Raw genomic sequence first — 144179 nt, 5'->3', positions numbered from 1 at the left:
CAGATGAAAATGAACAAATGTGACTTTGGCTCATAACCCTTTAAAGATCATTGAATCACTGGTTTTATGCCCTGACTGTCAATTACATTTTCAAATTCGTCTTTAAAAAGATATTGGATCAAGTGTAATATAGTTTCAACTGTTTTTTGGAACATGCTAAATGAAGTCCATATGGCCAAATTTAATTTTTAATTTATTTAAATAACAATAGGCTAACTAACTGGTAGAATAGACTGTCCTGTCTTTGATCTTAATTGAAAGTGGAAGCACATTTCAATTTTTTTCTGATTTTATATTGAAATTGAGACACCTTTTAAAAAAACAATTTTTTTTATATTTTATTTTTTATAAGGAAACTGTTTTGAAAAGCATTTTGCAGACTGTGCGCTGACTTGTTCAAATTTAGTGGTGTTGACTAGCAATTTCCCCTAGAGGGCGGTCTTATCTCTTATTTTACACAGCAGTATATTATACTGTAGGGTTTTGTCACTTTAACAAACATTCAACAGCTGATCATACCAAGATACATAAAAGATCCTGTTGTTGAAGAGCACATCTGAACCTAATCTAAATAAACGTTATTATTTGAAGCTACATTTTGCCCTTAAAGGCCCATACCTGTGATTTTATGTTTTTATTTACTAGAAAAGTCTGCACTGCCGTATCACACAGTATGTTTGATAAATAGTAAATAAACGCCAGACTTTGTGTCCCACTTCATGCATCAGATGTGGCTGTCTCAGTACAGTGTGTCTAGCTTGTTAAATATCAATGAACTAAATGTGAGTGCTGGCTCTGATCTCAGTCCAGTCGCTGCTCTGTTTGTTGTCGGAAGGTGTCTGACATTTAGTGTATTATGAGCTCAGATTATTAGAGTGTTGTTGTAATTCCCACTGCCCTGTGCACATTTGTATGGCCGTTTATTTAATGTAGCAGCTGAGATCAACCCTTTGACAGTTTCTGTACACTGTCACTAATGGCCACTCTAGTATAATGGGAAAACATGTCTGTACCAGTAAGTATGGGCTGATTTGTCTTGGAGATATTTTCATTAGTTTTGTTGACATTTCCTTGGCTTGCTACAAGCCAGGTCCCTAGAGAGGTAATATTGCATACTATTCAATTTACATACATTACTTCCTGATAATACAGGCTTCACTGGAAACACAAATGTCTCTGCACACGCAGGAAAGTCATGTCCTCATTTTATCTTGATACTTCATAATTGTACAAACATAAGAATATATTTTTACTCAAAACACTAAGTTTATGTGACAACTTTTCAAATGTTTATATCATAACTTGATCTACATAGATGAGCTGCTTTGGATTTCAGGGAGACCTTCTTTTCATCGCTCTATACACAAGGGACCTCGTTCATAAAATGTGCTTATGATCAATTTTGATCCAAAGTCTTAAGACTTAAGCAAACATGCAAGTGTATATCTAATTATTTATAAAACCTTACTTTGACATGGAAATGATCTTATCTCTAAGTAATGTCTGGACTTGATGTAAATACTTTTCCTGCTGGTTATGTCGGATTATTGCAGCTTGGGACACATTTGTGCCCAAGCCTGTGGCGAACTTTGCATCAGCTTTATGAACAATGTGACAGAAATTATTAGTTAAACATGTTAGGAATCAATAGTGACACACTCCCAGGCTTCATGTTTATCTTTGTCAGCCTACTGTTTCGTCTACTGAATAATTTGTTCCTTGGCTTCAATCTCCTCTACCATCGCTGTGTTCTTGTCTTGAAAAAGTTTGTTTTTCTGTTTTGGTCCATTACTATTCACTGTAAGAAAAAAAAAGAAAGAAAGAAAAAAGAAAATTTTTAATAGATTTCAAAAACTCATAATTTCAAGGCAACTGTCTTCACCAAATTTTTGATTTTTAAGTAAAATTCAAAGAAGTCTGACTTAACAGTTTGTCTTGCTTCTTTAGATAAATTAGAATTTTTGAGTTTTAGTAACCCAAAGAATTCTGTATTTCAAAAACTGTTCAAGTACAAATCTAAGAACATTTTATACATGAGGCCTCAAATATGATTTAGTCGTAGAATGTTGTAGTTCTTTGCATGAACACACTAAAAGTATCACAAGCAATCACAAGATCACAATAAATCATTAACAAAGGTTAAGACTGCCAGTCAAAGGCCATAAAGGTCCTAAAGGACCATTAACTCATATTGATTTTTCTTGGCTTTTAAAAGTAATCTCTGTCTGTGGTCTATAGTAATAATCAGTAATTTGTTTAGTTTGGGAGGTGGGCAGTGGTGACGATCATTGGAGGCTGGGGATGGATGGGTAGGGTAGTTTAAAGAAAAAAACAGAAGAAACTAGAAGAGGTCACTCAGTACAGTGCAGATTTCTGCCAGGCAACAGATGGTGAAGCACCTACTGCAATGCCACCACAACTGCCAGATGCAACCAACGGAGATTTGCAAAGTTCCACCAACATTCCCGCAAATTCAAAGAAGTCTGACTTAACAGTTTATCTTGCTTCTTTAGATAAATTTGAATTTTTGAGTTTTAGGAACCCAAAGAATTCTTTATTTCAAAAACTGTTCACCCAATTAATTTTTTAGACATTTTCTTCTTAGATCCTGCAAAAGCAAAGCTTTTTAATGCTCACTGTCTTCTATGAATCAAACTTAAGAACATCATTAGAAATAATCTTAAAACAAAGTTCAAGTACAAATCATGAGGCCTCAAATATGATTTAGTCATAGAATGTTGCAGTTCTTTGCATGAACATACTAAAAGTGTCACAAGCAATCACAAGATCACAATAAATCATTAACAAAGGTTAAGACTGCGAGTCAAAGGCCATAAAGGTCCTAAAGGACCATTAACGCATATTGATTTTTCTTGGCTTTTAAAAGTAATCTCTGTCTGTGGTCTATAGTAATAATCAGTAATTTGTTTAGTTTGGGAGGTGGGCAGTGGTGACGATCATTGGAGGTTGGGGATGGATGGGTAGGGTAGTTTAAAGAAAAAAACAGAAGAAACTAGAAGAGGTCACTCAGTACAGTGCAGATCTCTGCCAGGCAACAGATGGTGAAGCACCTACTGCAATGCCACCAACATTCCCGCCTGACCTGACCTTGCTGCCCCTAGCAGCCAGTTAAGAGGAGTGAGAAGTCAGCTGTTGATGGTCGTATGAAACTGAGCACTCAAAATGTAGAATTACTGCCTCCAACCACCATCCAGTCAAGTTACAGTTTACATCCTTGTGTGTCCAGACTCTCATAATGTATGTAGTGAAAACATTGAAGCAACTAACACTACATTGACCTGTAACTTTTTAAAAATATAATCTATTAAGTGTATTTTTTGGCAAAATGGAAATAATCACTATACTGTCTTCACTCAGAGACTATTATACTATCTACAGATAGAAGAAATTTGTATGTAATTAGCATATGAATTCTTGAAATGTATTTAGTGAGGTGACTGTGACCTTTGATCACCTAAAGCTAATTCACACGAAAGTCATTTTTTAAGGATTTTCAAGAATTCTGAATCACAGAGGCCTTCTGGCACACAATCACGAATGTGCACAAAAAATTAGGCTGATCATCTGTGGGTCCAGTGACACACAGAAGCGATTACATGATCCCCTCCCCTCTAGTGCATCTTAATATAGTATGTGCGAACTCAACTTTTAAGTAGCTCTTGTGAAGTGTGAACTTGCACATAACTGCTCCTATGAAGACAGTGGAGGTCCACAGTTACTTGTCAGATGAGAGGGGGGCTTGCCTGCATTCAGGGAGAAAGATGTTGGCTTTCAGCTTGGGTTGGAGCTATAAAAATGCTGAGCAACTCATAATAAAGGTGCAAAAACACACAAAACTCCAGGATGGCCCTTTGAGGCCTATATCATCAGATGAAAATAAAGATACTAAAATAGAAGTGGGCTATGCTTCTGTGGATTTTCTTTGACTCTTAAGATTTTCATGTTATTGATTCAAATTTGATTTATAAAATACCAGTTAATAAAAAAATAGAACTTACTTTACATACCAGTGAATGTGTAGGTGGAGTCCATGTCACAACCTGCATTTCATCTTTAAATGTCAGGGAACAGGTGGCCTAGCAGCTATGAGCCTTTATTGTTCTGCCTGATCCCATCATGTATGGAATTCACCAGTCACACCTTATCATTTTAATAGCACCTACTTTTTAATTTAAACCTTGATTTAGAAAACAGACCACACTGAGCAGTAGCAAGTATTAGTTATAGTCCACTGTATACTGGGTAGGTAAAGATCCTGATCATTTGATTTCTTTTCTTTTCTAGAGTGTATTAAATCAGTTACGCAAAGAAATACCAGCTTGATGACAGTATGTTACAAGATTCCACTCCATGAACGTCAATTTAACAACTTCAGTTAATGGGTGATTAGTTTTTGCTGCAAAATAGAGGATAAAAAATGATTCGAATAAGGTTATGTCATCTTTTTTCTCGAGAAAAGGAAAAGCCTACATTTTCAATAAAGCTTATTGAAGGAGTATTAAACCGAGGATGAATGTGAGATCCATCTTTCATGAGGGAGTTTTTCATGTTCAAGATGTTTTTTATCTGCACAATTACCGAAATGTTTCTTGCAACAGTGCACCCTTCTTTCAAAGAAAATCCCATCTTGGTCAGACTCCAATAATAGGACAGGATGGGGGGTGATATACACAATGTACACCTGCAGTTTCACAATCACAGAGCCATTAAGAGGCCAATTCAGCAACTGGTTTTCTACAAAGGAGACCATACAGCATCTCAGCCGTAGTGTACAGAGGCAGGGTGCACCTCACAGCGAGGCTTGAGCATTAATCACATCACAGAACAAACTGGAAGCCCGTGACTTGGTTGTCGACTTGAGAAAGCAGTCAATTACCTCTACATGTCTTCTGACACTATTTGCTGTGTGTGGTGAGAAACTGGAATGATGGGTGCAGAACTCAGCCTTGATGACTAACGCCACGATCATAAGGGAACACCTCACCCAAATCAATACAGGGCCATGCCATGCATGTATAATGGAAGTGCATGCATTTTTTTCTAGTATTGCTGAAAGCATTGAGAATGACATCTGAACAAAATGAAGTTTAGCATGGATGGTAAACAAATGCAAGTCTTAATCACATGTTTGCTGTGTAGCCTGTGAGGTCAGGCTCAAGGAACACAAAATTGTGTTCAGGAGAAAGATTGCGGCATGTTTAACATACTACACATATTTTATACACCTTGTTATATTTCTTATATTTTCTCTTCTGATTGCACTATGTGATACAATTTTTCTATTCTCATCTGTAATGTGAACAATTTCCCCCCTGGGGACCAATAAAGTATTTCTGACTCTGATTTGAAAAAATATTGAAAAAGTACCAAATACACCCAGTCATTCAAAAAAAGATGCTCTAAGCAGTATTACATTTGTTCCAAAACATATGTACTGCAAATTAGTAGTATATAAATATAATTTTTCAGGAACAGAGTTGACCCAAGACAACTAGCTGCATTCATGGGTTAGAAAGCCAGTGAGGGACAGTGCTGGAGAAGAAGTCAATACGAGTAAGGCTACTTGAGCAAACCTTAAGTTCTTTTTTGTTATGCTGGTGTGCTCTTTCACAAGGTTGCCACCTTTCGTTTATAATACAGCATTGTCATGTATTGAAAAATGTAATGCACCATCCCTTACTGAATCAATACAGGATGCACATTGTCCCTTATTATCATGCACTACTATCCTACTATAACGTCCTGTCAATCAGAGTGAGTACAATTCAAATTGTGCCGTTTACCACACAGTATTGGTTGCCTATGATGGACTGTCAGACACAACACACAACATTCTGCTCACTGTCTATAATCTTATGTTTGAATCCTTAATATAACTGATGTACATGTTCTTTACTTGTATTTATCTTAATTTCCTTTACATTCATGTTCAGGGTGGCAGACAACTTTGAAATTGATACATAAAAATCACAACTTGGTGCAGGAAATAAAATGTCTGAATGTCTAATTCTCATGGGGGAGGACCCCAAGACCCTCTGCTTGATTTGTGTCCCCTCATCTGGGGTCACTGACAAGGTGTCCCTTATTTTTCCACATTGAAGGTGGCAACCCTTTTACTGAGTGTGTTGTGCATTGTATAGATTGTAAAACCCCTTGAAGCAAATTCTATTCTTAGATTTTTGGATATATCAGTAAAATCAATCAATATGTCATCAACATGTATATCAATCAATATCAATATGTATAGCTAATTAGCTAAAATATGATCAGGTTATTCAATACATGATTCACATCATATTCTATGGTGTTGAATTCAAAACTATACTACTGTTCATGGCCAACGAATGGCTGCACCTGATTTTAGATTACTGTTCTTACTATATCACACAAGGCATTAATATTAGTCAGTAAAGGAACCTCTCAATCCCAAAAGAAAGTGCTAACAACATTCAAAGTTGGGCTCAGCGAAAGAGACAAAAGGACCAAAAGGATTCAAAAAGTAACCAAAAGGATTTAGAATATGTTACGTAACCTGAGTAATCCAATGGAATATGTTACAAATTACATTTAGAACATACAGTGATCTGTAGACGAGTATGTTTTAACAGTAACCTACCCAACACAGGTGAGGGATGATGTCCTCTTCCTACATTACTGTATGTTATTGTGTTATACAGTATTATAGGTATATTATAGGGATTATAGACAAGAACAGATAGGTTTTCATGACATTTACTTATCATGTTATGCAAATCGGTCTTATATTATGCTATCCTATAAAAAGAAAATGATCTAATCTCAGGTGTATGTTCAGAATTGTTTCTGCTCTAAATTTACAAACCCTTTTGACTGGGAATTTGCACTTTTGTACTAAAACTTACACTCTCTTTGCAATCTGATGAAATGGCAAGAATTCTTGACATATCCAGTTATGCTCGGTGGAGCCTGATCAAGAAAAGCTGACCACAGAAGCATGAAGGAAGGTCTTGTATAACAAGAGATAAGAGATTTTATTCTGTCTGAAGCCTCACAAAAAGACCTTTTGAAATGCAGAAGGGCCGATTTAAGAAAGTGGTTAAGATGAGGTATTGTGGCCTTCATGAGCATGTGGGAAAGAGTGAGATTCATGTCTGCAGACACTAACAATTAAGATGGGTCCATGTTTACCCAGAGATATAGACTACTGGAAACCCCTATACGGCCTATATGAAACCCAGCAATATTGTTTGAGGAACTTTTTTTTATTATTAAAATGTCATCTACATGATTAGTAGATGAGATTAAGCTAGGCTGCATGATGGGCTTTTTAAATTATAAGCATTATGGGCTAACAAAATTTCCCCAAACTTTATTTAGATTTTATATATTTTACATTTCATAACAATTACACACACTGACTTTGTTTGAAGAGCTGTTTTTTAAATATATTTTTGCACAGTCTTTTTGCACATTTTATGCCTCAGTTTTATTTACGAACACTGAGTAGTGAAATGTTTGCCATCTGCTACACAATTTACACTTTTTATACTTAAGTTTACATTTTATTGTGCATATTATAAAATTTCAAACATCTCAAAATATGGTGTTATTATTAATGAATAATTTACTATTAAGGGCATGGAAATAGGGCTAAAAATGTTTTCTAATACTGTATTTTGTATGCACTATGCAGTTCATTAACATTAAAACAAATTTACTCTGGAGAGTCACAATTTTTGATTGTTTTCTTTATTTTACCTGATAATGAGCTAATTATGCTGATTACATAAATTGCCCAACATGCAATGCTGAACAACGAATGCTGAATTTTACCTACTAGGCCTGTAGATGGCAATTCAATCATAAAAATTTTTAGGAAGCAAGACTGCTGGGACCAAGAAATTTTGAAGTTGACTACTAAGAAAAAGATTGTGAGAAGTAACCAAGGGCTATTTTCTTCAGTCTAGTGCAGTGTTTCATGTCCCTTGCTTAAGGGTCTTATATGAATAGACACTTTCTTTCTTCAGGCTTTCAAAATTCAACAATTTTTAACTAAGTTAAAACCTTACCTGAAATGGACCTATGCATCCGGTTTTGCTGAGTGTGACGCATGCCGTTTCAACACTATCATCTGCAGGGTTTAATGACAATAAACGGGATAATGGTGTTTTTTGTTCCACTGCCACTACCACCTGCCGTAATTGTGTCTCTTATTGACTTTCAGAGGGTATACTCCGAGACTACTCGCCAGCACAGAATTGCTGGCTTGAAAGCAAACCGCTGGCTTGAAGAGCTGTCCATCGATTTCCCCAGCTCAGTTTGGTGTGTTTCCTCGCTTCCATGGTCTATCTGAACCAGGCAGACACAGAGCTCGATTGCAGCTTCATTAGTCAAGCTGACTCCTTTCAAATTAATCTGTGGCTAATGACTTGAATTATTTATACTAGGTTATTTACAGTTGTGGCAGTGAAATATTAGGAATGTCAAACAGCTTCAAGACAATCTGATGGTGTGAAACAGCTCATTCACTCTAATGCTCCACAATAAAGTCTCTACATGGTAAATGCCTTGCTTTAAGCAATAAAGCAATAGCTACCATTACAAGAGTCGGATAGGGTTTTCTCAAGTTCCTCGAGTCATGTGAGGCAGGTCAACCGGTTTGTTTTTCCCTAGACATGACCCATTGAGAGACTGTCCTCATTGAAGGAGACAGGCACTGTCACCCTGAAGGATTAGCACAGGTTGTTGTCAATAAGGGATGTTGTTAGTGGGTGTCCGTGAACAACCTAAAGGTTACACATTGTTTTCATTAGATTCTGGGTCACCGATTTTTTATGCTTCCTACCATTGCTATAGCAACACTAGGTATTGAGGCTATATGTCAGGTGTGTTCAGGTCACACACATAGAGCAACCGACAAAAGTCATGTGACTGTAAAGCATGACAGGAAGAGCAGGGAGAGAGAGGGGATGACATGCAGCAAATACAGATTCAAGCCCAAGCTGCTGTGGTAAGGATCCAATCTGATGTACATGCACCAACCAGTAGGGATGCCTCAAAATGTCAAGAATGTCATAGTGAAGTTTTGTGGGTATTTGACCATAAAAAAAAGTATTGGACAACTTAAAATTTTGACTTGATGATGGTGCCAGATGAAAAATAAAGGGATAACCAAGTTTGTCCTCTAGGGACCCTGAATGTCTGCACAAAGTTTCATAGCAATCCATCTAAAGCTGGTCATTACACTGTACGATGTGAGCCTGTTTCTGACCTGATGTTTTTGAGCCACACAACTCGTTTTAGGATCCGACTGAATTTCAACTTCAGGTGTCATTTGCCGTGCCGTGTAGTGGAGGAAGCAGAGACTGACCAACTGTTCCTGAACATTTCAGAAAATTTGTTTGAGTCACTTTCTCAAACTCAGCGTTTTTTTTCTCACTGCACTTGCACAGAGTGGCAAACAGAGCATCTGAAATTGCCACGGCGACATGATGCATCATGATCTACATGGAAAATATTTTTAAAAAATATTTTAAATTCCCTTGGCAATGTGGACAAACCATACTGTCTCATTCATTGTAATGAGTTGGGATGAAAACAGATTATTTATTATTTATTATTGTCCACATCTACCTAACCACCTGTGAGCCCGAGCCCCTTTTTTATTTTTAATTCTTTTTAGAAGATTCAGCAAATAGGGTGGCCCAGTTTATCAAGGCAGCATGTTTCTGTCTTGTTAGCATTATTACTAGCAAACAAACTTCTACCTGCCTCACAGCTTTCAAACAAACCTAAATTGACATTCCCCAGGGGCCAATGGTCCATTTTATTTTACATTTTACATGCAGCTATAATGTGAGCACTCAGGTCATGTCTTGACAGTCGGACTGTACAGTGTGAACACATAAATCATAAACTTTGGCTTTACATTGCTGGTGATTTACTCTCACAGTAGGAGTTGGAATTAAATAACAACATACAGCATATACGCAGGGACAGTTTACCCCCAAATCAAAAATACATATTTCTGTCCTGGCCTGTAGTGTTAATCCATCTAGATTGTTCTGGTGGGAGTTGGAAAATTCTAGAATTATTGGCTGTAAAAATATCTGCCTTCTTTCCAATATAATGGAGATTAATGGCACTCGGCTTATGGTGGTCAAACCATCAAAAAAATTTAAAAAAAATAAAAATTGAAAACCAGCGTCTTTTTGCAGAAATCATGAATCAGTTGCTTAAGATAACCCACAGACCTTGTTATAAGCAGTTCCATGCAGGAACTACTGTCTTTCTGCTGTAGAATTTACCAGAACTACTTTAGAAACCACTGGAATTACTTTCCTTCTACTAGAAAAAAAGTAGTTCCCACATGAAACTGCTTACTACAAAGTCTGTGGATTATTTTAAGTAACCGGATCATGATTTCTGGAGACACTGGTTTTGAATCTTTTAGATTTTCATGGTCCTTTGAGCACCACAAGCCAAGTATCAACTAGTCCCATTATATTGGAGACATCTCTACGGCTGATATCTCCAAAAGTCATCAACAAAAACAATTTAGATGGAATAATAGCACTACAGATGAGACGAAAAATGTGTTTTTTCTTCTTGCAACTAAACAACTGACAATGCCATCCATAGAGCACCACCACAAGCTGCTAAAATCAACTTTAAAAGCTGAAACACCTGTTGGAGGCTGAAAAGAAAGAAGAGGGTTTTTAATTTAATAGTGAAGGCACATGAATAGATCTGAGACTTGGACCTGGTTGGAGAACATTTCCTGATTTCCTGCCTCACTCTATATATTGGTTTATAACCAGAAAGCTAAACCACCCACACCAGCTACACAGTGGGGAATATAAAACGTCCACACTCTGTCACCTAGGGTGCTTTCAATTTAGCTAATGGCCTCCTTGCTTCTCACATCTTCATGTTTTCCTTGTGTCTTAGCACTTTCCAACAGAAGAGAGAGACATGAAAGAAAGGGTTGCAAGAAGCGTCTAGTGAATGGCACTTTTCTCGCTGCATCGGTTACAGCTCTGATGACACACAATTTAGAGGCTGTCCACCACTAATTCTGTAAATTATTTCCTTCCACATGACATGATGGACATGGAAGTAAGATCTGATTATTGTTCATTTTGTCCCCTATACATACAATCTGAAGTGCACATGAAACCACTCCTCTATGTGCATAAAAATGGGATCACTACTGACTATGTAGCAAGGATGATTTCACCTGATAGAACAAAACATTTCAATCAGGAGAGACTTATTCTCAGTATACAAAATATATTTATTTGTCGTGTGCACAATTGAGAGAGAAATGTGAAAAGTCCTTGGCGGTTAGACTGTATTGTGACATCATCATGTATACAGGGGGTAATGAAGCCGTGATTTGTAAAGGAAACCCCCTGCTGGATGAGATGAGGACTGGAATCCTGATGAGCTCAACCTGGGCAGTGGATCAGAAGAACTGGAGGAGAACAGGGTGGAGGAGGGTCACAACAATTCCATGCAGAAATGACAGCTGAAAGTGGCAGAGAGGAGAACAGATTCAAAGCTTTGACACGACGACGTGACTGGCTGATGGAGACTGTGGCTAATTCTGGTTGGTTGACTTACAGAGTGAAAAAACGTAAATAAAATAAAATAGGTACCCTGCTCTCAGGGAATGTTCCCACAACATTGGCTAACATTCCCTACAAGTTCTGATACTGTTTTAAAGAAAATGTTTTCATCCAATGTTCAAATAACATTTTAAAGATGTTTATCATTTGAAATAATGTTCCTATTATCCTATTATTCCTTACCAAAGGAAGATTGTTTTAGGTGCAACTTTCTGAGGACGTTTTGAGAATGTTGGTCAGGTAACAGATTATAGAAAGTTCTTCTATAAAACGTTTCTGTTACATGATAATAAAGGAAGAACATTCTCAAAGCAACATAAGTATTTCTTTTTCCTAGATGTTATTAATGCATCAAATCACATAACATTTCTTACAAAATGTTCCCATAATGTTATATGATAAAGGTATAACACTGTCAAAGCAACATGCGGAAAATGTTTTCAGGATTTTATTGATACCTCAGATCACAGAACATTGTTTCTAAAATGTTATTAAGGGCTCAGATTACAGGATGGTCTAGACACTGGTAGTAATGCCTTCTGGTCAACTGTCTTATGAAATTCTGGGCATGAACAATTGGAGGGGATGATGGATGAAAGCAGGGACTGACCATTGTTTAGAAGACCCATTAACCCAAACCCTGGTGGCCTGGCTAAAATCTCACACAGGTCTTCCATCTATCATGGCCACCTAGTCATCCCTTCATTTGGCACTTTAAGTCTTTCTTGCTTATTTACCCTCTCCACCGTGATAGTTGATGTCTGGTGAGCACTGGTGCAAACTGGCAGCTGTGCATCACCTTGGTGGCTGCTACACAATGATGGTGGATGAATTTACCCAATTCATCCATTTCAGAATAATGGGCCACTGAAACAATGGCTTGGTGCTGTGAAATTATAGGACATGCTGGAAGCAACGTTATTTTAGGCCAAATTCAAATTTTAATACTAATGCACCTAAGCCCACCTAGTGCTCATATAAAAACATTAAGAAATTGGTAATTGGAGACAACCTCACACCTGGTGAATACTGTATTTTAGCTGGGTTTTGTGAGCTATACGTTAAACATCAAACTTACAGATTAGTGTGAACACAGACAAGTTCTAGATTTATCTTCAGCAGGCCATCTGTGGATCACTGTAATTCTAATTTGTGACAATCACAACCAATTAGTCAAGGATATTCTAGTAAAATCAAACAAATAATTTTATAGTCCAATACTACAAATCACAAATTTACCTCAAGGGGCTTTTCAATATGTAGCCTATGGCCTACATGTTGTTTTTCTTTTTTTCTATGTTTTTTACAGGGTAACCAATGGAGACAGAGTGACAAAAGGAAGAATCTCTCTCTTTGGGGATTGAAAGACATGTGACATTTATCTAAAATGCCAGTATGGACAATCAGGGTGACTGCAGTAGTAACCCTTAGAGTATTTACACGAGAAAAGGTTGGTTGCATCACCTGTATTGTTTGTAGTCTAAAGCCACCATGCTGATGACAATTAATGGTGACAGTGGGGCAGCATATTGGTGAGTTTGAGATGAGATGAAAGTTCTATTATCCTACATGAAATAACAGTATGGAAAGACTATTGGACTGGCATATATTGATGTGTGCATACAAATGACGTGTTATTTAACTATGCCGCGGCCCCACTGTTCAATGCTGACCAAATCTTTTGATAAGTTTTGATCACAAAGTAGTCTAAGTGACACAAAATGATTTTGAACTCAATCGGATGCTTTATGTAGAAGGACATTCAAACTGGCCGACTTCCTGTTGGGTTTAGCCTAGTTGTCCAAGAGATAGATAGATGGGACTTTTATCAAATGTGTAAAGTTTGGTGAAGATCAGATCATTGATACTAAATTTATAGCAACTTCGGGTTTTATGTCGAGACATTAAAAAAAATGTGCCATGGCCACGCCCTTCCGAAACTCATCATGGCGAGGTCGGGCGCCCATCAGTTGCAAGCCGTTATGGGAATTTAAAGAAAATGTCTCGCTAAAAACACTTCCAAGAATGCCAGGGCACAATGGTGTTGCATTGTTGTTGCTGAACCTTTCTGAGAACATCCTCACAAAACATTTTTAGAATGTTCTTGAGACAATCTTCTCCTAGGACGTTCTGAGAAGTTAAAGAAAACATCCCGCTGAAAACGTTTCCACGAACGGTAGGGCACAATATTATGATTTATTTGTGGGTAATTGGTGAGAGAGTGTGAAACAAGTGTTTGGTAAACACGTTTAAGCTCTTGTTTTTTTAGACACAGAGCAAGTCTGTAAATCACCACAAACCACAAAACTAACTGTGATGAAGAGGAGATTGATAGAAATGGAGTGCAGGTGACACCACGGGGCCTCAGATTGTTATTTTCTTATTTTATTTTAAGTGTATGACAGCGTTATGAAGAGGAAAGTGAGAGACCTTATTTTTTAAAAGTGATTTTGTTTAACCAGTAACAGCAATTTTATTGCCCTCGCCAAACTCACCAGACTCCTTTTGCAAAACAACATCATCAGTTTCACTTCAAATCGACAGAAACAAAACTCCCTAAAACATCTTGGTTTGTATTTCCTCTTTTATAGCCAGCTCTGGTTTGGTTGAAAGAAATCCTTAATTCACGGCGTGAAAGAGCACAGAGGGGCAGATGACAAATAGTCATTAAAATGTGAGTCTTACTGGTTAAAACATACTCATGTACGCTCAAATACAAATATAGCGTGGTTGACTGAACTGAAAAAAAAAAGAAAGAATGAATTGTTGAATATTCTTATTGATGACCAAATTTGATTCAACTGAAAAAAATCTTAGCCAGGACTGTTGATAGTACTATTGTATTGTTGTATTGTAGTAACACTATCCAAGAGTTTCCAGCATTCTTCTCCAGATTGATTCCCTGTTGCTGACTGCCTGCCTCTGCTTCGTCCATCTCACGTCTTCCTGTGTATCAGTTCTCTGTGTACCTACCTGTCGGCTTGTCTGCCCTGTCTGACTGCTTACCTGGGTCCGACTCCTTCCCCTGGTCCCGACCACCCTCCTGGTTGTCCCTTGACTGCTCGTCTGATTTCATGTCTCCTGCCTCCTCGACCTTGTCTCCTGCCTGCGCCTTCCTGGTTCCATCACCTGACAACAAACTGGTCCATTTGGGTCCGTGGGCTCAGTTCACCTATCGAGCCCAAACCTCAGAGACTGTTTTCACTCGCAGCCTAAGATACGAACTGTTACCTGTATGTCTTCACCTGCTCAACTTCCTGTTTTGCCTGTGCTGCAATAAAGGTTGTTACCAAACATCACTCTGTGCCTGTGTGCTGCCAGTGGGTTCTGACAAAACCTGTTACAAGTAGTAGTAGTAGTAGTAGTAGTAGTAGTAGTAGTATAATTTCTTTGTGAAAAGCTGTAGAGTACCATCCTGAAAAAAAAAAAAAAAAAAAAAAAAAAAAAAGAAGCACTCTCACTGTACTTGAATGAGACAAAATGCAGGAAAAAAAATGTGAAAGAAAACGGAAAAGAAGAATCATTTTGGAAAATTTATTTTCATTATTCATTAATGACTGATAATGCATACATCTAATAATTTTAATTTGATGATAAAACTGTTACACACACAGCTGATGCTGTTATTTCCCACAGCCAGCTATAGTGAGGCAACCTGATTATTAGCCCTTCCACATATAACTGCACGTAAACACAGTTTGTCCATACACTGAGCTGCAGTTTGTTTACCCTGTAACCCAGAATATATTTTTTCAGCACCGACTTGTTGTGACTTACATACATGCAATCACTCTGTGGCTGGCTCAAATTGACGGCCTCAGATATGCTCCTACGAGGCAAACACTCCCCATCAAACCTGCTCCTCTTTAAACTGTCATTCCAGCCAGATAAAAAGCGGACTCCTGGGGAAACCGCTTACTATTTGCCTTTCATAGATTGTGACAAACATCATTTAAAGTCAGAGCTGATGATTGAAAGACAGCCTTGCTAACAGTAATGAATGTGTTGGCAGAAAAATAAGCGACAGAGGACACCGTACAGTAGTTTGTGTCGGTCCATAATTATTGACATCGGAAAGTATAAAGCCTCTTAGAAAAGAAAAAGGGTGAAATATGATTATCTTAACGATGTAAACTGGGTTGCTTCTGCTCATTTACTGCCTCCGGTTATACATGTGGGAATGATGGGTAAATGGATTATACACCATCGCCAAGGCTCTCTCTCACTGCATTTAACAATATTGTCAGCGTTCCTTATAGGCTACAGATACACCTAGTTTAAAGTAAAGTTTGGATGAAAGTGTATGATAAAAACAGAATTAGTGATTGCAATCATGCATTCTGGAAACAACAACATTGGATTTCCAATACATGGATTTGCCTCAGGCTGAATCTCTGTTGGAAAAAGCCAGATAATATAATTACAAAGTGTACATGTGTTTTAAATGCGTTGAGCAGTGACGCACAGGCATTAGTCATGTTTTACAGAAAAAACTGTTTTTATTCAGTTGTAATTTTGTTACCTTATCCTTGGAATATATATTTTTCCAGTTCTGTTTTTCTTTTTCTTTCTTTTGCCTGATTTTTTTGACAGCTTGTTAGCAATCACATCAAATGCATGGTTTGTTATTCGTTTCCATCAAGTTTTTGGAGCCATAAGCAAGATTTTTCTTTGCGCAACCCTCTGCTTTAGGGTGATAACAATAGTATTAGCTGCCATGTTATCAATGTCAATGGGTTATTCTTGTCTCTTGTTAGAAAAAAGGCAACAGGGAAGTCGACTAAAAAGATAGACACTGGCAGAGCAGTTTGACTTCAGGGGACTTAACAATGATCTATGGTCAACTTTGACAAATTAGTCAGTCCAAACAGGCAGCTTAATCCAACATGGCTGAGTCAGTAGGTCAAAAACACAGGTAACAGGCAGGTTTAGACAAACAGTAAAATACAGGAACATACTGGAAGTGGATAAGGAAAAAGGGGAAATTTCTGATATATATGCTGAAACACTTGAGGCTCATTTATGCTAAACGTTAGCCTTCTGTCTGTATTCTGCATGCATATCATCTGTATATATGCACATTTTCTGAACACTTAAAAAGTTTATTGTTGTCAGAAACTTTTTTGCCCCTTCTTCTTCGGGCCAACTTTTCACTCTGAGTTGCGTCCTCTATTGCATGTATTGCTTGCCATCAATCCAGTGTAAAGGACACATGTATGTAACAGTGACTGTTACATAATTTAAAACTGAGGCAACTTTTTTTTGACAAGAAAGGGCCATAAATGAGCTTTAACTATGACCATATTAATCTAATATGGCTGACAAAAGACAGGACCAATATGTTGTTTAAAAATCAAAACTTCAACAAAAACTCTTTGCTTTTGTTGACCAAAAGACAAGAGACAAATATTATAGACTTTTTTTTGAATGCAGCAGTTCTGTTTCCTGTGCTGCATGCAACAGTTTTGTGTCCTGTGTTGCTAAAGTGTGTTTCATCACAGGCCTGCACACAATGAGCACAGTCATAAAGTGTCATGCCTGTGCTACAAAGCAAGATTTGGGACAAATGAGGTAACTTCCCTGGGTGACCCTCAATGTTGGGTCACTTTCTACTGGGGTAAATCGCCATGGTAACTCATGCTGCACAGCTAAACAGCTCCAGGGCAGGTTATCTTTGAGATGATCAACACGGATAAAAACACCGCCTGCTGACCAATCAGCACTCTCAGAAAATGGCATCACTCTGCCTAGATGATCCCGTGGGACATGGTGTGAGGAGGACAGCAGCTTGGTGCTTTTACAAGCCTATTAATTTATGAACTGATCTGCTCGTAATTTGTGATTAATGTGTGTAGGTGTTGCAATACACCAGTATTGCTGATAATGATGATGTTTAAAAAATGAAATATTGACATCAGGTTGATGATATATATGTTAATATTGTGTAAGTACTCAAGAACCTCTTAAACATGCTGCATTACAGCTGCACAAATGCAGTAAAAACATCATACTGCAATAATTTTTTACTGAAATTGCGATTGTGATAAGTGATATGATTAGTGGAAATCATCAGTTTTGCGTTACAATTTTCACATTTACTGAAAAAAAATTAAACAATTAAAATCGTGAGGTTTGATATTTATTGAGGTCTACATTAAGCAAACATTTTCTTTTATCTAGAGAACAAGATTTTTAAGTTACCTCATCTACGCAGCACTACAGCACCTCATTATAATGTTGTTTCTTCATACACATTTTCAAATAATTTTAATCTGGTTCTGGTTCTTCTTGGATCTTGCCCTCGGCCATATTATTGTGATTGCAATTAACTGTGCAACCCTATACCGTATGCCCTTAAATTATTTACAATTCTATCCATTCTCACCTTGTCTCCCTCCTCCATTGTCTGCACTGCACTGTAATTGTCTACAAATGGGGGGTTTTTCAGCCATATATTTTCATAATGACCATACTGATCTGAAATAGTAAGGTAATTAGAGGTGTTACTAAGGCTCTCCAGTGAGCCAACATGCACACCTGTGTTTACCATTTCATGTCAGAATAGCTGCTATGAAAAAAGTGTATTAAGAAAACTAATAAGGCGGTGGTGTTGCCGTGTTATGGACCAACTTCCAATTCCCATAAAATAAAAATCTTACATTGACTGAAATAACAAATGTTGGTGTTCACTAGACTACTTTCACTGAAATGTTCAATATAATCTGATGACTAGAAAAGACTAAAATGTCATCAGTTTTAAATGACTAAAGCCAAACTAACTGGATAATGGTATTCTAGTCATTAATCTGTTCAGCTGCTATCAACAACTTGTGCTGTACTGCACAGTGTTGGCATTAATCAACGCTATATCACAATGCAAAAGGATCCTACTGATGGACTACTACCAGTGCAATGTTTTTACTTTTTTTTATTTTTTTTATTTGCAGATTAGCAGTGTATGAAATATTTTTGATCAACCAAATGCCAGGAAAGGAGCTTCTCTTTAGGCACTGTCTTGATTTTTAGATAGTAATTATTCCAAGGCTTTTGTAAAAACCAAAAAGGGTATTTATATGCAACACACACACACTTCAGCTGGGACTCAAAACACAGAGCAAAATATACATGATTGGTGTGGGACAGGGCTTCATTGGACTCACCAATAGTTTGTTTCACAGGGAGATGTGAAAAGGCAGTGATGCTGTTATATTTAATGAGCATGTATACTGTACTGTTGTAGCTGTAGGGTTGTCTTGTGATGCTTTAGTCCAGCCATTCATCTTTGTTTCAAATTTATTTAGTACACATTATGTAACTTGGTCCCATATTCAGTGTGCAGTCATGTTCCATGTTCATTTTAAACTTTCAAAAGCTGTTGAGCTGAATGTGGTATTGATTGTGTTATATCTGCTCGCTACCAGGTTTACTTTAGTTACTTTGAGTTCCCCTCTGAATTCTTGCAAAGCCTGCTGAATCTGAAGCAGCTGATGATAGTGAGGCTTTGATAAAAAGCAGTGTTTTACATGAGGATTCGTCGTAATGGTCACAATTTTCAGTCATTCATTTAAACAACATTCCTCAGCCCCCACCACCTGTATGATAAAACAAAACCTATTTATTTATTTTTCATTAAATTAACTCTTCTTTATTTCTTATAATGAAATATTTAATCACATTTTATATTTTATTTATCATTTGGCAACAATTAAGTTAGATCATACTGTTATGGGTGTATTCTGGACCCAAGTGCAGCACACTGAACAAGTGGGATGATTGGTAATGATCTTTAATGAAGCACAGGCTAAACAGGAGTGTGGGCAGGTGAAGACACAGGTATCAGTTCTTGGGGCTAGGAGCCCACACACAGTCACTGTGCTGAGCAGGCCGCTGATGCAGGAGAGCAGACCAGGGACAGGCAGCAGGGAAGTCGGGGCCAGGTGGAGGAGTCGGAGCTGAGAGAGCTGACAAGACATGCAGACCAGCCGACAACGGATGAGCAACAGAGAAGTGATGACAGACGGACTCACCAAGCAGCCACAGGGACAGGCAGGCAAAACAAGGTACAAAGAGACAGATCTCACGGTCAGGGACAGAGGGCTGTGGTGAATATTTGGGAACCAGACAAGGCAGGAGAGTCAGAGATGGGCAGGGTAGGCAATGGGAGATCAGGCAGGATATGAGTGCTGGGAAGTCTCGCATGGACACAGTAGAACAATCTGTCAACAAGTGAGTGTGCTGGAGAGGCTTTATACTGGGCTGATTGGAGATGAGCGGCAGCTGAGCTTGCAGGTGGGTAGAGTTGGGCTGATGAGGTGGGAGTGGCTGGCAGGTAGAGTGGAGCAGAGGCAGGGAGAGTGGAAAACTACTGAGGCTGAGTGAGAGGAGGGAAACTGGGCCTGCAGAACTGTGACACATCCACCTTTGGGCACCCACCTTTAATTTGTATTCCAGTAATTGTGTTTCTGTTTCGGTTTTTGTTATCTAAAGGTTAGTTTGGAGATGGGATTTTCTCAATTCGCTTCTGCAAATTAACCTTGTTAGCTTCTTCACAGGCAGCTAGGAGCAGATAAGAATGGCTTTATTTTAAGAAATGTGGATGACGCCATTGCTTGGCACTACAAAAAACATAGACTAGCTACGTACCTTATATTTATCAGCATTGAAAGAGTACAGTTGAAGGGGTAATTTGATTAACCAGCTTTTAAGAGGGGAGGCATTTTGGATTCATGAAATTAACACATTTGAACCCTGCAGACTTCAGGGAACACAGGATTTCAGTTTAAAATTAACATCAAATATGAATGGTTATTTTTGAAAATTAATGAAACAAAGCCATGGGATTTAAATTATGTGTCACTCTATTTTTCTGAGCTAGTTTGACAAGTATTACACAGGATTTAATGACCCTTCACATGAACACTGGAATGTATCTGATGGCTCATCATCAATCAGTCTCCTGTGTTGATCAGAGTTGTTCAAGGGCTCCTCTAAAGAGTTTCAGATTATGGCATTAAATTTGGGAACTAAATGGACTAAACAATGAACTGATTAGGCCTAGATGAGAAATGGTATGTAGATTAATCAATAATCAAAGTAATCATTAGTCGCAGCACTAATTTCATGCTATTAACCACCAGCAAATGCCTCCAATGAAAATGAAGAACCTTTATTACTTTAAAGAACTGTGTAAAATGTGAGAAGATCCATTCACAGAAAGAAACGGTTCTTCAACTAGTGAAGAAATGTTTAAAACCCATTACATTAACTGAGAGTGATCAAAATCAAAACTCACAGGGCGTTCTACTTTGACTTCCAGAATACAAAATTCCCTCCATCATTGTCACGACACCAACCAATTATTTAATCCAAATGTTTATATCATCAGTAAATGAGTCATCATAAGTAAACTTAGACTCTTGACTTAACACTTCATTACCTCTGAGTTTAGGCTTATTAACCATTGACTATTGTTTGAAATAATGCCATAGTTAACATCAACAACATGAATCAATGATTATACACACTGGTTTGCAATTATTTAATTGATACTTATAAATCATTAGGTACTGGACCCTTATTGTAAAGTGTTACTGGCATATTTTTGGAGGTGGGTAATACTGGTGGAGATCAAATTCTGTTAGTCCCCAAAGACGTTTGAGACAGTTCTTCTCTCAGGACAGAGGAAAAATGTAGAAAATGAGAGAAAGGAAGATAAAAACAAACATGATTTTTTCTTTATGTCATACTTAAAATAAAATAACACTGGACTGAATCCTCTAATTTTGAGTCAACCATCCAAATGCTAAAACAAATCATCCAAACTAATTAACCGTCTCTTCTAAACTTTTATCCATCAAAACCTCATTTATCTATTCAAACATAATCACAGCAGCTCTTTTAAAAAGAACATTTCATCTGCTGTTCAACAAATTGATTGTTGCATCGCTCCTGAATGTTGTCTCCTTCAGAGAGGAAAAAGAAGAGATCCATGTTCCCTCCTGCCTCTTCCAGCTGCTGTGTTTGTTTGAGCTGTTCACAGGAGTTTGGATGCTACGTGAGGATGTCCCGAATCTGACAATTGCTTACGGCAATAGTGAGGTGTTCAATGGACATCTCAGCTAACTATTTAATAGGAAAGATAGAATAAGTTTCAAACGTTGGTGGTCTATAAAAATGAAGCAAAGGTATGATCTCATTCATATCTGCTCTGTAGAAGTCAGAAATCTGTTATTGAAGCCATACTGTAACCTCAGACTTGATTGAATCCACAATCTTGTCAGTACACCTTTAGAATTATGGGTTCTAAAAGGGTGCCTCCTGAAGGCCTGAGGGTCTACACAGCATCTGAAGAACCCTTTTTTGAAGAAAGGGATCATGATTAATTCTTTGTAAGACCTCGTACAGGATTCCATTAAGAACTGGTCTTATCCAAAGAATGCTCTTCGGAACAAAGAGTTCTTCACTCTTTTGTCAAGGTTTTGTTGTACCAGATTATAGAACGGTCCTCTGTAATCCTCCCTGGGGAAATTCTAAATAAAAAGCTTGTAATTCAAAAGGGTTCTTGGTAGAACCCTCTGGGTGGAACCTTGTTAGCAACTTTAGAAGGTGGAAAGGTTGTGGATGGAACCCAGAGAGATGGTTCTGGGTGTAACCGGTTGATTCCACTAAGCACGGCACATCTGCGCCACCGTTCTGATCCATCCTCCACACGGCTGCAAACCCCACCAGCAGCATTTCAGAAGCATTTCAGCAGCGGAGCATTTTGCCCACCTGATTATGTTTACTTGCTCAGATTTTGTTAATTATATCCTCTTTCCTTGCTTTCTGTGCTTCTACCATGGACAAGTAGGCTATGTGGTTAAATAGCTTCTTTAATGTCTGTCTTTATGATCATACACAGGGTCTTTTATTTTGAAAATTAACCAGATTCTCCCTGCATTTTCCACGCCTGACTTCCTGCCCATTTGATCTGCTCTGTGCTAACTGATACGGCATCCATCAAAAATAGACTCAGCGCATATTTGAAGTTGAGCGGAGTGGAGAGCTGCTTCTGGGACGTGCCCTGCTTCTGGAATTGTAAGCATTGCATAGAATGGCTTGGATCAGCTCCAGCTGACGTGGCACAGCTGTAACGCAATGGTGGAACTTGTGTAACAATCACACTGTTGAAGGGTTCTCTGTAAAAACTCCCATAGAACCCTTCTGGGAAGAAAGAGTTCCTCTAGGAATGTTGAAATCCTCGTGGAACGCTTTTGTCAAGAGTTTTTTGTATCAATATTATAAATGGAGTAACCCCCCCTGGGTGGGTTCAATACAAAGACTTCTTCTATGACAGGCTTCTCTGTAGAACCTCCTGGGTGGATTATAGATAAAACTCTGGTTTCTTTTAGGTAAGATGGTGGAAAAGTTTGGAATAGAAAAGAAAGAGTTCTTGAAGGAAAGTTGAAATCCTTGAAGAAGTCTTTTGTCAAGGTTTTATTTGCATCATATTGTATAAAGGTTCTTGGTAGAACTCCCTGGTGAGTTCTAGACAAAACTCTTGTAATATAAAAGGGTTCTCGGTAGAACCCCCGAGGTGGGCTGTAGACAAAACGCCTGTAAGATATGAAAGGGTTTTCTGTAGAATCCCCTGTGTAAGTTCTTAGTAGCAATATGGTGGAAACATTCTGGACAGAGGGGTTCTGGATGGAACCCTTACATCATAGAAGGGTTCCCAGTCGAAAGGTACAGGTACAACTCTCTGAAAGGGTTCAAAGTGAAACCATTAGATTCTACCTAGAACCAAAAAAGGGTCCTCCTATGGGGACAATCTGGAGAACCCTTTCTGGTTCTAGTTAGCACCTTTATTTCTAAGAGTGTAATGTTAGTTGAAGGATTCAACACCATCAGGCTCTACTGCATTATTTAGGCACCAGCCTTGTGCTCTGACATGTTATCCTTGATACCAGTGGCAGTTTTTTTTGTTGGAATGGATCATGGCATGGCCACTGCGTAGATTTTTTTTCATCTGGAGTCTGTTTGATCATTGTCCACCAGGGATGAATCACTACTGGTTGGGGAGTTGTTTTTCCCTTTTCTGTGACCATATAGATCTGCTGAGCCAATCAAATATGTTCTAAGTGCCGCTATATTAATAAAACCATCAAGCTGCTTGCAGATGCACACAGGATATTTGATAAAGCAGCTTATCAGAAGATATTTCCTGTCTTTTGTACAGAAATGTATTCACAATATTATTCCAAATCAGTATGTATTTGAAAAAGCAGTCTTGCCATCAGGCACAGTTTGGTGTGTGATTGTAAATGTCACCTCCTCACAGTTTGCAGCAGTTATGGTTTCCCATCTATAAACATGCATAGTGCTGATTACTGTACAGTGACACTCATGCAAAAGTCCAACAATGTTTGACAAGCGACAAACAAGCACCTGCAGTACTATTACTATTACTTCTCTATTCACACAGCACTAACATGAGGAGGAGGGGAATTTATCCGGTAGCCATGCCAACCACATACATCCAGGTAGGGCTATGTGCCTTTCAAAGTACATGACGTATGCAATAGTAAGGGGCCTAATCCCTTGAGATACATAATGACAATGCTGTGTGTGCCATACACACATGGATGCACACATTTTGTATAATAATGTGAGTAACGTAAAGGGCCATGCTGAAATGTGTGAAAATCACAGCAGTCCACCAGTGACCATTTAAAATTGGTCTTCTTAAGCATTAAATGTGCTAGGTTTGATGTTTAGATTGCCTCAAGCAGGCACTCAATCACATGTTCGCTAATAAACCTGTGCTTTGCAAGGCACAGGCCTTCATTTACATGCAGCAGGTACTTCAACCCAGCCTTGACTCACATTTAACCTTTGTGTGTGTGCTGTTTGAGCAGTTTGGCTGGATTTCTGTGCAAAATGGTGCCTTTTAGCAATATTGGTCCATAAGCATAACTGATGTGCTAATATTGACCGTAAAGTTCACCTCCAGTGTAATATTGCAATTACAAAACAGTTACCAACCAAATAAAAGATATAATCAAAATGTATTCATAATGTTGGGCAATTTGCCCTCAAAATAAATTTTAAAAATGTGTTTCACTGGTAGCACATGGGGTCTGACTAATAAATGGAAAACAGTCTGTCACATCACCAGAACTCCAATGTAGTGAAACCTAGCTTATTACTCCTGCTACAGCAAATTGGCGTACCCTTAGTAACTACCAGCAGGAGAGGCTATTTTTAGTCCCTGTTGAGTCAGTCAGCTAACTTGAGCCAATGTTAAAGCTTTCTAGAGATTGTGGGATTTCCCTTACCTTGCGAGGCAGCTGGATTTGTAAGATCACAAGATCACATATTCAGTCTTGCCAGAATGCTTGTGTCGCCAAAAGTGGTGCAGCCAATCATCAAGGAAAGGCTACTGGCAGGTATTAGAGCTGGAGAGTATTTCTTCACTGAAAGAAGAGCAAAGAACGGCACTGAAGGCTTCAGATGTTTTCGCTCTTCTCCCGACCAGCTTTAGCAAGAGTTTGTTCTGATTGGTTAAAGTTAGCCCCGTGTTCGACATGATAGACAGATCGTTCATCCAATCTCCTGCCAAGTGTTTTTTCAAAGTGCCTGCCCTTTTCCAAATGGTTTCTAAGGGCAACTTCCCAGATCGCTCTATGTAACAAAACATCTGGTATGTCAGATTATTATTTCCCAAACTGAACAGAAACGACCCAGACAAATATAAAACTGCTGTTGATGCCTCAGACTTGTTATAACTGAGCTATCTGCTGAAAAATCAGCACCATTTTACCTTCACAGATTTTACTACTAAGTCTAACAGAGAGAGTAAAGTGCTGCCAATGGACATGTAGCCTTGAAGAAGAGGTGTTTCATTTTCACTCGCACTTTCCATCAACTATGGACCATAGACCTATTATAATATATCTATGCTATGGACACCTGCAGTTTTTTCAGTAAGTTATTTGACATTCAAATTCATTCATTTAATTTGAAGAATTCAAAATTGGTCTGTTTCCATGATAGAAAGATGCAGAGAAAAAGGAATGACTAAGTGTGAAAATGAGCCAGGAAATGAGATGTGAAAAAGAAAGAGAAGAAAGGAGTGAAGAACAGAGCAGTGAAGGAGAGCAGAGGTGCAGCCAGGAGCACATGTAACAGATGTAAGGCAAGACAGTTCTTAAGACATTTCAGTAGAGGTGCAGAACATTTTGGTGTGCGCTGAAGCAAAAAGAAATGATATATTCAGTGCATATGGAAGAAGAAAAAATGTGGTCACAGTCTCTGGGCTTAGCTCCCGATCTGCCCCTGCTGAATGGAGTTTCCACTTCCAGCATTTCCACTAAGTCATGGGTGTTGAAAGAGCAAAAAGACAAATGTATTGAAAAAAGAGAGATGTAATCATTTCCAAAATTCCCAGTATCTTTTCATCAAACTAAATATTCTGTTTTGATCCATATTTGTCGCTGTTTAGCCTTTCATAACACATTCACTGTGCTCACAGAACTGTTTGCTCTACAGCTTTTGCAGTGCACAAGAGAGGCTGCATGTGTATTTCCTGTGTCATTCAATTTTTTTTTTTTTTTGTCTGTTGTGGCTGATGACGGTGTTTTCCCTCTCCTGTTATTAATATTAACCTATATTATCTTTGTTTATTGCTTTGTGTAAATGCTCAAAAATTAGTGTACTGATTGCTGATTTTTAAAATTATAATCCAGACATTAGGGTCATTATTTTGGTAATTATGCACATACCTCTCTGCAAGTAATTTCTCTATCTTAAAAGCCTTGTGGGAGGCAGTAGGCTGGCAGTAAATTGGTTGTTGATACATTTTGTTGATACATTTCGATTAGTAATTACAGTCTTTATCTGCATAGGAGCATGTCCTTACACATATCTGTACCTTGAGCCAACATGAATTACCTGATGCTCTGGGGATCTTGTTTCCTTTTAATGTGCTTACAGAAAAACACTCCTCAGTTCAGCATTGGTTTGAGGAACTATTAAAGCTGCATTCCCCATTTCCTTTTTCACATAGCTGTCTGCCAGACCCACAACTACCATCTTAAGTGTAGCTAACATTCATCACAGCCAGATTCATGTAAGTATCTACCACATTTAAAATTAAATTTGATTGGCTCTCACTGAACAACATGTGTTTTTATAAGTGATATAAAAAAAACCCTTGCTCAAAGCTAGAGGTTAATACTGGCAACGGTTGTTTAAACAGCAAACAACTGTCTGCATTACAGATGTTCAGTTAAGAAAAAGTTGATTCATGTCCGCCAGCCAATTCCAAGCTGTAGCTGTAGTACAAAATTTTTTAGGTATAATAAATAGCAGGGGACCTGACATTGATCCCTGTGGAACACCTTTGTCAACAATTTGGGGACTTTGTGTGAAACAAAGACCGTCATGATATCACTTATTCACTACACAAAAAAAAAGAATTCAGGATAACGATATTATTGCAATATTTATAGAAAATGTAGAACCAAAAAAATAATAACTCTGTCAGTCAAATTCATCTTTAATTTTGTTCATTATGTGTTTTGTCCCATCCCACTCCCACAATACTCTTGTCCTGACCCTGTCCGATGACAGAGCTAAAAGAAAAAATCCTGTTCCATCCCATCCTGTTCCCGTCAATCTACAGTCCACCCAAGTCATGCACTGGTCCAGACGCTGCAACCAGCCACGGAAAGATTCCTGAAAACTGTCAGTTTCTAGTGTGTAGGAGGGCGTTGGGACAGGGAGGCAAAGCAAGAGGAGAAAGAAACATCAATTATTTAAGAGCATACAGTGAGAGAGGTGGTGGATTTTACACAGTATTTTACACAATATTATTATATATGTATCATCAACATGATCAATATTTATTTTTAAATATCAGGATTATCATCAACTCTGGTACATCATGACACCCCTGTGAGAAACCAATACACAGTTATATTTACCACTGTTAATAATCAATAGTTAAACACTAATTATTTCTCTCTGTAATGACAGAGAAGACTCAGAGGTGCAGTCTTTGTCAGCCCTTCATCTTTTGGTGTGTAACACATTTTAATAAAAAGTCCACATTCTCACAGCCTTTGTGCTGATCGCTGCCATGATCACACATGTTAAAGTGGTATTTTCTGAACAAAATACTTGGATTCCTCTTTCGCTCGTTGAAGACCTTGACTGCTTCACTCCTTCACTTATAAATTAATCCTCCACAGTGCTGGAATAGACGATGTATAATTAACAAAGACAGGATGAACCGACCTCATCTGAGTGACATGAAAATAGAGAGTAACTCTGATGCCTTTTTCATGAGACAGATGGGTTCAGTGTGAGAAAAATCAGTTCTCAGGCTTTCAGGTATGTAGGCAGCTAAAAATGATAAACGAAGCTGATGGATGAATATGAATCTCATTTTGAATTCTTCACGGCTTGTCTTATTGATATGCCATGCCACGGCTCTGGTTATTGCTAAATCTACAACACTCAAGTGTGGTTCCGCGTCCTCATGCTGTCCCTGTATTGATCATTTATTTTCTCTTGTTTTCTGCCAAGATCAACATCAATATCGCCTCCTAACACACCGACCTCAGACGGTGTGGTCTCCAGTCAGTTTGCGGAGATTTCATCAAATGGTATAATACATGAAGCTTATATTTAGTGCAAATCACCGCATGTAACAGATTTTTAAAGCAAGGTTGATCTCTGATATAGATTAAAAAAAACTTAATATCCCTTTCATTTCATTTCTTTGAGATATTTATCTTCTAATAAGTACACCATGCCTGACAAGGTTGAAAAAATGGCCAAATGCAGCTGAAAGTACACCGTGCTACTAAACAAGGCTCTTTAATGTAAGAGATGGAGTGGCATCTTGGAGTCGAGGATGCTGAGCTTGATGGAAGCTGTTGAGCTTGATGGAGGTTGTTTTTCATCACTGATTCATGTGGCTCTCAGCTTGCCTGCCACTGATGCAGCGAACAGTCTCCCTCCTCTACCTATACGTCTCCTACATCATTTCTGCGTATGGCTGATGGTGCTTGCTTTGCTGTGAACTCTGGCATTACCTTCAATTTCACACCACAGAGCACAGAGCTCCAGCCCAAACAAGTGAACCCAACAGGCATAGTAGCTGGTGCTCTGATGGTTCTGACTGGGTTACTGTGTAAGAACTGGCAAAAATATAAGGATGTCAATACACCTCTGTGTCCGCCTCCACAGATACAAATGCCAGACACACCTTATTTTATAGTGTACTATAAGGTGTAACAAGCTGCACTTTATATCAAATTAAACAAAAGAGAAACGATATGATTTAGTTATACCGTACACTACAATAATAACATGTAACAAGATGTACTTTGTATCAAATTAGAACTAATATCTCCTTCATTGTATTTAGTATTAGACCCTTAATTGGACCCTTATTAGACTTTATTACGGGGCAGTTATAAGCAGTGGTGAACAAAGGACTCAGTCCCAGTAAAAGTATAGATCCTCCTGGTCAAATATTACTCAACTAAAAGTGGAAGTTGCTCAGTCAAAATTTTACTTGAGTTAAAGTAATAGAGTACTTCCTTTTAAAAATACTTAAGTATTCAAAAGTACAAATTACAAAGTACATTTTCTAATATCAGCACATTGCTGTATTGTTTTCACGATGCATTTACAGAAGCTTGTAACTCTCTGAATCCACCTAATGATGCACTGACTTGCTTATAGAACCAATCTACTACATAAAGTCTATAGAAACTCCTATAAAAACTTCAGCATAGAAATGAAATCAAAAGCAAGAAGGACGGTTTGATGTAAAATCACTGAATGAAATTAGACTGAAGCCAACTGTAAGGAGTTCTCCAAGTCTGTTAAATAACTGAGATTTCTTTCTGTCTTCAGGAGCAGTATATACATGAATTTTGTGGTATTTTTCACCCCAATAAAAACAATCCAACATTAAAAGCCGACCTGAAATTATTTCTTTTTTTCTAATTATAATAACGTCTTGAGATTTAATTTTGTCTTTCTCCTGCTGACACCATTGCCAATTTTTGTTTGAATGAAAGAGAGAGAGCTTGCTTGTTCTTGTTACAGAGCGCCTGGATGACATAGTTCTGCTTTTACATCAATGCCAGCTGATTGGTTTCCTTCTGCGAGGAACACAGCATGTGGACAACTGCATTTTAGCAAGAAAAAACAAGTGACAATGACCTTCTTAGAAATGTAGTGGAGTCAAAAATACAATATTTATCTTTGAAATGTAGTGGAATGAAAGTCAAAAGTTTCCAAAGAAACCAAATACTAAAGTAAAGTACTTTAGTAAAGTACAGATACTTAAAAAAATGTACTTAAGTACAGTACTCAAGTAAATGTATTTTGTTCCTGTCTTGTGAGTGTCATATTGGTCATATTATAACAGATCTGTACTGCAAACTAAAGTGTATCAGTTCCTTCTGTCAGACCCTTATTAAACTTTCTTCGAGGGTATTTAGCGACACATCACAACAGAACTGTACTGTAAACTAAAATTAAATCACATATCTGCAACTTTGGACATTCCTTCATCTTCACTTTGTAATTTTGAGAAATACTGTGTCACAATGATCAATAAAAAGAGTTTTAAAAATGTATCTGAAATACACAAAAAATAAGATAGAAGATAATGGATTTCTTAGGTTTTCACTTCACTTAATAATCAATATGTACCCAGTGGTAGTTATTTCAGTAAATCATTATAGACAGGTCTGTATCACCTCTGCACATCTGAACACTGTGTTTTTATTTATTTATTTATTTCAAAGCTGTTAAAGCTCTGACAGACTGTGCGGGGATTATAAGTGAAGTGCAGTTTTCAAGTCCTGTCACGAATGCTTCAGTGAATTGAGTTCTGGACCCCAGCTTGGCCACTCCAGGACATTGTTGTTTTGAAGCAATTGTAGCTTTGGCTTTATGTATATCATGGTCGGTGTCTTCCTGGAAAATAAATCTTGCCCAAGTTGCAGGTCTCCTGTTTTGTTTGTTTATCGCAGTCATTTTACCCTTCATGAGGCTTCCGCTAAACATTGCATTTATATTCAAATGATGCCTTTTATTTTCAGCTTCATTTCTGTGTCCCACAGCCTTTCTGGAAAACATCCCAATGTCATGTGCCGTTAATTGAATGGTGGCTTTGTCTTTTGTCACTTTGACAGACTAGTGAAGCAACAGTTGTCTGCACACTGTCACCTTCATAATTGCCAGGGTAGACCTTTATGTAGTTTACTTCATTACCATCTTTCTCTCATGAAAAATGCATTTTTGCACTGAATAAGAATTTTAATGCCTCTTCTCTTAGGATTAGATCTCTTTTTTGCCAGTATGGACAGGAGGAGTGATTATAGCAAATTATTAGTTGAATTGCCAAAAGTTTAATTTAAATGTCGTTGCTCTGGCAATGTGATCATGTTTACTTCCTATGTACATATGGGCATGTATACTCAGCCAAAGTATAAATACATTTTATTTTTGCTCCCATTTTTCATGAGTGAAAATGAAAGATTATTTCTCTCAAATTTTGTTCCTAATTTGTTCGAACGTGTGTCGATGAGCATTTCACACAATAAAAGGCCACTCCAAAACGTGCAGTTTGAGCTTACAAAAAAAGAAAACAACAAAAAAAACACATTTATCAGGCAGTGAACAATGGATGTTTCACAAAGCGTAGACTGCCTCTGATTGGCTAGTACTCACTGCCTTCGTTGGTTGGGTTTGTTAGGATTAGGCATGAAGGGGAGGATTTTATTTGGTTAATTTAATGGTCTGCACAAGTGACAGGTGCTGCTCCACAACACGCTCAGCAGTACGGTTAAAGGAAAACAGCCGGCAGGGCCAGAATATTTTCACATCGTACGCGGTTAATTAAGGATTTATTTCAACCAAACCAGAGCTGATGATCGTTACAACAGTGGAACAACTGGACAAGATGATTTTTGTGTCTGTGTGAATGAAGTGGGTTTTACGGAATTAAAATGGCAAATAAAGCTCATCTTAGTTCAGTAAAAGAGAAAACCTTTAATTCAGAAGGTTTTCAATTGTATTTTTCTGTTTAATATGGAAAACAGGTTTGTTTTTTTCAAGGCAGTGGCAGCTGATTTGACGTGAAACTTCAATTCTGAGCCATTGCTACTTCAATTCTGACACCCAGCAGCACAGCAACATGACATTTGATTATGTTTGATTATGTCTGCCTGCAGGTTTTCCTTTGTTTTGCCTCTAGCTAACACTGTGCCGTAATCATGACACTGGAACTAAAAGGGTCTATATGGTACACCTGCCAGGTGGATGGATTATCTTGACAAAGGAGAATTGCTCACTAACACAAATTTTAACAAATTTGTGAGCAAAATTTGAGAGAAATAAACCTCTTGTGTGGGTAGGAGTCTTAGATCTTTTTCTTCAACTCGTAAAAGGAGGAGCAAAAACACGCAAAAACGTAAACTTGCTCTTTAACGCTTTATATTCTGCAAGAAAAATGTTAACCAGATTTATCAAGTAAGGATAAGTTACATCACAGGCACATGCTCTGTGCCAGCCTTAAACCAGTCAGCGCACAAGAAATAAAATAGAAATCCCAAGCCACCTGCATGTGCGTTATTATGCAACCAAAGGAGGACACGGTGGGGAGACACCGCTCTTTACAGGACTTCTGGCACACACGTTGACACCAGCATTATCTACTAACAGAGGTATACAACCTCTCCATGCAGCAGCCTGAGGCACTCCATCCATTTTTCTAAAAAAAAGCGTTAGCAGACAAGTGCTCAGCATGTACTACCATGCCCACCTGTTGGCCCCGTCGCAGACTAGCGGCTTGATTCCTTGCCAGCTCATGCATTAGACATTTATTCATCATGGCGGTTGTCTTTGTTCCAGCTGAGGAGTATTTGTCAGCCTTGTTTGAGTCTGAAAAGCACTCCTTAAATACAGGGTCGGCGATCTGAGGCAGTTAATGGACTGCTGTGTTGCACCGTGATAATAGCCATTCAAACCTCAGCTCTGTGAGTCTGTGTTCAAAAGAAAAACAATGGAAAGAGCTCGATTAGCTCAGATAGACTGATCACCTGTTAACCTAACTGGCTCATATTGGGATCTAGAAGGTACGTATGTAAGATTATTATTGCCTTTTTTGTCAGGTGTCCATGAGATGAAGTTCATAGATACTAGATGAACAGGGCTAGCAACACATGCTACACTGATCACCCCTCGTTTCCCTGTTTCTGAAGACATGCACATGTTCACTTGGACGTGCTCACAAGAATCTTTCATTTTGTGATGTGGGACTATAACATTGCTGTGCTCTCTGCTATAATACATGAACACTTCTCCAGCCACTAGGAGTTGAATTTATAAACTGACCCTGCGCTCTTTTTTTACGGTGGCTTCTCCCGTTTTTTAGCAAAGATGAGGAACAAGGTGCCACTTTACAACCAAACTACCCATGTAAATTATTTCTAAATGGTTTATAATCAGGTAAACACTTTCTGAATCATTACTAAGCTGTTAATAGATAAAAAGGGAAATGGTGACCTGTTGAAAATGTCAGTTGAAAATGTTGGTAACTCATTAGTTAGATTAATTATTAATAGTAAGCAGTAGCTGGATCTTGCCAAATAATGAGCCCACATCATGGTATGAAAACATGTTATAACTTGTTTATTAATGCTTTATAAAGTGTTTACAACCTAATTAATGACAACAGGCACATTTTTTTCTGTTTAAATGTTCTTTCCCTTAATTATTCAACAGCTGCCACTGCACCTCAGATAGCTGTGACTAAGAGAGGTGAGGCTTAGGAAATTGTCAGTTACCTTGTCGTGGATTTGTGCGGAATTTCCCTTTCATGATCCCAGCCGAGGATCCAAATCTGCAATCCATCATTCAGACAGATTTCCACCTGTCCCGCAATTTTCAGGGCCAATCACGACCGCTTATTCAAAATAGGGCGGGCTTGATACAGTGACTGACAGAGGAGCGCCGCCAGTCAAGTTTTGAAAAGTCACGTTTCGAGCACAATGTACCAGGCTCCCGAAACTCAGATCATCGTTGCTCTGATTGGTTGTAGGTCTATTCAATTGCCCTGCACCCATTCTTTTTATATGAATCTCATGTCTATGTCAGCATTGACCCTGCAAGGTTCAGGACAAATTAAAACAACGGTTGGTGTCTTAAGCCTTTTTCAACCTATGAAATGACAGTTTTTTATTAAGAAATGTCAATATCAACACCAGCACTGATGTGCTTTATCACAGTGCAGTAATATAACTCAGTTTATAGCTTTAATAAAACAAAAAACTTCTTTAACCTAGTAGTTCAGGTACAATGTCCAGCAGCTTGCTGGTAGTTCAACTACATTCATGATTCAAGTACTGAAATTACATTGCCCATTTTTCTCTAATTAACTACTGAAACAAGAAACAAAATAAAGTGGTTAGAACTACTTTTTCTCAACAGCTTATGACAAAACTAGATGTCTCCCTTGAGTGGCTTTGCTGTAGTTCAACTTCTTCCACTGTGAAGTAATTGGCAGCTTACAAATTTTAAAGCAGCTTCCCCAACATTTCCCCACAGCTCAGTGCAACTACAACCCTCATCTGGCCTTAATAGTGGCTCTGATGAATGGACACATCCCTCAGGCCCGGCAGATAATAAGGACCCAGACCTATTCCTGGGACTAGCAGCCATCATGAGCTCACAGCCCTGTTTCATTTTAATTAAGATGAGGTCAGTAGCATGAATAATACAGTGCTTTATTCATTTTTACACTCTCTTTAAAAGTTTCATGAGAAACTCATGCGCAATATTAAAACCTCTCAGCTAAACATCTGGACCACAGAAGCTTTGGTGTTTTTATTCTCTCTCTTCTTGGCTGCGTGCATCTAGTATAAATAATCCAATCCGATCATCCAGTGTGTTAAATATACATTATTATATAGAGTAATGCTACTGAAATCTCAATCTCACTGAATCTCAAACACATCACTTTGATCATTTATAACATGCTAATTAATGTGTCCTAGAGATGACATACAAACACTGATCAACATGTGCGTGACACGTGTTTGTTCTGTTTATTGACTGACAATGCAGGGCACATAAAGACAAGAAAAATTAGTTCAGCATAAATGGGAGCAAGGTTACACACCATAACACTACAAGCTATTATTATTTCCATTAAGATGCCATTCACACGCACAGACGACCCCCTCATGTTTAACACTGTGGTGTTTTAAACAACTTGAAACTTGAAACATTTGCACGCAAGCACAAAATAAAAAAAATAAATATACACAAACACATGGAAGCATTTATGTAAATGAACATCCTGAGCGACATCCGATGCAGATGACTTCAATGTTTTGAAAATGTGACAATACCTTCTGGTTCATATGTCCTGTCAGAGGTTATTCCATTAAATGTGAAGAACCACTCAGGGATCTTCTCAATCGAGAGAAGAGGAAAGAGAATAACAAGCAGGTCGAGTAATTTGATGGTCAGTTGACTGATTAACAGGATATATGTGGAATAAATGAAATAATTTACTTTATGTATTTTCAACACAGGTGTCTATAATTTAGAAATGAGTGGAAGTTCCTAACCCTGACAGCAGAATCACCATTTACCTCCACACTAATGATCAACATTATGTTTTTTTGATGTATGAGAGGAACGAAAAAAGTGCCATATGTTTTGAATTGAAAAGCAATTTATGCAATCTGTGTAAGTGGCCTCTTATATGAGGAGCAATTCCATGCATTCAAAACACTGAAGCTCTCAAGAGGAACCATTTGCAATTTGAACATGTTTCCATGCTCTATGCATGAATCTTTGACCACATAATTATGAGGCATATTTAAAATGTGTATTTTCAAGAATTACTGGTGAAAACAAACATTTTACTGCATAACATTTGTCTAAAGACCTGTCATTTAATTTGAGAGTGAGAGCAGGTTCAGATTATATTTAGCTGTTTGTACCATGACAAGAAAACTCTATTTATTCTAATTGTTTGGGTCTTCAGAATAAGCCAGGGGTTACTTCATCCTTTTATCCTTATTAAATAAAACAAAACCATACAGTATAAAGAAGAGTGTGGAAAGCTACTCCTCACTCACAAATGGCATGTCAATTTTTGAGATCTGTTTTTTCTAAAGCATGTGTAATTTCGAATGAGGTAAAAGCAAGTTCTTGTGTCCTACTATCAGGACAAAAAACAAAATATGGAAGAAAGCCTCTTAATACAATGTTATTTGCAGCTGTGCATATTCCAATTAATGTAATGATTTTTTTAGTCAGGAGTGTAAAGTCATGACCCACCCTACTCTGTCTCTGATTGGCTTACCCTGATATTCTCACCCCAACCCAAACCAATCACTCATCATGCCTACACCTCACTAACTCAACCAACAAAGACAACGAGTACGGGCCTATCAGAGGCAGAGTAGGACAGGTCATGACTTTGCTGTACAAAGACAGTAGCCATAGTTCACTGTCTCATAAATGTCTTTTTTCAAGATCAAAAAACAGCATGCCCATTCAAAAGCAGTGAGCACTGGAAGGTGGACAAACAAACTGATACAAAAGTACGAAATTAAGTCTGCTATAAGAAACTGCTCCTTATACATATTTTAATAGTATCACCACATGTGACATTTCGGGCCCCAGCCCTTCAATGACAAGACATGAACAACATGAAGACAGATCATGTGATCACACATCATTGTTTGTGGATATACACAGTAAGGACACAATACAGTACAAGAATAACGCAAAAATACTAATAAGTTTGCAATCATATTAAGCTCAATAATACGCTGAAAATAAAGCCGGTAAAAGGCCTGCTGTGTCTAGAGCATCACCTTGACCATCAGAGCATCAGGTAAAAAGCTCAAGGTGAAAATTTTATAGAGGCGCCTCTATTACTATAAAAACTAGTGATACTTGATGAAAAATATCACAGCGATGTACCAAACAAGTCTAGAATAAAATAGCATGACTTCATTTAGTACTTTTTTCAAGATCAAACTGCACATTTTACAGCGACCTTTTATTGTGATCATGCCAAGGCTCGTCTCACGACTCCAGATCAGAAATCACATCACATCATACAGGTCATCTGGGGCCAGTATTTCAAAGTTTTGAATCTAGATCAGAATTAAAAACTGACCTTGTGGGTTTTGTCCTGGTTTTTCAAAGAATTTTCAGATAGGATACTGATTCAGATACCACAAGATCAGGATTACACATTTCTAGATTTGCAGTCTTTGGATCGACCTCTATCTGTAATCTGTCATTAACACAGACATGAATATGTTGGAAGGTGTATTATTATTATTATTATTATTATTATTATTATTATTATTATTATTATTATTATTATTATTATTATTAATTAAATGTTTTGCTGGATAAAAAGTAAATAAATAAATAAAAACTGCTTATTTCAGCATATTATTATCTTTATTGATCAAAAGACCTTCAGTAAAATAGTGGCTCACAGAGTTGCTGAGCTGCCAGTGGTAGGTCAGAGTCTACTTGGGGCTTCCCATCCACCCCCCACCCACCCTCCTCAGTGCCAGGAACACGACCCCTGCATATCACCACCCCAATATGAAGGGCTGCACAAAAGACTTTGGATTAGTTCTGCAGTTCAGGGTTTATTTTTAACTCTCTAATTGCAACAAGAGCTGGGAGAGTGTTTAGAGGCTGTGTTGTGAGTCTAGTCTAAGGCCGACCTGTGCAGCAATCACGCTGTGTAATCAGTATTTCTAAATGCCACACCTGTCAAGTGGATGGATTAGCTTGGCAAAGAAGAAGTGTTCAATAACACAGATTTTAATGTACAAAATATGAGACAAATAAACCTTTTTGTGTGCATAGAAGTCTTAGATTCTTTTTACTTAAACTCATAAAAATGGGAGCAAAAATAAAAGGTGCATTTATAAGTGAACAAAATGTTGGAGCTGTATAGCTTACTAATTCTAATACCCAGGCCTTAACTGGAATATGCTACATTAAGATTAAGGCCTGATTCAGAATATACAAACGTAATATATTGTTTAAATGACCCGTACCAAAATCGTCACATTCAGAATAATAGCAGGAAATATGTAAATGTATTCAATGATCCAGCGAGCTGATGGATTGCAGGTGTGTTGGCTGAGAGAGAGGTGACGAGCTGATTTATAGCAGGTGAACAGGGGTGCAGGAGATTGAGCAACACACACACACACACACGCACACAAACAAAGAGAGACCGACAGGGGACACGGAAAGAGAGGCCAAACACAGAAAAACATGAGGGAACTCCGTGGACGCTGTGGCCGTGGCTGTGACAAAAGCACTGTCATTATTGAGTGACACTGAGAAGATAGCTATTTTAGGTCTTCCTTTCAAACGTGTGTGAACGATGAAAATCAAAATGTGATATTTTATACAGAAGTGTGTAGGTCCCATCTAAATGTAAATTTGTCAGAACCTTTTTCCTGTACTTCCTCCTGCCTACTGAGATATCCAATTTGTACCACATATGCACAAAATATCATCTAAATCAATATTCTTTTCTTGAAAACATTTATTTTTTTTATGATTCATCTTATTAAATATGAATATTTTACAAATGTTGAGACTGTATAGTGCATGATGAATGACCTGGCAGCTGCCTCTCACCCCCTCTCTGACCATTTCACAGCTGGAGATGCTGCATTGATGGCTGCTGGTCATTCTATTAGCATTAAAGGTCAGAGTTGAGTCTCAGCTGGCTGTCAGAGAAAAGACAAGGCACTCTGTGGTGCATTTGTCTGAGCAGCTCCGTGAAAGCAGGAATGTAATATTAAGATCTTCCATGCAGTTCAACTCCTGGTACACGACTTTCATTTTAAATAGTAAAGATTAAAATATTCAAGGTTTTACCCTTTCATTTCTGAAAGAATCGCCATATGACAAGTTTTGCTCGTGTTTCTCACATAGCCTGAATTATAATACGCTACAGCTAATGAGACATCTGTAAATCCCTGGGACAAAACACAGCAATTGTCCCTGAAATATTTGCCCATCACCTCAGCCAGGCGGCATGCTGCAAAGAAAAACAAGATAAACTGCAGACAAACAAAAGTCTGAGAGTCAAGAGTTCAGACGCGTATTTCAGCTTTAAATCCAAAGCGTTATTTCTCTCAACAGGACAGAGGTATTAGGAAGAAAAAAAACAGTCGCATGAAAAGTCACGACGGTTTATTTAGCAGCACCTCAGAGACCATCACTCCTCAAGGGGTTCACAGAAAAAGTCTGAAAAATGTAAACATGTTGCAATATTTACCACTGAGTATCTTTCTGCATATCAGAAGACACAAAAACAGACCCATCTGTTGCGTGATCACTGGCTACTTCAACCAACAACTAACAGATATCTGTCACTATTATACATATGATCATATATACAGATGTAAAATAGACTGAAGAACTACATTCAAAGGGCATTTTACATATTTACAGGAAAATCCACATTTACATTTGAGTGAAACACTTTCAAATCACACAGTACACAGATGATTTGCAGAAAAATTCACAAGATCAGCTGTCACAAATCCTTCTTTGACAAAACGATTACATGCATAATATAAGTAAAATATTGAATTCAAATATTCACGATTCTCAGTATTTCAAATTTGCTTCTTTCTCGCAAAACACTTTTCACGTTGTGCTGGTGCTCCCTAATAACATTGGTCAAGTCATAAAATTTGTCAGCTGTGAAGAGTCTCATTTTCTGCCGCCATTAGTTTAGTCGAAACAAATACAAGGATGTTGTCGCCTGTCGGAGAACCCAGTAGATTTATGACTTCACAGTGCTGGTACCCACTGCAGGGTCTAAAGAGAGGTCAAAACAATGTTTAACATGAATACTGGGAATGCTCACCCATTTGTCACATTTCGCTGTGTATCGATGACTTTAAAACTACAGCTACTCTTGCAGCTCAACACAAGTGTATTGCTGCCAATGCCAAAGACAAAAAACTGATCAGTATCATGTTGAAAAATGTTTTGATATTTTCAAGATATTTTCATGGTTTTGCATCACACAAACTTGTAACATCATAATGTGAAACTTTTCTTAAATGTTTCAAGTTGTGACGCAATAACTTAGATTGTTATAATACGGCATTATCCTTGTAACGACGTGCCCACCCCAACTTCTAAAAGTCATTAAGTTATCTCCTTTAATTAATTACTTCAAAATAAATTATGTTATTGAAAATACATATTTAGAGTAGCCGACTCCACTGTTGAAATAATTCACACACAAACACAACACTTTTTGGAGGTTTTGTTTATTCCTCCCTCCCCCTATCTGTCCAGCTACTTGGTTTGAACCACATTCATCACTTTCATCAGTGATGTAAGGAGCGCTGTAGTGCCGGGCCAGTCAATATGTGTACACCTGTGGCAAACATTTCATCACAGGTAAGTTAATCATGTTGTTGAGTAAACAACATGTGTGCCAATTGTTCCTACAGGTCGAAGTGAATCAGAAAAGAGTCTTATTGATTGTGCAAATTAAGATTTTACTGTGTGAAAACATGGCTCTAGCATTAAACATCTGCTTTTACAATGGAGTCTGCCCACTTGAAAGACCGCTGGGAGCAGAGGGCTTTTTAACATTAATAATTCACATAAATTAAACAGCATTAAGTGAGAGGTGGAGATAAAACTGAACCATTTTCTACTTCTTTCAGTTCGTAGTAAAAGTTCTTGTAATAAGCACAAACTGCAATCAAAATAAAGACAGCAGCTCTGCTCTGCTTCACATGGAAAGTTTCATGTTATAACAAGATATATCGTATAACAGTATATTGTTATAACCAGAAAAGTTTTTATGTTGTAATAACGTGAAAAAAAAAACATCTTGTAATAAAAATAAACTTTTCATGTTATAATTCGATACCGTTGTTTTTTTTTTTTTCAAGCTGTACTTTGGCCAAATGGTGCTTTGAGGTAAATGCTAATGTCAGCTAGTTAACCTTCTCGAAAATGAACATGCTGATGTTTAGCAGGTATAATATTTACCATGTTCACCATGCTAGTTTATTCTGTCAGCATACTAATTAACTTATTTTTTTTAATTAACACTTAATATACTTAACACACTTAATACAAAACCAAATTCAAATTAAAAATTTGACCCAATGATTATGCTAGGGGAAGAGTTGAGGGATCACCACAGCTACAATTCATCCTGTCGGGACCACAAATGTCCGAACCAAATTTCATGGCAGTCCATTCTGGAGTTGTCAAGAAATGTCCCTCAAAATGACAAACATTAATCTCATGAGAGGATCACCAAAGTCAGTAGACTTCATTCTGTGGGAACCATGAATTTTGTGCCGATCCATCAAGTCATCTTTGAGATTTTTCACTGGAAAAGTGGTATTTTTGACTTGCTGGTCATGCCAAAGGGGAAAGTCAGGAGATCATCAGAGTAAGTAGGATTGAACTTGTGGGGACCATGAATGTTTGTACAACATACTGTGTCATGGAAGTTCACATGGATCAACTGATCAACAGGCTGCCATCTCTAGAACCACTTGCATGGCTGAAAAGAACTATAACAATCTCTCAGTATTTGAAAAGTATGTGTTATATAACAGCGAATTTATAGTAACTATACAATACTTAATGTACACTGTAATATCCCTGTAAAAACATATGGCACGTCTGGTCCTCCATAGTGGGTTTGCACTTGAAAGAATCTCATAGATTGTTCTGTGGTTTCACAACAATATCCTGTTACTATAGGGAGTTGTAGTTCCGCTGTGATGTTTGCCCTCAGTTATTGGAGGATTTCAGTAAATCTTGAGCCTGAGATGAGAAAAGCCTCCGAGGCGTCTGTACATTTATCTGCAGTCCGACAGGCTCTTGAGGCTGATGTACAGGGAGCTGACCATGGTGGCCTCCTCCTGCATGGACTCCTTCAGATCGGGCTGACCCACACACACCAGCGCCACCAGTCTCTTGGGCAGCTTTCCACTGAACAGCAGGTAGATGCAGGGGTTCGCACAGCTGTTCAGACTGGCCAGCAGCATCAAGATGGTGAAGGTTGCAGCTGGAAACAGGAAGGAGAAAATGAAAATGTGTCTTTAATTGTTATACTTTGATCAGTTTTACTAGCAAGGACCAATTTCTAGTTACAAATAAATTCTAATTTTGGAATGCCATCACTTTAACTCAGTTTGTCCTGATTTTCATCGCTAGGAATAAGGGGCAACTAAGTGAGAAAAGATGTCAACCAGACAACAGATGGTGAAGCACCTACTGCAATGCTGCCACATGTGACCAGCAGAGATAGTAAAGTTTTGAATAAAGTTTTTTTTTGTATCACATCATGATTTACAGATGAGCTCTGCTCAAGATCGAGTTGTCTGGGTGTATGAGCAGGAGCTTGAAAGTGTTGCTCTGACCCTGATTACTGCTGCACAGACTCTTTCACCAGCACAAGATGGCAGCACTCGTATCTGGGATATTTTGGTTTCATTGTTGTTCAGTGGAAGGACACAGAGAGGCGTCATCCAAACTAAATAAACTAGGTTTTTAAAAAAATTGTGAATCACTGCAATCACAAGAGGTCCAGAATCTCTCTCTCTCTCTCTCTCTCTCTCTCTCTCTCTCTCTCTCACTCACTCACTCACACACTCACACACACACATATGATCCATCGCATGATCTCCTTTAGGCTCAAGCCTGATAGAGATAATAAGTCTAAGGGTGTCTCAATGTATTTCACAATTTCTATCAAAGTAAGTGAGTTTAAGTGGAGACACCTTTTACTGTTTTTTATTATTAATACTATCATCCTTCTTCTTCGTCTCACTATTATTATTATTATATGAATATGTTGAAAATGCAGGTTTATTATTTATTACTGTCTTTTCAGATGAAGATGTTATCCTACTGAAACAAAAAAGGAATTAAATCTGGATTCAAGGATTAGGTCAATAAAATGATTTGACAGTGCAGTATTGTATATAAATTACTATGGATACAATACAAAATATATTTTTTAAAAACATATTTTATTTTTTATAGTTATTATATTCTTATGTTAAGAGTATTTATTGCTGTGAGATTTTAAACCGTGTTTTCTTACTGTGAGTGGGCGCCTCGACGTCCCAGACAGACCAGAGCTGCACGGTGAAGAAAGGCGTCCAGCAGACGATGTAGGCGAGCACGATGACCACGGTCATCTTCACTGTCTTCACCCTCGCCTTGGACACCCCCGCCACGCTGCTGGCCCTGGAGGACAACGGCGGCTTACTGACCACCTCTCCGCCGTGCTGCGTCTTCATGTGGAAGTTGAAGTGCACTGTGCGGCAGATGCGCACCTGGCACACGATCACCGTGAGGACAGGCAGGACAAAGATCACCAGAGTGGTCCAGGTCACGTAGGCTCTCGGTCCCCACGGCTTGATGAACTGCGCCCAGCAGTCGTACACTCCGGGAGCGACCTCGACACGAGAGAAGATGAAGATCTGCGGGACGCTGAAGAGGAGAGAGACGCACCAGGCGGCGCACACCGGACCGTTCCAGCGCGCCCTGCGCTTCTGGAAGGTCACCATGGGCTTGCAGATGGCTTGATATCGGTCTATCGTCATCACTACGATCATATAAGTGGAAGCGAACATCCCGACCACCTGCAGGTACTTCACCGCGCGACACAACGCATCTGGGCCCACGAATCTGTCCGTGATGTCCCACATGAGCTGCGGACAAACTTGGAAGAATGTGACCACTAGATCGGCGACGCACAGGTGGAAAACGAAGACGCGCATCCTGGAGAGCTGCTTCCTCCGCCTCCACAGCACCAACAAGACCCCGAAGTTTAGGATCCCTGCAGTGATGAAGATGATGGACAGAAGAGCTATCTCCACCTGAGCCAGGCGCTCATCCCGCGGCTCATCTCCAGGCGGAGCGCTCTCCAAAGTGATGTTACTGATATTTACACCGAACCAAGACATGCTTTCACCCCATACACAACACTGTTACATCACCATTCCAAGTGGATCCAGCTGAGGTGGAGACATTTAAAAAACACAAAAATGTAAACAGGCAGCGTGAAAGACTTTTAAGGTTAATGTTTGTGTATGAGTTTCCAGTAAGCAACAAGTGTTGACTGTCCACTGAGGCGTCAGTAAATGAGAGGGAGAGGGGCTTTATATCTCCTCATCTCTGCAGGAGGGAGGAGCAATCTCACTCCTGCACAGAAAACATTTCTCACACTGCCAAACACATGCAAGTAGCATGAATTATACCTTTGTATTTTGCAGTGCACTTAAATAATCACCATGTGAGTCTTTCAATAAAAAGTAAAACCTTTTTATAGGGTATTTTCTGTACAGAAAACATTGCAAGGAAATAAGACATAACTGCAGAGAAAACCAAAACCACAAGTCTGCTTTCCAATATGGTTTTACCAATGAAAATAACTATTTCACTTTACAGATGATAGTTCACTATCATGCTTTCATATTTTCATCTTCCCAGTGAGCACCAACCAGGATTTCAAATGTTGATTTCTTAGCTGTTTCTTCTGCCACTCTCGAGTTGTTCCCTGTGGCTTAGACATAAAATTAAATAGTGATGAATAATGTTTTCTTTGTTTAAACATCTAAATTTTGACTTATTCTTGTAGGCCTGCAGTGATTTACGTTCTCCAATTGTAAAAATGAGAAGCCTAAACGTGAAATGAAACAAAATGTTTTAATTTTTTTTTTCCAACTTAAATTTTACATCACAGCCTACATGTACAGTTTACTAGTAGCTAATCTTTAGTCTGATGCTAAATCCATACACAAAAACAAAAAAAGTCTCTCAAAAATAGAGACTTTAATGGTGGCTGTTCCAGACAGATTCTTTTGTGGCCAAAAACATCTCTTAACATCATAATGGGAGAAGTGCTTAATGGAAGATGAGAAAATGCATTTACTACTGTAGCCTAACGTGCATGTGAAAGCACTTAGGCATATTGCTTTCAAACTTTGATGAAATTCGGTGTTCACTCAACACTGCTTATACTTTCAGTTTTCTGGCTTTAAAAAAATTCGTATGTGGTTTCTCAGTGAGGCTCAAAATTGATGATAGCCCATGATTTGCACATTGTAGACAATGAAAAATGCCATAATTGAAAATCCTGGTGAAATATGGTCTAAATGTGACTATTCAATTGAAAAACTATTACCTTTGAACCAATTCTTAACATCTTTTCACTGGGAAAATGCTCACTGGGTTTCCACATCACACCAATCTTATTAGTCACACAACATAAATAATATCAGTGGGTTAACCAAGGAATTTGCATCAACAGAACTCTGTATCTACACAGGTGGTGATTTCAGCTGCAATTTTCTAGCACACATTTTCCCGTATGGTGGCAGCTGTGATGCTGAGATCATCTTGAGTGTTATCTCTTCAGATTTACACGACGAAGCAGGTGAACAGAAGAGGCCCTCGGGTAATTTAGAATGAAATTGCATTCATGTATTTGCCAGTTCTTGTAAATGTCCTTTCTCAGAAATATGCATCAGTGTGCTCAATTAACAACTGTGAGCTACACATGCCACGTGTCCAGATAAATAAATGTCTGACAAACGCCTCTGATTTCTGCTCATTCAAGGCTTTACGTAACTGAGGAGCTCATCTTTGTCCATCTGATAGCGGCTTTTCTTCCAGATGTCGCGTAGCTTCTGTAAGGTGGCACCTATCTCTTTGCCCGACGTGATGCCCAGCCTCCTCAGATCGTGACCGCTGACGGGGAAGCGAGGGATGGACCATCTGCAGAGCTCTGCCAACAGCTTCCCCTCACCCTGATACTTCAGCAGCTCGCACAGTTTACTCTGGGTATCCAGCTCCCGACTCTGCAAAAATACACACAATGTGTGTGAATTTAAGCCCCTGAAAACTTGGTTTCGTATTTTGAAGGGATACTGATAGAAGGATTTTTTGAAGTGGGGTTGTATGAGATACTTATCCATACTCAATGTATTACCTACAGTAGATGGTGATCAGCATTACCCTGGTTTGAAGTAGCAGCACAAGTGGAAAGCTAACTGCAGTACTATGGACAGGGTCTGCAGCAAAATGTATTTTAGGCACATAAAAAAAATCATTATCAGCTTAATATTTAGAATATTTTCACACTTTAAAACCCACTTTGCCATCAGACAGTCTTTTCCAACCGGAAATCTCAGCTATATAAGCCAAATGTCACTTAACCAGACTCCGTAGAAAAAAAAATTGCCAATTTACTTTGCAGAAAACAGAAGCTGCTGGTCTACTGCTGCCTTGATTGCTTAGTTAGTTTGTGTTATTGTGTGACTTGGGTAAATCTGAGATAACCCTTGACAACACAGAAGTCACACAATAACACAAAGAAACTAACCAATCGAGACAGTGGCAGACAAACAACTCTGGTGCTCTGTGAGGGGAAATTACCACTTCTGTCGATGGAGTCTGGTTACCTTGGAGAGAGTGATATTTGGCTTGTTTAAGAGTGGTTTCTGACGGCAAGCGAAAGTGGCGAAAAATATTCCAAATATAACATACACTTAAACTGATGACATTTTCTGAGCTGCTGACCCTGTCCATTGTTTAACTGACTAACACTGACTCATACAACCCCACTTCACATAACCCAAACTGTACCATTACATATTCTATAACATTAAATATTCATGGATAAATAAGCAACAATAAAAGGTAAACTTACAAAAAAATTATTAAGGTATTATTTATTTATAGTTGAAAATTTAAAAACCCATTTATCTGCTTCATCCGGGCTGTGTGGGTGTGGTTTGATCAGACTTGATTTGATAGCGGCTTGGCAGCAAAATTAAAAAACCCCACAACTCTCATCACATTTTGATTACGATCTTCATAAATCCTGACTTTTTTTTCATCAACATTTTTCCTGTCTCACTTCAAACCAGCAAGAAGAGAAGAAACAGGTCCTTTCTGTTCATGAGTGAGACAAACAGTTTCCAAGGACTCTGAAGTATTTGTAGTTGTTCTGCAGTCAAGTGTCATTTTCTTTTATTTCTTCTGTAATTCTCTCAACCTGCCTTATCTACTTCTGCTTCATTTAGTGATAGGATTGGGGTTCAAAAGGATTTTTATTGAAGTTAAATCCAGTGTTGAATGAGCTTATTACATCTGAATAACTTTGGAATCTCTTTTTCATATGGTGAGTTAAAATATTCATGGTAAGACTTTAACCGTTTAGAGGAAGGTACTAAACTAAGAACTAAAACATGAAAGATTGCCAAAAGAACTAAAACTGGCATTAGACTCATGTTTTGCCAAACACATTACATTACATAATTAGCTATTTAGAGAAATGACCATCCAAATTGCTTGTAATTAATTACAAAAGAAAGCAGACACAAAGACACAATAAAGAGATTTGTTACACTCAGGCCTTAACAGATGTTGGAGCTAGATCCATTCTGATTAGCTCTAGTTAATGATTACAAGCATTTCCTAGAATGTATTTCATTAAGCCCCATTAATATGCATTGTAACGTGCTGCATTCAGGTGTGGGACATGGCTGCACGTGCATCTCTGTCCAGCAGGATCAGGTTGGTGAGTTAAAGATTAGTCGGTCTGTACCTACAGCTGATGATTTTTTCTGACTTATTTAAATTTTCTGGTGAAGATGTTTTTCTTCCAGATGCTTCTCATGGCTGACACGAAAAAAAAAATCACATTTTTGTGTTTTAAAAAGTTCATTAAAACGATTAATGATGAAAGATGATTTAATATTCAGCTTTAACTAATGAAATTTCACTGACGTCACTATGACAACAAAAACAAAGCACAGTTCAACAGTTCTGACTCTTCGCATGTTCAATTACTTTTTTTTAAATTTACAAAAAATTTGCCAAGATGATGTTTGCATGGCGCTTGTTTTTGTTTTGTCTGACTCACAGTGCAAAATATACTGTGTTCAGTTTACTATCCTAGAAAACTATGAAAACAAGCAAATATTCACATTTGAGGTGGAATGAGTGAAGTTTTGTCATGTTTGCTTCCAGTGTTGGAGGAACTACTTAGCTTAGCCACAGTGCAGAAATAGTAGAAAGTATAAAAGTTATGCGTTCCATATTTTAATCAAGTTAAAAAAAAAAAAAAAAGCACTGGCATGTTGCAGCTGGTAAATGCAGAGCCAATTTCAATTACTTCAGTTTTTACATCACTTCTTATTTGTTTATCAATGTGATTATTCAAAATAAAAAGTCCCCGCGACCCGGTTACAGAAAATGAATGAATGAAAAAATAACTAGTGGCTAAAGTTGTCAAATAAATGTAGAGTGGAGTAAAAAGTACAATGTTCACCTCTGACATGTAGTGGAGGAGTGGAAAGTAGCAAAACACACTCAAGTTAAGTACAAGTACCTTAAAATTGTATTCAAGTACAATACTTGAGTAAAAGCACTTTTACATGTAAATTTTCACAACAATCAATAATAATTCATCTTTATTTGAAATAGTTGCTGATTAATCTTCTAATGACTTACTAATCAATACATTTACTGATTGTTTCAGGTCTGATTCAAAGCATGTCTTAACTTCATCCAGGAGTCACTCAACATCTGGTTTTAGGCAGCTTTTAAACCGTGGTTAAGTGATTCAGAGTGAGTTTCTCACTGCAGTGCATGTGTCCGTCCTTTCAGCTCCAAAATAAGCTAATTAAACTTTGGCAATCACTGGCCGCTCACCGACACACAACACAATACGTGCTGATGAATAATCCTGCCTGCACTCTGAATAGTGGCTCAAACAAATGACCACATTGTTCCACTAAGTGTCCCCCTGTAAATCTTTCCTGTCCTTTTTTGACATGTGATTGTTTCTACAGACTAACTGGAGGAGGAGGATGAAACTTACGTCAATGATGAAGTCAGTGAAGGGTTTGAGGCTGTCCGGGTCATCCTGGCTCTTGCAGAGCTTCCGTCTGTGTTTGACCAGGAACAGAGCCAGGTTCTTCTCCTCCTTGGACACCTTAAGTCTTAAGTCCATCTTTTCCACCTCCTCTGGGCAGTGGAAAAGAGCTGCCAGGATGGTCATGGGTTTGGGAGAGTGATCCTTGGCGTTCTCCCACACTCGCTTCATCTCCTCAACATTGCCATCTGGAGGTAAACCTGAGGAGGAGCAAAGACAGGAAGGGAGAGCAGAACTGGATTTAACAACAGCAGAAACAAAGCAAGACAAAGAAAACAAAATACTAATACTGGGTACAGTACATTTGTTTAGCATGGTGATAACATGCCTACTAAACTAACCAGAGAAGAGTGAAATAATCAAGAGTCACTGAATCATCTCTGTCAAGTGGTGACTAATACCAGAGTTCACACTGCTACTGAAGTCAGGAGGCATTGAATCCACTCCATCTAAGTGATTATAATTGAATCTTTCCCCATTTAGAAACAGCTTCAGCTTGTCAGGTTCTTGAAAATGGTTGAACTTCGACACTATAATATAATACAATGACTTAAAAGCAGGGTACATGTGGTCTCAGACCACTTTCAAGAAAGATCTGAGGCATGAAAGATGTTGTAATAAGTGGGAACATTTATAGCTCAGTGGGTAACAAGGGCAAAATTGAATATTATAACAGTTATTTCAGCCAGCAGTGAGAGTCTCATCTGCATGAGTGGATTTATAACCTCAGAAAAACCTGATGGTAAAATCTTAATGCTCAAATCTGAGTCACAACAAATAAGAATAATAATAATCTCCATAATCACCTGGTCAATCAGTTTAGATGTTGTTATTCAGACTCAGGCTACAACTAGTTCAAGAACATTAGCAAATATCAGTTTTGACAGACAGTTCTGTATGTTCTTTTTATTCAGATTTTATTTTTTTGCTCAAAAGAGATTAAGTTTATGTCAGGTTGCCAGGGGGCTGGAGCCTATGTCAGTATCTCATGTATATGTTTTCATCACTGATGAATCTATGAAAAACGGTTAATAATAAAGAATTAAAGGGGCACGTCATAGATTTTACACAAAGTTGAGGTTATTTGTAACAAAGAATACTCGTCAGCCTCTGCAAACTGCTGTGAAATGTCTTGTTTTCTATAGCGCTGATATACTGTGAGTGATGCCAAAGCAGCACACTGTGTCATAAATTTCTGAAAGACTGGTCATAAAATGATCAAATCATAATCTAGTTGCTTTTTGTGAGTTGACATCTGTGTATATACATGTGTACTTGTATATACAGCTCTGGAAAAAGTTAAGAGACCACTGCAAAATGATCAGTTTCTCTGATTTTACTATTTATAGGTATGTGTTTGAGTAAAGTGAACATTTTTGTTTTATTGTATAAACTGCTGACAACATTACTCTCAAATCTGAAATTAAAATATTGCAATTTAGTGCATTTATTGTCAGAAAATGACAACTGGACAAAATAACAAAAAAGATGCAGTGTTTTCAAACCTTGAATAATGCAAAGAAAACACACTCATATTCATTTTTAAACAACACAACACTAATATTTTAACTAAGGAAGAGTTAAGGACTCATTATTGGTGGGATAATCTCAACCTTTAATCACAGCAGTGGTTTTTAGAATCTTCCTCATAAATAAAGATTTGGTTCAGGTGATCATCTAATTAGTGTCTCAATAAGTAGAATGAGGAGGTTTGTGTTGGAATCCAACAAACACTGGAATGGACTGACTGTCATACATGTAGAGATGCTGATTTAAGAAACATTTGGGAGAGTGGTCTCTTCATTTTTTCCAGAGGTGTATATATGTGTGTGTGTGTGTATATATATATATATATATATATATATATATATATATATATATATATGTATTCACACACACATTGTTTCTATACAGCTGTGGGACCAGTTACTTAATTCCTAACAGCCCCATTTTCCTTCCAAACCTTGTCTTTTTTGAGGATATCCTTATAAAAAGGGTAACTGCTGATTGGAGGGGAAACAGAAATGTTTAACCAAGGAACACAGGCTGGAGATGAAGCAAGTGTGTGAAACTCGGCAAAACCACAACCAGGGCGAGTGTTATTTCACACAAGCAACATGTCTCTTAGCCTGTTTGTCGACGCATGGAGCAGGTTATGGTTAGTTCCCCATCTTCAGTGAGAAAAACCCAATGATTGATGATGAATGCATTGCTTCTAGTAAGGAAGTGGTATAAAACATACATAAAACTGAATATAATCCCAACTTCTTTGAAATTGTGATTGCATAATATATGATGAGATATTGCATATATGTGATGAGAATCTTTTGTTTTTCTTGAAGTTTGTTCCACCGCCACCTCTTTATCGAGAGTGCGATTTCTATTACAGATATTGTGTTCTCCTGCCTTCTTTCTCACCTATGTACTGTGCCAAGTCCAGACTGTGGATCAGCTCCAGCAGATGAGCAGCATGGTTACCAACCACCATCTTCTTTACTTCAACCCAAATTCGCTCTCCTGATATGCCTGCCAGTCCACGGCCATTTTCCCTGATGGCGGAGAGTGTCTCGGGCTCGTGGTCATCAGGCTCCAAAGCCACTCTGCCATAGAACCTGGAGAGAATTTAAAGGTTTGGGGTCAAAACACTTCATGCTACACCAGGGGCTTCATGCAAGAACCACTCGTACGAACAGATTTGTTTGGAAGTGGATTTGTTAGTCTGCTGTTATCCAAACGGAAGTTTTTCTCTAATTGCTCTACATTCCAACAACTTTAAGACATTTTGAGCTTGAAAAATAAATTTCACTTCATAATTAAGTCGACATTATTTGTTTGCCCACATTCCAAATTATAATATAATTGTAAATTTACACATAAAGCCTCTCACCATTATTTCTGATGTATTATTTACCCATAGTCAGTTGTATCATCTGAGTATCTCCACATGCAGGTTCATTAAATCGCTGTTCATGGAAACTTATTCTGTCCTCTTTCCCCGTGATGGAAACTTCCCTGTGACCCCTTCCTCCCATAGACCCTCTGGTCTGACCCTCAGGTAACACAGCATTAACAGCACTCATATTTCCCCATTCTTAGCTTTAGCAAGTTCCTTAATTCCACTGCTGACTCTGTTAATATGAGAGGTTTTCTTTTATGGCTCTCTGACAGCAGGACTTCATACTAACTGTAAAGCTCTTATTTTTCTCCTTGATGCCATCGTCACGAATGAAGACTTCCTGACATATGGGGCAGGATTCATAGTCTTATATGGTATTATTGGTACTTTAATTATGCTAATTTACAAGCCTCCTGCACAGGCACTCAAACATGGACAGCTGGATCATTTACACAGTCACCTGAAGTTACAAGATGTAGCAGGTTCACATGAGCTCTTTGTACGAAAAAAGTAAGAGAAATTTAAGATAAGAATACGAAAATGTTCTTGCATGAGGCCCAGTGATTTCCTTCTTTCATTCTATTTTTTCTAAAAGTAAAAACTTGAGGCAGCTCACCTAAAATAGCGCAGTATTCTCAGGTAGTCCTCTTGAATTCTTTGTTCAGCACTGCCAACAAACCGAACTTTACGGTTCTGCAGATCTTCATATCCTTTGAAATAGTCGTATAATGTGCCATCAAGCCCTGTGGGTGGGGGGCACAACAAGATGTAATAAACTAAAGTGACAATGCCCCCTGAATGCACCAGAATTGATACCACATGCTGAGCATCTCCACAACACAAGCAAGCACAGAGACAAGTCTTTAACTTAGTGGAGGACAAAAGCACTAGTACCTAAAAACATGGAATTGATGGTGAGGTCTCTCCGCTCAGCGTCTTTCTGCCAGTCGGTGGTGAATTCCACCTCTGCATGACGTCCGTCTGTCTGAACATCCACTCGCAGCGTGGTCACCTCAAAGTTCTCATTGTGTAGCTGAAAGAAGACCAATAAACAAACACAAGTGAGTGGAGAGACAGAAAAAAACTGAAATTATGCTGCTGCAGCAGAATCCCAGTGAGCATTAATGCCCTCATTCTTAAGCCAAGGTCTCTCTCTATTCTATTAATCTCTCTCTAATCTCCTGTAGGTGGTGCAATATTTCAGATGGCACTCAGAAATACATAGTTGTGTCACAATCTGTAAGTCTGCTAAAGCTACCTTACACCATTAAAACACTTTAGCATTTCTATATTTATCCAACCCCATATGTTCCAGCCCACAGCCTCGGCTCTTTAGATGCAACTTATTTACATATTCTAGGAATAAACAAATCAATCAGACATAGAGCTTCCTGTTCCTGGGCTGAGGAGAGTTCTCCCACAATCCATCAGGACGCTAATCCACTAAGATATTTAAATCAAGACTTAAGACCCACTTATTAGATTGATCAGATTGATTGCATGTGGGAGAAGTAAAAAGCTGTAATGCAGCCTCCCATGATGGTCACTGGTCAAATAACAAACAAACACCATGGCTGAGTTTCATTAGGCCTTCAACATGCCCATGTTGATTTCCCCTTGGTACCGGCCCTCAGGGGAATCCCCGCCACCATCACAAGTGTTGTTCTATGGTGCTCCCCCGTTGCTCAGTTGGTCAGGTCTGGAATTTGATTTCACTGTGTGGGTCCTGAGGATGCACTGATGATGCAGGATGGCAATCACCAGAACTGTCCAATCAGTTACCTGTCCATCTGTGTAACTTGATGTTTACTCTTCTTGGTGTGTGTATAAAAAGACAACACAATGCTACACTGGAACACCTTTCGCTCCTGACCAAATGAACCAAACTACAGGTATGAAAAAACCTTTAAATGAGGATTACTGTGCATGGCTTAGCTATTCTTCTGCAACAGTAAAGTACCTCACAGATAGTTTCAGAAGTCTTCAAGTCTGATTTCCAAACAATGATAAACAAAAGTGAGAGCTACATCTTGCCTGCTCAGACAGGTCAGTCTCTTACTCTTGCTGTAATGGTCCCATGCTTCTCTCCTTTATTGTTGATCATCCTGATCCCAGCACTTTGGAACATGCGCTTCATCTCCTCCGGAGTGGCTGTGGTGGCAAAGTCGACATCTTCAGGTCGCTTCCCAGACAGCAGGTCCCGTACAGCTCCTCCAGCTATCCTCAGCTCATGCTGGTGCTTCTCAAACACCTCTGGAAAGGAACAAATGCACACTTACAGGAATCAGGTAGCTTTTCAGTGGAAGTGTGTCTGTAGGCATTAACAATCCTGGTGGGTAATGAAATCCATTATCATGAATCAATATAGAAACATTTTAGTCTTTTTTTCATGTATGTTCTGACCGCACTCTGCCAATTAGCCAACTATTCTTTTTGACTCGCTTATCGATTTTTCACTCAAGCAATGAGGTTATATCTGTCTCCAGAGCAGCTTTGGAAATATGTTTCAAGCTAACGAGAGTCATCCTCGCCCATGCCATGTGTAGGCATATAGAGAAGCATTCCACCAATTTTTTACATGAAGACCATTTTATTAACCATAAAGAGTACTCTATGGGGTTGAAATGTCAAGTTACATAACTCTGTATCTGTGCCTCTAATCCATCATTCATATATCATGATTTGTGCGTACACTTAGCATTTTGTAATGTAAATATATTTGTGCATTTCAACCTACATGCATGGTTTCTTTTGAGACTCGTATACTGTGCTGTTTCACGCAAAATCTACAAGTGCAAAATAATTTTAGATTCACAAATATATTTCCACTGAAAAATTATAATTCTGCGTACAAATGATGATATACTAGTGATAAATTAGAGGCACAGATACAGATACAAATCACTCTGCATTTATTTGTGAAATGTAAATATGAGCTACATAACTTGACATTTGTTTGTGAATAATTAACAGATTGTTTCAACCCCATATTACTAAGCATGTGAAAGGCTTGGACATGTAAAAATTGTAACAAAGCCAGCATTCCACACTAGAGGTGCAGAGTGTAGATGTGTATTTACCAGACAAAGAGTGTCTAAGTTATTTTACTGGTTGCATTACTGGAAATGTGCATTTTCTAGCACTTGACCCAGAAAGCTGGACATTTTTAAACTGTCCCACGACACCAATTTAATGGAGGTGCAACACTAAAAGCCTGTAGAACCACTCCCTGCCCCTGGCTCTTTTAGAATATAAAGAAGCAAAAAGGCAGAGCTCGGTCTAAACTATAACTAAAAAAACAATACCTTTTTAGAACAATACTACTTGGCAATAAACCTGATTCTGAAAGTTGTGAAAAATATGATCATGGGGCACATCTATGAACTTCAGTTGTAACTGACTTCAGCCGGTTGGTGTGTGGTCACAGCAGCATGATCTCACCTGCCAGTCCATTAAGCCCATCATTGAACAGAGACTGGAACTCACTGGTCTTCAGCTGCATAGTGAAGAGACTCCTCCAATAGAAACCTGTTCTAACAATCACACGAGGACTCAATATTCTGCTCCACATCTGTACAAACAACAGAAAACGTCGTCATGTGCTTCTGTTTGTCTGTCAGCTTTTTCTTTAACACTAGCAACATGTCAACACGTTGCTGAAGTCATGCTTGCGACCTTAAACCGTCCGCGTGCACTGCTCACGCTGTTCACACACTGCCAGCACGTGAGCAACATCGACATGTCATAGTACACATACCATATATAACCGACACAACTGACCTGCAACTTCCAAAGAAGATTTTATGAACATACAACGCAGTTACCGCTTCATGCTATCATCTGCCATGACGCTTAACAGGAAGTGTTTCGATATCGTGCGGTTTCTGACCAATAGGGTGAGATTTCGTCAGGCTCAGGAGGCGGGGTTTAAGAAGGGTGCGTTTAGAAGGGAAGCCCAGACGCGCGACAAATCTCGCGAGAGTGATCATTAAAATCCAAATCATACCTTTTGCCCTAATGATAACCGCTTTTTTTACTTGCCCCTAAATCAACACAGATTTTAACCACAGCATTTCCGCATTATAAAACATTATTAGTTTGAACAACGTGGACAATTAAAGAACAATGCGCACAAATCTCGCGAGATTATTGTAAATCAAGGGTTCCATTCTAGACACGACCAGGTTTACTGCCAGTGGCTTCTCGCGATACTTTAGTTTGCAGCCACAGGAGACTTTCCGGGACTGTTGCTGTTGTACACTGGCTGTACAATCTGTCAGATTAGTCAACGGAGCAGGAGGAGGCAATGGCTAAAGTGGAGCTGACACCGCTTAGACCATGGGACGACTTCTTCCCCGGTTCGGAAAGATTCGCCAGACCAGACACGAAAGATTTGGCAAAATGGAACAACAGAGTCGTCAGCAACCTGCTTTATTATCAGACTAATTATCTGGCCATGGCCATCGTTGTTTTCCTCATTGTCGGGTAAGTTGTATGTTAACTTATGACAAAGGTACAGCAGCTGTTTAGGGTTTATAGAGTTAAATGGTGACATTGTATTATAAACTTTCAAGTTGTAGGTTGCCTTTGGTGTATTGTTATTGCCCTGTTGGTGTAAACTGGGATGTAACCTACTTAAACAGGATTTAAAATGAGGGTGCAGACAGGATGTTGACTCCGCTTATGTGAAGTTGGAAGGAGTCCCATAAGAATGAATGGAAAGATTGTGCTAGCTAACATGTGAGGCACTGGTACTGTTCTGTACTCTGTGAATTTGCAGTTTCTGTCCCTCATATTGGAAAATATAGAGCTGCAACGATTCGTCACATAGGCAACGTCATTAATTGTCAGCTATTAAAATAATCACCAGCTATTTTGATAATCAATAAATCGTTTTGAGTCTTTTTTAAGAAAAAAGTATCAAAATTTCCTGATTCCAGTTTCTTAAATGTGAATATTTTCTGGTTTCTTTAGTCCTCTATGACAGTAAACTGCAACTGTTCTATTCTGTAAACGATTAATTGATTAAGTAATTGAAAGTAAATTTGTTTCCAGCTATACTGATAACTGATTAATAATAAGCTGATTAATTTTTCAAGAAAACATTTCAAACAATTGCTGGTTCTAGCTGTGTACTCCAAAGGGTGGAAGTGGTTGAGGGGATGAAATAAGTTTGTTGTATTATATTGCAACAGTATTACAGGGATGACTCTTGGTGCTTTCACAAAATGTGAGATTATTTTATAAATAATCATCAGTAATATGGATATAATGCCTAAGTGATTAAATGCAAATAATATACCAGCTGGAACAGTCTGGTAAATTCTCAAAATGACATCACTTAACTGTAATGCAGCCTTTAAAACCAGGAAAAGACAACACTTCTGACATATCACGATATAACGATATCCAAAATCTATCACGATATCTAGTGTCATATCACAATACAATATAATATCATTATATTGCCCAGCCTTAACACGAGGCCTCCATGATGTACCTATGTGCACAATAGGAAACAGGCTGAATTGAAGAGAGGAAAGAGGAGTTTGAACCCGTTGGAGCCCTGACTCATACAGCACCAAAATCATCCAAAATTTCCATTGCCTGAAGTACAAACATGTACCTAGACTACTGCAGACAGCTTGCAAAACTAGTTTATTATCTGACAGCTCCATACAAGGCAGATTCAGTCAGATCAGAGAACAAGAGGTTAAATCTCTCATCTTGGAAATATCTGTGCTTTAGTTGGCACTTTGTTTCTGCTTAAGCCCCGCTTACTAAAAATAGTGATGCCCTGTCATGCTCCGTCCACTGAGCTGTATGATGACATGTTGTTGCCATGGTCATGAAGGCTTCATAAGCCTTGTGTCTAGTCAGCTGTTGCGCTGCAGATAGCACAGCTGTGAGAAAACCACAGCTTAATCAGTCAGCTGCCCCTCTACCCCTGATTAAGGGGGTGTTGGGTAATTTCTCAACGAATCAATCCTGACTCATGACCTTACACCAACAAGGTTGACACATTCAGTTCGGTTTCGTAAAAACCTTATTATGTTATTTTTGTCCAGTTTCAAAACAGTTCAACCATGTGATTTTGCATGGACCTCATTTGCATTGCCAAAAATGTTCAGGGGTATGTGTGTGTGTGTGTGTGTGTGTGTGTGTGTGTGTGTGTGTGTGTATATGTGTGTGTGAGGAAGCTTGTTTGTTATTGTACATTTTCATCAGTCTACACACAGACCATGCACTGTAAACGCTAATTTTGCTCACTCAAAAGTTTTTTGCAAACAGCTTGCACACATTGGTCCTGAACATTTGCATCAGCTCTACACTAAGATTTTCCAAGGATGAACTGGGGTTTATTAACAGGTTCACCTTTAGTTTTCATGAAAGGGTGCACAGTTTTTCTTTATTTTTATAGTTGCTGACTGTGGCCTAAAAGCCTATAAATGCCACAGTGCAGTGATCACAGTGCTGATTCTACTGAAAATATAATGATTCTGGGTCTCCTCACACAACTATAACATAGACAGCATGGTTTCAGACCGTTCATCATGACTGCAGGCGCTGAGTGCAGCTCTCACCTGAAAGTCTTCTGCTCGTAATAGTCTGAATGTTTCCCAGTGAAGATCAATCTCTTTCCGTTGTGTCAGCACATTGATCGTGTGTGTGTGATATGCAGAGGAACAAAACTTTTGACTTTATAATCAATATAGAGTCACATGTAAAGGGACTCAATAGGGTGGTCACTTGCTGTATACCATAAAAATGTATACAGTGAAAGCAGGAAATGCAGCAGTGAGGGCGAGCTGTCGGGGATGTAATGTGAGAAATTCTGTGAAGAGGCGACAGTTGTTACAGTGACATTTTTGACGATGTGAGAGGTTCCATCAGACTCAGGAGTTCAGGAGAGGTTTCAGGCCCACCCAAGACTATCAATACTCCAACATGTTAAAAAATGTTCGTCTTTTTGTTTGCCCACTAATATAGCTAGATCTCTTTTTAGTCCAGTTGCCATGGTATCGAACACTGAAGACCAAAACTAAAAGAAGCAGGTTTTGTTCAGGATTGGAGTGAACAACAGTAGACAGACATGACAATCTATTATATTGGAAGTGCAGAAAATGTTTACAGTGCAATCAGTGTTCCAGTCTGAGTGTAAAACATGGCTTTTGTATCAGGGAGATCATTTTCATGTAGCATCAGTAATAATTTTAATTTTCAGTTGAATATTATGAGGTAGAGGGCAGCTTATAGTAGTTTATCACTGATACACTGATAAAAGATGATAAGAAATTGACAAAAATGCCAAAGATATTTTTGAAGTAATTTAGTAACAGTGTTGCCATCACATAGTTTCTCCACCAGAGGGCAGTGGCAAGTTGATTTTCCTGTAAAGTGTCCCACTGATCGCCATACTTAAGAAAAGACATTTGGAGATCCTTCCACAATTTTTAGTGTATGTTGTGTGTTTATGTAGGCTAATAAAAATATTATTGGTCAGTATTGATTTTTTTACACTCAAATATCAATCTCACTACCTGGTTTGGAGCTCCAATCCCAGGTAACTCGAGGCAACTTTTGAATAGAAACCGTTTTTCTAAATCCAGTAATATAATGGCAAATACATATATGGAGCAGTGTCTCCTGGTGGCAGGCAGTGATTAGCTTTTCTCTTTAAAAGGGAAAAATGTGTGCACACTAACTTTATTCATGCTTCATTTTAATCACATACACCTTCATCTAGTTTTGTTTTCTTTAAGTTTTCTTCAGCTTTGTGAGACGTGTTATCCAGAATCACAGATGTTTGTGATTCTGGATAACATGTCTCAGTATTTTCTCTGTAATTTTAGTACAGCTGTGATGCTTTGGACACTAATTCTGGTTTAGTCTCATATCTGTTACTGTTTGGACAAATCTTTTTTAATTATTATATAATTCACACTTCTATAATCCTTACTTCTAAAGTGTTTAGACTACACTTAGTTTAGTTATAGATAATATTATGGCTGAATTACAGTGGTTTGCATATATATTTGCAGTGGTGGTAATTTCCTTGATGGTGTTGCACCACTGCTGAGTGAATACAGAGGAAACACTGGGGCCTGAGTAAGCTGAACTCTCTTTGTGAGGCAGACAGGCCCTTGATCACACTCACTGAGGTCATGGACTTGGCCTGATGTAGTCGCTGTAGTCATGCCAAGGCTGGATTTGTCACACAACGCTTGTCTTTCCAAGGTGTCTGGCCAGGGAAAGTACAACAGTGGGTGTGACGCTGATAAATATCTATGTCCTGATTAATTGTTAGAGCAGTAGATACACTGCCTGCAATATATGGTCAGTTTTATTCTCAATTTTTGTGTCACAACTAAATTAGCCTATCACAACTATTTGTCGATTAATCCATTAGTTGTCAAAAATTAAATCATTTGCCAACTATTTTGATAGTCGCTTAAAGGACCAGTGTGTAGGATTTAGTGCCAGCTTAAAGTTTTCCCAGATTCAGTTTGATTCACAAGTTCCTGATTTGATTCAATTTGATATCGACATTGATTTGGTCAGGGATTATTATCAGGGTTATAATACTAGTTTTGCTTTGATATGAAAGAGATTCTCAGAGAACTAATGCTCTCCTCTAACCTGATGCATTACTTAAAATATTACTATTTACATTAAGAATTGATCCAAACACAGTTAGTTAACAATGTTTCCCCTGCAGTAGGAGGTGGTCAACCACCTCCCACCACTTTACACCACGAGATCTCGAGCCAAAGGCTGGTCGTACGAGACTAACGGGGTAAAAACTACAGGCTGTACCACACATCCACATCCAGAAAAGACATATGATAACATCATCAATTTCTGTATTTTATGATTTGATATTGGATCATGCAAAAAAACAACAACAATATGAATCAATTATTCAATCACACAAAATGTGAAAAGCTGTCTCCAGAATCATTGTTTGGTTTGTCAGTTCGGAGCTGCTGTAGAAACATGGTGGAACAACATTGCAGACTCTGTAGAAGAGGACCTGGTACCTCTATAGATATAAAAACAGCTCGTTCTCAGAGATTACAACACAACAATTCTTATTTTCAGGTTAAATCTCAGCCCACATACCGAATCTTTAATCATTTTTCAAGGTAAGTGAAGTCCAAATTCTCTGATTTCAGTTTCTCCAATGTGAATATTTTCTGCTTTGTTCCACCCTCTATTGCAGTAAACTGAATGTCTTTGGGTTGTGGACAAAACAAGACATTTGAGGACATCACCTTGAAGGGGTGATAAATGATTTTACCATTTTCTGACATTTTATGGACCAGCTTAATTAAATGGGAAAATTATTGACAGGCAGTGCTATTCATCAGTTAATCATTTGGTGTATAAAATGTCGGGAAAAAATTAAGAGGAAAATTCACATTAGAATTTCTTTTAAATTCCTTGTTTTATCCAAAGCCCAGAAATGTTCAGTTTACTGTTATAACAGACAAAGAAAAGTCCTCACATTGGAGAAGCTGGAACAAAAGATTGTGTGACATTTTGCCTGGAAAATTTGAAGTGATCATATCGGTTGCAAATTGATTGTTGATCAACTTACAGATTAATCGACATAGCTGACATTAGTTGTTTTTCTTTTTCCTGTGTTGGAATAGCTTTTTTTTTCCTTTCAGCCATCCTATCGTTGATGAACACAAAAAGTTTTGAGCAGGATTACACTATTTTGCAAACTCAAACATTTATTGTTGTTTTGTCACGAATAGTACTTTTGTTTCTTAAAAAGACATCAAAATAATGGTGAACAGCTGTATTAGTTTTTGTATTGTTGTTGTAGTGACAACTTGTAACCACTTGGTGGAGCCAGTGACCACACACACACACACACACACACACACACACACACACACTCACACACAAACACACACAATCCTGCCTGCTGTGCTCCAGTTTTGAAGTGTCCTCTCTGCTCTGCTCTCACGTGCCTTTGCGTTGCTGCCCCGCAGGTTCCTGAACCCTCTTGGGATGTTCACAGCCATGGCCGTGGTGTCGGGCGTCTTCCTGGGCTCAGTGTGGGCCGGAGAGAACAGAGCTGTCATCAACAACTTTAAGAGGCAGAACCCTACAGCGTTTATCATCGCTGTCATGATCGCCAGCTACATCTTAATATCCATGCTGGGCAGCGTCATGGTGTTTATGTCTGCAATCACTTTACCTCTGGCTTGTAAGTTCAGCAAGATTATGTTAGAAAAATTAACATTCATGGCGCTGGGAAGATCATTTTAATCAAATAAATGATGGCAAAAAAGTTGACTAATATAAATAATTAGCTGATTAAATAAATTTTACGACATACTGGATACTGGATGTAATAATCAGTGCATTTGAAATATTATGAAATTAACCTTTAGGCAAAACAGTCAGAAATCAATAAAATGTGTTTTGGAGTGAAACGTCTCTCGGGCTTATGTTATTCTAGTTTGACTTGAACATAAGTTTATAGGTTTGTTTTTGCCAAATATTCAAAACACTAACAGTCACTTTCCCATCTGCTTTTTCAGTGATATTTGCACATGCTTCATTTCGCCTCCGCAACATGAAAAATAAACTGGAGAACAAGATCGAAGGAGCCGGGCTGAAGAGGTCACCCATGGGCATTCTGCTGGAGGCTCTGGGTCAGCAAGAGGAGAACTTTCAAAAGATCCAGAGCTTCCTGGAGGGAAAAATGAAGGAGTGATCGGACTCACATGCCCACATCTTTTGGCCAAAAATCTTGACTTTTTCTTGGACTTAACAAAATTCTGTATGTTTCGATCTAATCCTCTTAAAGTTTCTTTCATATGCAGGAGTGTTTACCTATGTGTGTTTTGACAAGAAAGCTTGCAATTTCAAGGGCTTTATCTTTACCTCAGAGTGTTTGTCACTCCACCCAGAACTTGTCGGGGCACTTTTCTCCAGCAGTGATGGGTCCATCTCAAGGCTGTTTCAGATCTTTGCTATGCAATGTGTCAGTGTTCCTGTGAAACACAGCTGCAGAGTCCTTCCTAGGTATGAAATCTGTGTTTAATCAGCGTCAGAAACAGCCTGCCAGTTTGCGCTCAACTAAAATTGTGAAAGCGATGCAAGTGTTGCTTTGTAACAAAGAATAAAAGTTGCACACTCAACACACACCACTGCCAAGCTCCTCTACAGGCTGGATTGTTTCAAGTTTTTGAATAATGTCTCCTCACATAAAATTTAACAGTTCACTTAAGCACGTATTTGAAGAGAAACCAGCCAACCTCGTGTTCATGCAAATAAAAAGAGCCAGACAAAAGAGAAAAGCGCAGCTTTGTCTTGAGCTTTGAAATACATGTGAAGTCCAAACACAGATCGTTGTGTCAATATTTAAAGTGAAGACTTCAAAGTGGTGTGAGGTCTTAACCCGTGCCCATCAGTATTCCTCCTGCACCCCTGCCTGTTTAATCTTGACAGTGCCCCCTGGGTGATGGATTGGCTAACTTTGCTTTCCTTTCCACTTACTTCAATGCTAATCAATGGGCTGCAGTAGATTATAGTGTGCAGAGCTGAGCGCTGCACAGTGACGGAGCGGATTCATCTGCAGTCATTCACCTCCAAACTCGAGTTTAGTTTAGTTGCAGAGTCAGCCACTCCAGCTGTTTTTTTTTTCCTTCTTGGTTCCCCTTTGAAATTGACTGCAGATAACGAGAATCCATCTGGAACATAATAATGCTCTGTTATTTGGTTTTAAGTGGCAGCGTGTGAGGATTGGCGGAAACATGAAGATAAGAGTGATGGCCATTAAAAAGTGTAATCACTTCAGAGGGATGTTTTTTCAAATTAAGTGTCAATGTTAAAGGGATAGTTTGGATTTTTTAAGTGGGGGTAGAATGAGCTGCTTCAAAGTATTACCTACATTAGATGGCAGTTGGTACACCTGCAGTTTAGAGTAGCAGCAGAAGGTAAGCAATGTACTGCTGTGGACAACAGCAACAAAATGTATTTTAGCCACTCAAAAAAAAAATTTTAAAGTTAAAGTGTACACTATGTTTAGAATATTTTCACTACTATAACTTGCTGTCAGACAGAAAACCGCAGCCAAATATTACTCTCTCCAAAGCAACCAGACTCGATTGTCATTTTACTTCGCAGTACATGGACTTGCTGGTCAACCACTGCCTCGATCTGTCCTTTAATGTGTTTGTGTTATTTTGTCACTTCCGTGTTTTAAAGGGTCAGTTCAATGCACTGAAGTAAACAAACAGAACTTCATCCAAGTAAATAACTGTGGTTTTCCATTGGCTCTCTAATGGCAAGTTAAAGTGGTATTGTGTACACTTAAACTGATACTGATCTGCATCTACAAATGCAAGTTAAGACTTTGCTATGAAAAGCAAAAGCCATACACAAACACACACATATATATAGATGTATGTAGTCCAGATCTGCCTCCCATTGAAAATGTGTGGTGCATTATGAAGCACAAAATACCACAACAGAGACCTCGGACTGATGAGCACCCAAACTCATAAATCTAGCAAGAATGGGGAAGAACTGGGGGCGTGCTGACCATAATCCACTATACACTGACTATGGATATGTACCTGAAACAACCCTACTTTAAAATATCTTAACTATCCCATTAATCTTTTGCTTTAAAAATCAAGCAGCACAATTTCTCTGTAAGGAATGCCTAGTATTTTTTTTTTTAAATGGACCCTTCAGATGACCTCTGCACACTCAGGTGTAACAGTATTCCAGTGGCTCTCCGGTTAAACTTTGACTCGAGCTGCGAGGCTTTCCCCTCTGTGTTACAGTAGTGATTTATGTCTTCTCTCGTGGTGCCTCATCTCTATCCCAATTGTGCAACTCGGGGGAGTGAACACAAGCACTGGTGGCAATAAAATCAAGTAAAGTCATGTCTCCTACCAAGGGCACAGTGGAGGCAGTTGTTCTCGCTGCTGCAGCTGCTGTGAGGATCCTACCAACACGCGTGTGCTGCTGCACACCCAACAGGTGTGTGTCTTTGGTGTTTTGTCCTCAACACACGTGTAATCCAGGAGAGGAAGTGCTGTGACACGGTACAAAACAACACTTATCCTTTCATGGTGTTTTTTGTGTGAATCAACACTTGACTAACTTGTCATTGTGAAACAACCATAATTGCTTCCAAAGCTATTTGTCGGTGAGGCAACAGCAGCCCCAAAAACAAACCTGTGTACTGTTTTTAGCTGCTAAGTAACATCACTGTTCTCCCTGTACAGGCGTTATTACTTTTACCATCTGCCTCCTGTTGACTTGAGTTTTTGAAAGTGGGGTTATATGACGTACTAACGACAGTAGATGGTGGTCAGCATGCCCCCAGTTTGGAGAAGCAGCAGGGGTCCCACCTAAAAAGGCCCTTTAAAAAAATCAATATCAGTTTAAGTGGATGTTATTTTAAGATTATTTTCACTGCTTTACCTTGCTTTTCTGAGAGGAAGCCACCTTTATATAAGCCAAATATCGCTCTCTCCAAAACTACCAGACTCCTTTGGCAAAACCAGTAATTTTACCACATGGTAAAACACCACCGCTGCCTTGACCTGTCAGTTTGGGTAACACTTTAAGATGGGAGCAAGATTGTTCACTACTTAGCCACTGGCATTAATTCTGAAGTTTTAAGATTTTTATTTAAGCCACCAGCCTCCTTTGGCAAAAAGAGTCACTTTACCTCACAGAACACAGGAGTTGCAAATTTACTGCTGCCTTGATCTGTTAGTTTTTGTTGTTTAATTTTGACATCCATGTTTTAAAGTATCAGTTCAGGACCACTGAAATCACACAATAACACAAATAAACTAAGCTGTCATTTTTAAAAACAAGTTTTAACATCTTCAGGATGCAATCTGTTTTAAAATAATATCTTAATCAATAACATTCTGAATTAAAGGAGTGGACAGTCTTACTTCCTTCTTTGGATAAAGTGTTACCTTAAATTACAGCAGCCATGTAAGGGAATTACTGTTTTTGCCCAAGGAGTCTGTTTGCTTTGGAGAGAGTGATATTTGGCTTATATAACAGCTGTTATATAAGGTCAGAAAAGGCTGTCTGACAGTAAGGTAACGTGATGAAAATATTCTAAATATAGTGTACACTTAAACTGATTTATTTATTTATGTATTTATTTTTTGAGGTGGCTAAAATACATTTTATTTGGACCACCATATCCTGTATGTAATACACCAACCTGAAGCATCTCATACAGCCCCACTTCAGAAACTCCAAACCATCCCTTTAATGTTGTTGGTCAGACACACTTTGACAGCACGCTGCCTTTGGGTTGACCTCTCCGTCCCGTCCTCCCCCCTTCCTCAGTTTGCCTGAGGTTCTTTACTGGCCAAGCTGGTTACTCAAACAGCCTGTCATTCAGCAGATCTGGCTGCAGGGTCTCACACTGCAGCTGGTCACGTGACACAATCATGACGACCTGCTGCGACCTTTGCGGTCTGCGGTATCCTCTTCAGCCTTCACACCCACGCTGCTTTTACTGCCTCCATGATGGAAGGTCATCCATATTAGCCCATGAACAAGGCCTGATCCACTAATCCAACTATCCAGCCTTCATAACTTGTCGGAGCCATTACTCTCTGGATCAAGGTAAATGTGCTGATCCGGTGGGAGCCATGGCACAATGTGATTTAAAGTCACTTTAATCTGAGCTTGTCTGAACCCTGTTGTGAGCTTTAGTTGAGTGTGTGTGGCACATATCTGCTCCACAGGGATTGTTTAAAAATGTTCAATATAAATACTGATTCAATAGCTAAGTTTGAGTTCTGATACTAAAGCAACAGATATGCCAATACCTTACTTTGAGAAATATCAACATTTCTTTCTCCAAAAAATGTTTTGCAATTAACCCAAAAAAACAGGGTTCTTAATTGATGATGTTTTTGAAAAACAAACTATAATAAATGGTGTAATAATAGGCTAAAATTCATCATTCAACATCATTTCAAAGCAGCGTAGCTGAACAAGCTCTAAATGCAACATGGCAGAGGTGGGACCAAGTCACTGTTTTGCTAGTCACGATTAAGTCTCGAGTCTTTGCAAGTCAAAACAGTTTGCAAAACAGTTCCAAGTCAATTTCCAAGTCCTAAAGTTTAACAATGAGTTTCCAGTTTCATTAAGCTAATGTTAGCTAAGAATTAGCCCGGATTTATCATTCTTTGTGTTGAACGTCGCATCTTCATCTGTAATTTTGTGTCTCAAGTCCAAGTCATGTGACTCAGACATGTCACCTTATGAAGTTGATCTGGTTAACATGTTAGCAAACAGTTGGTTATATACAGAATACATCCAGCAGATGCAGAGCAACGTTACTCTTCATTTGGGAGTGTGTAACTGTCCACTTGATGAATTTAAGTCAAATACTCAATCTCCTTCAGACCTGTTTTGGAGGAAATATGAGGGAAATTTTTGTTGACTAGCTGCTAACTGTGTCTGTCTTCAGTTTGGTGTTGGTCAGTTTATTATTGTAAATTTAGTAGAGCTTTCTAAATGTTTTGAAATTAACAAAAAAAATACAGAGTTCTCAGAAGATAATGTTGAAACACAAGTTTAACTGTATCCTTACATTGTGTATTAGATTGGCAAAACTTTGACTTAAAGCAGATCAGCCCTATACGCACATTACGCAAATTGTGTAGGGTCCTGCGAGGTACACAAGGGCCCCATCTCTCCCTCGTGTCAAAGCGGGTGTCAGTGTTCACAGCTTTGATGAGACGATTAAGGAGAACTACAGAGAAAATAGCATATGGAGAGTGAGCAATGTGAACAGTAATCAGGTAAACTTGTGTTTCCTCCTCTCTAAGTTTGATATCATTGATTCACAGTAACGTGAAGTTGATGCTCCTCTCTCTGTCTGTCTGATGTTAGCTGAGCTGCAGTCTGTCTGTATGAATTTTAATGTTCTGATTGTAAAAAAAATGCCTCAAAACATCTCATGTAACAGTTTTCCACAATGTGCTGTTTTAATATTTTCTTTTCACTTTGAATCAAAAGATTGAATTAAAAGATTAACCACTACTTCTTTTGAAGGGCAACTGTGGCACTTTTCATGCATTTATCCACTCAGTATTGATGGTAAATGTAGTCAGTTGAAGCAATAAATTCCTTAGTGTGTGTTATATTGACAGAGAAAGAGTTTGGATGCTGCAAAATCTGTTGTTCTTCCTGGATCCAGTGAGTTTTTCTGTTACATTATGGAATTGGATTGACCCAGTTTTGTGTTCTTTAATATAATGTTTGAAATTTAAACTGGTGGTGTCTGTTCGTTTGTTTGCTTTGCAAATAAATTATGAAATTGTTTGTTATGAAAAAAGACTCAGGGGTATTGTGTGTTAAAACCTGTGTGTCTGTCCTTTGTGGGGTTTGATTGTGATTTGGTCCTTTTTCCTGTGAACTCTAAGTCAAACTGGCACCTGGAGTTGATTGTGACAATACCTGAGATTTTTCTTTGAGAGATGCATTATTAATTTATTTGAGATGATTTTGCGTGAAAAAACTGGACCAAACAAGTGAAACCTGACCAGAGGTCTCTAATGAACTTTGTTGGGGTTCTTTGAGGTAAAAACTAAACTGAACAACTAAAACTTTCCCACAGATCCTAATTTGATTTGTTTCGATGAAGAGGGGTTACTCGGGCCAAAGTTTGAGATACTGAACTAAACAAACTGAATTCTTTTTGCTGAAGCCCTGAAAAGTAGTAGTAGTTTTTTTCTTTTCAGTTCTTAAGAGTTTCAGGGAATTTTTATTTTGGACTTTGCTGGAAATGACTTTTTGTGGTTAAATATGGTTTTTCACTGTCCTGTCAATACACTGACTTATACTGAACTGACCTGTGCTGCATTGTCACCCTGATTATTTGTGTGCTGTTCGTCTTATGAAAAGTGTTTTTATGACGTGAAGTGAATTCATGCATCCATGTGGGGGAATGACCTTTAAAATCTCTAACAGGAAATTATCAGATGAACTCTGGCTACACCATAAAAACAATGATGAAATATTTTGCTGACAATCAGTGCATCATAGTGATTTTGAAAAAGCAGGGGTGGAAGTAATGAATGACAATAAATCCAACTACCGTGATCTTAACATATTTTCATAGACAAGTCCTCGTTCTCTTCACACAATTTGAAACATTGTTACCCACATCCATGTTTTCTGATATTATTCCAGTCTGCTGACCCACGTTGTCTGTTCTTTCAGTTCATCTGTGCTGCAGACTGTCGTCACTAACATGGACGTCAAATGGCCAGCTCACTTCATCATTCCAGAATCTTTTGGGCCTCTTTCAGCATTTGTCACAGGTAGGCTATTTTTAATTGTATGAGACATTGCTGATATGTTTTCTGTGTTCATGTATATATAATATTATGTAATGCCATTCAGGGAATTAAAGTTAGATTCATATGTATAATATGAAGTTTGAATATATGAAATCAAAGACTGAATATATTGAATATACCTTGACAATATGGAATGAAATCTGACATCAGCCGACTGGCACCACCTTGTGTTTTCGATGTGTATTCTTGCTTAGCTGTATGCTAACACATAATGGGAATTACCATTAACACGCTAATTGAAAATAGCATTGCAATCACAGTCATCATTTTCTAAACAAACGGATCTATATGAGGGGCCTCACACTGGTAAAATCACTACAATGACCCTGCCTAAATACTGCGGTTGCATCGACCGGAGAGGTGAAGATATCATCCCAGCACTAAATATTATTCTGTGTTGCTGTAGGAGTGAGTCAGCACAAAATCTAGTCACACCAGTAATATATATAATGAAGAGTAATTAATACATGTACAGGCCAAAATGACTGGTAACCATATTCAGTAAAGTTGAACTGATGAAGAAATTTATGAGCAGCTGTTGCAAAAGTTTTTCAGCTCAACAAAGTATTGGAATATTTCAGCCAAAGCCCTTCTGTGAATCCAGGGACTTCAGAAGTCTGTCACTCTGATGCTTAAAGAAAAATAAAACAAACTGACCAAAATTAATAGAGATTCTGAAAACTGCACACAACACAAATATGAGCCACTAAGATGTCGTCCTTCACATATGAAAATTAATAATGACCTTTCAAAACCCTGAACTTGACTGTTTACAAAAGTGGTAAATAAAATGTATAAGAGAATAAACAAAATATGAAGTAAACCTCGCTGCTACGATCGCCGGTGACTCCTGTGTCCTGCCATGTAATTTTGATGTCTCACCATGAAACATGACATTGCTCAGCTCGGCCAGCACTTCCTGTGTCTGGCAGGTGTCTGACGGTCACCCAAGGTCACCGCAACATGAAACATGAAACGTGGCCGTCAAATTTTGATTTCTCGTCATGCGCCATGACACGGTTTGGCCAGTGCCTCCTGTGTCCAGTTGGTGTCCAATGGCCACCCGACCTCAGGTCGCCGTAAAATTTTTTGAAGGGCGTGGCCTGCCGTATATTTTTGATGTCTCGCCATGGAACATGAGATCGCTTGGCCGGGGTTTCCTGTGTCTGGCTAGTGTCTGACAGGTGCCCGACCTCACCGCGACAAGAATTTTGGGGGACGTGGCCATGCTGTGAAATTTTGATATCTCTTTGATGTGAGCTATACCTTTAAAGAGACTCTCCACCCCAAAATGAATAAATACATCTTTTTCCTCTGGCCTTCAGTGCTGTTCATCCATCTAAATAGTTCTGGTGTGAGCTGCAGAGTTTGGAGATATCAGCCATAGAGATAATGTGTTGGAATGAAATGGAACTCAGCTTGCGGCGGTCAAAACACCAAAGAAGTAAATTTGAATTTTGTTTTTTTCTCCCTCTTGTGTCATGCTTATTCACACTGATTTGTATCACCTCAGTATATAATGAGCACACAAACAGAAATTAAAATGAGTTTAATTAATCAAGAAAAAAAACTGCTTGATATCAAAATTAAAGTAGGTTAGAAGTGTCACTCGGTTCGGTCTTCGGTGTCGAGAGGCGAAGAGGAGAGATGGAGGAGAAACAGCTGATCCTTCTCAGTTGTTGAACTGCGCCACAGTTTTTGCAAACATGTCTCAGTTTGTTGTTGGGGTTTCCTACATGCCAAACGAGTGGCGTTCAGTGACTTCCAGAAAAATCTGACATTCAGAGAGAAGTTTAAAAAACACAACTTAGTATTTTCTCAGGGTTGGATGACTTGGTTGACAGTTTGCAGGAATGTGGTAGAGATATGTGCACAAAAGAAAATCTCACATTTATGACTGGAGGGAGAAACACGCCTACTTTCAATCATTCAATCATTTTAAACATTTGTTATCAACATGTTTTTGGATATGCACAAATATTGTAATGCTTTTCAAGAAGGTGACTAAATGAATGAAAGAGGGAGGCTCAATTTGTATGCTCAGACATCTCCGGCACCAGTGGAAAACTTTGGCCATAATCAGAGTATGTAAAGCTGTGTGACTCACAAACAGACACTTACTCATTCAGGCAACATTCAGTATTAATTCAAACTCTAAAACACTTTAAAATGTTGTTTTAAAAAATGTTTCCATGAATTGCTAAAATAAATTGATTTTAAAAAGTGTCTTCATTTAACAGTATGTAATTATTCCTCAGGTATCGATTTATAATATTAAAATTAATACAATGATGCCTTTTGCAGTAGTTGAATTAGTATTGTGATAAACAATACAGCATGCTGATTATTACTGTCTTAACAACTGCAGTATTGTGATATTACTGTTATAACAATTATAGTACTGTGATACTGCAGTTAGATTTACAGTAATCATACTGTGAAGTGTATTTACAGCAACTTACAGCTAACTGCTGCCAGAAGGTCACAGTGTAATATTGTCTGTTTAAGGAGTAATGGCTGACAAAATGTTATCAGAGAATAAATGTGAGAAATGCAAGAAGTAATAAACTGTCTTTTTACAAAATAAGTTCAAATGGCTTACATATAGCTCTACACCTTGCCATTATTTAATATTCAAGGAATCATTAATATGCAAATAGTCCCACCCTCTCCACACAGCCACTCCTAACCCTTACATAGCTACACCTGGCCTCTCTATTCTGCTGGGTAACTACAGTAAGTAGCTACATCCAGCTTCTCCTGTGGGCCTCACAGCTAATGATTTATGTGATGAAAACCCCCATGATTAAGTTTAATCTACAGCAATGCATCATGGTCTGTAAGATCATCAAGTGTCTGTGACATCACTGTCCTGTGAGAACCATGTATCTCTAATAAGTTAAAAAAAAAAGCCTTTTCTCAGTTTTGTGGTTTAAAAGTACAGTATTTGCCTCTGGGATGTAGTGTAGAAACATAAAGTTGGATAAAGTGGAACCCAGTAAAGTATAAAATAAGTACAGTACTTGATATAAATGTACTGTTACAGTCCACCACTGATTACAACTTTGAACTAATGCAAGTTGGAAATTAATGGGCTGACATTCATTGATGATTGATTAAATATTGATTTTAAAATCAGTTAACTGACTAATTACCAGGCAGCAGACCCAAAGCTCAGTGTTATGTTTTAGTATTTTATACATTTTATATATTCTAAAATCTCTTATTTATTTTAATGTCAGTATTCACTTATCAAAAATATTTTATTCAACATATACTGTTTTTTTGTACCTATATAGATCTACTTGTTCTTGGACTGATAGGTGGAGCAAACTGTTTAAAGGGAGGATTAAAAGGATTGTAGCTGACGTACTGGGGTGTGACTGTGTGGCAAAAGGTTTACACGTCCACCTGATGAATTTTAAAATCACTCTCCTTTTAGCACGCCTAGTAGTCCAACTGCTGAGGGAAATATCTGACACTTAAGCTGCTAAATGGTACACTTTACTAGCTGGTTGTCTGTCTTCTGTTGTTGGTGGTGGGCAGGCAGTGTACAATCAGTTTATTTGGGTCTCTCTGCCATCAATAACAGCTGCCTGCTGCAGCTTAAAATGGGGTTTGTGAAACGGAACCAAAACAGTAAAGTTGTGGGCAATAAAACCAAAACAATTAGTTGAAAGATGCTAAAACATTCCATAGAGTTAATGACAACTGCAAGAGGCAGGAAATCTGTTCAAAGAATAATCCTAATAATAATAAGGATCACTGTGTAGGATTTAGTGGCATCTAGTGGTGATCTTGTAGATTGCAACCAATTGGACACCACTTGCCTCACCCTCCCTTTCCAAACATGTAGGAGAACCCATGGTGGCTGCGGTGTCTGTTCTGGGCAACTAGGGACATGCTGGTCCCCATAAATCCTCATAAATCTTACGCAGTGGCCCTTTAAATTAGATTACGCATGTGACCAGTGGTTTCTTTCTGTACTTTCTGTACTTTTTTGTGATACAGTGTTTTGAACACATTTCTGTCAGTACCACAAAAAGTAGCCCTAATCTGCTGTCCATTTGATATTTTGTCTTGAGTGTGTTAGATGAGGTGAAAGTACATAGGAGTTCATTGTTTTTGCAGTTGAGTGTCAGCTGGAACAGCCTCTCCTGATGTCTGGCTGCAGCTGGTGTGCAGCAGCAGAGGCGCAGAGACAGAGGGAGACAGCTGGATACAAAGCACTCCCCCTCTGCCTGGGGTGAAGCCGAGGAGCTGGAAGTGTCTGAGACCTCCCCTGAGCTCGCTCTCAAGAAGCACAACACCGAGGGGCACTGCGAGCGAGTAAAGCCGCTCCACCGCGGCCTCCCTAAACAGGCAACAAGTGGCAGGATACACTTGCAGTGGTGAAAAATATGTGGCTGCTGGGGAAAGAAGGGAGGGAAAGGAGGTGAAGGGTTATAGTGTAATCTACGAGGGAGGGAGGAAAGCCAATACATGTGTAGAGCAGACTTCTATTGCATTGATGCCTCCAGGGAGGGTTTGGTGCTATAAACACTGGCTTGTCATTCACAGGGAGGACAGAAGAACAGGTTATAGCTCATGATGGGCGTGACAGGTTTTAAAGACTGGTTTGGTGGGTTTTACGGCTTAAGGACACAGAAAACCAGCCTGGCAACACAGCAAGGCGGTGGGAACACACAGCAGAGAGAGAGAGCGACGGAGCTCTGCAGCAGGAGAGCATTTCTAAAAACAGATCATTTATTCATAATTAGCTCTCGTCGTGACTGATTGCAGCCCTGCATTCATGCTAACAAGCTCCAAAAAAAAAAGAGAGAGAGAAAAAACACTGGGACGTAGCCAGTACTCTGCAGTTATCTTCCTAACTATAATCTGGCTCCTTGAATGCAGCCCAGATAAGCACTTTCCAAACCATTTATATGTGGAGAATGCATTAATGTGTTCCAGTTAACCAGGACCACCATCTGAAGCTACTGTGACAGAGCCTGCACAGCAATAAAATGTAAATGAGACTGCAGGTTATTTAGCTGTTTTCCTCTGTTAAGTGGTGACAATCATTGCACCCTCTTCAAAGCTCATTTCATTAATTGAACTGGCTGAACAGACGTTCAGTTACCTAATTCAACGGCTTTGGATTTAAATCCTGTGTTTTTCTGCACTCAGAAAGATGAAGTTTTTCAAGAAAACATACAACAGAAAGCGGGAAGATTGGTTTGAATGTTCTAGAAAGGTTAGTTGAACATTTCCCCTTTGTTTCCAAGGAGACAAAATGTCAAATTTTTCCTACTTGAAAATGATACTGATACATTTACAGAGCATTCTGGGATGGTTGGTTGAAAATTCCTGCAAGGTTATTTGAATGTTTTCCTTTGACGTTCCAGGAAGGTTGAATGATTCCCCTTAACTTTCCCTGGAAGTTAGAATAGTTAAGTTTGTCTTGCGTAAAACCATCATTTTAAGGAAGGTTAGCTGAATGTTTAGGAGAGGTTACTTTACCATTCCCTGGATGGTAAAAGTGGAGTTTTTCTAATGTGTTACTTACATAATAAGAATATCATGAGAAGGTCTATGGAATCTTCTCCTTAAAGCAACACTTAATTTATTTTATGCTATCTGTCATCTAAATTGTTTCTCACCAACAACTTGACAGCAACGTCTCTTTTCAGAAATCACGATAATCCACAGTCCTTGTGAGCAGTTTCATGCGGGAACTATTTTCTTACTACAGTAGAATCTAGCATAACTACTTTCTTTCTACTAGAAATGACCTGCACATATAAATAATTACATACATACATTCTATTATTGGTAATGAAAATGTCTGTTTTTGTATTTTTAGATGTATTTATTTTATGATTGATTTCCACATTTATCTTACTGAGACCTTTTTTGTGTTAGCTTATCTCTTTCATTTGTTGTTGGTGTTATTGATGCTATTTTATTGTTATGTTTATAATTATTACTGTGACTTTAAACTTCTTTTCCACACAGCCTATTTGTGGTATATTTATTGTGTGATATGCTGGTGTAATTTACCCTCCTGGCCACTATTTGTTTAAATAAGGACTCACAACATTCCACTCTGGTTCACTCCTCTTTCCAGCCACACCCTGAGGAGGACAGTGTGGGTTGAAACTGGCCAGTGTCCTTTTGCAATCCTTGATACGACCCAACTAATAAAGGCTTTTTAAGCTTGGTGTGAGTCTGCCTTACGAAAGCCCAGTGTTTTGCTTTTTCTGCTGCTTCTGCTTTTTTCTTCTGATTAAATTTCCCCATGATGTTTCTGTTAAAAGTACAGGTGGGCATTAGTAAGATTTTATTGATACCAATGCCATTATTGATTCTTCATATTGGTGTGATTCTTGATCAACAGGCTTACATGGGCTAATGTTGTAATAAAGGAAATTTAACATCAGTAACAGACATGTGGCAAGAGATTCCTGGAATTTGACCCCTTGTAGTACAGAAAGATGTTTGAGCATACAGCTGGTGTTTCAACCCTTACTTCAAATTATAATTTTGCACACATTACTTTTAAGACTTCAGTCTTACGCTTTGGACTGTTTTCTTCCTCTCTACCGTTGATTCCTTGTTGTTGTTTGACGTCATTTTTTTTTTTTTTGCAAGGTACAAGTGTCCCAAGTACAAACAGGACCTACAAACTCAACAGCTGATTCAAATGCTGATTTTTTTTAATTCAAACAAATGCAATTATACAAATTACTAAGAACCAGCTTAACAACAATTGTTTACTATATATTACATGCTTTTCAAATACATAAAAATGCTCTAAAAAAAAAAAGACGGAACCAGTGTATTTACAATACCAACATTTACATACAGCTTCATTCTCTTGAGAGAAATGGGGAGCACCGGTCCATGATTTCCAGCATGGATGAAATAATCATGTTAAGATAAAATAAAAAAGAACAAAACTGGGTTTTCTGTCTTCCTGCACCGACTGATCAGATGTGGCAGTGATGTCAAACTTGGTAACTTTAGTTAATACTCAGATGGTGTGACAGAAGCATTTGGCTCAAATGTATTGTAAGTACTGACAATGAGATAGATGGAATACTTTGTAAATGACAAACAAGAGCAGAGGAAGCACCGTGGCAGCTACGAGCAACGCTGTGATAAAACTGGATCTGGTGACTGCACAATGTTCCGGGAAGTAGCCATCTTTTTCACTCATTTTTAATGAGTTCAGTCCTTCATTTCGATAATGTCCTTATCAATCCTTCATGATTACAGTGCTCAGACACATGTGAAAGTGTGTGTGTGTTCACTGCGGCTCAGTATCCTCTTACAGAGACTGTCCCAGTCTTCGGTTTGTGTCTTTACAGAGAAACACTGGAGAAGTTTAGTCCACATTCCCTTTTGTCTATACCACACAGTCCACAGCAGGTCCCGGTATAGTTTCAGTGCACAAGTGCCATCACCACAAACACTCGCAATCCAGACATGTAGACACTCCCATGGAGGTTTTGTTATGATTTAAAAAAAAAAACAGTTTGGCATTTGAGAGAAGAGAAAATGAGAGGACTTCATTTCCCTTTACACTGAATTCCACAGAAGTTAAGTTCCTTCATTCTTTGGATCCTCTTGTACACAGAAACAGGTAAGTGCAGTCTAAGGCACGATGACAACTTGTCAAGGTGAAAAATGAACACCACGATGACAGAGAGGCAACTAGACTATTGTTCCCGGTTTTGAGTCTTCGTGCCAATAAATCTGGTCCTCTGGCTCCAGGTTTGTGTTCATTTGGTTACTGATGTGTGGGTCCAGTTGGCTGACGTCTACGTAGGACCTGTAATAAACACACAAGATTGAAACACATTAGATGGTTGGCAAACTGAGTGTAGCTTGTGACTGTGAGTTCAGAATGAATTAACCCTGGGCAGTAAAAACCATCCCATCATATTTTATATTTGCAGTGTCAAGATCAAGAACTTAAAGGATAACTGCTTTTTCTTTTCAACCTGGACCCTATTTTCCCATGTGTTTGTGTCTAAAACCTGCATATACATGCTGATCTTAGTGACAACAATTTTTTAAACTGATCCACTATGGAGGGAGAGTACTGCAGCTAGCTGAAGTGGAACTAAGCTACAAAGTAATCCCTCCTTGCACCTGCATACTGTCAATTTATGTCCCCTAAAAGTACTTGTTTTTGCCACTGTCGGGTTCAGATTGTTATTCTCAGTGTCTGACAACTTCATGGGAAGGATCTTATTGAGATAAACCTCTTTTTAAAAGAGCAACATGTTTAACTAGAAACAGCTGTTCTGTTCCTAACCAGACTCCCTTTACAAAACTGTAATTTTAACATCATCACCTTCATTCACACTTGACGCAAACAAATAAAACTCACCAAAAACATCTTGGCTAGTCCTTCCACTGCTCTAAATCTGGTTAGGTCAAAATAAACCCTTTACTAACTGAGTTGGGTGTAACAATATTCTGGTAGTACACACCATTTCACCCTGCTGCCTCTCTCATGTTCATCTGACCTACCTTCTGCTCCTCTCAGGATATTTTCACCTCCAGCCCTGAAATATTAAGGGTTTATTTCAACCAAACCAATGGTGGTTGTTGGAGCAGTGAGAGGTTGAGCCATAATGTTTTGTTGGTGAGTTTTATTTTGTTTTTGTTAAGTTTGAATAAAGATGACAATGCTGAAATTGCAGTTTTGCAAAGGGAGTTGTTTGACAAGAGCACTGAAACAGCTGTTTCTGGTTAACAAAACAAATCTTATTCTCTAAAAAAAAAAAAAAAAAAAAAAAAAAGTTAGACACTTTGCCTGTCAGTGGCAAAACAAGCACACTTAGTGACTGTACTTTTGACAGTGTGCAGTTGCCTGGGGGGATGCAGGAGGCTGCAGCACTCTCCCTCATTTTCAGACCAATTTCAAAAATTGTCATCCTAAGTCATTTAGACCTAAAAGCAAGGTAAAATACTGTCCAGGTTGAAAAATACCAAAGTTTAATTTAAATAGAAACGTAAAAAACATTGATATAGTAAGTTACCTCATGTGTTTCAGGCATGTTAATGTTAGTTCCAGATAAGAATAAACCCAGGGTCAAACATTCTCACCCAGCAAAACAGCAGATGCACACAAGACTATATGCACACGCATAGCTGTCAAATGCAACAGTATTCAGGGGTCACATTTTCTTTTCCTCCTCTGCCACACAAGTGCTCTCCCACCACCACAAGACACCCAAAACAAGAATCAGCAAGAGTGCGATGATTTGGAGCTTTCTGTCAGTCCCTGCCACATAAAAGACACATTATCACCATCACCATGATAACCATGTGGGCAAGTTTTACATTCTTGTCTCACCCTTTCTTCTGTGCTGGGACTTTGATTATTTGGGGGGAAGGGGTTAATTTTCCTGGTCAGGGGCATAGGCAACAGCACCACGCTTCTCTAAAGGCCCAGAAGGGCACGCCATCCTATCACAGCTCCGCCACTCAAACTCTGTGGGACATCTGTGCATGAGAAGGGGGGCAAAGGTCAAGGGTGAATGGCAGCACACGGGCAGGGAGCCTCTGCATGGGCCGAGAGGAAGGCAAACAAAACAAATCCGAGCGGTAAAGGCACACTGCAGAGAAATGTGACCACTGGATGACAACATGGCAGCTGGAAGAGGAAGTAGGGCAGGCATGTTTTCTTTTAAAAAGCCATGCAGTTACCTTATCTTACATGACAATGAAGGATCAGTCAAACATGTCAAAAATGCAGTTCACTTCACTTCAAAACATCAACAAGCAGACTTATGGAGTCACGTTGCAGACAGACTAAAAGAAGCAAACGCGCAGGCTCTAGCTGTAGCTGTTTACTTACTATGAGCTACCTTTCACAAAGGACACCTTACTGAGCCTGTGCCCTCTGGAGGATTGTGGCTGCGCGGGGCTGGAGGCCACCTGCCTGACCCGACAGCCAGGGGAGTAGGAGGAGGAGGAGGGAAAGGAGGAGGAGGGCAGGGAGGAGGTGGAGGAGGAAGCTGAGGAGGAAGAGCTAGCAGGGAAAAAGGCACAACGCCTCTGGCCATCAGGGCTGTGCCAGGAGCCCTTATAAAGCTGGGAGGCGCCATATCTATAAGAAAGCAGGGGCCAGTGAGGGACAGTTAAGGAGGACAGGAGAACCAGTCTTAAGCTCTGAGGGAGAACTGACTGCTGGCTGCACAGATCCTATAATCCTACTGCTGAACCAGTCTGTCATGTGAAGGAGACGGATGTTTACTGATGTCCTAACTTAAAGGAGAAGTTGAAGAAAATGTAACATTGGCTACACATCAGTCCACAGTATTATTGTGTTTAAAGGAATAGCAAAACCAAATAGCAGCTTACATTTTCTGCAGCCATCCTTTCAAGGTAATTAAACACTAGCGCTTAGCTCTGGGGATAAGGAGGATCAGGGAGTGGCTTATTGGATAAGGAGCTGAAGCCAAGTTTTTTTTTTCTCACCTGTTATGGGCGGAGTGGCTGTAGGGGGCTGTACTGTAAGTGTAGGACTGCGGTGCATGCATGGGCATGTCATATTCCAACATACCACCACCACTCATGTGGCTGTGCCAGTTCACACTGGAGGACGCTGAGGACACTGGAGAAAAACATGCAACAAGTTAGGGCTATAGAAAATGAAACAAGAATGTATCAGTCAAATTTGACGTTAATTTACTTGATAATGTGACATTTGTTGGGGTCTGTACTAAACATGTTTTCTTGCATCTGGAGAGCAAGATTCACGGGTCAGGAAATCTATGCCACACTACATTACGAAGCTTTTGCGATTTGGATATTGCACTAGGCCATATTATGATTTCAATAATATTTTGATAAATTGCGAGAGCATAAAATGCACTTTAGAGGCCCCGAATTATTTACATAATATCAGCATTTCATTTTTTAAACATAATGGTTAATGTCAGTACCAGTATATCATAACATCCTTTGAACAAGTCAACAAATGACACACCTACATGTGAAACCAGGTTTAACAACATAGTGCACTAGAGACTGTAACATATGGTGGCATGATCTGACCTGTTGAGTAGGAGGTGTTTCTGTTGTTGTGGCTGTAGGGTGCAGGCATGGTCTGATAGCCCAGGCTCTGCTGGGAGCCCCTGTCATAGTCGTAGTTGTATGCCGCCTGTTTGTGTGCAGCGTTGCGATTGTACCATCCTCTCAAGTGTTCTGCCACCAAAGCCTTCTGGATGTTCTTGCTGACCTGCTCGTTGTTGCGTGGAACCGGGCGGTTCCTGGGTGGCCGCAGCGTGGCATACGGGTTCTGTGACATGCCGTCTATCTCGTCGTTACCGTAGTGACTGTGCATGTCGTGGCCATGATAAGCTGTTGGGGTTGGGTGGTAGGATGGATTGACGTTATAGTGTCCCTCCATCTCATTGTCGTACATGTAGACTCCATTAGAGTAAGGCTCTGGGTCTGCGTAGCTGGGATAGCCTGTGACATAGTAAGCCGTCGTTGTGGGACGGGCGCGGGGCTGGTAGGCGTAGCAGCGGGTGTCTGGCTGAGCCAGGTTGGGCATGCTGCCCGTGTTGGCATACATGTCTTTTCTGTGGCGGCCGCGAGTTCTGCGTCTGTGGGTGTGGTTGCCGGGGACGCTGTATTCCACACTGGATTGGCTGGTGTAGGAGGAGCCATCGTCGAGGACCTCGGTGCTGTTGCTGCGGCGGGCTGGAGAGAAGGTGAATGTTGGCACAGGAGGTTCGATCTCTGTCAGGAACTGGGACTGGGACTCCAGACTGCCGCTACGCTGGCGGAAATGTTGTGGAGCGTCCTCTGATCTGCAATAGATAGATAGATACACAGATGTACTTTATTGATCCCCAACTGCATGGAAACAGTAAATAGACAGTCATAAACATAAACATAAGAATAGAAAAATATAAATCAATAGAAAAATAACACAAGTAACAAAATCAATTAAAACAGCTGAATCCAAAACTGCAGAAAAGGCCTTAGCATACTTTATAGATAAGTTATACTGTATATCTATAGAATATCTAAAAAAAAGCACAATAAAGAATATACTGTAATACATAACAGATATGCTAAAATATTAAATACTTTACATGATACTTTACATGCATCATGATATGCAGACACGTGTTCACAGTTTTTAAACGCAACAAGGTAGTGTAGCTCTATGAAGATGTACAAAATAACCATAAAGTATAAAGATTAAGAATTAAATTACACACAGAATACAAGTGACCCTTCTTAGGTCCTGCCCCTTTTTGCTCTATGTTCAAATGACAGCAAAATTCTTACTAACTAGCTAGCTAATTTACAGCAATCATTAGCTAGGTAGTTAGCTAGGGTTTTAACATTAGCTAACTTTAGATGTGGTACTATATGTTGCTTTTACAGGAAAAGCAGAAAGTTAACCAAGGCACCAAGTTTGCTTAACTGCTATTGGAGCACAGAGCAAAAAGGGGCAGAACTCAGGAATGGCCCATTGCAAAACATTTCTTTTAACAGCTGTGTTTTGACTCTCATGTACACCAGAACGCACCAAGAGCTGCTGATAAAGCAGATATTCGAGAGAGGAATAAAGGAAAACGTTCACAGTCAGTGTCTGAGGCCTTACCTGAGCTGGGTGCTGCTGTAGGCGTTGCGGGTGAGGAGGGGGGTGGGGGGCATGCTGCGGGCGTCACGTGGCTGTCTGGAAGCCGGTTTGAATGGGCTGCTGTGGCTTGATAAGGCATCACGGTGACTGTAGTGGAGTGATTCCTGCACTTGGCCGTAATTTAATCTGGAACACAGATAAGAACAGTATTTTCAGGGCACTCGCCTCTTTAGCGCAGGGCTTTTTATTGAAACAAACTCTTTAAGCCTCTCCTCACTTCAGTCTCAGAACTGAAGGAGAAAGACAAAACACCTTGGGTTTGCTTGAATACAGCACTTTAGTCATCACTTCCACCTGAATGATTGCCATTACATACTCCATTGGTCTTTCTTTTCATGCAACAGCAAGCATTATGAGTGTTTAAAATGAGTTTAAATATGTGAAACAGAGGGCAACACATCACCCATATATCATTTAGTAAACACTCATGAAGTAGCTGCCATTTCAAGCTTCCAGAGCCACTTTCCTGTTTCCCTTTTCCTCTCCACTCTCAGCTTGGAATTGTTGTCTGCTCCTTCACAGGCAGCGACATGTTCTTTTCCATCTATTTTTAAAAGCTGGTGCATTGGGCTGATAAGGGGGAGATTGTTGGAGAGGCAGGAGAAGAAGGAGGGAGGAGGTGACTGGCAGGAATGCAGTTCTGGATCCAGTCTACAGGTCTGTACTAGCTCCATGCTCCGTCAGGCACACACTGGAAATTAAAAATATTAATCTGTCATGTCAGTGCTAGCTGTTTACCTGCTGTCTGCGTGCTGGTCGTTGGCAGAGGCCCGCCTGTCTTTGTTGTAGTGGATGTCCAGAGTTTCTGCATGGTGCGGTCTTGGGGAATACTGAACCGATCGAGACCGCTGCCTCTGGGTGAGGTCATCATCTAGGGGACAGAAGTGATTGCTTGATTACAATTGATTTAAGTACAGTAAATGAGGGAGAAAGGAGTAAACATACACACAATGAGCATAGCTAAGCTTGGGCACTTACCATCATCCAGAGTGAGGCTGTCAGACAGAGAGCTGAGATCTGAAGGGTTGACATCATCTGATAAGAGAGGAGAGAAAATGGTCCTCAGAGACGCCTCTGATATTCCTCTTTTCATTCAAAGTGACGCATTTCAATCAGCTACCACTCCATAGTTAAATTAAAAAAAAAAAATCCAAGTCCTTAAAAATTAATTTTGATATGCAAGAAAATGATAGTATGTATGGAGTTTTCAGTGCAATTTTTCATGATAAAGGTTCTCAATTTTATTTGCAGCCAAATTATTTTGGGCACCCCCTGATGTAAGGCAGAATATCATCCCTATTTAAGACCCACTTGTTGATGACATCTACCTGCTAGGATCAGTGAGGCTCTCTGGGTTGGTTTCTTTCCTTTCTTGATCCTGTAGGCGTTGATCTCCTTCTCAATCTCCTCCAGTTTCCTCATTGCGTCCAGACAGTTGTTTCTCCTCTTCTTCTTCACCGTCTTGCAGAGGTCGCCCTCGTTGGATAGCTTAAGTGCTGCTTCCACGATCTTCTGCTGTAACGCGAACCTGCTCTCCAGATTCCTCAGATGAGGGTCCTAAAGGGAAACACAGCATGCGCAGTCAGCAGGGGAACTTCCCAAAAATAAGACAGATCCTGTCAACAGCAGGACTCTGAGCAAAGAAACCATGGAATTCAGTGTGTTCACATATTCATATTCACATTTATATTCTCAGTCATATTCATTTCTCTGACTGACTCGTAGATGGAAACCATGTTTCACTCAAAGCATTATGCAATGTAAGCCTCAAAACAAATGTTAAACTCTTAATCCTCAGACTCAAATAGTCAAATGGATCAAATGAGCTCTTGGTAAACAAACACAGTGGTGTAAGATCTGTGTATCAACAAAGTGTGACACGCAATTTTACATAACAGACTGAAATACTCAACATCGCAACAAAAACACAACACAGCACACCAAAGCTATACTAACCTCATCGTAGGGGAAAAGGTCATCCAGTTTGAAGGCTGTCCCTACACGGCGTCTTATTTGAGGAGGCTTCTCACCTGTGGCCAAGGGATAGTCTTTAGGCAATCGGCCCGTAAGCTCCTGCAAATGAGAACAACAGCCAAGAGTCAGCTGAGAGTGTGGACCAAGGCTTCTGTAGTTGAACTAAAACCTAAAACTAGGTGTGAAAAATCATTTTAGTTAAGTAAAATAAAAATAAAAACTAGACTTTATATTATATAACTGAAACAACACTAAAAGCTAAAACTAAAGACATTTCTTGTATGTTTTTATTTTATTGTCAGTTTGGTCAAATTTGTCATCACAACAAGCAAGAGGAGGAACTAGTGCATATGTTTATTGAGACTGAGATGTCTACACGACTGTTGGTCAGTTGCTTCAGAAAGTGCTGTGTTTGTTTGTATTCCAATTCCTATTCTGAACTTTTTAAATCTCCCTGAATAATACCCCCCATGTGATGAGAAAAACACTAAAACTGAAACCAACCTGAACTGAAAACAAAAATTAAAAACAAAACAAGAACAGAAAATACTGAAAATGCAAAACTATAATAATGCCATTATAACTGGAGGCTTTAAATGTCAGTGGAGATGCTCACAGCTTCTCTCATGCAGATCTTCTTCAGTTCCTCGATTTTCTGTGCCAGTGTGTCTTGAAGCTCCTTTTCCTTCTTCTTCAACTCAGCCACCTTCTCTTTCCTGTGTTCCTCGCTGACTTCAGAGTCAGCAGAACCTGAAATAAGCACACGTCCGATTAACTACAAATTATAGCCATAAATCATCACTCGCAATTTGATGCGGAACAGAAGCCATTACTTGATTAACTCTCTGCTTACCAGCTGAGATGAGGCTTCCGTTGCTGGCCATGATGAGCTGGTCTTTGCTCTCGATGCTGGACAGTTTACTGATCCGCGGGGCGCAGATCTCTGTGAGGTCCATGGCGATGTCTCCTGAACTCCTGGTTGTGGTCATCTTTGACTGTAGGAGAGGGGAGAGAAAGTTAGGAGGGGGAAACTGTCATGAGGAGGAGGGAGATGAGTAGTGAAGGAGGGGTTGTGAGTATTTCATTTTAATGATAGCGCACTGCGATAGCGGCGGCCCATTTGCATGCCTGCTTCTCCAAAAGCTCCACTCTCTCATCAATCAGCGTGGGCTCTATTCCTGGATGAACACTGACACACCATCTGCCTTTGAGGGAGACAGTGGCTGAATAACCTCATTTGACTGCAGCCACACACACTCATCCATCTTCACCACGAAATGCACATCACACACAGCGCTCATGCTGTATAATAGCCCTGACACTCAGCAAATCTGCTCCGTAAACACAAACACATGGACCACAGTGTATCGTCAAGGAATTCAGACAACTTTTAACAGTCGAACAACGACCTAGGCTATAAACATGGCACTATTTTTCTATTTATTCTCGCTGCTGTGCTCATAAAAAGATGTATCTCTTCCAAACAAAACACTTCACATTTTATATGGCAAATTTCTGTTTACTTTGAGTGTAATATATTTCCTCTTAAGCCATGGAAAAGACAAAAAAAAATCACTACTATTACTACTTCATATATCATTAAAGATACCATTTTGCCTACTATATCAATAATTGCAAGCTTATGAGCATTTTCAATTTCAGCTATCTTACCACTTATTACTTCAGGTTCAACAGATAACAGGAATTCTGTTCCATTTAGACCAAGGATGACAATTTTCCAATACAAGGATGACCAGCGTGGGACCTCTTCACATTAAACCTGGAGGCCTGTGATATCTCTTTGCTAAACTATTATTTACACAAGTCATAGGCATGGGATCAGGCAGTGCATCACATGATGTACAGTCATTGTTACACCAGGCGGTGACACTTGCACAATACCCTTTCAGACAGAACTAGGGTTGCAACTTCCAATTATTTTTATTATTGATTAATCTGCTGATTATTTTCACAATTAATCATTTAGTCAATAAAACATTTAAAAAGAAAATGCTCATCAGAATGTCACAGAGCCCAAAATGACATCTTCAAATTGTTTCTTTTGTTCAACCAGCTGTCATAATAAACCTTATGACTCTTCATTTTGTTTCAACAATGACAAATAAAAAGCAGCAAATCCTGACATTAGGAAGCTGGAACCGGCAAATGATTTATATTTTTGCCTGAAAAATTAACAAAATAGTTATCAATTTATTTTCTTTCTATTACTTAATCTTTGCAGCTCTAGTCAGACCTACACACCCTCAGTTCAAACTGAAAGAAAAAAACAGGCTCAATGTGTTTTAATCTGTCTAAAGGATAATTTCACAGCCTGATGAAAACAGGTCAACACTATAGCTCATACTGAAGTCAGTGAACATGACTGTCAGGGATAATAAATGTTATCACCTAAAATTAAGCTCCTAATAGGCAGAAATTACTTGACAAACTGACCAGTAGAGAACACAAACACACCGTGTATCTTTCAGCATCAACACTTTTTCCCTGTGTGACCTCCCTCTAACATACACACTGAGGCCTGACCCCAATCTGTAGGTGGGTCGCCTATGCGGGTCATGACATGAGGTAAGTTCTCAACACAGGTCAAGAATCAGCATAAAAGGGAAGGAAATGTGAACAAAGTGAATCAGTGAGGAGAAAACAGACACTCACTTTGCTTTGCTTCCTGTCCAGGTAGAACTGGTGCTGACTGATGGCCATCACCCAGATGGTTTTAATCAGAGAATGGCTGGCATACCATGTGTGAATAACCAGGCCGGTCTGTCCAAATGTTCTCTTGGTCACTGTTCTTCTGTAGAAGATAATAACACAAACACTCAGTTATTGTGCACATCCAAGAAGCAAATCTGTTCAATAACTGCACACAAAAACTAAACAGCTGATGCCAGATAAACAGGGCTTTAATTAAACTAAAGAGAGATGTGCTACACAAAGATGAGAAAAGAATTCAAACACAATCTTTATCCAATTAAACTTGTGGGTGTTTGTGTAATAATATACTGAAAAAAAGACGAGCAGAGACATCAAACTCATTTTGAAACAGACAGTGGGATTTAATAACAGCTTCGGGGGCTGGAAGTGCCACATTAAAGCCGGCGTGTGAGGAGCAGAGGTCTTATAACAACCGTAGAATAATAATAAAGTGGCCCTTGAACAGCAGGAAAACACTCATTTCACAGACAGGTTATAGCTATTAACATGGTGTCCTAAATGGGCTGGTGGCTGCGGATGCCCTTCACTGTGTCTAAGGTGTAGGATAAGGGCATCGGAAGCAAGAGAGCAGCAGCTAAAATGGGAACACTTCAGAAAACGGGGAAAGAACCAAGCCTATTAAGATCTGTTAAGATAGATGAAGTGGTTTGCCTTCTCTGACCTGTGAGGGTCGTTCACTTCCACAGCAAATTTCTTCTCGCGGAAATACAAATTCTCCAGCTGCTTCCACTGAAACAACTGCAGAGAGAAAGAGACAGTTTGGTGGAAAGGGGGGGAGGAGAGGAGAAGGGGAGGGGTAGAGTGACATTACACATCACTGAATACACAAGCCAACATAAGACTATTGATTCAAAGTGGATTTACAGTCCATAAACAGACATGTCACTTGATACCACAGAGGCTGTAAAACGCACAGTTGCATGAATTTACTGAGAAAAACTGGAAGCGTCCCCTACAAGGGGAATCAATCTTGCAAAAAGACAACACAGCAGGGAGGCAGGTATTAAAACAACTCGTTTTGTTTGGGCCCGGCCTTTAGCAGAGTTTTTTTTCTCATCAACTTGCATTATAAGCAGAAACAGCTGGAGATGCGAATGGGGCTCAGTGGGCCGGTTGGTCAGGTGTAGGTTCGGGCTAACACAGGAGCAATTATAACTCTGCTGCAACTGCAGGGAGCAAAATTGTGCCAGGCGGCATGCCAGTTTTTCATTTCATTCTGCTGTGGAGGAGGCAGGACTTCTCTGTGTCAGAAGGAAACATCTGCTCTGCTGATCGTGGGCTCGCTAAACAGATTTTCGAGCCACTTGCCTATGAAGAACTTTTTCCCACTCTCATTCTCATCTAAAAAGAAAAGACGCTGCACCACAGTGGGGCTGCAGGACAACATTTCTAATCACAGTTTTACCCGCCACCAACCTAGAAAGTAACAACCAAAATTACTCATAATGACAAAATCGCATCATAAATCTCATCTGCTGAGTGAGAAATTCTTCCTAGGGTAAAAAGAAAAAAAAAAACAGAATACGCTGACAAGTCTCCACTTCCACTGGGACGAACATATTTGCTGAGCTTAAATTATACTCAGCAAACCAACAAGACATTTCATATCTCCCTACACAACAGCCAGGCTCACACAGTGACAAACTGCATGTATCTACATCACACAAAACACTAAGGAGAACATTTGGAGGACAAAATAAAACATTAAAACCCACTGACTATTTAAAACAGCTAAACAGGTAATAATAGGTGGACACAATGAAAAGGCTTACCGCGAGTGTTTTTTTCTCTTATCAAATCCCGGCTGAATTCTCCTGGGCTTGTATTGAGTCCTTTGACTTTGAGTTTCCCACAGGGCTAGAGCTTCCTCGAACAATACTCTCTCTTGTCTGTCTGGAGCCAGATAGGTGTTGCAAGAGTTTCAGCTGAGCTAGCCATGCCCCTTTTACTACCCCTCCTCCTCTGACATCACAGATACCTCATCCTGCCTTCCAGGCTTTGTACCACACGGCACCACTCTCTCTCACTCCTTCTCTCCAACACAGCTCACTTCCTTTTTGGTCAGACCAGATGAGCAGGTTGTTCACAAGTATTTGCTGGGCAGAGTTTTTTTTTCCTTGTTTGAAGACACTTCCTCTCTGCTCTGCTTCCCGTCACTCACAGATAAGCGATGAATCCCAAACACAGACTTTGAATACTCCACTTCCATCTGGGGAGTTATTCATATTGTAAATACCACACAGAGCACTGTTGTGTAGTAGATTTAACTGTAACCAACTCCCCCACCAAGGAAAACATGTTAGGAATCTGTTACTACTGTCTAATCATTAATAGAAAGGGCACTCTACCTTCATGTGCACTCAGTCAGGCCACTTAAACAGGAAAAAAGAAACACTAATATGTACTACAAGTGTGACAGCTCAGAGTTTTAAGCTTCTCATTTAATCCATCTATTCATACATTCTGACAGGAAGCTTCTATTTTTGTAAATTTTACATCAATGAAGACACTGAATGTCAACGTTGGGTTTCTAGTCAAAGTATAACAACACTGTCTTTGGTGGACTATGGTGGACCATAGCGTTGGGTGATTGGGAGAATTTATCAGCAGTCCATTGCCAATTAGTACTAGTGTCCAATCATAGCCCAATTGTCCATGGCCACAAAACGTGATTCTTTGGCCACTAAGCTTTATCCTCAAACCATGAACCTTCATCAACACAGCATTATAGTTACACAGATATCCTGATCCCTTCACACCTTTTAGTTCAACATTCTCTGACAACAGTGAACAGTACTTGTCATGAGCTAGCTACTGATATGTCAAGGCTACTGAGGTATGGGTTTACTAAGCCTACTGAAACTGCTTACAAAACCCTTACAGAAGAACCAGAAATACAAAAGGCGGCCTATAAAAAACAAAACAGCAATGACAATTTAGGAGTGAATGGAAGCAGGCGTTTAAGGGACTAGAATCTGACACATCTAAGGACATGATGTATTGTGTTGTGTGCTGCCAGTTTTCTCACCTAGCCGAGAAGTCAAGCTTGTTTTTTATCAGAAACACTACATCAAAATTCATTACAAAAGCTGACAACTTCAGTGCCACAATTCAGGGCGGCTGTGTTCAGTTGAGTTAAATTGTCTTTTCTGTGTTGTTTATACATAAGTTTACATTTGGACCACTAAAATGTACTTTGGCCACCAAACTTAGGGTCTTGGCAACTCACAGGGCCAGTGCTTAAAAATATTAGTGCCTATCCCTGTGTTAATTTTTTGGATGATTCTTTTTTTTTGTCAATTTAGTTTTGCTTTCCCACAGTACACCCCCACTGAGCCAAAGAACACATGAAAGGAAAACAGTATAAAGCCAGAATATTTTCACATCTGACTGTGAATTACTGATTCATTTTGACAAAACCAGTAGTGGTGAAAGACTAACAAAGATGGTTTTGGTTTTGACATTATTTAGTTGAGTTTGAATGAAGTGTGTTGTATGATGAGTTCATAAGGCAATCAAGAATAATTTTTCTGTTTAATAAGAAAAATAGGTACACCAATAATTCCTTTGACATTCTGTGAGATTATTTTGATTATCTTTTGCACGTGCATAACCTTCATAACTTGGCAAGCTTGCCAGTTGCACACTCCCAGGTGAAACTCCAGACATGCGTGCACATACATGAATAATAACATTTTAATATCACAACCAAGTGAACCATTCCACAGGCTGCTCCAGCCAGTGCTGCGCTCCTTCTCCATTACATAGTCAGTCTGCCAGTGAAATGAGGAGCATGGCACTTTAACAATGGGTACCAGCCAGCAGGACACTTGCAAAAAGCACATCCCATTGTAGAGGGAACCTCACGCCAATTAACACCTCCTAGTTGCTGTCTTTAGTGTCATTTACATTTTAACAACAGATAACAAAGGTCTTGGCAATTAACACACACTTTCACTGGATCATTCTCCCTATTAGAGAGACTCCACACCTGTGTAGATGAAACTATCGGAGGACTATCCTGTAACTGTTGCTGAAGCCACTGCCCAAATATTTCAAGGATGTGACACACCTCAGTCTCTACAATCACAAGACTGCAAGCAGGGCTCTTAAAGAGGAAACGGTCCAAGAAAAATCATTCTGCACACAAGCAAGTTGACATAGCAAGTGACTCATCAAAAAAACTCCTAATCTAAAAAAACATTTTCTTAGAGCCAGGAAACAGAGCAGCTTACAGTAAACTCATGATCTGAGTGAATCCACACAATTTCTGCATCTTTGTATCTTTAGCATTTACATCTCCCTTGTTTTTGCCAAACGTCTCATTACAGGCAGGTGGAAGTGAGCCAGAAATGCCTGTGGTTTCAGATGGGATCAGGCTGTTCAGATCCAGCTCACACCCACAACCCGAGGACCCCCAGGGCGACGAGTCCACAAAATCACATATGAATAAAAATGTGTCAAGGGCCCTGACTCACAGAGCAGTACAGAAAAAGATCTGCCCCACCCTTTACATAACACGTCACATACCAGCCCTGGTTAGCTGGCAACACTGTATGTTTCCACAGTGTGACGCATGGCTTAAAGTTGTGAAAACCTGACAAGGAGAAGACACCAGTGAGAAATTTATCCTGTTTTGATTCATGACAGGCTGAGTCTAATCCAAATAAAAGTGACTGGGGGGAGGATCTGTACAGTTGTCAGGGTTCTTTTCTGGTAAGGCGCAGTATTTTCAGGTCTTTCATATCATGTCATTATTACCCCAAGGCTCACACCGTCACCCATAATAAACTGAAGATTTATTTTGGTTCTGCTGGCTCATCATGTATGTGCACCAGCATGTGGTCTTACAGAGTGTCCCATTACCCGCTGGGAGGGAGCCTGAGTGAGGAGGAGGGACAGAAAAGTCTCCTGGTTTTATTCAAGAAAGAATTAAGTCTTGCCATCTGCTTCAGTCCCATCGTACGTCTGAACGCATCACCCTGTTTTTGGCCCTTCAGTTTTCTTTCTCAAATTGAAGTGTCTAATCCTCTTCCTACATAAAATGGTACATCTCTATCTTATCCCATGTCCCCTCTAGATATTTGAGACAGACAATCTATACCTTTTACCTTCATTAAAGGGACAGTTCTTCCTAAAACCCATCTAGACTATTTTGGTGTGAGCTGCTGAGTTTCAGAGAGACGTCTGCCTTTTCTAGAATATAATGGGACTAAATGGCACTTGGCTGGTGGTGCTCAAAGAGCCAAAAAATACATCTGAAAGACTCTAAATCTATGTCTCTTTCAAGAAATCATGACCCAGTTAGACAATCCACAGACCTTACTGTGAGCAATAGGATCTACCTTATTTCTTCAGCAAAATCTACCAGAATTTTGTTCTTTCTACAAGACAGAATGCAGCTCCTACACGAAAAGTGCTCACAACAAGGTCTGTGAATTATCTTGAGTAACCGGGTCAGGACTTCTGGACAGAGACACAGCTGTTGAATTATTCAAAGATATTTTTTCGGCACTTTGAGCACCACATTTAGTCCCATTATACTGGAGAGAAGGCAGACATCTCTATGGCTGATATCTCCAAAACTTGGCAACTCACACCAAAACAATCTAGATCACCACAGGCCAGAGGGAAAATGTGTGTTTCTGATTTTGGGGAGAACAGTGCTTATATATACTTCATCTGTACTTAATGGAAATGACAGGATCACCTATACTTAAAGAAAATGACATTACTAAATGTATCCCTTCTTTGAAACACAGCAGGGAGAGTGGGGTTTTGAGTTTCAGGCTATTCAATATGGAGTGATGAAACTGGCAAGCATGCAGAGAAGATAATGCGAGGCAAGCTACTGTAGCTAATTCAATTATTTTTCACAAACTTAAAGATATCTTTGCAAAATGCACAACTGCTGACCTCCCACTAGTGCCACTTCTAAATCCAGGCCCCTGCTCCCCCTACACAGATAATTGTTTTGTATTGTTTGATCAATTGTGTTACCCCCAAGACACACACATAGATTAGCATAATGAATGCAGCCTGCTGAGAGGGGCTGGGCAGAGGGCAAGGAGGGATGGGCTGGGTTGAATACAGGGGCTGTGAACTAAGGCAGGAAGCGCTATCAATATTCGCCAGATAGAGAGGTCTCCCTTCAAGGCAAAAAAAAAAAGTAGCTAAAGACATACACATCAGTAAGAGCAACAAAAAGGGGTCATTTAAAAAGTCAACATTTTTCCCACAACAGGAAACTCTTGTGACTGTTCCCTTCTTGTGTGTGGAGGAGTTAGAAAAGGCAGGAACTAGATTTGAACCCTCCCAGCATCCCTACACCCTCACTGGTGTCCCCCAACGCCAAACAACCACCCACCCACCCACCGGGCTGGCAGAGTGCCAAGCCCAGTCCCAGAGGCCTGCCACTTCCCACAAAGAACCATAATTACACCTTCCACCAGGAGGTTTTGGGGGAGACACACTGTGGCAGTGCCCATTAATGCCTCAATGTAACAGCACACCCTGCTATGTCAACAGGTTCCCGCTATATAACAGCAGCTATGACGAGTCTACTGAAAGAAGTCAGGAAGGAATGCTTGGCTGGGACACTATTAAATAACACCTCTCGTAAACAAAGGGAAGGGTAATCACAGACACAGGAACAAACTCAAGCATTGTAGTACAGCAGCCGTACTATAGTGCAGTTGTATTTTTGCACTTAAGGTTTTTCACACATGCACCACAACAAGCACATGATGGGGCCTCTACAGGCCAAATCAGTTGCTTAATATCCAGCCTGAAGCTAAAAGCTAAAAAGTTGTGTGCGACAGTTTAAGAAATACGTTTATCTGTTCTTCCTTGATTAACGTAAAAGCAACATCAATGCTTAGTGTTGCACAGTATACCAAAATTTAGGTACTTCTTTGTTAAAAATGGTTCAGTGTTAGAATTTCTGACAGTCTGTACTTGTTGTAGATCAATATTGGTGTGTTGACAAAGTGAAGTGAACTTTTGCCTCTCGCTGGCACAGAGGGTGTATATTTGTGTTCAATTCAGCCTCAGACTGAACTGTGCCCTGAAGACTCCAGTTCTTTCTGTTTTTTCCCTCCAGTCTCTATTCTTTTTCCCCTCTCCTCATGATGTAAAGTGCATTGGATCAGCGCAGAACCCAACATGATTTGGGGTGTTATTTCTCCTGAAACTTCTCTTCTGCCCCCCAGCTCACACCTCCAAAGCTCCCCAGTGCTCAGTAGCTGTCTCTCAGCCTCTGATTTGCCCGGTCCTCCCCACACAACACTACCAAGCCCCAGATGCATGCACACTTTTAGTTCAAGTTGAGCATTTTCACCTCTCAGCAGGACAGTTATTTGGGGGTTCTGGTGCTTTTTAAAATAGTTAATAGCTAAATTGCATAGAGCTACTACCACTAGCTGCATCTCATTTCTGAATTACTGTGGGGAATAAAAAAGGTCGAAACATAAATTTAACAGTTCTCATAGAGAACATAATGCCCCTGGTTAAAAAGAATATGTGATTGTTTCTACAGTGGACATTCTGTATCTGATCTATTAGATATCAAACCTGTATTATTTCAGTCTCAAGTATTATTTTGGTCACGAGTATCATGATACTAAGCTATTAATGCTAATTGTACCTAAATAAAAAAGTACACGTCTGACACACTACAAGAAAGGGTATTTTAATTTACTTGTGTAGCAACACTGCCACAATGATAAGCTTTCATAATAGAAAAGGAGCAAGGCACCATTTTTTGCCCTTTAAACTTTGCAAGTCAAGCCGTTTTACAATCCTGCGTACAATTCATTCCACTGTATACTATTTGCTTTTACACCTACAGCCTTGACCTCCTGGAGCACATACTGATACAGTACACCAAAATATTTCCCTCCCATCTGTCTTCCTCTTTCTCCTGACGGGCATGGGAACCATGGTCTTAATTGCGCCTATTTACAGTGTGGATGGATCATTAACCAGCTAACAAGAGGCAGGGTGATGAAAGCTGTGTTTTCAACTAGCAAAGTATTTCTCTGGTGCTCAATAGTGCATACTTCCACATGAAGTTTGCTTGTTTGAGGATTAAATGTCACTTTGTAAGACAACCAAGTCAAATGGAGCTTATTTTCTCATAAATCCACACCCAAGTCAGTCCCAGTAGGCTTTACAATGTGTACAACATATGAAAATCCCATATCCTTATATTCTTGACATGGATAAGGAAAACATCCTCACAAAAATAGTGCCTCAAGTGTTGGAGTTTTGCTTTAAAAAATACACTTCAAATGAAATACAACTGAAGCAAATAGAGCAGCTATAAAAAGAGGTCAGCTTACCTTTCTAGGTTTCAGTTTATCCTGCAAATCGTACTGGCCGATGCCTTTGTAGCTGACTCCCAGCCACCACGGTATGTCCTGCTTGTCCTGCATGAAAGCACACACAAGCACACCGCACCACCACTCATTAAAGGTAGCTTTATTGGTGGGAGTTTGAAAAAAGAAAAAAAAAGAGGCCTGTTACCAAAGCAATTATCCCATTAGGATCACAGCAATAGCAACACAAGAAGAGATCAAATACATTAAAAACTTTAAAATCTCTGCAAGACTGACTGAGTCACTGTTTGATCTCCTCAGACACCTTAATTTAATAGGGTTTGGTGGGGAAAGTTAGTGGATGCATGTAAAAGCAAGGAAAGTTGGTGGAATCACTTAAAACATGCTAAACTGAACACATACAACAATGGTTTACTGCAGGAGTTTTCAAAGTCTGAGACTTTGAGCTCCCCCAGACAGCTTGGGAAACTCTATATCAACTATAGCAACTATATCCAGGTTTTTTAAACACAACTAAATCTGCTGTTGGAAAGCAGACACTCAGATCATGTGTACAGGGGAGCAGAGAGAGAGGCATTTTTAAAAGTTTGTGTTTTCAGATCTAACTACTTTTGTAGCTTCTAACTGAATGTCTGTGGTATCAATTCCTGGATATCTATGGGATCATAATTATTATTTGTTATTTGATCCCACAGACACTCAACAATTAAGCCAAGAAATCCAAATACTGCTTTTTGACATAAATTCAGACAACACCACATACATAAAAAAGGTCTGTCGAAAGGCATGATTTAGTTTCTGACTCTGGGAAAGAGGGAAAAACAACACAAATTCTCCATAACTACTGTATCTCTGGACTCTCTTAAACCAAATCACACACATTCAGGCTTTTATATGTGAACTCCTTTTGATAACTCGTAATTTTTTCCACTTCCTTTCACTTCACCTCCCCTGTTTGAAGCCCCCTGGGGAGGGACGTCTCCCACTTTGAAAACCTCTGGTTAACAGGATTCTCAGCTTCATTCTTTTGAATTATTTAAGCCCGTTTGTATTCTCTTATCCCACCCAAACAGGCAGTCATCTGTTTTTCTACAGTAACAGACGTGTGGTTGCTTTCGCTTACAGATTTTAAACAGGAAAAGGCCTCAGGATTCAAGCAAAATGTAATGTAATTACATGAACAAAGGGTAAGATTGATGCATTCGATTAGATGCAGAAAAAGAAATGAAGACAGCATGTTGACAGAAGCTTGTTCAAAGGTTAAGCTTCTGTATGACTCAGGGCAGCGCTGTTACCTTCACTGGGTAATAATGGACTCCATATGTCGGCAGGGACTCCACCAAGGCCAGATACCTTCAGAGAAAGAGGAGCAGGTTAACAGGGATTCTACCACTTGCACTTCATCACTGTCAACCAGTGGCTGTTGTACAACAGACAAAGTGGGATTTAAGCTACAGTCATTGAGAAGCCGCAGTCATTTACAGTGGCAGGCTGATCGATTTGTTTCAGGGGCATGACAGACGGAGGCAGAGTCCATTGATCAGTTCAAGGGCAGAAATCATCCAAGCATAAATGACCCAGGGTTGCTCTGAGTTACAGTCCCAGGAAAAACACAGTGGAGGACTGACATCGTCCCAAGGCTGGACAGCTGTGACAGCCACCTCTTATGACAATAGCTAACATGGTGCAGACACATGAGGTTTAAGCGGAAGGCCAACTGTATAAGCTGGAGGACTGGCATCAGAGGCAGTAGTACCCAGACACACACACATTAATTTGCCAAACTCAAATCAATTCTAATCATAAAAAATACTACTCATTTTTAACTTACTGTACAATGGCTTGTCCTCTGGTCAGCCCCTTCAGTTTCTTGTAATGTTCAATCACTTTGTCCTCACTGCAAATGGATGGATAGATAAAACATTTAATGAATAATCCATCAAGTGTTACACATTCCAGCCTCAGAGGGATTGTGAGAGGGCCTTTTCTTTGACACACATTCTGTCTGCTCATGCAGAAAATGCAGTCTGGCCTACTGGCCTGCTGATGGCTCTCATCTACCTCTCCTGCAAATGCATCCCATTTACTTCCCCACTGTAATCATCCCTTTTAATAGCATAGTGAAACTGCAAACTCACTGCGGCTTAACAGACGGAGAGAGACAGACGCGTTCATGTGCTCACTCATACACCATAAGACTATAATTTTAATTTGGATATTAAAATGATGTATCCGCTTCAGAGGTTGCAGCAGCCTCAGATGACTGTTTAGCCAGAAGAGGAGGGGGTGCGAGCACAGGAGCAAAAACAGCAGTGTGGATTCAAGAGACAGACAGCAATCCTTTAGACAGCCAGTGGCTGTCAGCACCTCCCTGTGCTTTTCCAGGGCTAATGGGCAAACGTAATTAACGCAGCCCAGGCATTAATTAGTCACCCCATCAGAGGCAAAACTGTCTGCCAAGTACCAGGCAGGTCTGTAGGTCCCCACAATCCAAAACTGCTCTACTGAGGAAATTAATGCTTTGCACAACCAGGTGCTACTGACCACTGAGGCGAGTTGACAGCGGAATCATTTGTGTATATTGCAGAGGAAGGCCTGTGGTATTGGTTGAACCAGAAGTACAGGGGTGTGTATGATCCCCCAACACTGACTCCCCCCCAATCCCTGACCTTCATGCATTTTGTGGGTTGTTTTCAGAGACTGTTACAGCTCAGATAACTTACCAGAAATTGAGAGATGGATGCTCCCTTAATACTCTTGTGGGCAGAACTGGAAGCTGCTTCAGGTCTGATCTGGCAGTCTCGGCACTGAAAAAAAGAATCAAACTTTAAGAACAGCAATGTTTTTTTTCTAGTAGCCCATGTATGTTTTAGAGGTGGGAGAGACACAGCAAAGCACCAAACTTACACTGTTGGTTTATGTTTGCTATACATGAAAGTAAGGGAGTGATGTGTATTCATCCCAAACCATTTTGGTACAGGACGTTTAGATCAGTATGCAACTTCCTCAGTTTGGCGTGCCCTGTGGCCAAAACTGTCAGAATCATCTATTTATATTAGGGGTGCACAATACAGAGTCTTTGCAGCCAATAAGCGATAATTACCTACATCTCATGGCCAATACCAGTAAGATAAATGATAATTTCCCCTTCTTGTATTTTAAAAAAGAGTTCACATAACCTGTAGTTTCTGCACAGCTAAGGGTAAAAATGCCAAGATGCATTGAGCAAAGATGGATGATTTAATTTTCCACAGCTCTGACTGAAACAAATGTAAGTGACATCACTTTTACAACAAAAATAAAGAAAAGTTCTGATTCTTCAGATGTTGATTTACATTTTCTAGAAAAGTTCTTCAAAACATGTTAAAAATATTGTTTGCTTTCTATCAGCTAATATAGCAACCAATAATGATATATATAGCTGGATAGGCCAATATATGCCAATAATTTATCGGCGGTGTTATTTATCATGCATCCCTAATTAATAGATACTACTCACAAAAGTGACACAAATTCTAGAGCATGAGTTTTACCTAAAATGTTGTGGCAGTGTAGTTGTCATGTATCAGCTGAGGCATTCTGGTTAGCTAAGTCCATTTAATCAAGCTCATGTAGTGTCAATGCTCCCCATTAGTTACAGTGAAAATGGATAAAGATTAGTGTCAAACTGTGTACCAACATTGTTCATCTGAAGTCATAATTTACTGTGGAAACTTAAAATACATAATTTATGACGGCATCACCCAAACATGTCGATAAGCATAATGAGACAGAGCAATCAGGTAGCGTCTCACTGTAGAATCAGACCAAACAAATAACCAATGCTGTAGTAGAGTTCATCTCTGTGGATATGTACCCTTACTCCATCTATACAGGATTGAAGCATATGGTCAAAGTGCCTGAGCCCCACTACAGAGTGCCCTCATGTCCACATATGTCATTATTTATTTAAGTGTCAGTTCCAGTAAGAAATATGGACAATGATCCATTGTTGAATGTTTTATTTTTTCGAAATAAATGACATGACCACATTTTTTGTCTTCCCTGCTATACCGAAAATATACCAAACTGTGACCTTAAAACCAAACCACGTATTTTGTGTACCGTCACACAACTTCATGAGAGACATTTAGACATCTATACTATCTTGTTATGACTTGAACTAAGTGCCCCACACCAGCATGTGGACCATAAGGACAATAAAGGTAAATGTTTACACAAGAATCTCAACTCAAAGTCTGAAAGTGCACACAGGACATTTCTCCACATGCTTGTGCTTTCACAGTGTGGTTTGAATTTCTATCTTAAGGCATGACAGCAATAATTCATGTTTGCAAACCTTTAGCAAAGGTGCAGTGTCAGAATATTGTTTTCATCTTTCTTATCTATAAAGAGTGGTACTGCTTGCCAAGTCTAAACTTGAGCTTCACTCATGTCTTGCCAGCCTTAATTTATAAAAGCACATGCAGAGCCTTTAAGTCACGGGGAGCCTTTTAAGGAGCTTGGCAAGAAATATTTTCAAAAATATCAAAGCTGTTTTGTGCAGGTCCTCAACAGTAAAGGACTCCACTATTATTCATATGAACTATGAACTCTAGGTAAACTATATATTGATTCGCCCTCACAGATCAGCCAACAATCACACCATGTCAAATGCAACAGGTACAGCTTGTCTAACCCACACATTCTGCCAGAAATGTTAAGTAGAGGCTTCAAGTGTTGTTATGCACACAGAAACTGCCCATGTTATCTGGACAGACAAATTGTGGCATTTGTCCCTGTCAAGGTCTGTGATAGCCAACTATGAGTCACTCCAACATCATGTAGGAGGGAGGACTGGGTCTACAGTTTCTGCTGGACAAAAAGGGCTCTGGCTTGGTGGGCCAGTCCACTGGAGACCCAAACAAAAGCCATTCACAAGCACTTGGCAGCCTCTCCCTGTGTTGAAAAGTATTGTATGAGCCTTTACAAAGCAGTCCGTGGCCTCTGAGACAGAACCCAAATGTGTAGGTTGGACCACACTTAATGTAAACTATTAGCACATCCTCAAGTGTAGTATTAGCTATAGCAATATCGTAACATAGCAAAATAAGTATTGATTTCAGGGCAATGGCCATTTGAACTTAAGTTGACTTGTATGAACATCAATTTAAGTCATCTTCTTTCAAGAATAATGGAATTCAACAGCCACTGACATGGTAGGACAGAAGCATAATGATCCAGTTATGTGAACCAGCTTACTAAACAAAAAAACAAGGGTGAGCCGCTGCAAGGGCAGAGGCACTTGAATCACTCTGCCCTGTAGCTACCTCTTCTAGGTTGACTGGTTTTTGCTGCCATGGCACTTCGCTGCGTGTTTGATGGCGAACACTTTATGGGGAGGCTGGGGCCTGGTGTTGTCGGGGTGATCTACTCTGCAGCCGCGCTGCCCTGTCAGCAATCTGGAATTCATTACTACGTCTGTTATCTCCCCGCAGGCTGCAGCGTGGGGGCAATTCCTACACCCGGTACAGCCCAGCCCAGCACGGCCTACCCAGTGTGGGAGAGATAATACTCATGTGTCAGCTATTCCACAGGGCTGAGACGTGGTGACTGTGGAGGGAGCACAATGAGAGAGCCTGTTGCTGTGAATGAACCACTAACTACAGGCTACACCTGCAAATAGAACTGAGAACTAAAACTGTCTGGGAATAATATTGGCACATGTGGGTACAATTTGAACAAAACAGACATTGTGTTAATCAAAGTTGATTTAAAATTACCAGCAGTTTATCTGTAGTGGCATAGATGATGTCTGTAACTCACTTTTGAAGCTGATTACAATTGTACAAGAAAATAATCCTAGGAGAGTCTTAAACCATTGTTGTGCATAAAGACTTAATTCAATTAAGTGATTTCCTACGTTTTCCACGTTTTATCTTTCATCAAGAGTTGTAACTTGTTGCATTCAACTATGGATTACACCTGCAGGTAGTGGCAGGGCTCAACAATAAGGATTGCCTGGGGCAAGTAAAATGACTCAAAACAAAGCTCAAACTGTGTTGCACAGACTGCTGCAAGTCTGAGTTTTTTAAAGATACATCAAGATCACGAAAGACAGCATCTCACTTGGATGGCGAGGGCTGCCAACAACCCCTCCTCCAGTGGTTTTACATTGCTTGTACAAAACATGAACACTGAAGAAAGGCAAGTAATCGCAAAACTGACTGTCACAGCGAATCATGTTTGAAAATATGCTTGATACTAGTTCCGCTTGTTACTTTGTTGTTAATAAATAAAGCTATTTATATCAGAGGAGTAAAAACTTACTTCAGGCAAGAAGATTCTGACCCACTTTCCCAGCTGGGCAAGTAAAAAAACATTTACGTTGAAGACTGGGTGGAAGCAATAGTAATAATGTGTGAATCAGTACGGTAAGAAAAATATGCAATGCCATACTAACATAGCAAAGGGAATTCTGATACAATTCCTGCTCAATGTGAAACCTGATGGTGCATTAATTCAATGCACAGCAGGGGGTTGGCCCACACCACCACAATAACATGACTACAGTGAGTCCTCCCTGACGCCAACTTGTCTACCATTGGACAGTGGGTCTGGCTCATCCCTCTTAAGGCAGCTGGCTGTCGGAGGAGGAGGTCTTCCTAACTCCTCCACAGCTAATCTCACTGCTCCAGGGCCCTTTGCTGATACAGTGTAGAGAAGACACATTTATATTATATGCTTTATGAGGGGATTTACCAGGCCTGTTCTCTCAAAGAAGTAAAGATAAAGGATATTGCCGACAGGAAGGAGAAACACTGCCACAGAGACAGCGGGGGATGTATAATAGTGTTAGTTATTGGGGCCAGAGTTACATTCCAGTAAGTAAAGTTTGAGGGAAAACAACTTTATTTTGACATTTTCTATCCATTTCTCCAAAGAAAGAAACAGATTATATTGCTAAACTTGTTGTCAAATGACACAAAACAACTGCTCTAAGTGCCTAAGAACTTAATATCTAGAAACAATAATCAGACTAAGTGGGGCAAAGTGGTGTCTGTGCAAATAAAGAAAAAGACAGCTCAATTTCGATCCACTCCCATCCTCTGTGATTGTACCAGATTTCTTGGCCTGTTGTCTTTTATTGTGCTTTCAGAGTCAGGACAAAGTACAGCCCATCCCCACACCCACATGAGCTGAAAGTTCAGACTGCACACTACACTCCAGGGTTTTAAATCAAAACACTGGGGCATAAAGCAGTACTGAAGCTGCACTAAATAATAATTAACATGTATCAGGTCAATCATGCCTGGAAATAATGGGGGTGGTTAATGAGCCCAAGCAGATGCAGCCAAGTTTTTTTTCCTCTTGTTTTGCAGAGGAACAAAGGCACTGGTTTGACAAGGGGTCAAACTGCATTTTCAGCATTGCATGTATCGCCATTCAAAACCATACACACACAATTCCTTACAGAGCACAAATCTTTGTGTTCACATAATGGACAGAGAGGCCTTTAGAGGCAAAGCATACAGGTTGTCCTGCTTCAACTTGCTCAGTCACTCACTCAGACAGAGCGGTGTTTACTAATCGCAGCCAATGCCCTTCACTCCTTTGGCTGGCAAAGAACAACATACCTTATCAGCAGGTCAAGCCTCTGAGAGCACGGCCCACTATGAAAACATTATCTCTACTAGTGAGCAGATTATGGAGGTTTAGTACAGAATCTCCCACCAGTGTCATCGACTAAATCGTGTACACAAAGTCCATGTATTTGTGCAAGTGTCACATATGCTGTGTCTGTCAGTACATGTGACATTTATTAAGACATGATGCAATGACAACATGTCAGAGAAGAACTGACGTAAAGTTTTGTTGAAACTGTAAACACAATGCATCTGTGCCTTCAAGTGTATAAAGGCAATGTTGGACCATGTAGATGGCAGCAAGCCAGCAGGGGTTCAGTTCAATGTCACAAGAGCAAAATCAAGGGAATTATTAACTGAGGGAACTCCAGCATGAAATAAAATCTGTGCAAGTCAAGTTGAACATTAACTGACTACACACAGCCATCATTCATACACTGAGCACTGACCAAACAACTTGGCAAACCAAACCCTGCTTTCTGAGTAGGCTGCAACTTAATGACAACTTTTTTCATTGTCAATTAATTTTCTAATTATGTTCACAATTAATCATTCAACTGACATCTTCAAATTGCTTATTTTGTCCAACCAACACCAAAAGTCTTCATTTACCACCATACGTGACAAACAAAAGCATAAAATCATTACATTTAAGAAGGTGGAACCAGCAAATGTTTAACATTTTTGCTTGAAAAATTACTCAAATGATTAATCGACACAAACTAGTTGGCATTTCATTTTCTTTCAATCAACTACTCAATTAATCAATAAATCGTTGTGGCTGTACTTCCTTGCAAAAGCAAATACTTCTTACAAAGAGCAGATAGTAATCAACGGCAAACACTAGTCCATGAAAAGGTTTATGGGTATCTGGCTACACCAATACAGCAAAAACAACGAGATGTTAGTACATGTAATTAATAAAAAATTAAATTAAAAAAATACAAAACACTGCATTTGTAGATGTACTTGATTATTGATATGCTGACGTTATATTTGCTGCCCTGGGAATTTATCCTGTTTTAAATTAAGTCAACAAAAACCTTTTGGGTGCACTTTTTCTAAATTAATCGCATAAAGGACTTTTATGTTTTAGTTTGTGTAATTTCTTACCTGGTGTAATCTCCTTTGGCCTCCTTTAAAATGGAAAATAATGCAGTTAGTGAAAGTATTATAAGAAGACAATAAACATAAAAATAAAAACTGCCCAATTACAGTTACGCTAATGTTAGCTAGCTACCTGATTCATTTGCAGAAAAGTAACGTTATACTATTTACAGTAACATCAATACATTCAGTTGCACTACATTTTAATTTCTCTCATAACTACAGATAAACACTGTCTCGAAGCACAAACGTCATTTTAAGAGTCAATACTAATGTAAAAGGGTGAGTTTCTTTAACAATAGCTTCGTCCAACGGAACCTTAGCAGACAACTGTTTTCAAATGTTGCGTGCCCCGAGCGTCTTCATTCACATTTGGGGGTGAGTGACAAAAAAAATTGAGTCTAGAAAGCCTGCGACAAACTCTTTCTTACCTGCAATGCGAATGCGGCTAACTTGAAAACATTTTCACTCTCCACTTCAATGGTCTCCTGGTACAGAAAATGTCAAAATTAGCAGGGTTTCTCCAAAGCACATACACAAAGTGCAGCTTGTCCGACACACTTGACTTGGGAGAAAATCTTCTCGTCCCGTACCTCGGTCCCACCGTTACCGACTAAACCACTGCCGCAGAGGCACTACGGTGTTCCCAACTGTCCGTGAAGTGTATTTAATGTTAGTTTTCAGCACCAGAGTTAACGTGACATTTTATGTAAGCGACAAAACACACACTGGTGCATAGAAAACCGAGCTGAGATCCTGTCTGAAGCTACGGACCCCTCGGTAAAGTGGTACAGTCCGAAAGCAGGTTCAACAGTCTCCGTCTCCCATGGTGACCAGCCTGCTCTCCCCGCGAAAAAAAACTGCACTGCAACGTTTGATCACATGGTGCATTCATGTACTCCTCATACGGTTCCAAAATTCTAATATCGTGTGTATCAATTGCCTGCCTAAAACTACATATGTCCATGTATTTTTATTTTCCACCAAACTTTACACTGTAAAAAGTGTAAGCTGTAAAAAGTTCATTTCGAAAGGGGGGCCGGGATTTAATATGTACTGACAGATAATTATTTCAGTTTGACCTATGTTATCTAACTGGAGACATTTAACTGCTCCATACAACTCTCATGTGAATGAGTGAACTCAACTTTGCACTCATTATAATGATATCGAAATCTACACATTTTTACCTTGTAGCGCTCAAACCTCCCGAACACCGTTTAATCTGAATAATAGCCTGAACCTGTAACTATTTTGCCTTTGAAGATGTGACGTGACGGTGTTTTAATGAAATGGTACCCAATTCCAGTAAACAATAACGTATTACACGCACGACAGTGAGTGATTAACTTTGCCTGAAATGGTAAAGGTTCCAACAGGCCCTGAAAGCAGCATTCTGAATAAGTGCTTGCGGAATTACAGGGACATGCACGCTATAAATCAAATAAATGTCATGTATGAAAATACGTGAAAGACTGCAGCCTTTGAGAAATTTTATTTCTCAAATTTTATTTAAAATGTTAATTTAGTAAATCTTCTGCAATAGACACATGCTATGAACAAAAACAAGCTGTGCAGCATATTCATGATCATCTGTCCGTCAACCAACCCCCAGCTGAATGAAATCTGTTTTATGACTCTATGGCATTAACGATCAAGAATGATGGCAGATCAATAATTACACTGGGCATTTTCATTATCATCTCATCAGGCAATCAACTATTATGTGCAATGATCTGGAACTAAACGACATGCCAAATTTGCTTACCAGAATATAAAAAGGAATATATGGGACAAGCTTTCTGAAAATAAATGCTTAAAAAAACACTTACATTAAACACCAAAGATTTAGCATTCAGGAAGAACAGCTCCACTGTTGTGTTCTCCTTCAAGAAGGTGATCTTCTCAATATAAAACCTGTGAAGAGATTTTTTTTGGGGGGGGTCAGCAAGGTTCACTTGAAACAGAATGTCAACGCACAGTGCCTCAGCAGTATTCACAGGCTTTATCATGTTCAATGTATTAGTTTGGCAGTCATGCAGCAAAACTTAAAGTGTGTTCCATCACTGCCACCTGCTGGTTAGGACAAGCCATGGACGCTGAGAAGCTATGAATAACCCAACATGCTTCAACATAGACCTCTGCTGAGTTTAAATTGTAAAACATAACAATTTTAAATCATCAGTATACGTTGTTTTATCTGATAAAGCACACAAATACTCCACGTCCGGCAAGCTTTTGCAGCAAGAGCACTCACCTCACAAGGAACTTGAGCTCCAAAGGCCCCGAAGTCTTGGAGAAGTCATGATCAAGGACTTTACGATCCAGCTGGAGCCAGTTATTCTGGCCGCTGAGCAGGGATACAAGAATAAATCATATGCTGGAAAACTGCTATTGTAATTTTTCTCTCTTTTTCTTTTTCCTCCCCTTAATGCTTCTGTAAAACAAGGATTGGTTCTAATCCAGCCAATCCCTATAATTAAAATTACATGCAATAAAACAAAACATACATACATACTACTAGGACATTGCATTTTTTACTTTAAAATGCCCTTTTTGTTAGGAAATTTACTTACGTGTCATCTATGAAGCACAATCCAAAGTATTCTTTCTCCTTCAGGTTGAAATGAGAGGCCACCAAATCTAACAGCTCACGGGACAACAGCTTGGGCTGGAAGGTTTAGATTAAAGCACAGGGAGTTCAGCTGAGATCATCTGTGTGCTAACTCAAAAGTCATGTGCGAGAAACAAAAATTATTATGGAACGTGGAAAACAAGCATACATGTGGCATTCATATGACATTTCAATTAAAACACTGTGAATTTAAACAGACAAGATCAGTTCGACATGAACAATAAGTGAAATAGGAGTCATCTGTAATAAGATTCGATTTCTTCTCTATGATAATGAATGACATGCATCATGAAATCCTACTCATATTCACTGCATCAGCATAATCTTTGAGGGTATGTGGCATAATTTGTGACATACACTATTAGAGATAAAGGTGCTAACTAGAACCATAAAGGGTTCTTTGGCTCATCTCCATTTTTGGTTCCTGGTAGAACCTTTTATAAAGGTGCCACTTCAAACCTTTTCACAGACGTTTATCTGGAACCCCACAGAAAGGGTTATACTCAGAACCATCTGTGAAAAGACCTCCATAAGAGGTTCTCAGGAGGAAAACTTCTATGGTGTAATACATCCACCCAGAACCCTCCCTTGGGGTTCTACCCAGAATCTTTCCACCTTCTAATGGTGCCACAAAGAACCCACCCAGGGGCTTCTAGTGAGAACTTTTTTATATGCTATGGGTTTCATCTAGAATATACCAAGGTGGTTCTACTGTGAACCAGTTTATATTCCAAGTGAGTCCAAGGATTTCAACAATCCTTGAAGAACTCTTTCTTCCAAAATGGTTCTCAGTGTAACCAGTCTGTCAAAGAAAACCAAACCCTTCCTTCAGTAAAAGGATTCTTCAGAAGTAAATGGTTCTGGTAAAAACATAAAAAGAACCCATCTGAGGGGTTCTACTGAGAACATTTTAGTTTCCAAAAGTTTCATGTAGAACCCACACAAGAGGGTTCTACCAAGACCCCTTTTATATTCCTTGGGTTTTATCTAGACACATTTTATTAGGAACCCTTTTAGATTCCAATGGTTTAATCTACAACCTACTTAGAGAGTTCTACTGAGAACATTTTTGTATCTCTAGGGATTCATGTAGAACCCACCCAGGGGGTGGTACAAAGAATCCTTGACAAAAGAGTTCTTAAAAGATTTCAACAATCTGAAGAGCTCTTTCTTTTGAAAAAGGCCTCTTTGGATGAAAAGAGGTTTTAAAAGAACCCTTAGTCTTACAAAGAATCCTAAACCTTCAATACAGGGTTCTCCAAAAGCAAATGGTTCTGGGTAGAACAACAGCCCTTCAGGAACCCTTATGTCTTAAGTGTGCAGGAGGCGAGCAGAAAGTGTCCCTTACCTGAACCAGCAGCTCCAGCTTCCTGCCGTCCAGGAGGTGAACCTGACACAGACGGCCCTCGGTCATCTGGAGGAAGACAGATAACATGAGTCACGATGCTTCCTGCAAGACCAAACTGTCACAGCTAAAGCTCCGCCTCCACCTGCGCTTCTCCACTGTTTTAGCCCAAGGATAAAGTGTCTGCTTCTCTTTCTCATGTTGAACAGTGACTCACCTCACTGTCATGTTTGTCTTTGTGCTGAGTGAATAGGTAAGAGGAGCCACTAGGCACGACTGCCCATATGGGATCCACGCTGCAAAACATCATCCTTATTAACTTTAAGTGTAAAAAAGGTGATATTTCAGCCATAAATCAGCTCTTTATGCACGCACCATGACTCATAAACAAAGAGCCTGATGCTCTTTTGCCATTAAGTCTCCACACATGCTTTTGTCTTCTCCCCCCGCACATCCTTCCTCTGCATCAACACTGCTCTAATGAAAATCCCTGAAATGTCAACTTCCCACGTTTGGCTTTGCTGTTATAAGCAACAAAACCAAAAGACAATGAAGCCTGGTGCATACTTTAATTGAATTCCCACTGTATTGTTTAAGATGAATGGCTTTAAGATTCATTCTGGTGCAGTCAGCAGAACTGCCTTTCAATGCACGACAAAGTAGAAGTATTACTGTGTGGTGATGAATATTGGTCCATATTTCAGTGTATCATGCTGTTGCCAACATTCAGCCTCATATTCTCATAGTTCAAAATATTTGTAATTGTTTTTGAATAATTTCTGATGGCATGGAGTATACATGTATAATCCATTGGAGTGGTGAAATGTAATCTCAATACTTTAGTAGTCATCATCATAAATAATATAAGAAATTAATGTAGCGTTGTGGACTGCGACATTTTTATTCATGTCCCTGTCTTCATGCAGCAAATGCTCTACACAAGTGTCACCATGAGTTGTACAGCTCAGTGTTCACCCATCTTTACATTTGCAGGACTTATTCACTCAGTCCTTTTGAAAGTCACATTAAGTACAGTGTTCTTATGTTAAAGGAATAGTTCAAAATTTAGGGAAATGCTCTGTATTATTTTCTTACCAGGAGACAGATGAGGAAATTGATGGCACTCTATAGTTGATGGAGAGCTAACATAAGCCATCAAAGTTGGCTAATTTTAGCCACCATAAGCTACAGGTCAAAACCATAGACCGTATATTAAAGTTTCCAGGTCTGAAAAGTGAAGCCATTGTGGAAGTGCCTTAAACATGCATTCTTTGTAGTGACTCAGACTCAGCTGATTTCAAGAAGCAATCTGATTGTGTGTACTCTTATATTTCAACTCTTCCTCTATACAGCATGATGCTCATTTAGTAAATTATGGGCCTATTTGTAGTAAAATAGATCCTCTAGTGTAACACACAAAGTTCATGAAAATCAAACTTCCAAACACGTTTTAATGCAACAAAGGTTGTAACCATTTTGTGCAACCAACAGAAACTTAGATCAAACCATTAAACTACGTAGCATTGATCAAATATGGCTATTTTCTGTAACTGCATTGCCTATTTCTCACTTAAAATGTTTTCAGAAACATATTGTAATGCACTTCAGTGAAAATGTGGCCAGGAAGGCCGCCATTATTTCATACTGAACGGACTAGCCAAATCCAAGTACCACCCGAGTGGAAGTACTGTACATCACCTATCAGCTCCATGGTCCTGTTGGTGCTGTGCATAATCTGGTTGCAAAAACCAAACATGGCGACCCCAATGATGCTGAAGTCGAGGCTTCAAAACAGTCGTCCACAAACCGATGGGCTTACTCACTCAACTTGTCATGCTGGTTTATGAATGACAAGCTTGAAGTCATTTACCAAATATTTTATTGAATACCACACTACCAGCTCACCACACGGGTAAAGGCAAGGTCTGATTAAAGAGGTCTAATATAGTGGAATAAGTCAACATTAAAGCCACTAAATAAATTTTAAAATTCCTGACTATGGCGCCACCCAGTGGAAATACTGAAAATGGAGATACTGGCAGAAAGTGCATTACAATTCCCCTGAGTAGACTAAAAGCAGTGATTTTACCAAGACTGTTTGATTTTTTTTAATATGTTCCATAAGAAAAAATTAAAAAAGATGCTGTGTGATCTTACTGGCTTTAATTGGATGTTTTTCAGTGGTCAGGATTGTACAGAAACAGAAAAAGGGTCTCGTTCATGCTTTAAGAAGATACTATCTTATTCCATCATTCTGTATTATCTCATATTACAGCCTCAGCAGTATTTTACTACTATTTGATCTCAGTAACACTGGGCAGAACCTGAATGCCATGACCATGTGCTCCTGTTGACTGGATGCTGTTTGCTGCTCAGGAATGTGTCCCAGACGCCTTTTATTTCTGTGACTTCAGTGAAAAACATGTGGCCTCCAACTGCTTGGCCTCTTTGGTGGAAACTGAGGATCATGTGCACGTCCAGCGTAGAAGCGGGGCTGGATGACGCCTTCTGGTGTGGTGTTAAACTCCCGTCCACCAGGACATATTGTTCTCTGCACCACAACTGAGATGTCATTTAACTTTTATACTGTACGAGCTACTTTTCCACTTTGTTGTTTCTCTACGCCCCAAACCTCAGTGAGATTTACAGCTCTGCGGGTACAGCTGTAATTCTTAACAAAAGGGTTTCATTTGCAGTCACGCTAACTTGCTATTATACTAACTTCAGATTTCAACACCATGCAAAGTCCTTCTACCGTCCAACTTGAGCTGCACAGCAGGACCCATACAAGCTCCATATCTCAGTGGTCCAGATGAGGCAAGAATCTTTGTTACTGACAAAAAGTATAACAAAAGAAAGAAAATCTCAATGAAAACCACACTGTTGTTGATTTGTCTTGATAGGGAGAATAAACTGTGGATCTTAATTACATGTGTTCCATAGATTAATCTGGGATTAATCACTATAGTAACCCTCTCATGAATTGTTGTGGCTGTCCAGGGCACAACCCTTTCAAGAACCCATTTAAAGAATGCTTCATTGTTGCAGGGCAGTGACATCAAAACATGGAGGAATAGACAAAGGCCTTTAGTTAAGAGTCTGATTTCAACCTCACAGTCAGCCACTGAATTCTAGATTCACCTTCAAAATCTGTGAATAATGTTCCATCACTGTAGAAAACAAACACAAAAGGTATATATTTGTTTTAATTCCTGAGTCCATATGCAATAACATTTTAAGTTGACAGAAGTTCAAAAGACTAAAACTAAAACAAAAAAAAGTTTTCCTGTGAAATAAACGTGATATTAATTCAGTTTTACTTGAGAAAACATCTTCGATAAGCTTAAAATCTTAAATTGAACCAGTAACTCTTGAGTCACACTGACAAACATTACAAACCAACATGATTTCCTTTAAGATTTGCTAAGTTTGAAGTTTATTTTACACAAAGAACTTAACTTTCAGCTGTTCCTGTCAGAACTCATTTTGTCCAACTGCTCCCATTGAATACTAACCTTCATTATGGTTTGCAATGTTAAAATTATTGTGAAAACAAGCAACCAAGACATTCATCATATTTTTTTCTAGATGATAAAAGAGAAGGGGTCTCAGGAGAGTTTGAACTCTCAAACATTGCACGTTGGGAAGTGGGCTAATATACTGATCATGTTTCTTTAGAAAAAACAAGTTGATTGAACTCTGTACAGTACATTCATTCAATTCATCATTTCAAGCCAAAAGACCTAACTTGAATAAATAAGACTTGTATATTTATGTTAAATTAATGAGAAGAGATTAGTTGATTCCACTAAATTCCTGTCTGATTTTTTTTTTACAGTGATATCGCTTCTTTTTCTGTTTCTTCTCAATCTTAATGCTTAACCACTTTCAATAGACTTCATAAAATATTAAATAAATTCTTGAAACACTTCCTATGGGGTATCTTTTGACATGTAGAATATTCACTAGTCGCACTGGCAGAGCTGTGACCGCTGAAGAAAGCGACTTGGGCTTCAGAGCGAGGTCCCCGATGATAAAAAAGAAAAGGTCACGACTCACGACTGTGTCAGAAAGGTCATGCCCCTGAAGCCCTGTCATTATGGGCAGAGGGCCCCGATGGCGCTCTCTTCACATGACCCAACCCAGCCACACTGACCTGGTCGGGCTGAGCTGGGCCCACCCTGCAGCTCTAACCACATCTACAACCCACAACTTCTCCCATTAACCACAGATAACCACCACAAGTTGAGTGGAGCAGACGTAGAATGCTTGTATCCACAGAGGTGAAAAGTAACTATATACTCAAATGCTGTACAAATGAGTATTTAAAAAAATGTGCAAAATGCTCATTGCAGTGCCTCAGAGCCCCAAAAGTCTTGTCTGTGTCTTCAAATTACTTCCTATGTCCATATGTATATGTGCATTATGTGTATCTATCATAAATGACAAAGAAAGGTTTGACATTTTTGCTTGAAGAATGAAACGATTAATCTGTTATCAAAATAGTTGGCAACTAATTTGTGTTATCAGTTAATCAACTAATCATCACAGTTGTAATTCCAGTGGTTGTATGGTTTCGAAGTTAAAAGGGATCTTATACTTGTGTTACTTCTGAGAATTTTTTTCGAAGCAAGAAACTATTTTCTTACATACAAAGAATGTCAGGTGTTGTATGTGCATACCTAAGAAAACGTACCTGAATATGGTAATCTTTTTACCATACACCAGATATGATGATATAATTAGTAACTGTTATGAACAAAACTGTTTTAAACTTAAGTCCCAGGTACCATCTAATACAACAGACATTTCCACATCTCGGTATGCTAGGAAAGAAAGCAAAAAAAGATGAGTACAACCTGAACTCTCTTAAGTTTACACAGAGGACATGCAAGTAGGACGTGTTAACCACACAAACAGTGTTCAGGTGTTCCGGCAGCAACAATACATTTCAAAGACAACTTTGAAAGTTCTCCTCTTCAGCCAGACAGCGAGATCAAACACACGGTCATGCTGCTTTCTAATGACTGCCATATGTGCTGGGAGAGAGGGACCCTTGTTAAAAAAAAAACAGGCTCTGTGACTCATCAAGAGGCAGCCTGTGCCTCCTCACACTCGCACAAATAAACACGTGCATACAATAATGAGCCAGATGAGAAAAACTACTGACTCACTTCACTCGGAGGGAAAGTTGAAGGGAGATTAAAGGTAATGTAAGCCATGAAAATTGAATAGGTAATCAAAGGATTCCATCTGGCACTGGCACAATCATTCACTTAAAACATTCAATAAAAGCTGCGTTATTTGAACTATTTTCTTTATCCTGCCATAGCTCGAGGAGCTGTCGTACCTGGTAGCATTTTCCAATCCTGAACCAGGCTTCTAGGACGCGTCTGCATGGCATCAGCCCACGATTGTACCACCTCCTCAAAGTCTGATGTGCCAGGCTCCAGACAAACTGGCTCCCCGATGCCACCAGGTCTTCCATTCCACGTATGATGCGCACAGCCATGGTTAGCCGCCTTTTCTCCCAGTCTCTGCCTCCACTGATGACACCTCACAGTGTCAGAACCCAGGAGGGGAAAAATGATGGATCTGTCTGCAGGCTACTTTGTTTTGCTTCAGAGCAACAAGCTGAAAGGAGCATCTACACTCCAGCACACGCACACACGGTCTACTGTGTCTCCCCCCCCAGCTGATGTAATGTCAGTGAGAGTCGGCGCTCTGGAGAGGCTGGAGCGGAGCGGCGTGCCTCAGGCTTGGTCCTGGGCCTCGGTCCAAAACACTGCCTCATAGAGTGCAGGGGAGGGCAGGACAGAACCACGAGGCCCCTGCTGCAGAGGCTCCATCTCCCCTCCACATAAACATGCTTGTATACAAACACAAAGTACACGGAAACAAACTCCGGCTGGCCGCTCAACCTCTAAACTCATAAATACTTTCCTCAGTGAGTCACAGTAGAATAATAGTGAAAATGTTTTGTTTTGCTGCTTTGTGATTTTTGTCTTCTGTAAAATACCCTAGTGAGCATCTTCCCATTGAAGCAACCTTGTTCCTGAGCTGGAGAGTTAGTATTTTTACTCAACCTAGCAATATGTACATATTGCGTGTCCAAAAATGAATACAGCAGTTCAATTACTGAGTTGGAGCCATAAACTGTGTGTTAAATAGGTTGAAATCCTATAATCTATAGTCTACAGTTGAAGCTCATTGTTTCCCCTCACCCTCTCCTCCTGTACTCAAGGAGGCTCAGGCAGGCTGCAGGAATGCTGCAGGAGCACAAGACGAGCACAACATTATAATTTAACAATAACAAGTAACGATGAGTCCTGTACAGTAAGATGATCAGCCATTTGTCTGTCAATGTAAAGCTAAGCCCGTTACCCTAAAGACATAGGTCCACGACACACTCTGGAGTTGTAGTTCAGTGGCTGCCTGCCTTACTGCCTGCCAAACTACATTGACATAATGCTTAATTTAACTGTTATAAACATCTAGTCCATCTAAAATATGATTAATTATTTATTACAACTCACAGAAAGACACTTACTCGGCAAACATCAGACATGAATTTTAACTCTTATTAAAGAGACTGATCTTATCAGTCCAGTCCAGAAATTTCAAAGGAGGATACTGCGGCTATAGCGCTGTTATGGCATGTTCTTTTCATCTCTGATTACATATCATGGTCATTTTATGATTTATATATTACAAGTAATCAAACTTAAAAATTAAAATGGTAATTATTTATTTTTTAAAAAGTAATATGCAGTTAAGATAAGCACATCATGTTTTGGCATCATTGTAGAGCGAGGAAAATATCTTAAATGATTTACAGACTGTAACAACAGTCTGCAACGTCTGCTGCTCTGTGATTTTTTTCCTCTGCAAAATCATTTTTCCATTGAAAAATGTTTTAAAAAAAAAAAAAAAAAACTATGGTCACCAGTATAAAGACATTCAAAATTGGTTGACAAAGTTAATTTTGTTACTGACTATTTTAGGACATTGACTGAATGTTCACATTTAGACCATATTTCACTGTGATTTGCAACAATGACATTTTTCATCCGTAACATGCAAATTATTGCCTACCATCACTCTGGACCCTCACTAGGAAACTACATCAAAATTTCTCAGTTAGAAGCCAGAAAAAAATGGCAAACTCCAGTCTCCTGGATGAAACTCCAGTGTTTAACTCACTCATCCACTACACCTTCTTTGTTGTTTTTTATACTTTTGTATACTTCCTCACTGTTGTCATACAAGTACTTACGATTGAGTGTTACATACAGCAAGATCCACTTTTTAAAAATTGTGACACACTAATGTTGTAATGTATGTAAGAAAGAGGTCTACCAACCAGTTTTCAATTTGTTGAAATCCCAGTTGGTGCTCACTGGGAAAGATTACAAAATAAGCACCAAAATACGCTCCCTATCCTGTTTCCTAAGCTGAGACGAATGACTTCATGTTTTATTTTATTGTTTATTTTGAGCTTGTATTTCAATTTCATTGTCTGAAATTGGGTGTGGGAATGGTCACTTTGTCTGGGATGTGGGAGCTGTTTCCTGACAAGACCAGACATCCCCACCCTTTATATTTTGTAGGAACACTAAAAATAATTGGTCCTTGTTTGGATCAGCAGGGATGGTAGTACTGACAGGGCAAAACTAAAAGTGAAACTGCTGGAAAAACGTTTAGGAAGGCTTTGATGTCAAGTGTAGAGGAAAAGTGCTTGTGACTCACAACCAGACGTCTTCCTTTGTACAGCTGCAATTAATAAGCAAATGTCTCACACAAGCTGCCGTACACCTGACTCAGACAAACAAGACAGAGAGTACTGAGAAAAGCAACGCAGGAGAAAAAGAAGAGGGGGAACAGCTCACAGCGGAGACGTGTTGCAGTTCATCTGGAAACAATATCCTGTTGTTTGTTTATGTGACCCCTGTTTCCAAGAACGCTTAAGTGTCCACAGTCAACGTGGAGCTGTTTCATCGGACATGATGACCAGAAGTGTCTCAGACCAGGCACACAGTGACCTCCACATCAACACGGAAAACGGATGTTGACTTAAGCTTGTAGCAGCAGTAGAAGAAGACTTTTTTATCAGTAATTCCGAAAAACATGGTGATGGAAAGTAAATGTTATCTGCCTCATCAACTGTTATTGAGAAGGCAAAGAGTTACAGGCAGTTTCCACTTACAGAACTTTCCATATGCGCCCAGTCATCCTGCATTACAATAAATAATAAACAAAATCCTAGTGGCAACCAGCCATGCATGTAATTACTTCAGTGCAAGGATTAATGCATGTAAGATTAAATCTGCTCTGAAGCACACATGCTGGAAATGAGTATATCAGTTACCACACCTATGCAGGCAGTGAAGTGGCTGCACTGAGCAGTAGCAGGCAGCTGTGACATTTATCTTATATAAAAAATGGGATTGTGAGCGATTCTCAAAGAAGAATATGAATGAATCTTCATCCACGCACAAACAAATCCATGTATTGTGCTATACTCTCAAAGAAACAGTTAAACATTTTGTGCAATAGGCGGTTTTGTGTTCTTAGCAAGAGTAAAGGCCTGAAAATACTCCCTAAAAGACATGTACTGTACGTGGATACCATAGATGCATAGTACTTCTGTTTATACCACTTGGAGGTTGCGTTCCATACATGTGTGGATATTCATTTGTGTGTTGTAGGGTAGTGGCCTCGTGGACAAGCTGCAGAGAAGTCTGTATGGTCACAACAAAGTGGCGGTGCACATGTCAGCACGGAGCCAATGCGTACACCCTCTGATGATGAAATTTACATCACGCAGACCGTGCTGTACTGTACTTAGGGTTGCATAAAGTATAATTTTGCCTTTAGATGAGAAGACTGATTGATCTCTGTGTATTGAATTTAGAGCCTGCAGACAGTCGGGCTGGAATCGGTAATGATAGAAACCTTGGCTTCGAGCCCTTGTAGACAGTTAGTTTAGTTAATCATGATGAAAGGACACAGGGAAACAGCCCGGCTCTACTCAAAGGTAAAAGAAATTCACCTACCAGTACCTCTGTATCTCACTAGTTAACATAGTATACTTTGTGCAGTAACTTCTTGGAGTCTTCCTGTCACAGTGATGTTGCCAGACAACTAGCAGAGACTCCAGGAGATGACTAAAAATAGTGCACACTGACACTACATGTTTTATTTGGCCTCTCTGCATGGCCAAAACCTGTGATTTTTATGCTAACACTACACAACCATGATGTGGGTGAAAAATAACAATAAGGTTTATTAAAACAAGATGATAGCATACTTAAAAAATGTTGACAAATCTACAATAAGAAGAAAAAAAGAAAAGTGGTTTGTCAGTTCTGCAGTGAAGTTCAGTCTTATATTACAGCAGTCTCAAGATCACAGTACCAACATGTAGCGCACGCTCATGAACACGCTTATATTTTTGGTGAGCTGAACTGGTTGGTTTGCAACTGATAAACGTGAACATGATGAGAGAGAAAACAATGCTCACGTCATTATTTGATGCAAAAAAAAGTGTGATGCAATTTTGTAGCAGAGCGAGAGTGCGTATATGGACCGAAGTGTTGACGTGACATGAAAACTTTATTTGATCAGACCGTGGAGCTGCTCAAACTGAAAGACACTGACAAAAATTTCTGACTTATCAGAAATCCAACCAGTGATCTTAGAGCCAGATCATTGATCACTCAGGTGTCATGACCTCCCCTCAAATTTCACGTCAAATGACAACAAATGAGTATATATTGATTCTACTAAAATCAGACAAGTATAAAATCAGACTTCATCTGTACTGTGTCCACCAAACTTTAGAAGGCTGGCAGGCTAGCTATTTCCCCCATTTCTAGTCTTTGTGCTAAACTAATGAGCGTGATATTAGCCTTCTCATCTAACTCCCAGAAAGAGAGAAAATAAGCATATTTTCTTTTGACTAAATGGAACATTATTCCCAAGCTTTCTATGGTTGGCAGTGAATCTCCTCATATCCACTTTATTTTAAATACAATAGGAATATACAAGAATAATAATGCACAGTATTTAACTAGAAATACAGCTGTAATACTGACACTCGCTCTTACTGTACCATCCAAGGAGAAACAATTTCATTTCTCTCCTGTCATTTAGAGCCTTTTTGTAGTGTAAAAAAATCTAACAGGATTAAATACTATTGATGCTGTAATCCACCACAGTAAGAACTGGATGGATCTATTTCTGGAAGGCAGGATTCATCATCAGAGACCCATTTCGAAGGTATAGATGTACCGTAACCAGCTAACCATGATAAACACGGACAGATGCGTGGGGCCACAGCTGCCTGAAGCAACAGCGGGCGAGACAGCCAAACATATGGTGGACACAAGCCGCTGTTGATCACACACATGATCGCCACGTGTGCGGAGAGCACCGTGTTCTGGTCCATGTAATGTTAATAAATATAGAGTTGATGATGCCTGTGACTGAACAATGTTTCATCATAAAGAAATCTGTAAAAATACCTGACAACATTCCACAATCAAGGCAGGTTTAATTTGGAAATATACAAACAGATTTAAACATAGTCTATGCAGTGTAGTCAAACAAAGAAATACAAAGATATTTCAATGTAAGGGCATGCAGGCATTGTTTCTAGAGCCACGCACACATCTTGTGAACACACACACACACATTCACACATATGCCAAATGCCTGCAGGCGGCAGATAATCCCAGTTGATTTCCACGCTCTATACTGAGGTTTCGGTGGGGTGAAGACATAGGAAGGGGCAACAACCTCCCCTAGAATCAATCAGTGGGAGTCTAGGCTCAGAGAGGGCATCCCAGGGGAAAGTGGGAATTAACTGTCTGCGCTAACTCTGAGAGACGCACAATAAGCAGTTTATCTGATCCTGAAGTAGGCCGTCTACAAGTGTCCATGTCTCAGCACTCTCTTAGGCATCCTAATAAGAGCTACATGTCTTTATTGAATACATCCTCATTATAAACCCTCATTAACTGATTTTTGGCACTTGGGGACAGTGGAATAACACACCTAATGTATTATGTGTTAGCTAACAGCCACGTGTTTATATTCAGCAGACACATAACAACATTAGCATTCAGTTAGCACTGCGTTTTTGTTTACAATGCAGGTCCAATATTCACTCTTCTTTTAGCTCTGCTTTGGTTGCTACCAAGTCTGGAAGGAAATCGTTAGCAGCTAGATTCTCTTCTGTGGTCACATAGTCCGCTGGTAACTTCGTCTGTTGAATTAACAGGAATAATGAGGTCGGTGAAAGTGAACCGTAAGAGTAAAGACTGCATATCAAGCAGACAGTCAGTCAGTCTTATTTCTAGCCCGCTCAGGACTGTAACCCCAATATTCAGTCTCCTTTTAGTTCTGTTTTGGTTTATCAGAGCTTTTTTGCTTCAAATAAACTCTAATAAAAAGGTTTTTGCTGCATCTGGTGGGGGGGAGATTGAACCAAAACAGTGAGTCTGTTCACACTCCCAACACATCACATAACTCAACAATATGCTTTAAACTGTAACATTGTAGGAACCCCTCTAGCAAGCAAGGAAGTTGGTGAAGAAGATCTGTGCTCCTGTACCGTGTGAAACAAATGGTCAACAAAACTTAAGTTACATCAGATATGTTGACTTACGCAAGTTACATTATGTATGTTAACATATGTAACTAGTGTACTTAAACTAAAACATATTTTTCTTAACCTTACTCAGTAGTTATATTGCCTAAACCTAACCTAGTGGTTTTTGTGCCTTAATTTCAAAAGTTTACGTTGACTGCTAAGTTGACCATGGAGTCCTACATGTCCAAAACTGATGCTATAGCATCTTAGTTTGAAGCGTAGGCCCAGGGCCACTGACCAAGCTGCTGTATTTAATGAGTTGGGAGTAAGAGTGTGTTGAAACAGTACCTATGTGGGTCTTTAGACAAAACAATGAGCTGAAATGCTTCGTAGCCCTGAGGGGGACTGCTAAGTCAGGTGATAATTCTATGTAGGTCACTATGAATAACTCTTTCACATTAGACATAGTCATTTAATCCTATTATAATGACAGCATTGATTATAGTAACTTTAAACTCTATTTACTTTTTTAAAGCAACTACAAAGAACTTTAATATTGTTTTGATATTTGAGGCCATAACCACAACATATAACATAAAAAATGTAATTATCTATATAAAAATCTTCACCTGTTTCTTTTTAACAGGCTAATGTGCTCACTGTCACTTTGACTGGGAAATATAAACACACTTATTTCATCTGATTCCCTGGACAATCTGACCTGGTGGTGGCCATAAAGAAAAACGATATAGGAATATATCTTCTAGCTGACAAGTTTGTGTGCTTATGTAGGTCATATACAGGCATCAGCATTAAGATGAGACTGTTTCTTAACCATTTAAAAATTCCTTATAGTAGCTTTAAACTACATTAAATAATCAACATAATATCCTCAAAATGATTACATACAGTTCTTTGTCTCCTGGGTGACTTCACATTGTCAATTTTATGCTGAAATGTAATGTGTAAAGTGTAATGTGTACTGTATAGATATGTCAGCTATATCGGAGGAAAGTGATACTCAGAATAATATCTTTTCACAGGCAATATCTACTGTCCATGTAACTCATTATACATGACTGCTGTCTCCCAGTCTCCACCTCCCCCTGTCTCCAGCCTGGCACCATGGCCGTAAACACCATGACCTCACGACACGGTCCGTCACCCTCTCTGATGTCACTCCAGTTTCACTCCATTTCTCTACACAAGTCATGTGCTACACACAATACCGTGCTCACTTAAAGGCTCATTCTTCTCAAGCTGTTGTTATACCTCCCCCCCTGAGGGTGAGTACAATCAATTGTTGCAGCAGTGGCTGACATACTTAGTGTTCACGCTGTAGTGCTCATTTATAGCCAGCAGATGGGGAAATTGGGTGTCTCACACAACCTCCGGGGACAAAAAATGGGAAATACATTTGATGCTGGAAATTGTTTGGGAAATTATATGTCTGGAGGGGTTTCCTATTATCTTTAATCCAATGTCATGCCCTTTTTCCTAATATAAGGGCCTCATTTCACTTATGATGCCTGGATTGAAAGTTTAATAAGAATACAGACAGGCAAGCTGTTACAATTTAGCCCACACTGCTTTTTTCAGTCCCAGAAGTTGAGTATTAATAGGCCTGAATCTGTTGAGAATACAAGGCAGGGCATGACAGGGGCAGCCGCGCTGCCAAGATCATCACAGTTCCCTATCCCTGGGCTCATTTCAACATGGGATGGCAATTACCTTGTACAGTAAGTGGTAGATTAATTATCTAAAAGGGTGAGGCCTCGGAGTGAACGTAACAGAGCCCGAGTGGGGCAGGGAAACAGCTGTCATCCACACGGGCCTACAGCTGACGAGCCGTGCCACATACTGAGACCGCAGCTGACGCGCTGAATGGAAGACATTCTGTGTGGTACGCCTGGCACACCGCATAACACACACACACACACGCAGGATTGTTCACTCCCAGTTATAAAGTCCTTGCCTCGCAGGACCCTGGCTGCACGCCTGTCAAGCTTCCTGACCGTCACTTGTGCTTAGAAATGGAGCAGGTGGACACAGCTGTCAGAAGTCATGATACCGGATAGGAGGATGATTTGTAGTCATACATCATACATGAATAGATTAAGTTCATAAAACATGAACGAGAGCCATCTCTGGTCATGCGTAGAGCATGACCCACCTTCTAATGGGCTACACTGTCGCATTCCTCATGAACACTGTAAAAAATCATACAGGAGTATAGTGGAATCAACCAATCTTTTCTCATTAGCTTAACAGAAATAAACAACTTTTATTTATTCAAATGAATTGAACATAAAAATTAGTTTTTATTTTCAGAACACAGTAATGAGAATTTAAAAATATGAGTTCCTCTAACTTAAAGCCTTTTAACTTGAAATGATCATTTGAATTTGAATTGAATTTTCAATGCTTTTCATATGTAGATCTAGAAAAAAAATGACTGGTTTTGCTCGCAGCCAATCACTGCAAGCGTAAAGGAAAAAGGTATCGAATGAAGTACTCCACTGGCGTGGGTATCACTTTAAGGGTACTGATATTGGTACTGCTATCATAATTTTTTAAACAATACCCAGCCCTAACTATGAACCTTTTTTGTCATTATTTGGGGGTCTGAAAATTAAATTATTTTAATTGAAAATATAGAAATATTAACCATTATTCACTTTCACCTCACTTTTGTTTACTCAATAATTTTTAAATACATTTTTTGAGGTTTCTAAAAACATTTTTGACTTAATCTGAAGAAGAAAAGGAAATGATGTCAACAAAAGATTGTTAGTTTAACTTTGTTTTAAACCTTAAGTGTCTGAGTTGGCCTTAAAATCTGCAAATCTATTGCAGTAAGTTGCCTTGAAATTTTGAGATTTCTCAACTTTTTTGTTTCTACAGTGTAATTGTTTTCACACGATCAGGTTGAATACTAAATTCAGTCCCTGCCCCAACAGTCCTTTCAAAATGTTTGTACAGTTAGTCAGTGCAGCTGAAGAGTTGTTGGTTCAACTTAATATTTTCAGCTTATTGAACATGTTTTCTCAAATACAACTGAATTAGAATCATATTACTGACATAATATCAGACATCTCATTAACTTTGTATGTATTTTTACTGTATTTTATTTTTTTAGAGACTTGTTGAAGAGATGACCACTAGAGGAGCACAGGCAGCTCACCACACAACTCCTGGAGAGGCAGCCAGGACTACAGTTTGACACCCGGAAGTGATGCACACTGATAATAGTGACACCTGCAATATAAACTGTAATTTACACAAACAGTCTTGGTCATCCCTGTCAATTTTGACAATACAAGGAGAAACGCTGGCATACAATCATAAACTTGCAGCTTTTAGTGTGCAAACAGACGAACATTTGGGAAACTTCGCATCTTCATCAGAGCTGACTTGGATAAAGACAGAAGAAGCTGAGAAAACATTTGTCTGTTTGGACACTAAAAACTGTGAGCTTATGGAGGTTATCGCTGTGCTCCAGCTCTTTCATCCTGTGGTCCTCCCTGAGAAGTAAACTCATTCAGCTCTTTGCTGTTGGGAGAAGCACAATGAACTTCTGTCTGGATCATTACAAATCAGCAGCTGCACTGAGAGTTGGTCCTGTTGAAGACATGTTAAAGTTGGCATGCTATTTTATTGTTTTTATACAGTTTGGTCAAAATAATATTTCACTAAGAATATGACTTACAGGTATAAGTAAAAAAAAAAAAAAAAATTACAGTGTATGAGTATCCAAAACAATAAAATGCCTTCTGTCTGTTTTATCCTTTGTTTTTTCTGTACTAGACACATTCTTTGACAGCATTAAATCCACACAAAAGAAACAAATTTTAAAATATGTCTACCCATAAAGCCTTCAGATTTGACAACGTTGCTAATAAATGAGAGGCTGCCATTATACATCTTGACAGAAATTGTCACTGCATCTGTTTAAAAAACCACAAGACATCTTAATTACAGCCAATTAACACCATGTGATAAAGCTCCATTTGGCGAATGAATGGCAAGACAGAAAAGCTTTTTTGGTTGCGTTTAGGCAGTACAGTCAAGCCCAGCTTTGTGTGGCCAGGCAGGGGGTTGAAAAAAGAAAAGAGGGCAGAGAAAGAGGCGAGAGGCTGGGGGCTTCAGGCTGCCGCCATCTACCTATCAGCTTGTCAGTTGGGTCTGGGGATTTGGGGCCAGATCCTCTTGCTGTATACGGGACGACGCTCGGGGGCTCGCTGGAGGCCACAGGCCATGACGAACCATGTGCGTGTATAAACCAGATGCTACGAAGAGGAGGAGGTCAGGGCGGGGGAAGCGTGCGGGGGGCAGAGGCCACAGTGTCAGCCAGCAGCTCCACACACAGACTCTGCCGCGACAAAATGTTGCCCCGAGGGACTGTGGCTGCCCAGATTTGCCCAGACATTTCTTAGAAGGAGCATAAAGAGCCAGTGTCATTAGCTTTCAATATCATAGCAAAGTGATGGGAAATATGAATGGCCACTGTTGACATCTCCACAGGCGTCCAAATGAAACAAAGAGAAAGAAAGAGAGATGAAGCAGAGGAGGGGGAGGGGACTAGACACCACCAGTGAGGGGCCATAATGAGCCTTGAGGCGATGGAGGGGGCGACATTATTACAGGGAGAAAAAAAAAACTACAGACTCATTTTAAATTGTTTGGCTTCTGAAGTGTAATAAACTGATATCCTGTCTGCAAAAAGATATATGAAGAGGGGCTCAGGTAAAACTGAGTTGCCAAGAAAGAGATATTTAAAAAACATTCCCATGTTTATGTTTTATGGCTGATATAATTTATCTGTCATGTAAGATACCATCACAGTTCACTCATAGTTCACTGTGAACAACAACAGCACAAAGCTGTTTTCATTCAGAGCTGCTGGGAAGTAGACTGTAAATGTATATGAATTACAAGCCTTGTAGGGAAAATCTAAATAAATCAGCATCATCATCTGTTCAATTTCCATCCGTAACGGTGAATCATGCTCAAGGGAGCATGTGGGGGGAAGCAGGAAAAGGTCACACAGTTCATATTAAAGGAGAAATATGTAATATATTTACTGTGCTAAATCCTAAAATGACCATATGTCATAAGCGAATAAAGAAACATGCTAATTGGAAACACCAGATTCTCCGACAACAATGCCACAGCCAGTAAGATCTCTTTTGAAATTTCCTTTCTTGTGCGAACGTCTGTTTTTGTTTTGGCCGCAGTGTCTGTTTCACATTTATTAACTTTACATGGAGCTAAAATTCATACCGAATATTCCCCAAATGAATGTCTGGAGAGAGTCTGTCAGGCAGTAAGGCAGGCAGTGTGTTTATTTGGAGCAGTGGGCTTTCGTTTTCGGGATAACAGGTTGACGTTTGACAAACAGGTGATCGAGTGTACTATTTGTACTATCTCCAACTCGCTATTTGGTCTGCAGTATTAATTTCGGAACACTAGGCTCATACATATTTTACCTTTCAGCATCTTAACAAACTAGTTTAAAAGCCATACAACATACAACAATCTGATTTTAGGACTGAAGAAGTTGTCTAACACCAATATTAACCTAGTTTAAACAGAAATCAGGAATTGTGCCTCTAACACATCAAGTCATGCCTCAACCTCATGGCTCCCTTCAGTTAGAACAAATACATTTATTGTATAGACACACAGAAGTGTCTAAATCAATTATGCAGCTGATATCTGCATTTAGATGATGTACAGTAATGAGACCCTCTGGCTTATCACTCCCAATCCAATTTACCAACTAGATAATCAGATCAGTTACATGGCCTTAACACATGTCTGAGAAATGAGACAACTGATCCAGTTATTGTGTGTTAAAAACTGCACTCTATGAGCCACTGTGCTGTACAGACACACTATAGAACCTGTGCAGCACGACTAGACATCACTTTGAAACCAAAAGTGTAAAAGCTGTCAAGCCACCAGTATGACAGAAAACCTCTATTTTTGTCCTGCTGTATAAACACAAAAGCTCTCGATGGGCTGAAAGCTCTCAGAGGCTCCAGCTCTGTCAGAGTGATTTCAAGAGGTGCTGTGGATTGAAGGGAGAGTGAGTTCACTGGGAGTCAAGTGGGGATTTTACCAGTGGGCTAGGTCGAGTTTGTAGAGCAAAGAGCCTCAAAACAGGGCATCTGTTCTGCTTTACTGCTGCTCGACCATCCAATACTTTTATTGTTGCTACACCATCGCATATTCTGAAACAGCTGCTACGCTGCAGATGGAAAACACGTCTCAGTGCTCTTCAATATTTAATTGGTTAGAAAAGACACCACATGTGAGCAAATTAAGTTTTTAACTGTACAAATATTCTCAGAGGAAGACTTGCTGTGGCGGCAGAAAAAGCCTCACTGGCTGACCTCAAATGACAAAGACAAAGAACACAGGGATTATGGTAAACTAAGAGGCAAAGATCCAAAAAATGTGGCAACAATGAAAAGAAATCTCCAGATCAGGCGGCATATTGAAATTTAAAGCTGCAATAATCAATATTTTTACATCTGCAAAGGTTTAAAGGATTATTTAAAGGACTGCACCATTCAAACGCACAGAGAATTACTGTTAAATTAACAACTAGACAGTGAAAAAAATGACAATCTAGCTAGCAGAAAAAAGCAGTATTTTGTTTGGAGTTGGAGGAGATTGCCACAGAGCTAAAATGAGAAAGAATATTGAACTTAAAATCATCAGACGGACAGAACAACAGCAAATGAATGCAATGGTATACACTGCTATAATGTAATGGAGCATTTTAGAATACTTCACTACATCAAGCAGCTATCTTCAGCTAAAGAAAACTGCCTGACACCAAAAATTAGCAACTAGACGGTGAAAAAAGTGAACAATCTATCTAGCAGCAAAAAAACATCATTTTGTTCAGATTTGGTGGAGACCAAAGCAGAGCTAAAAGGAGATTAAATATTGGATTTAAATTCATCAGATGAAGAACAAAACATCCCAACTAAAGGAATAAAAAATATTGCTTTGTGTATACAGAATTGCAAATAAGTGTTTGCCAGTGTCCTGCATTTCAAATGAATGCACTGCATTGATGTGTGTCAATGTTATGTTCACAGCTTTTACAGCTGCCCACAGATGTCAGGAAAAAAAAACTTCTGTTATCTACTGAAAATGAAATATTTTATTTAATACCTTGCTTTGTGTTGTGTAATTACTGATGCTCTTTGATAACAGAGGCGGCCTTACTGTGGTTTGAGACCGTCCAGATCATTGTTTCCCACATGCACTGTAAGAGCTGAATCTGTGTGGAATTAGTATTACCAGGGGATGTCAGTAATTTCATTTTCGCCATTCTCACAGATCATCAGTCATCTGGACAGTTAACTAAATTACAGGAGGTCCATGCTATTCAAAGGACGTTCCACATAATGTCAGCCACAGTGCAGCGAGAAAGGCCTACAATAACCGCTTCAGCTGGCTTCATATTAGTTTGAGCTGCATCAAATTAGAAATTTACACACCAACTATAATAAATATTACAGATTTTTATGATACCTTTAAACAATCATTGTAATTTGTGTCTTGACTTAAAGTGATGATCTATTCAGCCAGTATGCAGTGAATGTATTGTGTCCCCTCAGAGTTGCCATAAGGCAGGAGTTGTTCTTGGTTCTGTTTATCACATGTGGGAGAGAAAATAAAAAGAAGCTGTTGCTGCGGGTCATTGCACTACCATTGCCTACGATTGCACATCTCCATGTTTTTTGTAATATTTTACTTATGAAACCTGCCCGGTTCAGCAAACCCAAGATGCTTGGTTACATTAGTGGCAGTGCTGTTTCTTTTCTACATGCTGCTGTTAGTGTGTTTCTTTCAGCATTTTCTTAGCCTAGCTTCCTCAGTACAGCTAGCCAGCTAACCTTGTTTCAAACTTCAGAGGCTGAACAAATCTAAGCTGTGGACATGTGGTGTGGGGACAAAGACTCTCCAAACCATCGTCCCTCGTGATGTTTTTCTGTGGACTTCATATGCAGTTCTGGTAGATATCGCACAACCCAACAATGCAGTGTCTGAAATATGAAACATATTAAGTGGAAATGACTCTTTTTAGCTGTCAGTGCTGCAACAATTATTTTCAAAATACATGAATCCCTTAATTACTCCTTTTGAATAATCAAGTCATATATTCTTTAAAATGTAAGGAAAGTAAAAAATGCTAATCACCATTTCCCATAGCCAAAGGTCACATCTTGAAATTACTTGTTTTATCTTACCAATATTGTCTCAAAAACAAAAATAACTAAGATAACTAAACTAACAAAGATATATAAGTAAGACAGAGAAATATGTTATCAGACTATTTATATTAGTGTACAGTACAATGTTTCCAAACCAAGTCGGGCTTGACATAAATAAATGTGTTAGCACATACAGTATGCTAACACAACCCCTGTCTTCCCCTGAGGATACAGTATCATCTTTCCTTCCCATGTACTTGACACCTGTTACTGTGCCTTCCATATCAGCTTTCCATCACAGTCCAGTCCACAGTATCACCTGACACTGTCCTTACATCACTAATTTCTGCCCATTGACGACCACAGATATATATGTAGACACAGCGTTGAATGCTTCAGACCATTGCTGCGATATGTCAGTGTCGCTGCCATATTGATCAGGGCAAGATTGGCCTGTAAGCAAATAAATGTAAAAGTGGGAGCTGCATTTTTTCTGGATGAAAAGCACTGTAACATTTACATTTTTCTAAACCAATTTCGAGTTTATATTCCACGGTTTATGATCTACGTGGAGTAGATAAAAAAGTTTTTTTTTTTTAACTTACTCCACAGACTCAACTCATTGAAATTGGTTGAGGAATGTAAATGTTGTGCTTTGCCAGGTCCAAAATGGCCGTGCAGTTGACGTACAATCCAAAAGCCAATGCAGCATCAATGTATACATGTCTGTCAGCGACCGACTGTAACGAAAGGGGCTAATGTTGCTGGCAGACACTTTCCTGTAAATAGTTGTCTTGATGGAAACGCCTCTGTAAATATGACCAGCTCATCCGTATGAGACATGTGTTGCTGTTACAATAGAGTACAGTACAGTAGGTGAAAGGGTATACATACACACACAGGACAACTTGCGTACTGTATTTCAAAAGGAAGCAGCTAAGCCTCTTAGCAACACAATGCAACCTTGAACAGACCTCTACATCAAAGACGCCGTGTTCTATTGAATCTCTGACATGGTTTCCTCGTCATTGTATAAACACACACCTACATCTTTCCTCCATGTTGCTGCTAACATGCAGTCTTTCTCCACTGCCCACTGTCCCTGTCACACGGCTCAGAGCAGCCTGTCTGAGTGGACCAGCGGGGTGCTCGGTTTCGGTCCACGGGGCAGGTGATAATGACTTCCCTCCCTTCCCCGCTTCTCCTCCTCCTCCTCCTCCTCCTCATCCCAAGCTGCAGTGGTGAAGGTGACTGCAGCTGGATGATTTCTTTCTTTCTAAACTGCAGGGGATATGAGTTGGAGGGTGAGTGGGGTCTGAGATCTGGTGCACTGTAAAAAGTCACACAGGAATTTAGTGGAATCAACTAATCTTTTTTTATTATCTTAACATAAATATACAGGTTGTATTTATTCAATTGAATTTAGAAGTTCTGGTGTTTAACTTAAATTCTTTTGACATGTAATGTTGATCCATACATCCATAATGATAAATCCAAAATTCAACACATTACTATTATATATTTATCAATTTTTGAAACTTGAAAAAGTTGTTGTTGTGTTAGTGTTGTGTTCTTTTAACCAATCAGGGGTTGTGCTCCTGAATTGTCAATCGATCAGAGGCTATATTCCTGGCTTGTTGTGTGTGGTGGCGCTGACCAGTAGGTGTATTCAAAGATCACTGTGCTGATCTGAACCTACTGTGAGATTGGCCCTTCAAAATAAAACTTGCAGTGATGAGTTACTGTGCAGTTGTCATCACAGCACTACCTGAGACCCTTTTTTTTAGATAGATTAATAGAAGAAATCATGCATGATGAAAACTTGCTGTGTCTCAAATAGACTTTAGCATGAGTCATGTGATGAGTGTACCGATACAAAATAACTTCAACGTATCTTTTCAAATTCTGTCAACTAAAAGTTTAAGGCAGCCCAGAAACAATTTTTTTTAAGACAGGTTTATTTTTACAGTGTCTATGTCTGTGTGTGTGTGTGTGTGTGTGTGTGTGTGTGTGTGTGTGTGTGTGTGTGTGTGTGTGTGTGTGTGTGTGAGTATCTGTCCAGGTGGGGGTGTTCCTTTCCAGTATTAAACCGGTAACAGAAGAGGCTCACATAACACTCCATTAATGATGAATGCTAGTGGCTGAGCACCTCTACAGCCATCCATCTCTATTGTCTGCCACACCGCACCCTAATGACACCTTCACTATAAAATCCACTGACTGACAATCCAAACAAAATCAGCTCATTCTGGCATGGTTTGAAAAACAAAGGACAAATGTAGCACAGTGATTCAACAGGAAATTACTTTGTGGGGGGTTGTGAAACTCGGCGCATCTCATATTCACACAAGTCTCCAGCGTCTCTCTCCTTATTGTGCCTCCATCCCTTCTGGCACTAAACGTGTGAAACACTCACATGGGGTTTTATGCGTTGAGCATTATCGATCACCGTGGATCCGAGGCTGTGGGGTACGTCTGCTGTGAGAGCATGGTTGATTTTTTCCATGTACTTCTCTATTTGCACCCGAGAGGGTAATAATAGCAGCTCAGGCCCTTTCCACTGCCCCCCCCCCCCTTTACCTTACACACACCCGTGGTGGAGAGAGTCTCATTGTGGTGATTATCATCCAGGCTTTCAAATATCCTCTCAACATCATCACTGCACAGTTCTCCCGGTGTGTGTGTGTGTGATCTGTGCAGTGTGTATTTAAGAGGAAAATTGGGAGAAATGGAGAGCGATCACAAGAGCAGGATGGAAGGATAGATGGAGAGGCACACAAGCAGCATAATTACAGGGAAGACCCCCCCTATTCCTTTTTCCAAAACCTCGTAGGCAAGCCAGCAGCAGCACAGGCAGAGGAAAAGGTGGTAGAGGGCTTCGCTTTGTTCTTATTTTCATTTTCTCAGCCTCACAGCAATTACATCCCAGCCTGAGAGACACATGAGGAGGAGGAGGAGGAGGAGAGGAGGAGAACACAAACAAAGAGGGATATTCTGCTCTGGAGTGTAACGCTGCATAGATTTGCCGGGTTCAAGGCTACCTCTGCTGCCTGAGGTTGTGGATGAACCCACCAGGATGAAGGTGTTGTTTGGATCTGGAAGCAGATCTCCATCTCACCTGCCCACCTGTGCAGCAGCGTACAGGTTTTTTTTTTGGGGGGGGGGGTTGTGTGAACTGAGAGTTGGGTTAACCAGGAATCATCATGAGGGACACAACAACCATTCCATACATGCTCATATACGATAACGTCGCAGGTGAAAACATATAACAAGACATTTAAAGGTTCAGCAGTAGGTTGTGCAAGCTCTCTGCCTGCATCTCAAGGGGAAAGTGCTTTTACCTGCTAGGAAAGGCCACACTCGAGGCAAAAAGCCTGCTGTCACAGCTGGCAGGATGCGATTTATTGTACAAATGGGGATAGAATGGGGCACTCAGACGGTCTCTCGTCAAAGACATTCACGGTGTTGCACTCGTACGCACAAAACGTGACAGAGGTACTTACATGAAGAACGAAAAATGAGAGCTTGAGAGAGAAGTTCAATTCTCCAATACTTTGTGAATTCGGCACACGTGGCCAATCTCTGCATGTGGTGGGCGTGCTTGTCGGAAAAATTGTTGGGGGCAGACCGCAATGGTGATCGGAAAGGTGACGGAAAGGGGGTCTCAGCACTTCAGCATCAGAACCTTAATGGCTAGTTTTTTTCCTGATTGTCAGATTGTTAAATGCTTTTTTCCACATCTTTCCAACATTGGAATTGGCGAGGCTGCACTTCTGTAACTTTCCATGACTGACAATCCAACAACCACTTCATGCAACATCCTCCCCAATCAAGGCAGGTGTGCTTAATCATTGTATTTTATCTCATCTCATTTTTTTCTTACTTTTGTAGTGGTTTTAAATCAAATGTCTTATTAATTTATTGGTCATTTGCTGGTTTTAATTTATTTTATTTTCTGTCTTATGTCTCATCTTATTTCTTTACTCTATCATCATAAGTTTTATGGCTTCTATATCAAACCAAGATCATGATCTTTCCCTAACCCTAATGACGTGCTGCCAGTGCCTAAACATAACCATAAAAAATTGAATAATGCTGTAGTCACTACTGTATTGGGGGATGAAATATTTTGGAAGTAAACAAAAGTGAGCAAACATTCAGTATCAACATTTTGGGACACATCAGATGAGTTCATTAACAACATTTCCTCATTATGTGACGAGAAAAGTTCATCCAGTCTCAAATTGTGTTTCCTTCAAAATAAAATCAGTTGTATATAATTGTATTGCATATCTGAGATATGGTTATATCTAACACGTTCTTCTAATGTCATCTTTGCAACTTTGTCACTATAATCTCTGACTGTTAGCCTGCAACGGTTTTAGGTTTGTGGGAAATAGACTGCTCTGTGACAACAGAAATGTCAAATAAAAAACAAGATGACATTGTTTACCATTCCTGTCTGGACAAATGCATGAACTGCATGACATACTGTTAAGCAAGATTATGTTGTAGAGCTTAATTTTCAGTAATAGGCATGTAATTTTAGTGATAGTTTTTTTTTCTGAAACAGAATTGGAATGTACAGGGATTTATTAGCACAATATAGCAGAAATGGAGTATAAAAGTATGTTTTCATAATCACCTGAAAATAAGATTTTTTTTGCAGGTTTTGCAGCCAAAAAACAAAATCTTGCATACTGGTCCTTTAAATGCAAAACAGAATCCTTCAGGTATCTTTTATGAATTATGATTTTGCCATCTTCTGTTTCTGTCTATTGTTTCAATGTAGTTATTGTCCAAAATACTTTGAAATTCTCAAAGGTTATTCTTTGCATCAACATGTATGCAGCTGTATCTGAATTTTCATACTTCAGTGAGACTGGATTTTGGTTTCACTTGCCCAGTAATGAGACAATTAATTCACTTTAATGCACAGAATCATATTTGTTTGTCAAAGCTGACCATATCAGCTACATAAGACAATCATAAATGAAGATTGCAAAGAGTGGAGCATAAGTTTACAAATTGGTCTATGTCCAGATTTTTTATTTATTTATTTATTTTTATTATTATTTATATTATTTATTTTATTTACAGTTGTCTTCATGAAGGGTGAATGATGATGTATCACCAGCATAATGCATCACCTAATTTGCAAAGGTTGTTGTAGTGGCATAAACCATGCTCTGTTTGAATTGTGATTAATTTCCCACTATCATTCCCCTGAGACAGGGGGCTTTTACTCTGAAGTGCTCGGGTCAATAGCCACTGATACACATGAGCAACCTATAAATCCATCCTTGTGTCCATTCTTTAAATAATTCATAAGGAGGTGGCTTCCAGCGCTGCATTTTATGTGGAATTTGTCCACAAACTAGCAAGTGTCTGTCCTTAAACAGATTGTAGCTAGTTTTAATGCAGTCTCTTTCATCTAAATGATATGGAAACCAGCTCCCAGAGGAATTCCCAACCAGCTGAGAGCCACTCTGCAGGGCTGATGCTGCCGTTTTCTGCTCTGTTTTGAAGGGAAATAAACACACAAACCAACCCTGAGCATCATTATCCACTACAGCCGCACATAAAAGGACCAAATCCCTCAAAATCAAACAAAAGACAACAGCATTTTTTGTCCCACAAAACTCGCTGCACGTGGTATTTCTTGTAAACAAGAATCGTAAATTTTGAAACACACAATGAACCCAGAGGGTTTCACAATGTCTGTGTTTTGCACGAGAAACTCAGGGCCAGGCTCTTTGTTTTACTAAGGATGTCCTGTCTGACGGGACAAAGCAGACACGAAACAAGGAAAAGAGATGTAGCGTCTGTACACTGCTGAGCTGGTGCCCAGCCAATGAGGAACAGATTCCTGTTGACACAACTTTCGGTGTGAACCATGTTTGCAAGGTTTATGTTACGGAGGGCACCAGAGGCACTGAGGACATTTACAGCAAACACAGGAGCGCTGAGACATTTGGGATAAAAGTTTTTAGATTAAACATACTCAACAAGCAAAGCTCCAGCCTCTTAATTCAGATGTCTCCTCTGGACTGGGGTTTTGAATTGATTTCCTCTGCTAAGCCAATAGATTACTGTTGACCCACAAACACATTAACTAGAAAACAGTCCAGTGTCTGACCCTGAATTAGGCCTCCAGCAGCAAGCCTGTGTACATATATTTAAGTGCTAATCCATGACATGCATATCTCTCAATTCTGCCAAAAGCTAAGAGAGTTTCAGAGAGTAATGCCACACATTTTTGCTTTTATGTTCTGTAACTTAGAGCGAGACTGTGTAACTTCTGAGAGAAGAAACAGCACATTTTCTTCTCACAAATGAAAAGTGTAAATCACAAGGAATAAAATGCACCAATTGCTCAAATGCTCAATTCAAAACACGCATAGATTTTTGCTGTTACAGCCTTATTTGATCCGGTAGCTTGTGGTGGCTAATGCTAGCACATTTTGGGTTTTCCTCAATAAGGCATGCTACTGATTCAGTTAAGCTGGAGTTTTGGGACAATTTTCCTGAGATTCAGCCCTCCTGAGAACTTCAGTCTGTACCGATGTTCAGCACATTTTATCCAGTGATGTGAGGGGTTTATTATGACTTGTTTCCACCTGTGTTACTGTGGCATTTTAGCTAAATACTAAACTAATGTTTAGCCAACAGTAAATTAGCATTTAGCAGTGGTTGTTTCTCACTTTCAAGGGGACTCCATCAATTGTACAGATCACAAGTTCAGTTTACTTGTCATGAGGTGTTTTACACAACCTTTGAAAATAGTTGAATAATGTCTTCTGAGGCTCGGAGGGGAGCACTTAGCGTCTCACCCTGATGATGTCATGAGGGCTAAACTGTAGGATCAAGTGTTTTTTGGAGCATAACCCATACAAAGGCTAAAAGACAGGATTTCCTGGCCTCTGCTGCTGCAATTTTCATCATTCTTTTGGCTTTTACCTTCTTGTCCGTCCCTTCCTTTCTGTCCCCTAACTTTATGGAAATTCAACACTATGTTACTGAAGTGAACCTTTAAGTTGTTGTGTAATGTTTGTTTATATGAAGATGGAGGATAACTATTTATGGCTCACACATTATTGGTCAGTAACGGGAAATTTATATTTTTCTTTATAATTCCGATAATTAATTTATACCCCAAAATATCCCCTATTATTGTATCTGATTTGACAGATTATTTCAAAGCATTTATTTGACTTTTTGGCCAAAATGCTCTATAAAGGCCAAATTCTGATGTGATGTTTTGATGTACTTTACTTAAAAAAAGTGAACATTTGACATGTCAGAACTCTTTTTTGGTTTGGTTTGGTTTTGTTAGTTTTTGGATGCCAGATTTAGTTAGGTGAGAGATATGGATTATTAAATCATCCATCTTTGCTCACTACATCTGAGCCTTTCTTACCCTCAGATGTGCTGAATCTACAGGTTATATAAACTTCTTAAAATAGAAAAATGTGAAATTGTCAGTTATCTTATCTGTATTAGCCCTGAGAAGCAGGTAATTATTGGTTATCCATATCGGCTGAGAAAAGTCCATATCATGCATCCCTATTTTACATGTAAAGTATGTATGTTAACTTATACTGTTACCTGTAGGCTACATAACAACAGCGTGCATAAAGTGGACAGATTTAACTTGATGTTCTCACCAGTCACATACCAGACTTTGATCAAGAGTTTGATCTTTCTGAGGTGAGGAAATCCGTCAGAACCAGTCTGGCAGGAACTTGTTTTTGACCACAGGTGTTGAATTGTATGAACCTGCATGACAACAGTATCACATAGCCCAACTGACAAACGCTCTCATTCAAATCTGCGCAAAGAGGGTTATAATAAAGACGTGTGGGAAAGGAAAAGAAAAATGCTGATAATCAACTTTTAACACAAAACAGGGGCTTTGAGGAGAGGTGGGAACACATCATCAGCTCAGGTCACACTGCTGGTGTTTAATCTTGTTTACCCTTTCAAAGACCGCCTTGTATGGATAAGGCTGTTAATGGACCCTGATTGGCAAATGACTCCTGTCTGTGGCGGGGCGAGCAGTGGTGTTGGAATATTCTGTGGCTGTTAATAGCTTTATTGAATCGGAAGTGCTGACCCCATTAAAAGCAGCTGAACATCCTAGACTAAAGTCAACACAAAGCAGCGCTGCCTTTGCACTTTGTGTGTGTCAGAAAGAGAGAAAGAGAGGCAGCAGCACATGTTGCTCTCATGTGGCACAAATTCAATCTAGTCACCTATACAAACCAGTTCTGTGCCTTTGTTCTTTATCAGTCACATGCCTCATGTCACTGGGTTTCCTCATGCCAGGCCTGCTGTGTATCACAACAAATGAATGATACTGTTGGTAACACTTCATTTGGAGGATGTGCATGAGGCTGTCATTACATTGTCATAACCATGTCATGTGCGTGGTGATGAGATTGGTCAACAGTGAGGATGACTACTTTCATACAGAGATCCTAAAATATACAAAAAGTGTGGTAACACTTCATTTGCATGAGACAGTATCACTGTCATTACACTGTCATAAACATGTCATGATACCTATCGTAAACATGAGGGAGTCTTTATGAATGTGTGTTTGTTGTCATTAACTGTCATTCGGTCAATTTAATGTCATTTTTAATGCAAAGTTGACATTCTTTGAGATGTCTTTGTTAAGACAACTTGACATTAATCAAGCCAATAATTTCTTTGTTATGACAACCTGACATTAATCGAGACAACAGAACCTGTCACTGTCTTTGTTGTGACAGCTTGACATTAACCAAGACATCATAACCTGTCAGTGTCTTTGTCATGACAACTTGATTTGATTACCAGATTTAAAGAAACTGTTTAGCTTCATGTTTTAACATTACATTACACTGTCATACATGGTTTGTTTTGACACTGGCTGACCATTCAGCCAATGACCATTATAAGTATGTTGTGAATATTTTCCTTGTTGTGGTACATTTTAGGCTTGTCATGGAGATGCCATTAAGTTTTCCTACATTGTGAAATGTTTTTGCAGCACTGAATAATTTCCTGAACTTCCAAATAAAGTGGTACCATTTGGACTTGTCATAAAGATGTCATTAAATTTTATAAGGCCAGTGGCGACTGGCTGTCATGAGACCGTTTTAAAATATGTCATGAATATCTTCCTTGACTTCAAGTAAAGTGTTACATTTTGGACACTTTATGACAACAGTCATAAACATTAACATAAAGACCCCTTCATGTTAATGACAAGTGTTATGATATGGTTATAACAGTCTTATGCAAATAAAGTATTAATGCACTTTTTATATATGACACATATTTTTGAAGCTCTGTTCCGATGAATGCTTTCATAAGCATTCATCCTGTTTTTTAACCAAGCTCAGCACCACACACTGGCATTTTAAGTATCAGGAAATGGTTATGACAGTCTTATGCAAACCCTTTAAAGTGTTACCAAACTTTTTTTTAGTATGAAATATATTTTTGGAGCTCTGTATGAAAGTATTCATCCTGTTTTTAACCAATCCCGCACCACACACTCTTATTTTTCATGGTCTGAGGTGACACAAGACCACGACAGGATATCATGCCTGCCTCTCTATTGTTTGTTTTGTCCAGGAAACAGGATATTCACATGAGGAGAGCAGACCAGCTGACCACAAGGAAGGGTTAGATATTCATTTTTACTTTAAAAAGAACAGAGGGAGCTTACACACTTATTTTTCTCCAATCCTTTCACTTTCAGGTGCATCACAGGTATCCCTGTGCCATCCAATCTCCTGTCAGTGTTTAAACTGTCTAAGTAACAATGAACAATCCTAGTACAAATTTCTGACCAGCAAAGCACTCATGTTGACATGTCAACAGTTCAGCACCCAGCTGACATTCAGTCAGCAGAAGTAAAAGACATGCACATGCCAGTTCACAGGAGGCGTGGATCCATTTCCACTCAAACAGAGCAAGTGAGCGTTGTTTTGGACTGATGTAGTGAGGAATAACCACAAAAGACACTATTCTCCACAGAAATGGTTCTTACAACAGAGCATTTAAAGGCAACAAATAATGAAAAAAGTACCAAACAAGAGCAAAATGTGATTAAATATGCAGGATAACAAAGCGATCTGTGCGGCTGCCAGAAAAGCTGTTTCAGGTGATCACTTGTTAAAATAAATGAGAAATAAGCTCTAGGTGGTTTTGTTTGTGTAAAATAAAACGTTTCTCACCTTTTGTCTTTTGTTGTGATCTGATCGCTCCCACTTATTGTCTGCGTCTCAGCCGGCACCGGTCACTCAAATAAATCCACTCTCTCTCCCCTCCCAAGCCGAGACTTTCACAATAAAAGACTTGTTCAAAATGAATGAAGATCTGCGGAGTTCATCGGAGATCGGGGCTGAAAAGTCCGGGGAAGGGAAGCGGCTGCGGACTGTTCGGCATAATAACCCTCCCGCACTCCATACAGTCAGCCAGTCAGTCGGTGAGTCAGTCCCATCCATCCACACTCCCCGCCTCCTCCTCCTCCTCCTCCTCCTCTCCGCTACCTTCCACTCATGCAGGATGGGACAGATGACTTTCCCCTCTGCCTCAGCGCAGCGCACGGCTGTTGGCCAATGGAGGAGCGCTCTCTGCTGCGGAAACACACTACTGACACTGAGAATGAATTAAAAATCAAAATAACATTAAACACTCAAGCAAAAGTAGGACCATCTACATGGATCAGGAAAAATTCTGATCCTTAGTTATGTGTTCTAGTGTAAGATTTTTATTACATCAGTGAAATCTTAATTTGCAACACACAATGCTACATGTAGACTTTTTTTTTTATAGTTCTGTTTTGTCTGAATTATCTAATGTGCTCTTCATTTAGATGTACACAGTAAAATATCAGGTAACTCTGGGAAACACTGCTGCCCTGGAGCCTAAGTGTGGAATGATCTTGAAGTCAGACCAGCACTTTTTCTCCGTGTAACAAAATACTCTTAGTTTCCCCCTGTTCAATTATCAAATGGATAACAGTTTTAGAATATTAGTTTGAGAAGGAGTTTAGCTAAATGGCACAATATAAACCATACAATCTCTTACTGACACAGCACACAGTAAAGGACCAGTGTGTAGTATTTAGTGGTATCTAGTGGTGAGCTTGCAGACCTCTCTAGAGCCATTGTTTGGTTTGTCCATTCTGGGCTACAGTAGAAACATGGCAGTGCAACACTGCGGTGGATGGAGAGCTGCTCATTTTAATGTATCACACAGCAATTCTTAATTTCCGGTTATTATATACGAATGAAAACACATTTATGAGTAGTATATTCCATAAACCTCACACACTGAACATTTAAAATATTTTTAAAGCTGCACCAGCCAATATTTTTTTTACATAAGTACTGGATCAAATTGCTACCATAAACTAATGCAAAGAGTTGTTGAATCAAAATTACTCAGAGACATGTGATTGTGCATAAAGTGTAAAAGGCTCATAGAAACAGTTGTTTGGCTGCTTGCTTCTCTCTCTAACATGCACTCTCCTTAATGATTATCCCTTCTCTTCCCTGTCGTTTCCCTTCTGTCTGTGGGTTGTTATAATCAGGGGGAAATGGGATTAGGACTGAAAGTTCTATTTACAACCACAAAAAGCAAGCAGGAACCGAATTAAGTGACATGCTCTGTCTGTCTGTCTATTAATCTCCTCCATTCCGTGTCAGAACCCTGGAACCTGCCCCCGTCGCACACACAACAAACTGTACTGTGTTAATAAGTGAAAATAAATGTTATGAGCAAATAAACACACAACACAGATACACACAGCATATTTTTACAATTATCAAATTTATTTCAGGAAGATCATGTTTTAGAGCTTGTCCCAAACGTCCTAAAGACTTTCAGGGGAGCCAAGTGCCCCTTAGCTCCCCTATAATTCAACCCAGGCTGTTTTCACTCTCACAGCTTTCATTGATATTTAAAAAAATAAAAAACTGACAGTAGACAGAAACCATGCAGTTAGCAACTGATTACCTGGTGAAAACAATAAAGCATTCAGCAACTAAAGAATGTGATATCTTTCTCAGGAGTTGGTGGAGACAGAAATATGACTCCAAAGGCATGTGAATACTGAATGCTGCATTGTGTTTGCAGGTGTGTAAATATGATGATCTATCTATCTATCTATCTATCTATCTATCTATCTATCTATCTATCTATCTATCTATCTATCTATCTATCTATCTGTTTCAGTCTATCTATCCAATTTCACTAAATACTATGAGTACTATAAAAGAAAATGTTCCCAGACGAGTAATACTTTTGAAGTGGCACAGGTTACAAGTTTGTGAAAACATTACATGTAACATTTTGGACACATTGCGGATTTTCCAGTGACTGCACAGAGTGAGGGGAAGGAAAGGAGTGCCACACTGTTGTGGCTTCATGGCAGGCTGAACAATGGAAAAGCCGAGTAATCCACAGAAACTGCAGCAGAAAGGAAGTGGGAGGGATGAAACTGTCCAGTTTATTACAAACCAGTTGAACCTAATGTCAGGGCAGCCACAAGGTGACGTTTCCTCGCCTATCTCAGCTGTGCATACAGACAGAGGAGAGAACAAAAAAAAAAAAAAAAAAAAGAAAATGAGGGGAAAAAAGATGAGTTTTCATGTCTAGGTGAAGGCTGAGGGTGTTCCTGAAGCGAAATGCTTTCTTCGAAGTCTAAATGAGTCACCCCAGGGACGGCCCCCATCCCCCTCCCCATTTGTGAGGATTTCTGCAAGCCCGTGATTAGGCTCACCCTGGTGCCATGTGTGCACCAAGTGCCCCCACTCCCCCCCACATGCACACCAAATCTCTGCTTGGCCTCAGCTCCCATTGAGATTAGCCCACGAGCTATTGTTCTGATGACACTTCATTTAAACTATCCTCTCATTATGATAATACGAAGACAGGATTGCATTATTTGGCAATTTTGCAGAATAAAATATGTGTAATATTCTCTGGGGATAAGTTGATACAGTGCAAACAAACAAATCAAGAAAAGAGAAATACATGCCAAAACATATAAAAAAAAATGCAAAAATTATTTCTAGTTACTTTGTGTGAAGATGCTCTCTATTTCTCCAAAGATGATAAGAAAATTAAAAAGTAATTTATTTAATAAAATTTAACACAAAAGCAGAGATTGTATTAATTGACATGTAGCCCATTTTTACTCACTGTGAGATCACTGACTTTAAAAAAAGACTATGCAATTTGTATCAGTTTGAGTTTATACACATGAATAAAAAACAAAGAAAATTTAACAAAGAAAACTGTTTAGTATGGACATGAACCTTGAAATAACGAGCTACATATTTAACTACAGATGAATACTGTAATTTTACATGCATTTGTATGTAATTTAAGACTGTAGAATTACACATAAACATAAAACTAAACTCAACTTACAAAGAAAAACAGTGAATTGTTAGTATGGATAAACCTTTAAAAATGAGCTACTAGATAGATTAGATAATGTAATTAAACAAAAAACAGAAAATACTGTGGAAAATTTTAGATTGATTTTCTCTCAAATTAAGATTTTCGTTACAGTGATAGCTAGTTAAGTTAAACAAATAAAAAAAATGGTGAGTATGTCAACCCGTTTGCACAGAGGGAGGAAACTATGAATTTTAAGTACAAGGGGATTATCTTGCGCTCGTGGAACAGATGTTAACATGGAGAGGTCCACCCTCCTGAGAGCGGCCCCTGACTGACACACTGTCCCACAGCCATTGGTCCATTGTCAATGTGCATCCTGTCTTCTTGAGTCTTTAGTTGCAGATTGCCCCAGCCCCCTCCACGACAGATTAACTCTGCCCCCCTGCCATCAGCCTTGACCTTGATGGACTGGTAATGTCATCTTCCTTTGTGCTTTGACAGACATTGACTCCTGCTAACTTTCATGCCTCCCTTTAAAGCAAACTTTATGCATTTCATGAATGGCTACAGAGTTAAACAAAGGGATGGATGACAATAAGTAGCATCAACAATAAGTGAGCACTGACCCTCCGTCACATCTCATCTTCTCGAAGCAGGTCAGCTGTTGTGCTGTTGTCCCAGTGCCACCAGTCTTCATTCTTCTCGATAGCTTGGTCATTTTAGTGTGTCTTTAGTATTTTCCAGGTCATGGTGAATGAATTAAGTAGTTTCCCTCCCCCACATCGTCTTGAGAAAATTATGACCATTTTCTTGAGAAACTGGGGGCAGGAGTAAGATGATGGGTAAAACATCCTTGATGCACTCTACTCTCCAGGTGCAGTCACTGTTAAATCTAAAGCAGTAGATCTTTTTCACAGCAGCCATTTTGGCATGAAATAGCAGGGTAAAGACAGGTGTTACCAGTGACACTAAAACTAACACGAAAACTACCAAAATTCTATAACCACTAGAATAGCTGTAGCAGTCTTTATGATCACTCATAGGCTGTAATAAACTTATGTCATGTCATATTACATCCAGAATTTCTACTGAGGTTTTCAAATGAAACTTTAAATGTCTGTCATATTTTATGATTACATCGTCCCTGGAAAAAATTGAATAAAATCCTCAGACAAGAAAATGCATACAACCTACGTAATATGATCTTTTTTTTACAAGCATGGTATGTCTGTCCTCTGCTTGCCTGCAAGCCCCTCTAGCAGCCTTTCAGAGGCATTTCAGCAGTGAAGCATTTTGCCAACCTGATATTGTTAACTTGCTCAGATTTTGTTGATTAGGTCCTCTTTCCTTGCGTTTTGTGCTTCTACCATGGATAAGCAGGCTACGTGGTTAAATAGTTTCTTTTCTGTGTGTCTTTAGGATCATGAGTCAGCATGGGGTCTTTTACTTTGAAAATTAACCGGGTTCTCGCTTCCTTTTCTGTGCCTGATTTCCTGCTTGTTCGATCTGCTCTGTGCTAATTAACGCGGCATCCGTCAAAAAACAGACTCGTCGTGTATTTGAAGCGGAGTGGAGAGCCACTTCTGAGACGTGCCGAGGCACTGCTGGTGGAATCAAGCAAGCATTGTGTAGAATCGCTGCGATCAGCTGCAACTGACGTGGTGCAGCCGTGACGCAATGCAGCTGTACCTGGTGGAATTTAGCCGTCAGAGCTGAAATAGGCCTAGATTATTTCTTATTGTGGTTATGTAATTTATGGTGCTGTCAGGTTGCTGCTAGACAGGCCTCACAGCGGTGTCCTTCTCTTTGTGTACGGAAAATGTGAAAACTATTTTTTGACCACTGTGAAAAAGTTTTTGAAATGCCAAATAATAAATATGGATTGAAGCAGAATATTTAATTAGATAAAAACATGTTGTGAATTTTGGAAATAATTACATCTCTATTTTTTCAATAAATTTAGACTTTTGGACGACAGTCTGATGTTATTGGAAATGTTTGGATCACACGAGTCGGAAACAATCCTATGCAGCCACCAATTTGTAGCATAATCTTTATCTGCAACTGTGCAGATGTGAAGAAATAACCGGTGAATAAATGTGCAAAAAAAGAAAGAAAAAGATAAAAGAATGAATGATCATTTGGGATTTGAACCTGTTCCTCCATTAGTCCATATTATCAAGGCTCTGAGACATGGCTAAAGCCTCTGTAGCAGTCATGCTCCTTCTTGCTTACGTTTTGTTCTGATATTTTTTTAAAACTTTCTTTCCGCATTGATTTTAACTCAGAGCTAAAGCTAGGATTAAGCTTTGCAAGGCTGTTAAAAAAAAAAACAAAAAAAAAAACAGAAAAAAATAATTTGCGAGGCAACAGTGACATGCATCTTCATCAGCAGGAAAAAGTAACACTTAAATTATCTTAAATTATTTATCATACAGTCAATATGATTGCTATGACCAAGGGAAGGAAGGAAGAATACTCCTTTTATGTTTTGGAATTTTGATAAAATAACAATGTTAGAATAAAATATACACACATTTAAGTCAATGAAGGGGTTATTTTTCAACAAAGTTATTGCATTAAAATGTAAATATAGTCAGAATGAATGTTAAGGTCCCGTTCCATTCAGGTCAAACAGAGTCAGGGTGCTGCTACATTCAGTGTAGTGGGACCATAATTAATACTACTAGGAACACTTGTGTTTATGCTGCTATTTCATATAAATAAGGCTGCCATAAAAAGGGTCTCTGAGTAAGATTTTCAATGCACAATACAGTGAAAAGCAATGGAAAAACATTTGCAAAAACACAGTTCTTTAATAACTGTACCAAACAAGAAGCCATTCAGTAACCCCAGGCCCTCCTTCTGTCTGTTTCTGTTGCTACGCCTGTCAAGCTTTTGCACAGCATATAATGCAGTTCACTGGTTATGGTGCAGCTTTATCACATGGATTTCTTCAAACAGCGGCTCATTGATTTCACGCAAAAGTATACAAATGTAGGGTTGACATTTCTATCACGCAACCATGGATGTTGCTATCTGTGGTGACTGATGTGGGATTTTATCAGCTGTGGTAGCCCATGCTAACATATAGAACTAGCGACCAGCTGAAGACTCTGTCTTCCTCAGCTAATGGCATGCCCATGCTAATATTTACTGTTAAAATACACCATTAAATCCATTATCTTATATTCATGCTCTTGTATTTTTGCTTTTTAAGGCTAAAAATCCCTCCCTCTGACCTTTTTAAAGGTGCCTGTGGTGTAAGAATTGGCCACCTGCTGAATTTGTACTCCAACCACTGGAAAATTAGGGGCAGCATATGAGGGCAAACTTGTCCACACCTATGGTAGGAAACACGGAACTGCACAGTCCTTCCCATAGGTCTTTCTGTCTTTTAACAAACAGCTAATTAGCACACATATTTACACTGTCAATAATGTTACACAATAACAGCTTTATAAGCTAAATAGGCACCGTTGACATTAACAGTTTACTTACCAGTCTAGAAGAAACATTGTGAGTTCAGCATTGAACTTCATCCCATTTCTTGTAAAAAAAAACATGTCTC

General features: G+C 39.4%; 4 protein-coding genes across 8 annotated transcripts; 1 reads left to right on the top strand and 3 right to left on the bottom strand.

The window, feature by feature from the left end:
• Window positions 1–41222: 41222 nt before the first annotated feature.
• On the bottom strand, window positions 41223–44753 carry avpr2b.1 (arginine vasopressin receptor 2b, tandem duplicate, 1). The gene is made up of 2 exons (XM_084727916.1): window positions 42814–44753; window positions 41223–41772 (listed from the first exon to the last, which is right to left on the bottom strand). Exons 1-2 carry the CDS (start codon window positions 43679–43681, stop codon window positions 41564–41566), a joined length of 1077 nt encoding a protein of 358 aa, XP_084584042.1. The 5' UTR covers window positions 43682–44753; the 3' UTR covers window positions 41223–41563.
• Window positions 44754–44760: 7 nt separating this feature from the next.
• Window positions 44761–55450, bottom strand: trnt1 (tRNA nucleotidyl transferase, CCA-adding, 1). 5 transcript variants are annotated; one of them, XM_084727889.1, is made up of 8 exons: window positions 55337–55450; window positions 54998–55084; window positions 53616–53809; window positions 52451–52589; window positions 52173–52299; window positions 51079–51272; window positions 48607–48860; window positions 44761–45577 (listed from the first exon to the last, which is right to left on the bottom strand). In XM_084727889.1, exons 1-8 carry the CDS (start codon window positions 55365–55367, stop codon window positions 45332–45334), a joined length of 1272 nt encoding a protein of 423 aa, XP_084584015.1. In that variant the 5' UTR covers window positions 55368–55450; the 3' UTR covers window positions 44761–45331. The 5 variants fall into 5 exon arrangements, with proteins under 5 accessions (XP_084584015.1, XP_084584005.1, XP_084584023.1 ...); XM_084727879.1 differs by having other exon boundaries at window positions 54998–55127; window positions 55337–55444; XM_084727897.1 differs by having other exon boundaries at window positions 54998–55089; window positions 55337–55393.
• A 328-nt stretch (window positions 55451–55778) lies between these two features.
• On the top strand, window positions 55779–62877 carry arl6ip5a (ADP-ribosylation factor-like 6 interacting protein 5a). Its single transcript, XM_084727856.1, has 3 exons — window positions 55779–56041; window positions 61561–61778; window positions 62116–62877. Exons 1-3 carry the CDS (start codon window positions 55863–55865, stop codon window positions 62289–62291), a joined length of 573 nt encoding a protein of 190 aa, XP_084583982.1. The 5' UTR covers window positions 55779–55862; the 3' UTR covers window positions 62292–62877.
• A 12746-nt stretch (window positions 62878–75623) lies between these two features.
• frmd4ba (FERM domain containing 4Ba) lies at window positions 75624–137656 on the bottom strand. Its single transcript, XM_084727844.1, is given in 25 exon segments — window positions 75624–76759; window positions 78296–78343; window positions 78345–78450; window positions 79423–79558; window positions 80002–80762; window positions 81569–81733; window positions 82346–82478; window positions 82586–82642; window positions 82936–83164; window positions 83564–83680; window positions 84198–84331; window positions 84435–84576; window positions 86255–86393; window positions 86976–87052; window positions 94657–94743; window positions 95949–96006; window positions 96485–96550; window positions 97377–97460; window positions 103392–103414; window positions 103817–103873; window positions 105218–105302; window positions 105643–105735; window positions 105962–106056; window positions 107369–107434; window positions 137431–137656. Coding segments are annotated over 24 exon segments (3000 nt in total). The 5' UTR covers window positions 137431–137656; the 3' UTR covers window positions 75624–76717.
• Window positions 137657–144179: the final 6523 nt, after the last annotated feature.

The sequence above is a fragment of the Lutjanus erythropterus genome, chromosome 2 (assembly GCF_056507025.1).
Source record: "Lutjanus erythropterus isolate fLutEry1 chromosome 2, fLutEry1.hap2, whole genome shotgun sequence".
Classification (NCBI taxonomy): domain Eukaryota; kingdom Metazoa; phylum Chordata; class Actinopteri; order Lutjaniformes; family Lutjanidae; genus Lutjanus; species Lutjanus erythropterus.
The sequence above is the reverse complement of the archived record's forward strand: the minus strand, read 5'-3'. Positions and strand labels throughout refer to the sequence as shown.

What these genes read in the sequence shown, in the direction of transcription:
- avpr2b.1 (XM_084727916.1), bottom strand. Translation starts at nt 43,681, where the DNA reads ATGTCTTGGTTCGGTGTAAATATCAGTAACATCACTTTGGAGAGCGCT. An exon ending in CGTCGAGGCGCCCACTCACA is followed by an intron (nt 41,773 to 42,813) that starts GTAAGAAAACAC and finishes TCCTGTTTCCAG; the next exon opens with CTGCAACCTTCACCATCTTG.
- trnt1 (XM_084727879.1), bottom strand. Translation starts at nt 55,127, where the DNA reads ATGTGGAGCAGAATATTGAGTCCTCGTGTGATTGTTAGAACAGGTTTC. An exon ending in GGACTTGGCACAGTACATAG is followed by an intron (nt 48,861 to 51,078) that starts GTGAGAAAGAAG and finishes GCTCCTCCTCAG; the next exon opens with GTTTACCTCCAGATGGCAAT. An exon ending in TCACTGACTTCATCATTGAC is followed by an intron (nt 45,578 to 48,606) that starts GTAAGTTTCATC and finishes GTATTTTTGCAG; the next exon opens with AGTCGGGAGCTGGATACCCA.
- arl6ip5a (XM_084727856.1), top strand. Translation starts at nt 55,863, where the DNA reads ATGGCTAAAGTGGAGCTGACACCGCTTAGACCATGGGACGACTTCTTC. An exon ending in GTTGTTTTCCTCATTGTCGG is followed by an intron (nt 56,042 to 61,560) that starts GTAAGTTGTATG and finishes GCTGCCCCGCAG; the next exon opens with GTTCCTGAACCCTCTTGGGA. An exon ending in AATCACTTTACCTCTGGCTT is followed by an intron (nt 61,779 to 62,115) that starts GTAAGTTCAGCA and finishes CTGCTTTTTCAG; the next exon opens with TGATATTTGCACATGCTTCA.